Source organism: Lytechinus pictus, chromosome 17 (assembly GCF_037042905.1).
Source record: "Lytechinus pictus isolate F3 Inbred chromosome 17, Lp3.0, whole genome shotgun sequence".
Lineage (NCBI taxonomy): Eukaryota > Metazoa > Echinodermata > Echinoidea > Temnopleuroida > Toxopneustidae > Lytechinus > Lytechinus pictus.
In genome coordinates, this window is record NC_087261.1 from 17,426,843 (window position 1) to 17,559,799 (window position 132,957).

A 132,957-nucleotide genomic window follows, 5' to 3' on the forward strand; every position below is an offset into this window, starting at 1 on the left:
CCCTTTTACATATTTTGCTAATTTATGGGAAAATATGCTATTTTCGAGCCCCCGTTGAGGCAAAAGGTGTTTCTGCTATCAGGTAAAACCACTTTTATTGATTTTAAACTATATGACACGAAACAGTAGAGTTTTGTCTATCTGCTACATACAAAAAAGTGCTGGCATATTGAAGCATACTCCCCTAAGGAGACGTCGAAATCAACCACACCTTTTTCATGTTTCACCTATTTATGGGAAAAATATGCTATTTTTAGCCCCCATTGAGGCAAAAAGTGTTGCTGCTATATAGTAAGGCCACCTTTATTGCTTTTAAACTATATGGAGACGAATTAGTAGAGTTTTTTCTATCTGCTACATACAAAGAAGTGCTGGCTTATTAAAGCATACTCCCTCTGGGGAATGCCGAAGTTACCTGCCCCTTTCACATATTTTGCAAATTTATGGGAAAATATACTATTTTCGAGCCCCCGTTGAGGCAAAAGGTGTTTCTGTTATTAGGTAAAACCACTTTTATTGCTTTTAAACTATGTGGATAGAAAAGGGTCGAATTTTCTCTATCTGCTACATACAAAGACGTGCTGTCATATTAAAGCATACCCCCTTAGGGGGTCGTCGAAATAGCCTACCCCTTTTCCATATTTTACTTATTTATGGGAAAATGCTATTTCCGAGCCCCCATTGAGGCAAAAAGTGTTGCTGCTATGTAGTAAGGCCAATCTTTATTGTTTTTAAACAATATGGAGACAAAAGAGTAGAGTTTCCTATATCTGCTACATATAAAGAAGCGCTGGCATATTGAAGCATACCCCCTTAGGGGGTCGTCGAAATCACCCACACCTTTTTTTATATTTCACCTATTTATGCTATTTTCGAGCCCCCATTGAGGCAAAAAGAGTTGCTGCTATGTAGTAAGGCCAATCTTTATTGTTTCTAACAATATGGAGACAAAAGAGTAAAATTTTCTCTATCTGCTACATATAAAGAAGTGCTGGCATATTGAAGCATACCCCCTTAGGGGGTCGTCGAAATCACCAACACCTTTTTCACGTTTCACCAATTTATGGGAAAATATGCTATTTTCAGCCCCCCTTGAGACAAAAAGTGTTGCTGGTATATGGTAAGGCCACCTTTATTGCTTTTAAACTATATGACACGAAACAGTAGAGTTTTTTCTATCTGCTACATACAAAGAAGTGCTGGCTTATTAAAGCATACTCCCTCTGGGGAATGCCGAAGTTACCTGCCCCTTTCACATATTTTGCAAATTTATGGGAAAATATGCTATTTTCGAGCCCCCGTTGAGGCAAATGGTGTTTCTGCTATTAGGTAAAACCACTTTTATTGCTTTTAAACTATGTGGATAGAAAAGAGTCAAATTTTCTCTATCTGCTACATACAAAGACGTGCTGTCATATTAAAGCATACCCCTTAGGGGGTCGTCGAAATAGCCTACCCCTCTTCCATATTTTACTTATTTATGGGAAAATTCTATTTCCGAGCCCCCATTGAGGCAAAAAGAGTTGCTGCTATAGAGTAAGGCCACCTTTATTGCTTTTAAACTATATGGAGACGAAGAGGTAGATTTTTCTCTACCTGCTACTTATTAAGAAGTGCCGGCACAGCAAAGCCTACTTCCTCTGGGAAAAGGCCGAAGTTACCTGCCCCTTTTACATATTTTGCAAATTTATGTGAAAATTTGCTATTTTCGAGCCCCCGTTGAGGCAAAAGGTGTTTCTGCTATAAGGTAAAACCACTTTTATTGCTTTTAAACTATGTGGATACAAACGAGTCGAATTTTCTCTATCAGCTACATAAAAAGAAGTGCTGGCATATTAAAGCATTGCCCCTTAAGGGGTCGTCGAAATCCCTTCCCCTTTCCCATATTTTACCTATTTATGGGAAAATGCTATTTTCGAGCCTCCATTGAGGCAAAAAGTGTTGCTGCTATGTAGTAAGGCCAATCTTTATTGTTTTTAAAATATATGGAGACGAAAGAGTTCAATTTTCTCTATCTACTACATATAAAGAAGTGCTGGCATATCAAAGCATACCCCCTTAGGCGGACGTCGAAATCACTTACCCCTTTTCCATATTTTACCTATTTATGGGAAAATGCTATTTTCGAGCCCCCATTGAGGCAAAAAGTGTTGCTGCTATGTAATAAGGCCAAATTTATTGCTTTTAAACTATATGGAGACGAAGATTTAGAGTTTTCTCTATCTGCTACTTATTAAGAAGTACTGGCACAGCAAAGCCTACTTCCTCTGGGCAATGCCGAAGTTACCTGCCCATTTTACGTATTTTGCAAATTTATGGGAAAATATGCTATTTTTGAGCCCTCGTTGAGGCACAAGGTGTTTCTGCTATGAGTTAAAACCACTTTTATTGCTTTTAAACTATGTGGATACAAAAGAGTCGAATTTTCCATATCTGCTACATATAAAGAAGTGCTGGCATATTGAAGCATACCCTCCTAAGGGGACGTCGAAAACACCCACACCTTTTTTATATTTCACCTATTCATGCTATTTTCGAGCACCCATTGAGGCAAAAAGTGTTTCTGCTATTAGGTAAAACCACTTTTATTGCTTTTAAAGTATGTGGATACAAAAGAGTCGAATTTTCTCTATCTGCTACATATAAAGAAGTGCTGGCATGTTAAAGCATACCCCCTTAGGGGGTCGTCGAAATCACCTACCCCTTGTCCATGGTTTACCTATTTATAGGAAAATGCTATTTTCGAGCCCCCATTGAGGAAAAAGTGTTGCTGCTATGTAGTAAGGCTAATTTTTATTAATTTTTAAACTATATGGAGGCGAAAGAGTAAATTTTCTTCTATCTGCTACATACAAAGAAGCGTTGGCATATTGGGGCATACCCCCCTAAGGGGACGTTGAAATCACCCACACCTTTTTTTATATTTCACCTATTTATGCTATTTTCGAGCCCCCATTGAGGCAAAAAGAGTTGCTGCTATATAGTAAGGCCACCTTTATTGCTTTTAAACTATATGGAGACAATAGAGTAGAGTTTCCTCTATCTGCTACATACAAAAAAGTGATGGCATATTGAAGCATAACCCCCTAAGGGGACGTTGAAATCACCCACACCTTTTTCATGTTTCACCTATTTATGGGAAAATATGCTATTTTCAGCCCCCCTTGAGGCAAAAAGTGTTGCTGGTATATGGTAAGGCCACCTTTATTGCTTTTAAACTATATGGAAACAAATTAGTAGAGTTTTCTATATCTGCTACATACAAAGAAGTGCTGGCATATTAAAGCATACTCCCTCTGGGAAATTCCGAAGTTACCTGCCCCTTTTACATATTTTGCTAATTTATGGGAAAATATGCTATTTTCGAGCCCCCGTTGAGGCAAAAGGTGTTTCTGCTATCAGGTAAAACCACTTTTATTGATTTTGAACTATATGACACGAAACAGTAGAGTTTTGTCTATCTGCTACATACAAAAAAGTGCTGGCATATTGAAGCATACTCCCCTAAGGGGACGTTGAAATCACCCACACCTTTTTCATGTTTCACCAATTTATGGGAAAATATGCTATTTTCAGCCCCCCTTGAGGCAAAAAGTGTTGCTGGTATATGGTAAGGCCACCTTTATTGCTTTTAAACTATATGGAAACAAATTAGTAGAGTTTCCTCTATCTGCTACATACAAAGAAGTGCTGGCATATTAAAGCATACTCCCTCTGGGAAATTCCGAAGTTACCTGCCCCTTTTACATATTTTGCTAATTTATGGGAAAATATGCTATTTTCGAGCCCCCGTTGAGGCAAAAGGTGTTTCTGCTATCAGGTAAAACCACTTTTATTGATTTTGAACTATATGACACGAAACAGTAGAGTTTTGTCTATCTGCTACATACAAAAAAGTGCTGGCATATTGAAGCATACTCCCCTAAGGGGACGTCGAAATCACCCACACCTTTTTCATGTTTCACCTATTTATGGGAAAAATATGCTATTTTTAGCCCCCCTTGAGGCAAAAAGTGTTGCTGCTATATAGTAAGGCCACCTTTATTGCTTTTAAACTATATGGAGACAAATTAGTAGAGTTTTTTCTATCTGCTACATACAAAGAAGTGCTGGCTTATTAAAGCATACTCCCTCTGGGAAATTCCGAAGTTACCTGTCCCTTTTACATATTTTGCTAATTTATGGGAAAATATGCTATTTTCGAGCCCCCGTTGAGGAAAAAGGTGTTTCTGTTATTAGGTAAAACCACTTTTATTGCTTTTAAACTATGTGGATAGAAAAGAGTCGAATTTTCTCTATCTGCTACATACAAAGACGTGCTGTCATATTAAAGCATACCCCCTTAGGGGGTCGTCGAAATAGCCTACCCCTTTTCCATATTTTACTTATTTATGGGAAATTGCTATTTCCGAGCCCCCATTGAGGCAAAAAGTGTTGCTGCTATGTAGTAAGGCCAATCTTTATTGTTTTTAAACAATATGGAGACAAAAGAGTAGAGTTTCCTCTATCTGCTACATACAAATAAGTGCTGGCATATTGAAGCATACTCCCCTAAGGGGACGTCGAAATCACCAACACCTTTTTCACGTTTCACCAATTTATGGGAAAATATGCTATTTTCAGCCCCCCTTGAAACAAAAGGTGTTGCTGGTATATGGTAAGGCCACCTTTATTGCTTTTAAACTATATGGAGACAAATAAGTAGAGTTTCTTCTATCTGCTACATACAAAGAAGTGCTGGCATATTAAAGCATACTCCCTCTGGGAAATTGCGAAGTTACCTGCCCCTTTTACATATTTTGCTAATTTATGGGAAAATATGCTATTTTCGAGCCCCCGTTGAGGCAAAAGGTGTTTCTGCTATCAGGTAAAACCACTTTTATTGATTTTAAACTATATGACACGAAACAGTAGAGTTTTGTCTATCTGCTACATACAAAAAAGTGCTGGCATATTGAAGCATACTCCCCTAAGGAGACGTCGAAATCAACCACACCTTTTTCATGTTTCACCTATTTATGGGAAAAATATGCTATTTTTAGCCCCCATTGAGGCAAAAAGTGTTGCTGCTATATAGTAAGGCCACCTTTATTGCTTTTAAACTATATGGAGACGAATTAGTAGAGTTTTTTCTATCTGCTACATACAAAGAAGTGCTGGCTTATTAAAGCATACTCCCTCTGGGGAATGCCGAAGTTACCTGCCCCTTTCACATATTTTGCAAATTTATGGGAAAATATACTATTTTCGAGCCCCCGTTGAGGCAAAAGGTGTTTCTGTTATTAGGTAAAACCACTTTTATTGCTTTTAAACTATGTGGATAGAAAAGGGTCGAATTTTCTCTATCTGCTACATACAAAGACGTGCTGTCATATTAAAGCATACCCCCTTAGGGGGTCGTCGAAATAGCCTACCCCTTTTCCATATTTTACTTATTTATGGGAAAATGCTATTTCCGAGCCCCCATTGAGGCAAAAAGTGTTGCTGCTATGTAGTAAGGCCAATCTTTATTGTTTTTAAACAATATGGAGACAAAAGAGTAGAGTTTCCTATATCTGCTACATATAAAGAAGCGCTGGCATATTGAAGCATACCCCCTTAGGGGGTCGTCGAAATCACCCACACCTTTTTTTATATTTCACCTATTTATGCTATTTTCGAGCCCCCATTGAGGCAAAAAGAGTTGCTGCTATGTAGTAAGGCCAATCTTTATTGTTTCTAACAATATGGAGACAAAAGAGTAAAATTTTCTCTATCTGCTACATATAAAGAAGTGCTGGCATATTGAAGCATACCCCCTTAGGGGGTCGTCGAAATCACCAACACCTTTTTCACGTTTCACCAATTTATGGGAAAATATGCTATTTTCAGCCCCCCTTGAGACAAAAAGTGTTGCTGGTATATGGTAAGGCCACCTTTATTGCTTTTAAACTATATGACACGAAACAGTAGAGTTTTTTCTATCTGCTACATACAAAGAAGTGCTGGCTTATTAAAGCATACTCCCTCTGGGGAATGCCGAAGTTACCTGCCCCTTTCACATATTTTGCAAATTTATGGGAAAATATGCTATTTTCGAGCCCCCGTTGAGGCAAATGGTGTTTCTGCTATTAGGTAAAACCACTTTTATTGCTTTTAAACTATGTGGATAGAAAAGAGTCAAATTTTCTCTATCTGCTACATACAAAGACGTGCTGTCATATTAAAGCATACCCCTTAGGGGGTCGTCGAAATAGCCTACCCCTCTTCCATATTTTACTTATTTATGGGAAAATTCTATTTCCGAGCCCCCATTGAGGCAAAAAGAGTTGCTGCTATAGAGTAAGGCCACCTTTATTGCTTTTAAACTATATGGAGACGAAGAGGTAGATTTTTCTCTACCTGCTACTTATTAAGAAGTGCCGGCACAGCAAAGCCTACTTCCTCTGGGAAAAGGCCAAAGTTACCTGCCCCTTTTACATATTTTGCAAATTTATGTGAAAATTTGCTATTTTCGAGCCCCCGTTGAGGCAAAAGGTGTTTCTGCTATAAGGTAAAACCACTTTTATTGCTTTTAAACTATGTGGATACAAACGAGTCGAATTTTCTCTATCAGCTACATAAAAAGAAGTGCTGGCATATTAAAGCATTGCCCCTTAAGGGGTCGTCGAAATCCCTTCCCCTTTCCCATATTTTACCTTTTTATGGGAAAATGCTATTTTCGAGCCTCCATTGAGGCAACAAGTGTTGCTGCTATGTAGTAAGGCCAATCTTTATTGTTTTTAAACAATATGGAAACAAAAGAGTAACATTTTCTCTATCTGCTACATATAAAGAAGTGCTGGCATATTGAAGCATACCCCCTTAGGGGGTCGTCGAAATCACCTACCCCTTTTCCATATTTTACCTATTTATGGGAAATTGGTATTTTCGAGCCCCCATTGAGGCAAAAAGAGTTGCTGCTATATAGTAAGGCCACCTTTATTGCTTTTAAACTATATGGAGACGAAGGAGTAGAGTTTTTCTCTATCTGCTACTTATTAAGAAGTGCTGGCACAGCAAAGTCGACTCCCTCTGGGGAATGCCGAAGTTACCTGTCCCTTTTACGTATTTTGCAAATTTTTGGGAAAATATGCTATTTTTGAGCCCCGTTTAGGCAAAAGGTGTTTCTGCTATGAGGTAAAACCACTTTTATTGCTTTTAAACTATGTGGATACGGAAGAGTCGAATTTTCTCTATCTGCTACATATAAAGAAGTGCTGGCATATCAAAGCATACCCCCTTAGGGGGTCGTCGAAATCACCTACCACTTTTCCATATTTTACCTATGTATGGGAAAATGCGTATTTTTGAGCCCCCATTGAGGCAAAAAGTGTTGCTGCTATGTAGTAAGGCCATTTGTTTTCATTGTTTTTAAACTATATGGAGACGAAAGAGTAGATTTTCCTCTATCTGCTACATACAAAGAAGTATTGGCATATTGGAGCATACCCCCCCCCCCCCATTAGGGTGTCGCCGAAATCCCCCACCCCTTTTCCATAGTTTACCTATTTGTGGGAAAATATGCTATTTTCGAGCTCCCATTGAGGCAAAAAATGTTTCTGCTACATAGTAAAGCCAGTTTTATTCTTTTGAAACTACGTGGAATTAAATGAGTAGACTTTCTTCTATCTGCTGCTAATAAGTGGTTGCACAGCAAAGCCTGTCCACTCTGGGGGTTTCCAAAGTCACCCACCCCTTTTCCATATTTTTTTTACAATATATGGAAAATCTGCCAATCTTGGAGCCTCTGAAGAAGGAAGAAGTCGATATTCCAGCACTCTTTTTACATGTAGCTGATAGAAAAAAGGCTATTCTTTTATTTCCAAGTGGTTTCCAAAATCAAAACTAGCTTTACTATATAGCAGAAATGCCCTTTTGCCTGAATGGGGGCTCAAACACTGCAATTTGTTTTTTAAAGAGGGAAAATAGCCTTAAAAGATGGAAGAGTTCGGCAGCCCCTGAACAGGGAAGGCTACCACATCTTTATATGTAACTGATAAAGAAGATCATACTTTGTCATCTTTATGTGCCTACAAAACAAAAACAGGGGCTTTACTGCAAGGCAGAAACACCTTTTGCCTCAATGGTTATCCAAAATGACAAATTTTCCGAGAAATTAGCAAAATACGAAAAAAAGAGGATTTGGTGACTTTGCCAGCCCCCCGATGGGTAGGCTTTGCTATGCCCTAACTTCTTTATATGTACTATTTTGTCTCTAAGTGATTTAAAGGAAAAAATACATACCCAAAACAAAATTGCTACTGGCTCTTGTGGAACTAGGATTTAAGGTGCCCGAGAGTAACTGCAAGCAAAATGAAAGTGCAGAGCAATGCCTCGACCATCTATCTTTTTCAAGAGATTTCATTATTATAAAAGTTGCTTTGTGTAGAAAACGCCTTTTACCCTCATACACATGATACAAGTAATACATACCTTTCTATCGATCGCTAAGCACGTTACATGCATTTCTGCATGTTAGGCACATCAACAAAGGCGATGCAAGATAAAACAGATAGATGTCAATGCACATGATTATTTTGGTTCAATTTTTTTGGATGATTTTTTTTCCAAAAAATATTAACTGGTCTATTCAGAAAACAATTTCAACCAATTTCTACTATCCAAATGATAGTAAAATGCGTATTCATTTAAGATTGTCCCATTGCCAGACTCTGTGCAAAAAAATATGAAAATAATTGATTTTCATTTAAAAAGTCCAAGAGGGCCGCCAAAGATATCAATTTTGAACCCCGTTTGACATGATTTTGCAAAGGGAACATCAAGATTCATTAACTAGACACTTCAGGCAAATACAAAAACGTTGAGTGAAAAATATTGTGATGGTACACAGGAACCACTTATCCGACTCGACTATAACGATGCAGTCATACATGGTATAGGTTCGTTGTTGAAATCTAGGCTGAAAACGTAGCCTATAGACTGCCCAGTGGGCAATCAATCTTTGCTGAAATCATTTATTTATCAGCAACGACATAATGAGGATGAAAATATGTTCTTTGGAAGATTTAATATCATGTAAAATGCAGGAAACATCAATAAAGTAGGCATATCGTTAGCACACCTCAGCTATATGGTAAAACTAGGCCACAAAACGCACGATTTCTATGTGCGCATCTTATTAAAAAGGGGGCTGAAATCACAGTCTATAATGTCATTTTCAATTGCTGGCATATATTTTCTAAAAGTAGAGATATAGATTGAGAGAATGATATTATGCTTGAGAGGAAGTATATCAAATAAAGTACACTAAAAAAGAAAATAAATTTCTGATTCGATTTTCGACAATTTTTAAAGCAAGAAATCTTCCAAACTAATGATATGCAAATTTCATTACGTGATTTGCATATGTAAACAATAACATCTGTTCGTGAAATTTTGCATATCTCTTGTACACTATGTGAACTATTTATTTTGAAAGCTTCATACAAAACAAGCATGGTTTGGCGGAGATATTACCCCTTGACTTCATGCTATGTGTAGAATGTCTAAAAAATGGTTAAATAGGGCCATTTTGTAGTGACGTCATGTATTACGTCATTTTGGAGGGAAGACCACGGATAGAACCGGCAGCAATGCATTTTTGTAAACTTCAGGTTCCATGCCATCCAGCTATGGGGTCATTTGCTTGTCCGGCTTTCGGTTGAATAAACCTCCTGGGCTGCCGGACTAAGCCGTGAAAAACACGTCTTTTCATTGGCATACGGATTGTGAAACTCGCCTTTCAAAGCAATCAATGCGCTGAAGATGGATGAAGCGCACTGTAAAAGACGCATCTGAAGACACGTTGCCAGTATATACATACACACACACACACATATATAAATATATATATCCAGCAATGGAGATACACACCTGAAAGTCGACCCTGAGTCAACCGACTTGAAGTCATTGACTCAGTGTCATGTTCAGAACTTCAGAAAATTGTTTGAGCTCGGAGAGTGTACTGCGGCCGGTGTACCGGCGGATCCTGCGCCTGGCAGATACTGTTCTAGGCACCAAATCCGCCGGCGGATATGGTTCTCCTCCGGCGGATTCAGTACCAAAAAAGGCCACTCCCTTCGGAAGATTCGGAAGATATCGTTCTTGCGCTATCGCGATATCCTTCATTCATCACGTTCACACGTCATGCATGCACGCGCACCGCGCGTGAATAACGTTGCGAAATGAAGTTCGAAGAAGAGGTGGGTTAGCCTTAGTCTAATTGAGAGCCAGCTACCTTTCGGATTCTAGTTACATTAGGCCTTGAAGAGGAAAGCCTCAACATTTTGCCTTTATTCTGATGATTAGGGACAGAGTCAGACTCAGACTGACGTTAATCAGAGATTAAGTTTGCACAAAGAAGAATCTAACTTTGAGCTATTTTTTGGCATTATATTCAGTAAATAAAATCATATTCTACACTTTTCCTTTGCTTTTCTTTCCTCCTTTCTTTTTGTTCTTGTTTGTAGAACTTTTTGGGACCATAGCCCAACCCTTCCATACGCAGTGCTGTGCGGTTGGGGTCCGGAATTTCTTGATATCAAAGCCATTTAAACCTCGCAGATTGCCGCTATTTTAATCAAATCGCGGGCATGTACAGGATATAGCTTTTACACAACACATTTATTCAACCCAGTTGCGTAATGAACCAAATATTTTGAGGGGCAAAACATAGTAATGTGAGAAAAATCTGTAAAAAGTCGCAAAGCGATCGAGCTGGAAAAAAATGCCTTTTGAAATTAAATTCTAATTATGTAATTGATTTTTCCATTAGATTCAGCAACTAACAAATTTCATTGTTTCCATTCATTTCATTATACCTTGTCTCCTTTAATTTATTTTATTTCTCTTGGGTGTGGAACCAAGACCCCCCCCCCCCCGGCGCATGTGCAGTAATTGAACGTGATTGTGAACGGGAAGCGTTATAGAGCAATTTGAGGTTCAGTATAAATGAAGAGCCCCTACTGTGTGGGGTCTGGGGCAAAGCCCCGGTAGCTTATTTACATAAAATTTGGCTATAGCTTATAGCACAATGTTGTATGCAGTCCATCTTTCTTCCCGCTCTTTAATTTCAATCATCGGAAGCCCGGTCGTGTTAATTTTTTTGTTCTTGTCCCTTTTCTTTGTTTTCCAAAAATTAGCTTTTGACTAATTGCATTTTACCTTCGTTTCGCGCTATTGTTTGCCATTTTGTCATCTTTTAATTTATTTCCCACCGTGCTATTGCATTACATATGCCTGTTTTGGAATGATTTGTTCTTTCTCAAATGTTCATTTTCCCGATTTCCTTCCTTTTCCATTAAAAAGGTTTTTTTTTCTTCGTTTTCTTTTCACTTTTTCCTTTCCTTTTCCCCTCATTCCCCTTTCCCTTTCTTTCTCCCTCCTTTTTGTTCCTTTCCCGTTTTTCTTTTATTCCTGGTTAAATCCGACAGGGGGCAACTCCCCCCGCCTGTTACGTCATGAATATCCATTAGGTGGACTGATGATGTCACATCTCCACTTGTTCTTTTGTAATTTATTATATGAAATTAGGTTTATTCAAATTTTTTCCTCCAAGAACTAGAAAATTTGGATTGACAACTGATTTAGTGCATTAGATATTTATTGCTGCAACTTATTTCATTATAAGGGAGACATATTATTCACACAAGTATGAAATAAATGAAAAAAATATGGTTTTGTGTGATAACATAAGAAAACGGAAAATGGGGATGTGACATCATTAGCCCAACTAATGAATATTCATGATGACTGTTTTCACAAAATATTGCTTAACTTTAAACTTCAATAACTTTATTATTTGTTATCCGATTTTGATGAAATTTTCTGCATTTTGCTCAGTGAATTCTACTCTATGTATTAAGATATAAATATTTTCAGCCCGGACCATCCCTTTAATTCAGATTCCTTAACAAAAATATTGAAAAAAAAGGAATAAAAAAAAAACAAATTAAAAATAGGCCTACAATAAACTACATAAGATATTAATCATGTTTTGAAATTCTTTTTTTAAATGTTTTCACAAAAAATTAGCACTCTACAAGCAATAATATCAGTTACACCACATGTGTATTTATATATTTTTTCATATACATTTCTTTTTTGGATATATTTATATACATATCACTTATAGATACATATTTACACTTACCCTCTTCTCTTAGTTTGTTTAATGCTTTATCATATATACTTATATGTCTTTTGCACATTATCAGTTGTTCCCCATTCTTTTTCTTTTTTCCCCCCACTCTTATGCACCAGTTTATTAAGCCTTTCTTTGTAACCTGTTTGACCCACCTCTCACTAATTCTCTTGTTTTTCATCCCATTATCACTGTTTTGTTCCAGATCCTGTTTGATGTTGCCTGCCTCATTATTTTAATCCCTCTTGGCTTGAGGTCTTTTACTGGCCTTACTTACACTAACTTCCCTTTGTGTCTGCCTACTCCTTTTCTTTCACCCCCTTCACTAACCTGATTGGTCTTCTCTACTCACTAATGCCCCTTTTGTCTCCTTGTTTCTAGTGTTGCTGTAGCTTGTTGTGGTCTATATTATGGTTGTTCCACTTTATATGTTTGTCATTTTGCCTCCGACGAAGATTCTGCTAGGATCAAAAGCTTAGGCCCCTTTTTGACTTTCTAATAATATGAGTTAACAGCAATATATATTCATAAACTAATTTGCCTCATTTATTTTGAAATTATGAAGTTTTAACTCGTTGAAAATTTGTAGTTTTATAAAAACTATAGGCCTATATGGGGGTACAAATTTTCGCCAGTCTGGCAAACTTACACTAATCATGGTGTGAAAAAGCACAGTTAAAGATTTCGATGCATACTGCGGACTTAAAGTAGTATAAATTTTCACGTAGGGCCTACAAAACAAAATGATGAAAATTTCATCAAAATCTGATAATAATAAATAGCAAAGTTTTGGCGCATGTGCCAGGTCTATGTATACATGATATATCGAGTCATTGTTTCTCCTATTCCCTCACCCCCATCGAGCCCTTCGTCAAAAGCTGTATGGATCCGCCCCTGAATAAAAATTCACTAAAAGTCTAAAGGCGGACGAAAATCCCCTCCCCCCATTGGTAACGACATTGCCAGAGCCGCGCATGCGCGCGCTGCCGAGGTTGGACGTCTGTCCAAATAAATATCGTCAATAGAACCAAATCCGCCGAGGAACCAAATCTGCAAACATCAAGCCGCGTCAAACCCGGCGGATATGGTTCCGATTAAAAACGATATCGGCCATTAAGAACGATATCTGCCGGCGGATACGGTATCCGCCGGTGGAACCGAATCCGCCGCTACACCGGCAACGGAGTGCTATATCACGATTGCAATTTCTTTCAGTTGATTTTTCTAACTGCTGTTTGCTTTCTTGATAACTGTTCAACTGGTTTGAGTTATTGCTTTGTTATTCATCTCTATTTGCGTTTCCTGTATTAATTATAATGCCTTAATCACAAAATATTGAGTATAGATTTGTCATTGTAATGTTCCACGCAGAGCGATTAATGTGGGGTTGTGGTCGCTTATTAAAACAGCCACTATACGTACGTGCATAGACCTACTGCGTACTCTGCGGAGCAAGAGCCGATTTTGAGTAATTGTGTAGTCCTATTCCAGGAATAAATAAATAAGTAAAATAATAATTATAACAATGCTCTAAAATTGTTTGGTTTTGTTTTTGTTGTTCAAACTGTGGTGTGATATTATGGTTCGCTGCTTATTTTCCAAGATTCGTCAATTTTGACATCCAATAAAGTGTACTGACAGTGGCGTAGGCCTACTTCTGGTAGGGTTTGTGTCTTTGTGGGGCGCGCTGCTGTTCCCCCATCCCCCCGCCCATCCCCCATATTTTCTTCAAAAGGTTTGTGTGTGTATGTGTGTGTGAGTGTGTTTGCCAACCACTGGGCGTACTCCCCCTGTTCGGCGGCCCAAAAAAAATTAACTCAATCGTATAAAGTATAGATTTCGAAATTCGAATTAGACGATGAAGGTCCTTATACTTTTTCGTTAAGGGTGTATATTTGTCTCCCAAATGTTATTAGGTAATCTTTATTATCCAACAAGAGATAGAATACGGAATCAAATAGAATTCATGGAAAAAAAAGTCACATCTTTACTCTTGTAATTATTCTGTAATTTTAGGAAGGGATTTCAATATAATTCTAAATGAGTCTTTTGATTACATGGGACCTAAAACTCACTCACAGACTAGGTTTTCAAGTAGCTTGGACCTGTTTCTTAAGTAATGTGATTTGTCAGATATATGGAGGAAAAGAAACCCAAGCAGGAAACAATACACTTTTAGACAAAAGAGCCCACCAGTACAAGCACACTTTGATTATAGGTTTTAATCTCATCATCAAACAAAAACAAAATGGCATGAGGTAGTATGATACATGTCAGGCTAAATTAAATGTCCCTAGACGTAATGTACTTAAATGAAAACTTATTTATTTAGCCATAACTTCAAATTAAGTTAATACTACCCAAATAAACCTCAAGTCATCTTTCAAAACCATGTCATCACTCTCAGTCGATTATAAGTCGATTATAAGAGGTTGTTTTATTTTCAGTTTTATGCAAAACATAATATGAACTGCCTCCCTCCACCAAAAAAAAATACCTAGACAGGATATGGAATATGGTAATGTTTACTAGACATGAAAATCCATCAAGGGAGCCTTAAAAACTTCAAGTAAAGTAAGTACTATAAGGTACAAAAAAAATGTATACATTAAGACATGGAGAGGATATTGGAATAAAGAAATGTTATCTAGTCCTGAAAATCCACAAAGTGAGCCATAATAACTTCAGGTAAGGTAAATACCACTTTTATTGACATCAGGTAAGCAACATAAAACATATCATTACTTTGATTCGATTTTAATAAGGTAGATAGTCAAACGGCAGAGGTTGTTTTATTTTCAGCTTCCTGCTAAAGTAAGATACCAACTGCTCTACCCCCCCCCCAAAAAAATATATATATTAAGATATGGACAGAATATTGGAATAAGGTAATCTTATCTAGTCCTGAAAATCCACTAAGTGAGCCATAATAATTTGAGGTAAGATGAACACCACCATTATTGACCTCAAGTCAGCAAACTAAAACATATCATCACTTTGAGTCGATTTTAATGAGGGATATCTTACTTTAGATACTTTATATATTTTAGGTCAGTTTCACGCTAAAGTAAGATACCAACTGCTCCACCCCCCCCCCAAAAAAAAAAAAAAAAAAAAACTATTATATTAAGATATGGACAGGATATGGAAATAACGTAATGTTATCTATTCCTGAAAATCCACAAAGAGAGTCATAACAACTTGAGGTAAGATGAACACCACCATTATTGCCCTCAAGTCAGCTAAGTAAAACATATCACTTTGAGTCGATTGTATTAATGGATATGAGGTAATGTAGTCTATTCCTGAAAATCCACAAAAAGAGTCATAACAACTTGAGGTAAGATGAATACCACCATTATTGACCTCAAGTCAGCTAAGTAAAACATATTGTAGCGAACCAGTCCGCTACGGTTTTTGGTTATAATGCAGTAAACGTAGATGGCGCTATAGCTTTTGGTGCGTTAGAACTCAATGATCGACTTACGCAACGCACTGCGTAAGGCAGCTCTCGGAGACTATAAATAGCGGAGTTTCGCAGTGAGTTCGTCACTTCGACGCTGGCGGAGGTCGGAGTCGGACGAAGAACTCCCTGCGCTCCTCTCAAACTGGGCTGAATCAAGAAAAGGTTTGGAAATGAACATTGATCGCTTAATTTCTACTACTGCAAATACAATTCTGGATAATTGGTGACGGTGTTAATGGTGATAACCTGTACAAATGCTGAACAATGATGTATAATTAAATTATGACCGTTGTCATACACAAAATGTAATCATCGTCTCCAACCTGTGTGATCTATGGAATCCGACTGACTTCTACGTATAAGCCTTCCCATAGAGATTATACAGCTCCAATAGAAATCCCCTGTTATTCTATATTTCACCTGTTCAGACTACCTCTCAACACTCCACCCCCATATATTTTGGGAAAACGGAACACGCCCGGGTCTCTATACATAACGCCATACGGAAACCGCTCGCATGAAGGATGGCTAGTAATTCATCAACAGATGAAGGTGATAGAGGCAAGGGACATGCCGGTCCTCCAGCATCCAGGACCCGTTCCAAGACGGAGGGCCGCCACACAAATGGTGTCAGAAGTGGGATGGAGAATGTGAGGACATCTGGAACAGATGGCAGCAATACTTCAGGGGATGAATCAGTTTCTACCCATTCCGGAATCAAGTTATCTACCAGTAGGGGAAGAAGGCAGAAGACCGAGGCTCTAATGGAGATCGTCGAGATGATGAAACATCAAGCCAAAGCCCAGGAGGAAATGATGAAATACCAATCGAAGGCTCAGGAAGAGATGATGAAACATCAAGCCACGGCTCAGGAGGAAATGATGAAGCATCAAGCCAATGCTAATGACGAAATGAAACAGCAAGCCAAGGCATATGTTATGATGATGCAACAGGCTAAATCTATGCAAGCACAGATGGAGAAGCTGCTTTTATCATCCTCTAATGAGCAGAGTAAACCTATAAGGCGAAGACGAAGAAAACTGAGCACTCGGGGGAGCACAGATAGGTCTACACAAACAGCATCATCAACTGAGGAGGAGGAAGTCCAATCCAACACTACGTGGCAGAATAGGAGAGGCATTCCTATTAATTCGCCAGTACAAAATGCTGCCAGGGAAACGGCATCACCAGCGGTGCAACCAACTGCTGTGCGAGACCCTCCAATTGATGACAGTAGGCTCCAGGCCATAATCCATCAAGCATTGGAAGATACACTCCAACATGGGCAAACGTTAAAACCAAGGTCATCACAGGACGCCCAACAGAAGCCTAGGGGTACCCACTTCATCAAGCCAGACAAATATGATGGATGTTCATCATGGATTGATTACAGCCAACATTTCGACTCATGCCGAGCAGTGAATGGCTGGGATGATGAAGAAGCAGGGAAGATCCTGGCATCATGCTTACGAGGTCAGGCACTAAGGCTGCTACGGGAACAAAGGCATATGGTAGGCTTCAATGATCTGAAGAGAATGCTGGCCAATCGGTTCTCAGACAATAAACAGGCTGAGAATCATCTACTAGAGCTGAAGCAAAGACAGAGACAGGAGGGCGAGACACTCAAGGAGCTTGCACAAAGCATCAGGGAGCTCACCGCATTGGCCTACCCAGAGCTGGATTTTGATGTCCGTGACAGATTGGCGAAGGGACACTTCATGGATGCCCTTGTGAAACCCAAGCTCAGAGAGGCAGTGTTCAACAACCAATGTAAGACATTGGATGATATGGTTCATGCTGCAGTGGTAGCCGAGGCCTTCCATCATTCTGAGGATCAGAGAAGTAGCAGGAAACCCAAATACAGCAGGGCAATGACAAAGGAGAATGAGGAAGATGAATCAACCTCCGAACCAATTTCAGAAGTGAAAGCTATGGTAGCTACCTTGAAGGAAGAACTCTCCAAGCGTAATGCTGAGATGAACACATTGAAGGAAGAATTGGTAGAGGCCATCAGGACTGCACTACAGCCACAACCTCAGACTGTGGTACCTAGTGACAAGCAACAGCAGAAGCAGGGAAATTCAGACAAGTTTGATGGTAGCTGCTACTATTGTGGAAAGAAAGGCCACATGAAGAGGAAGTGCAAAAAGAGGATGAGAGACGAGGCTCAGATTCATCAAGCCGAGCAACAATATCAGAGCTCAACAAACGAAGTAAGGTCGCCCCAGGGGGCATGGCGCGGCCGTGGAACATGGAAGCACCAGCCCCTCAATACCAAATGCCACACAGCCAATAGTTACAACCAGGTACAATGGAGAAATCAACAAAGGAATTCTGAAGGGCATGTATGTGCCAGTCACTATCGGTGGGACACAGCTGAGTTTTCTGGTAGACACAGGAGCAACAGATACATACATCTCCAAGTCAGGCTATAGGAAACTACAAGAGAAGCCTACAATTCAAACTACTACAGAGAAGGTTATGCTTGCAGATGGCTCACAACTAGAGGTGGATGGAAAGATCCACACAGAAGTGATAATAGGCCAGGAGAAGGCAAGGATCACCCTGATTGTCGCTGATATCTGTAGCGATGGAGTCTTGGGCATGGATAATCTTCTGCAGTTAGGAGCAAGGCTTAACTTGGAGACGGCTACAATGGAAACCAAGTGGGGTTCAGTTCAGTGTCGCCATGAAGACAACACTAGAACTTGCTTCCGCATCATAGCTACTGAGATGTTCACTATACCGGCAGGCCGAGAAGGCATCATTACAGGAAAAGTACTGGATGGGGTTTCAGATGACGTTACAGGCATGGTCGAAGCATCAAATGATAGACGTCAACTTACACAGAAAGGCATCATCTTGGCCAGGACCCTCGTCAGAACTAGTAATGGAGCAGTCCCAGTTAGAGTATACAACCCTACAGGATCACAACGTGTGATAAAGAAGGGGACAGAGCTAGGATATTTGTCGGCAGTATCAGAACCAGATATCCAAGCATCTCAGCTTTCCAGAGGAAATTGATCTACCAGAGTACCTGACTGATTTGTACGAACGGAGTATACTAGAGGTGCAAGAGCAGTACCATGCACCTATTGCTAAGCTACTGACTACATACCAGGATGTCTTTTCTAAGGGAGACTATGATCTGGGGAAAACCAACCTGGTGAAGCATACAGTTGACACCAGACAGACCAGGCCAATCAAACAGAGGCCACGGAAACATCCATTTGGACGGCGAGATGAAATCAGGAAGCATGTCAATGATCTCCTGGACAGGGAACTCATCGAGCCTTCAGACAGTCCATGGGCAGCCAACATCGTCTTAGTTAAGAAGAAAGACGGCTCCCAGCGCTTCTGTGTTGATTACAGGCAACTGAATAGTGTTACCATCAAGGATGCATATCCTCTTCCTCGGATCGACGAGACCCTTGACGCACTCTCTGGAGCCAAATGGTTTTCAACGTTGGACCTTGCTAGTGGGTACTGGCAGGTAGAGCTTGACTCGGATGCTAAGAGGAAGTCAGCTTTCCTAGCAGATGGGGGACTGTATGCCTGGAAGGTCATGCCTTTTGGCATGTGCAACGCCCCGGCAACGTTTGAAAGACTATGGACCAGGTATTGAGAGGACTGCACTGGGAGACGCTATTGGTCTACTTGGATGACGTGATCGTGTTCGGGAAATCCATTGATGAGGAGATGGCGAGGCTGCAGCAGGTGTTTGAACGTCTAAGACAGACAAGGCTGAAGTTGAAGCCAAAGAAGTGCAACTTGTTCAAGACTTCTGTTTCATACCTCGGGCACGTCGTCTCTGCAGAAGGCATATCGACTGAGAAGGACAAAACAGAAACAATCAGGACATGGACCAGACCCGAGTCAGTGAGGGAGGTCCGTGGATTCTTAGGCCTTGCATCTTATTACCGTCACTTCGTTGAAGGCTTTGCCAGAATTGCTAGACCTCTGCACCAACTGACAGAAAAAGGACGGAAGTTTGAGTGGAACCAGGACTGCCAAGAAGCCTTCGAGAAACTGAAGCATAGACTAGTCACGACTCCAATAATGGTATACCCTACCGAGGAGGGAAGGTTCATTCTGGACACAGACGCCAGCAATGATGGTATCGGTGGTGTACTCTCCCAGATACAGAATGGCCAGGAACTGGTCATTGCCTATGGAAGCCGAGTCCTAAGCAAACCAGAAAGGAACTACTGTGTAACCCGTAAGGAACTACTTGCTGTAGTAGTGTATCTCAAACACTACAAGCAGTATCTGTATGGTCGCCACGTCCAGGTGAGGACTGATCACGGAGCTCTGAGATGGCTGATGAATTTCCGGCAACCTGAAGGTCAGCTTGCAAGATGGCTGGAAGTCATATCAAGCTACGACATTGAGATTATACATAGAGCTGGAAGGATTCACAGCAACGCTGACGCTCTATCACGAAGACCATGCAGGCAGTGTAAGCGAGAAGGAGGCTGCATCTACGGAGGAGACACTAGGAATATCAACGTCATCACGTTGAGGAATGACAACCTAGCTGACATCCAAGAGGCCCAGCAGGAAGATCCTAACATAAATCCAGTCAGGAATGCACTGATGGAAGGAAGGAAGCCATCCCGGGAAGAGGCGACGGCATATCCTTTTAAGGTCAAGGTTCTTCTGGATCACTGGGACCAGCTAGAGGTCAAAGATGGTGTTCTGTACAGAAGGTGGGAATCAGAAGATGGAAGAGATGTCAGGTGGCGTTATGTACTACCTAAAGTTCTGATACCGGAGGTGCTACAGGACCTACACTCCTCTCCAATGGCAGGACATCTTGGTATGACGAAGACTCTACACAAGGTACAGGAACGTTTCTACTGGGTAGGAATGAAGGAAGATGTCAGATCCTTCATTAGGCAATGTCCAGACTGCGCTCGCCGACAGAAGGCAGGACCAGGGAAAAGAGCTCCGCTACAGCAGAGGCAGAGTGGATATCCGATGGAGAGGGTCGCCCTGGACATCATGGGACCATTGCCAGTTACTGATGACGGGAAGAAGTACATTCTTGTGGTAGCTGACTATTATACCAAGTATGTCGAGGCATATGCAATACCAGATGAAAGAGCTGAAACAGTGGCACGGAAGCTAGTGGACGAATTCATCTGCCGCTATGGAGTTCCTAATGAGATACATAGTGACCAGGGCAGGAACTTCGAGTCCAACATCTTCCAAGAAGTGTGTCAACTACTGGGTGTCAGAAAGACAAGGACGACACCGTACAACCCAAAGAGTGATGGGATGGTTGAAAGGTTCAACCGTACGCTGATCAACATTCTTGCTACCCTATTGGATCCAGAGAAGCACCAGCGGGACTGGGACAGGTACATACCCTACGCCACAGCTGCATACAGAAGCTCCACGCACAACACAATCAAGGAGACTCCAAACATGATGATGTTTGGCCGAGAGGTTTCAATGCCTATCGATTTGCAGTTCTCCAAACAGGATGGAAGTGAGTGGACTGACTATGCTCAGCAGCTGAGGAAAAGAATGGAAGAGACGTACCAAAGGGCCCAGGAACGTAAGGGTGTTGAACTGCGACGCCAGAAGAGGAACTATGATCGGAAATCAGATGGGAAACTCTATGAAGCTGGACAGTTCGTATGGCTCCGCAACAATGCCAGGAAAAAGGGAGTCAGCCCCAAATTGGCACCTAAATGGGAAGGGCCCTACCAAGTGGTGTCTAGACTTTCCGACGTGACCTATCGTATTCAGAGATCCCCCAGGAGCAAACTGAGAGTGGTCCACTTTGACCGACTGAAGCTCTACAACGGATCTGATGTACCGGAGGCCTGGAGGACTCAGCCAGCCGACCTAACAGACGAGGTGACTACCAATCGTGAACCAGATGTTGTGGATGATGGACAACCTACTCAGGCTTCTACTGAGACTACAGTGGAACCAGGAATTCCATTACCTGATGATTCTAGTGACTCAGACGTCAACCCTTCACGCTATCCAAGAAGGCGGAGAAGACCTCCAGACTATTTCTATTGAACACTCATAACTTTCTATTTGAAGACAGACGTGGAACTGTATTCTATCTGTTTCTAAAACTGACAAACTGTTCATATAAATCGATCTATGGATCTACTGCGTGACATAACAGAAGACACAAGAATTCTAACTGTTGAAAATGAACTAATCAGATAGAAGCACTAATCCACACAAACTGTTGAATCGATGTGGAAAACACTGGACTTGTATATATATAAATGTTTCGCCATATTTATGTCGTAGTATAAGTCATTTATTTGTTTTGTGAAACACCACACCATTATCTTTTCGGATAATATTGTTCAAGGAGGTGTCCTCGACTCACAGATATTTATAAAACTAATTTTGCATAGAAGCACTCGCTGTAATGTTTATATTCAGAGTTAATGTCCACAGAGTGAACACGTTTCATACAGCTAATGAAAATGATGATAATGTTGCTATCAATGAGAGCTTACAGAAATAAGTTATGGAAGCTGCAGAGAGATTGATTGTACATAGTATCCATATAAGGAATGTATATAAAGAGGACATAACTCTCAGTATGATTAATACAGCGATGCATATAATTCAATACATTTTGGTTGCTTTGTCAAATTGTTTGGAATCCCTCTGCTAACGTGAGGATAAAACAAATGTGAGGACACATTCCTTGAAGAGGGGGGCTGTGTAGCGAACCAGTCCGCTACGGTTTTTGGTTATAATGCAGTAAACGTAGATGGCGCTATAGCTTTTGGTGCGTTAGAACTCAATGATCGACTTACGCAACGCACTGCGTAAGGCAGCTCTCGGAGACTATAAATAGCGGAGTTTCGCAGTGAGTTCGTCACTTCGACGCTGGCGGAGGTCGGAGTCGGACGAAGAACTCCCTGCGCTCCTCTCAAACTGGGCTGAATCAAGAAAAGGTTTGGAAATGAACATTGCTCGCTTAATTTCTACTACTGCAAATACAATTCTGGATAATTGGTGACGGTGTTAATGGTGATAACCTGTACAAATGCTGAACAATGATGTATAATTAAATTATGACCGTTGTCATACACAAAATGTAATCATCGTCTCCAACCTGTGTGATCTATGGAATCCGACTGACTTCTACGTATAAGCCTTCCCATAGAGATTATACAGCTCCAATAGAAATCCCCTGTTATTCTATATTTCACCTGTTCAGACTACCTCTCAACACTCCACCCCCATATATTTTGGGAAAACGGAACACGCCCGGGTCTCTATACATAACGCCATACGGAAACCGCTCGCATGAAGGATGGCTAGTAATTCATCAACAGATGAAGGTGATAGAGGCAAGGGACAGGCCGGTCCTCCAGCATCCAGGACCCGTTCCAAGACGGAGGGCCGCCACAATATCAATTTGAGTCGATTATATTAAGGGATATAAGGTAATGAAATCTATTCCTGAAAATCCACAAAGAGAGTCATGACAACACACAGTCCCATTCGCATGAAATCGCGTGGGCATTGCTGCGTTAAGTCTCCATGCTGCAGAACTCCTGACGAGGAATGTGCGTCTGTAAATAACAACTCCCCCCCCTGTTACACCCTCAAATGTAATAATCGCCCACAAATGTAATAACGCCCACAAATGTAATAACACTTTACCCACAAATGTAATAACGCCCACAAATGTAATAACACTTTACCCACAAATGTAATAATTTCACCCACAAATGTAATAATGCACTTTACCCACAAATGTAATAATTTTTGATCGCCCACAAATGTAATAATGACTTTACCCACAAATGTAATAAATTTGAAGGGATTTTTGGCGAATCTGTTCTAAACTAAAATCCTATAGTAATGCGTTCATATAGCACAAAAGTGCAAAGTCTGTTTTCCAGACCCGGTTAATAAAACATTATAGTACAATTCCAAAGTCTTTTTCCAGACCCGGTTGTTTCAAAATTATAATATACGTCCAAAGTCTTTTTTCCAGACCCGGCTAATTCAAAAATTATAATGCAAGTCCAAAGTCTTTTTTCCAGACCCGGTTGTTTCAAAAATTATAATACATGTCCAAAGTCTTTTTTTTCAGACCCGGTCGTTTCAAACATTATAATAGAAGTCCAAAGTCTTTATTCCAGACCCGGTTGTTTCAAAAATTATAATATATGTCCAAAGTCTTTTTTCCAGACCCGGTTAATTAAAAAATTATAATATACGTCCAAAGTCTTTTTTTCAGACCCGGTTAATTAAAAAATTATAATGCAAGTCCAAAGTCTTTTTTCCAGACCCGGTTGTTTAAAAAGTTATAATATACGTCCAAAGTCTTTTTTCCAGACCCGGTTGTTTCAAAAATTATAAAATACGTCCAAAGTCTTTTTTCCAGACCTGGTAGTTTCATAATTATTATAAGTCCAAACTAAGATACGATAATGATATTCTAGTGGAATAAAATGAGAATCGAGCTTAGTCTTTTCTCCAGACCCAGTTAGTTAAAACTGGTAGATAAGTAACGAAGTCCCCAACTCTCTTGTAAATATTAAATAACATGGAAATATAGCATAGTCTTTTCTCCAGACCAGTTAATTAGAACTGGTGGAAAAGTAACAAAGACCCCAACTCTCTTGTGAATATTAAATAACATGGAAATATAGCGTAGTCTTTCATCCAGACCCAAATCTTTCAAATAACAAATGAATAATAATAATAATAAATTAGTAATAATAAAAAAAGCAAACAAGGACCCACGATCCTATTTATGTTGAAATAACATGGAAATATAGCGTAGTCTTTCCTCAAGACCCAGATCTTTCAAATAAGAAATGATGAATGATAATAATAAATTAGTATTAATAAAGAAAAGCAAACAAAGACCCGCGATCCTCTTTATGATGAAAAACACGGAAATATAGCGTAGTCTTTCCTCCAGACCCAGTTATAAAAGTTATTTAAAACACAACAACAACAAAACAAAGACCCTGCAATCTTATCAACATTGAATAACATGGAAATATGATGTAGTCTTTCCTCCAGACCCAATTATTTCAAAATAACCAAAATTATTAAAAAAGAATAACAGAATCTAAGGCCCAACTATCCTTCAAACTAAGAACCTTCAATAAATAAAAGTTTAGAGAGTTTTCTTTATTCCAGACCTTGTCATTTTAAAAATAAGATAAATGAAATCCTCATAACTAAGACTGAATCATATTCTTGTGCCTGTTCAACATGAATAAGATGATTGGGGGAGTATTTCATCAACATTTATGTCCGACAAGTTGTCAGATCTGACAACTGTTCTTGATGTTGATTGGCTAAGAAGCAGTGCTACCAGTGTCGGATAAAACGTCAGACAACTCCTTTCATGAAATGCTCCCCGGGCTCTAAGTTTTGATGTTGTTTTTTTTTTATATTAAATTTCTTTGCCTGAAAGACAAAATGAATGTTTAATTACATCATTTATTACAGGATGTTAGGCTGGAAGAGGGTTAAATTTTTTTGTTCTGTTTTTTTTTTAAATAAACTGGTCTGGTCAAATTAAGTATGCGTTATCACAAGGGTTTTATAGTTTGGAAGATGCTGGGGTCTAAGTTTTAAGATTAATGTTTCGCTTAATTTGTATTTTAAAGAGAACTGGGTGAGGGGTAAAGACAACACTCTAAGCCCAAGCATTTTAAGTGGGTTTAATTTTGAAGATTGGTCTTAGCTGTGATTTTATTTCAATATTTGTTTATCTTTTAAATAACCGGGTCTAGACGAAAGACTAAGCATAATACTCGTGTTATTCCACAAGAATGAGAATATGACAAAGTCTTTTGTTTTTAAGATTGTTTAAATCATTTTTAAACTACTGGGTCTGGAATAAAGACAACGCTCTAAACATGTGCTTTTCTACATGCATGGTCTTAATTTGGAGGATTGTTGGTTCTAAGATTCGTTTTGGGGGTTGGGTTTTATTGATTTTTTATTCTTGAAATAATTGCGTCTGGAGGAAAGTCGATCTTCGACAATTGGTCTTCATGTAATTCCACAGTAATTAGATTATTGGGTATTCGTTTTAGAATATTTGTAAAAACTATTTTATTTTTTCCAAATAATAACCAAGTCTGGAGAAAGGATCTTTGCTTTACCCATACATTATTACAATGTTTTGTAGGGGTCGTAGTATTATTAAAAAAACTGGGTGTGGGGTAAAGACATACTTTTTTACTGGGTGAAACTTTGGAAAATTGGTCTTAGATTTGAAGTTTTTTAAATTCATTTTTTAATACCCGGGGCTGGAGGAAAGACTTTGGACTTATATTGTAATTGTTTAATTATCCGGGTCTGGAAAAAAGACTTTGCACTTTTGTGCTATATGAACGCATTTCTATAGGGTTTAGTTTTTAGTTTTAAGTAACCGGGTCTGGAGAAAAGACTACGCTTGATTCTCTTAGCGCATATATTCAAAATATACGCCCGTATAAGTTGAAAAAACAACAAAGACATTAATTCCACTAGTTTTAATCAACTGGGTCTGGAGAAAAGACTAAGCTCGATTCTCATTTTTATTCCACTGGAATATCATTATTGTATCTTAGTATGGACTTATATTATAATTTTAGAAATAAACGGGTCTGAAAAAAAGACTTTGGACTTGCAGTATAATTTTTGAATTAACCGGGTCTGAAAAAAGACTTTGGACTTATATTATAATTTTTGAAACAACTGGGTCTGGAAAAAAAAATTTGGAAGTATATTATAATTTTTGAAACAACCGGGTCTGGAAAAAAGACTTTGGACTTATATTATAATTTTTGAAACAAACGGGTCTGAAAAAAAGACTTTGGACTTATATGATAATTTTTAAACAACCGGGTCTGGAAAAAAAGACTTTGGATTTATATTACAATTTTTGAAACAACCTGGTTTGGAAATAAGACTTTGGACGTATATTATAATTTTTGAAACAACCGGGTCTGGAAAAAAGACTTTGGACTTATATTCTAATTTTTAAAACAACCGGGTCTGAAAAAAAGACTTTGGACTTGCATTATAATTTTTGAATTAACCGGGTCTGAAAAAAGACTTTGGACCTATATTATAATTTTGAAACAACCGGGTCTGGAAAAAGACTTTGGACTTGTACTATAATGTTTAATTAACCGGGTTTGGAAAAAAAGACTTTGCACTTTTGTGCTATATGAACGCATTACTATAGGATTTTAGTTTAGAACGGACTCGCCAAAAATCCCTTCAAATTTATTACATTTGTGGGTAAAGTCATTATTACATTTGTGGGCGATCAAAAATTATTACATTTGTGGGTAAAGTGCATTATTACATTTGTTGGTGAAATTATTACATTTGTGGGTAAAGTGTTATTACATTTGTGGGCGTTATTACATTTGTGGGTAAAGTGTTATTACATTTGTGGGCGTTATTACATTTGTGGGTGCAACACCCCCCCAAAAAAAAAAAAATAATAATAATAATAATAATGAATAAATAAATGGGGGAAAAATAGTATGAGTAGGTATGATACGTGGATGTCGGACATGCCGGGATAAATTAAATGTCTCTAGACAATGTACACACATGAAAACCATAAAGTGACCCAAAACTTCAAGTAAAGTTAATACTACCCACAAAACCCTCAAGTCATCTTATAAAAAAACCTGTCATTACTTTTTGTCAGTTACATGAAGGAATATAATCACACGACTGAGGTTGTTTTATTAACAGTTTTATGCAAAATCATGATATCAATTCCCCCCCCCCCCCCCCCCGCTGGAAAAAATGTCATAGACAGGGTATGGGATGAGGTAATGTTATCTAAACATGAAAATCCATCAAGTTAGCATTAAAAGCATGAAAATAAGTACATCTCATTTTAACACACGTGTTTATAATACAAACAGAACAAACATCCCCCCCCCACACACACACAAACTTAATGATGGCACACACACAGATGTATACACAAACACATACACACACAGACACAAACACATACACATAGACAGACACACAGGCACATGCACACACACAAACTTTAAGTTTACGTTTTGGAGAAAATATGGGGTAACTGCAGCCCTGGAAACCCTACCAATCTAGGCCTCAGTACACTTAATTGGATGTGATCCAAATTGAATTGAATGAACAAATATTTTGGTAATTAATCTTGGAACCATATTATTCATCTACAAAAAACATCCAAATGTCACTCTTTTTTTCTTAGTTATTTATTCGTTCCTGGAATAAGACTACACTATTTCACAAAATCAGCTCTCGCTTCGCCGAACACACAGCAGGTCTATGAATGTACGTAGTGGCTGTTCTAATAAGCGATCACACCCCAACTGTGTTTCCCATCGCGAAAGCCCTCCATTGCCGCCCGTAGTACACTCTCCGAGCTCAAGAAAATGTATAAGTTCTAAACATGACCCTGAGTCAATGACTTCAAGTCGGTTGACTCAGGGTCGACTTTCAGGTGTGTATCTCCATTGCCGCATATATATATATATATATATATATATATATATATATATATATATATATATATTTACATATATGTATATATATATATATATATATAAATAGCGGTGGTAAAATACGTGCTGTGATTGACTATATTCATACTACGTGACCGCCCATCAAAAAGCTATATTGTATATATGTGCAATATAACTTTCAATTTCTGGAAGGTAAAACCCATGTTAAATTAATTGGGAGAATATCGAGTAATGCCAATGCGCATTTAGTCCTGCGCGTTTGCTTTTACTAAGCATGAAATACGTTGAATCTAATTTTTACAGTGACGTCACATTTTCTTAACTTTTGCAACTTTATATTATCTCAACCCAGACAAAATACACGAGAGGCGAGTAAATGCAGTTTTCGTGGAGTTTAATAAAAATTGTTTCTGAAAAGCATCTTCCAAATGATGTATACCGAAATGTAAAATGATGTGTTGTCAAATAAATCCAAAATAATATAATGCAACAATCAAAACATAATAATATAAACGTAAAGCCTCCTGAGATGTGTCATATGCGAAAAATTAAAGTTATTAAACCAATCTCCTCAATTGACAATTAAAACAGTCCATCCACATTCATGACAAAGACACCAGTTTGTCATGTTGACCAAATGTGGGCAACGTAAAATTCCATCTGCAAAGCTACGAAGCAAAGATTCCCGTTTGCAACACGAGCTTATACAGGAAAAATTTTAAAACAGAAACTAGTGCTCAGAAGCCCCACCAACGGCCCTGAACTAGAATGTGAACGAGGCAACGTTAATGTTCGGTCCGAAATGGAATTCGCTGGTGGCCTCATCCAAATCGGGTGACGAACCAAGCCCCGTTCACATTATAACCTGAGGAGTGGAATATACTAAATTGGTCTAAATAAATAAAAAATATCTCAGGAAGCCCAAAATAAGTGAAGAATCATAATGTGATGGGAAAAGGCCGAGCTCCAGCAAGGGCGAGAACACCCCCCTGAACACCTGATGATAAATGAATTAAACTAACTGGTAAACCAAAGTAAAATACAAAAAGGTATCCAAAAGTAGGTGAACAGGTTGGATGGAATTACCTTGCCGCCCACTTTGGGTGTGCGACCAGGCTTAAGGCCCGAAGCTCACATTCAGGTTAGAATGAATAACATGAAACAAAACGATCTTGACGTTGAAAATTAGTGGGGGTGACAAGGGGATGGAGGAGGGAAAAAAATACAGGAAGTATGTTGCACAAAAAAGATGAATTGAGATAAAAGATGCTTTCCAATCGACTCCACGAAGAAGAATGCTAACTTGTTAGAAATTTGCTTTTGCCCCCTCCCGAAATTACCACGTCAGCTAACGCGATGTAGCAATTTTAGCCATGCCTCCTTGTAATGTCCGAAAAATACCAAAATTCGCAACGCAACATTTTTTGGCCACGCCTCCTAGTGAAGTCCGACAAAATACCATATTTGGCATCGCAACATATCTCCGCCAGGGCAAAGGAATTCGCCTGATTAGGCCCCTTCCTTGTAAAACACCTGTTACGTACCGCTGACGGGATATGTTGTTGTCCAGCTAGTCTGACCCGAGATAACCTCTCATTAACTTGCTTCGCACGTTAAGAGGTATTATGGACGGTACATTTTAGATGGTACGTGTGCAACGGTACAAATCTTTGACATTCAGCCTACCATTTGCTCGCGTACAATAAGCTAAGTAGAAGTTGTAGCATTTATTATAATGAACACTTTTAGAAATGTACGTCCACTTAGTGGACTAGTACGAGATGACGTAATTTTTGGCCTGCCATATGCCTCAGGTCCTCACACACGTCCACTATCAGAATCGAGAACCTCGCCACAACCATTTTGCGGTTTTCCTAAATCATAGTGGACGTGTACGTGAGTGACGTCATTTTGACCGTTCAATCCCAGCATGAAGATCGACCTTTCCCTAAACACAGTTTTCAGTGACTTTTCACAAAATTAATGTAAGTTGTATGACGCACTATGTTTATCATATTTGGAATTGCTTTCTGACCTCCAAAATATATATTGATATATCCTAACCAGATTAAAAAAGGAATCAAAGCAATTGAAAAGGCACGTGTGCACAAGTTGCATCTTCGCATCACCCGACCGGGTCGCCAGGCGATAGTACGCCAGATCTTACGGGTCGGGCAGCGTGTCATGACCCGCTGGTTATCACGCTGTTTCATGTGGACGTACGTACCCGTACAAGTCTAGTGAAATCTAAAGTATTCGCAATTGTAGTGAACAAGGGCAGACGACGACGTTGACTCAAACGATCAGACGACTGCTACGTCGTTCTCGTTAACTGCTCCTAAAACTCTCCAATAAATAGTGAACGTTCTATCATACAATATGCTGGACTATATGAACTCCAAATATAAAACTATTCCTCGTGTAGGTCTAGTCTACCTCGGCCTTCGGCTTCGATGAAATAAACTTGCACTCGGGATAATTTTATATTTCTCGTACATATAATCCAGTATTTTGTGCAATAGATTTTATATAACACACACACACTCACATATGTATATAGGTAAGGGAAAGTGCTATTTCGTATAGAAAATATATTTTGTTGAAATTAGAATGTTTTAAAAATACAATTCAATGCTTAGAAAAAAAAACATGTCTTCCCACACCCCCAATTAATATAAGTAGGGCCTGGGACTGAATGTAAATTCTCCCGCACTAAATCCGGACATAAGATCGATGTAGGAATAATACACTTCAATGAATGCATTTTCACTCTTACTTTGCAGTCTCCTTTGCAACCATGGGATACATTCCATTGTAATGCTACATCAATTGACGATGGAGTGAAAGCAGTTTTATACTCTTATGCCAGTGCAACGAATCCCCTCTCTGTCTCACCCATCATCACCATTCCTAATGTGACTTCCACCTCAATTGTGACCATCATAGAAAGACATCACACAGTGGCGTTCATAGGAGATACAAAAGGAAGCCTACATAAGGTACGTGCATCATGACCACCCCAACCACCCACTCCCCTTGCACATACCCCCAAACATTTTACACATACGAACATGCACGCTTATTAAGCCTTTTTTTATTCTTTTTTCTATGAACAGTCAGATAAATAATTAGGGAATAGTATATGATATTGCTCTTCCTATAGCCAGTGGCAGCGGAAGAATAAAAAATTAGGGGGGCGAAAGAATATTTTCGCCATTTTTTTTTCACAGAGGGTATTCCCCACGTAATTCTTAAATTTTAGATACATCTTAGTTTGTTTTTTTCTTTAGAAACAAGACATCTGATTAGGCCTAAATTCGCAGTGCGTGCGCGAAGAGCGAGCTGAAATATTTTTATAATTCGAATTGGGAAAACAGGACAGTTTAAACATGCTTCGATATTAGAAGATATACTAGTCTGGATGGACAACTTCCGGTCGAGGGGATTAACATAATTAATTAGATTACTTCCGGTAGAGGGGATTAACATAGTTAATTATACTTAATTATACTTATTAATATCAATTAGGTGTTTGTTGATATCGGCGAGGTCAAAAGCGAAGAGTCGTTATGGGGATGAATAATTTAATTAATTTTAAAATTTATGTTAGACAAAGCGGTCAAGTTTTACATGGATATTTTTTGTAATGTGTGGAGAGTATGGATTGATGATGGGACAATAGAATTAGGGGTGTGTGTTGGTTAAGTTCACTCTTGGTTGTTTTGGATGCAGGCAGATGTTTGCCAAGCAGCTAATCTGTGCGTGTGGAGAGGATGGATTGATGATGGGACAATAGAATTAGGGGTGTGTGTTGGTCAAGCAGCTCATCTTTGTAGGGTCTTGGATGGCGACAGGTGTTTGCCAAGTAGCCTCATCTTTGTTAGGTTTTGGATAAAGCCAAGTAGTTTTCAAGACATCTGCAAGAAGCCGTTTTGTAATTGGATAATTGTGAATTAACGGTGACCTCGTGAAACACTTGGTTAAGGTGACCATAGGGATGCATCATTGATTAGTGACCCTCGATGGCCATGAAGTTAGAGTGGAATAGTATTATTGGTTACACAGTGAACCTAATTTCAGGGGGTCGCTTACGATTTAACATTCCTGTTTCCATGCAGGATAGCTGTCACCCAATCGGTATGTCTCATTCCGCCATTTTGGCGTTGCAACGTCTACCGCGAAACATCAGCATCGTCATGATCGTGGAGTTGTGGGGGTAGTAAGAGAGTTTAGCTGGAATCCACTTCATTCCCTCACATTATTCCAGCAGTGTGGCGTTGCGGCGTCTAACGGCGTCATGGGGTTGCGGTATAGGAGGATCGCAATTTACCATTTGGCAATGAGTTCGATGAAGTTTGGTGATTAATGATGTTAAATGTCGGTCCAAATTATAAATCATCATTTCTTATAGATACATGTCTGTAAAAACTTATCACACACACACTCTAGAACAGAAACACACACTCTCTATTTATCGGATAGTGGGGGTTAACACTTCATCAAATTGTTTGTTGCATGCCCCTCCGTTTATTATCGAAATCTTCAACCTCGAGAAAACAAATAATTATTCAGATCGAGTGTCAATTCGAAGAGAAGGAATGTATCAATGTTGTCGATAGACTCGGGGCACTTTATCATTTGAAATACTTTTTTTTATTCAATTTTGTATTTCCCGAGATCGAAGTTCAGAATATCTAATTTGTATGGGAAATACAGAGGGTAGTATATCGGATCAAATCGTCAAAGTTTATGTTTACAAGGATTTGATTAAATAAAACAACAAATAATTTTCACTCTTATGTTTAAGGAAAGTTATTTATATTATCATTACTATTATTATTATTATTATTATTATTAACACAGAACCTCAGTGCGATGTGATTTTTCAAGCGTCATGTTTGCTGCGCCCCTGCATGCATTTATGCCCTTTTCCGTTTATTTTCAAAATCCTTGAGGAAACATTTCATGCAGTGACAATAACAGCAAAATTATCACAATGTTGACAGAGGGTATGAATGAACTATGACACGTCATGAAGTAGATGTTCAGAAAATATATTTCATTGAAAGAATTGTATTGCCAACAGATGGTTCGCAATTGATGAACTATTACATTTATTATTTGGATAATGTGGCCGATAGAGGGCGTTGTTATATCATTTTAGAATAAATTTGTTTGGAAACTGTACTTTCAGAGAACTTTAAAATATCGCCTTGACAGTAAAATATAATTGCAGATAGAATTAAGGCGCTCAGTCGCATCGGCAAATCTGTAAATTTCATACAGCGCGTCCCTAAAAAATGTCCCTCTGACATAAAACTGAATTAATTTAAAATATGAAAATTATTCTCGATTAAAATAATGTATAATTATAGGAAGCTCATCTCAAGTCCTAACTTCTCAAACAATTTCATTGGTCTTGCTTCAGCGGTTTTGAATATACAGTAATTATGTAACAATGGTGCTTTTCAGCCTATTCCAAGTTTTCATACATGCATCAAGTTAGATTATGATCATGATGATATAAGCTTTCTACTCCTGTACATTATTTTGATTGAATGAGAGTACTACAACACTTTGGAATAACTTCAGCTTGGCTATGTCAGAGGGACATCTTTTTGGGGACGCGCTGTATGTAGGTCTACATTCGTAGACATGGTAGAGGTGACATGATTGAAAACACTTCATTGCGGCATACATTGCTCTGTTTTGACGGCGTTACGGCAATGTTACGGCGGCGTACGGTGGCGCTACGGCGCATCTAACGGCAAAGTAATGAATTCAATTTTTATTTTTGTCGATAGAAGGCGTTAAATCGCATCAATCCGTCCAACGAAAAAGCACAAGAGAAGGAAAAACACATCTTATGCAAAAATATATTTCACATCAGCAAATTTTAATTGAAGTATGAAACAAAATATTAACAAGCAATGCATTATGTAGGTATCATAAAGTACATTCATGTATTATATTTGGTCAATCTCTTGGAACTTATCAGCATGGAAAAAAATATCATTTCATCATGATCATAATACATATACAGCTTTCTACAATCTACAAAGTTTGTTCTGTATAATTGTGTGCACTAGTTGTCGCTTTCTTCAGTCCCTTCCATATCTTCTTCATCTTCCTCTTCTTCCTGGTATTGAAATAGGACATCAAACTTTGTTCCGTGTCTGGCCAACACGCGTTGAATTGCTTTCCGAATATCCATTCCATTTTCTACTCTTTCTTTGATATCAGATAGAATGTCGAGATTGGTGTCATCTTCTTCAAGATGCAAACTATGTCGCAACATGGACCTATTACAAGTAAGAGTAGTGGTCGAAGAAGATGCGTTTGACTGCCCATAAAACTTTTGTGTGAGCATTCTCTCGAGCTTCTTCCTCACTCATACCCCTTGAGATATATTTTTCGTATTTTTCATTTCTCATCTCATCGGTTGCTGCTAGAGCCAGTTTAAACCATTCTTGATAAACCAGGTTGTCTTCTGGATCTCCATTGTCTTCTTCTTCGCTTTCTGATTCTATCATTTTAGAATCTTCCTCTATGGTTTTTTTCATTATCACTGGAGTCTTCATTCTCAGATTCAGTCTCATTCGGTTCCTCATCCATTTCCATTTCTCGATGCGCCGTTTGTTCGTGCCTCTTCACGTCAAACCTGCGACTGTACGTCTTATCGCATAGGGAACAAGCAAATCGGTTTGAGAGAGTATTCATGTTGACTTGAAGATGTTTAGCATGCAAATGATAGTGCAACAATTGCATCACCACTTTATATTGCTTTGACTATGCGCCATGAGGCGCTGTGTTCATGACTTTGCCGTTAGATGCGCCGTAGCGCCACCGTACGCCGCCGTAACATTGCCGTAACGCCGTCAAAACAGAGCAATGTACGCCGCAATGAAGTGTTTTCAATCATGTCACCTCTACCATGTCTACGAATGTAGACCTACATACAGCGCGTCCCCAAAAAGATGTCCCTCTGACATAGCCAAGCTGAAGTTATTCCAAAGTGTTGTAGTACTCTCATTCAATCAAAATAATGTACAGGAGTAGAAAGCTTATATCATCATGATCATAATCTAACTTGATGCATGTATGAAAACTTGGAATAGGCTGAAAAGCACCATTGTTACATAATTACTGTATATTCAAAACCGCTGAAGCAAGACCAATGAAATTGTTTGAGAAGTTAGGACTTGAGATGAGCTTCCTATAATTATACATTATTTTAATCGAGAATAATTTTCATATTTTAAATTAATTCAGTTTTATGTCAGAGGGACATTTTTTAGGGACGCGCTGTATGAAATTTACAGATTTGCCGATGCGACTGAGCGCCTTAATTCTATCTGCAATTATATTTTACTGTCAAGGCGATATTTTAAAGTTCTCTGAAAGTACAGTTTCCAAACAAATTTATTCTAAAATGATATAACAACGCCCTCTATCGGCCACATTATCCAAATAATAAATGTAATAGTTCATCAATTGCGAACCATCTGTTGGCAATACAATTCTTTCAATGAAATATATTTTCTGAACATCTACTTCATGACGTGTCATAGTTCATTCATACCCTCTGTCAACATTGTGATAATTTTGCTGTTATTGTCACTGCATGAAATGTTTCCTCAAGGATTTTGAAAATAAACGGAAAAGGGCATAAATGCATGCAGGGGCGCAGCAAACATGACGCTTGAAAAATCACATCGCACTGAGGTTCTGTGTTAATAATAATAATAATAATAATAATAGTAATGATAATATAAATAACTTTCCTTAAACATAAGAGTGAAAATTATTTGTTGTTTTATTTAATCAAATCCTTGCAAACATAAACTTTGACGATTTGATCCGATATACTACCCTCTGTATCTCCCATAAAAATTAGATATTCTGAACTTCGATCTCGGGAAATACAAAATTGAATAAAAAAAAGTATTTCAAATGATAAAGTGCCCCGAGTCTATCGACAACATTGATACATTCCTTCTCTTCGAATTGACACTCGATCTGAATAATTATTTGTTTTCTCGAGGTTGAAGATTTCGATAATAAACGGAGGGGCATGCAACAAACAATTTGAAGAAGTGTTAACCCCCACTATCCGATAAATAGAGAGTGTGTGTTTCTGTTCTAGAGTGTGTGTGTGATAAGTTTTTACAGACATGTATCTATGAGAAATGATGATTTATAATTGGGACCGACATTTAACATCATTAATCACCAAACTTCATCGAACTCATTGCCAAATGGTAAATTGCGATCCTCCTATACCGCAACCCCATGACGCCGTTAGACGCCGCAACGCCACACTGCTGGAATAATGTGAGGGAATGAAGTGGATTCCAGATAAACTCTCTTACTACCCCCACAACTCCACGATCATGACGATGCTGATGTTTCGCGGTAGACGTTGCAACGCCAAAATGGCGGAATGAGACATACCGATTGGGTGACAGCTATCCTGCATGGAAACAGGAATGTTAAATCGTAAGCGACCCCCTGAAATTAGGTTCACTGTGTAACCAATGATACTATTCCACTCTAACTTCATGGCCATCGAGGGTCACTAATCAATGATGCATCCCTATGGTCACCTTAACCAAGTGTTTCACGAGGTCACCGTTAATTCATAATTATCCAATTACAAAACGGCTTCTTGCAGATGTCTTGAAAACTACTTGGCTTTATCCAAAACCTAACAAAGATGAGGCTACTTGGCAAACACCTGTCGCCATCCAAGACCCCACAAAGATGAGTTGCTTGACCAACACACACCCCTAATTCTATTGTCCCATCATCAATCCATACTCTCCACACATTACAAAAAAATATCCATGTAAAACTTGACCGCTTTGTCTAACATAAATTTTAAAATTAATTAAATTATTCATCCCCATAACGACTCTTCGCTTTTGACCTCGCCGATATCAACAAACACCTAATTGATATTAATAAGTATAATTAAGTATAATTAACTATGTTAATCCCCTCTACCGGAAGTAATCTAATTAATTATGTTAATCCCCTCGACCGGAAGTTGTCCATCCAGACTAGTATATCTTCTGATATTAAACACAGAATACGGGCGTAAAGAGAGAGCTTAATTTATTCAAGATGTATATATTGAAATCATTTTTTATTTAGTAACAAACAGTAGGCGCTGTAGCCTGGGAATTTACTTAAACAATTGTTGCGAGTGCAAAACGCGAGCTAAAACTTGCTGGACAGTTTAAGCATTCTTTTTTAACAGAGTATATGAGTGCGAAAGGGACTCTCTCAGATCACTTTTGATAAGATATAGGCCTATATTAATTATAAGATATATGTATATATTATACAGATACTGCCTACCTAGAGTTTGAATATAACATTTCCTCTCCCCGACGGAGTTATATTTTTCCCAAGGGATTATATTTTGCCCGAAGCGCGCAGCGCTGAGGGAAAATATTCTCCCGAAGGAAAATATAGCTTCGGAGGGGAGTTGAAATGTTATTGGATCACTGAGATCTGAAGAACAGAATCGACCAAGAAATACCGCTTTGGAATTGCATAGGCTGCATTAGTCTGCAATTTTATTCAATCTGTATAGAAGAAACAGAAATGAATGCATCATAAGTATTTGTTCAATATTTGCAAAAATAAATGTTGACTTTGATTTTACATATCAAATATCTTAAATCCTTTTGTCATGTATAAAGAAAATGAACAATAAATTGTAAGTCAAAGGCTTTCACCTAAATAAGAACAATAGAGATGAGGCCTCTAGTCTTAGCCATGTCATAATTTGCATGTACTTTTCAAATGTTGAGGAAAAGCAAACGTTCGGTGTATAACAAAACACCTTAACTTTAGGTATGCTTTTTGCATAAATTAAAGAACTTCATCCTTATTGAAGCGCACATAAATGATTCTAAATTAGAAGAATCACAAGTGCTTCATCTCGTTAATTATGCTTATTTAACTTGCCTGTCATATTAATATGACTGACTTTTGTGTGTCACTTTAAAATTAAGTCTTGCATCCAAAGACAAATTCATAAATAAACACACCAGTCTTGAATAAGACTAATCAAATGAAACCTGCGTTACACGCATTCCATTTGATCATTTAAAGCTAAAAAATATGGCTTGCCAATTTCTAATTACATGAGCCTATTTCCTTAAGATCAAATAGCATTTAACCTTAAAAAGAAACATTTGACCTTGAGCTAACCTTCATGCCCAAAAGACCACTACCTTAAAGTATAATCCAAATATGACCAATTAGTATCCCGTAATTAGTAACCAACTGGAATAAAATTATTGGAAATGGTTTTTTGACTGATTTGAGTAGGTATGGGTGTCAACATTTACCAAAAAAAAGTTAGGAGGAATACGGGTTGGGGAAAGTGCTTTTTTTCAAGGTCAAAGGTCAATGACCTTTTTAAATATACTGTATCATGGTATCTCCCAGATAAAATATTACAGGTTGGTGATCATGGTGTCAAAATGCACAGATTCTTACAAGAAGATCAAATAAAATAAAATCAAGTACCTACAATGCTCATTCACCCATGAAATTCAAGGTCAAAGCCTTTCAAAGTTCAATGACCTTTTAAAAATTATATACCATATACGGTATAATGGTATCTCTGAGATGAAAAGGTGCAGGTTGGTGATCTTGGTGTCAAAATGCAGAGGTTCTTACAGAAAGATCAAATATAATCAAATCAAGTACCTACAATGCTCATTCACCAATGAAATTCAAGGTCAAAGCCTTTCAAAGCTCAATGACCTTTTTTTTACATTGTATACCATATACGGTATAATGGTATCTCTGAGATGAAAAGGTGCAGGTTGGTGATCTTGGTGTCAAAATGCAGAGGTTCTTACAGGAAGATCAAATAATATAGAATTAAGTACCCAGGATGCACATTAAACAATAAAATTCAAGGTCAAAACCTTTCAAAGCTCAATGACCTTTTTTTTACATTGTATACCATATACGGTATAATGGTATCTCTGAGATGAAACGGCCCAGGTTGGTGATCGTTGTATCAAAATGACCAGATTCTTACAGGAAGGTCAAATAAGATAAAGTTAATCACCTAGAATGCATATTAATCCATAAAGTTCAAGGTCAAAGGTCAATAACCTTTTTAAATAGGCTGTATATCATATAAAGGTATCTCTGAGATAAAACGCTGCATGTTGGTGATTTTGATGTCAAAAAACAATTTTTGCAAGAAGATAAAAAAGACTCAAAATAATCATACAGAATAATCCAATATCCAAAGTCAAAGGTCAAAAGTTGATAGATATTTATATATCCATGCATGATTCCCCCCCAAAAAAAGAAATTAATCCATTATATTCACCTTTTATTTGTAAATAATAGAAAGAAAGATAACTATTTGTAATGAAAACATGGAAGTCTATTAAATAATTTCATTCTGAAATAAGGATAAAAAATGGCCATGGAAAATATATTTAGGAGTTAAAGGTCAATCAACTATGTCAATAACGTCAGGGAATTTAAGTAAATAGGTCGATATAACGTGATTGTGGCATGTAGGTATAGTGATTCTGATGGAAAAAAGACTGACCCGCGTGGAAAAAGAACACAAATTTAATAGTTGAATCCTTGACCAATTATGATGTAAAAATACAAGTCCGAGGTAAAATTGGATCAAATAGCACTTTTTCTTATAATATACTGTAATGGATTGACAAAAGTGTAAAAAAATCATGTGTGATATAATTTGAAATGGTGACAATGGTGAAGTTACCTAAAGTAGTAGCATTTAGATATGCATTTTATAAATCTAAATCAAGGTACTAATTTCTCTGTAGCACTAGGTCACTAACCTCAAATGCTACAATCAATACTATAAAACTATAACTTAATCTGTAAATGGAAAGGATAGGCCTAACTCTTAGGGCAAGCACCATCCGATAACATTTTCATATAGCCAGGGACAATGACGAAGAATTAAAATAAGGCAATCATTATAGCTGCAGCTAATTTGTCATAGATGAAGTTAAGTGTCTCAACTTCAGCAAAGAGTAATTGAACTCTTGAAAACCTTCTGACATTTTCAAGACTTTTATCTGGCCCATTCAATGAAAGCCTTACGTTCTGTCAAGGGATATCAGACCAGGATCTATATTATGACTGATATGTTGCACAGCTTGATTCTCAAGAACTGGAAGTGGTGCTGTAGGACTTTTGTTAGGTCGATGGATGTGTACTTGTAAGCTATTATCTCCTTTTGAATTTCATTGTTATATGCCTAATTTGTGCATGATAGCAATCAGTAGTTCTGGAACAAAAACATGATCCTTGTACAAACTGATACCTAGTAGAAATAGCATCATGGGTGACGTACGGCAGAGAGCAGATATGAAGTTTTATCCTGCAACATTAGCATCACAAGAGATTCTGGCAGTTCGCAATGAACTAATGAAAGGTAATGAATAATAATACGGGAATTCACCTTTGTTGAAGTTGATATATATGTAATTTACTACATGTATGACAGAAGCTGCAGCTCTAATGATGGCCTTCATTTCATCATCATCATCATCCCTCTGCTGTTTGGAAATGCTCTCAGATGATGCTAGCTGTGACATGAGAGTTAGACCTATCCTATCCATTTTCAAGAGATTAAGCTAATAGTTTATAGTATTTATTATAGCATTGAGGTGAGTGGCCTATCGCTGGAGAGAAAAGACATGACAACCTTGATTTAGATATAATGATGCATTAAATGCTGCTACTTAAAATAAAAATCATTTCAAATTATATACTTGATTTTATTTATTTTTTTCAGTGCTTTTGGCAATGCATCGCAGTATATGAAAAAGTGTTATTTGGTTATCAACATTTTTTTTACTTAATTTCCACTGATATTTTGGAAAGGGCTCATTGACATCTGACCCCTAAATACATTCTCCATGGCCTTCATTATTTCAGACCGAAATTATGAAACCTCCATGTTTTCATTACAAATTAGCCATGGTTATTTACGTTATTCAGAAATAAAATATGAACACAAACTTTTTTTGTTTGTTATTTTTATGTCATATAGATTATATATTTCCTCTGATGTAGGATTTCAAGGGTGAAAGTTTATTCTTTATACTTATTTTAGTGTTGTTTAATTGTCTTGTACAAGTCTGCATTTTGGCACCAAGATCACCAACCTGCGGTGTTTTATCTCAGAGATACCATTATTATTATCTAATGTTAAAAAGGACATTGACCTTTGTCCTTGAATTTTATGGGTGAATGTGCATTCTCGATGCTTAATTTTATTTTATCTTCCTGTAAGAATATGCGTGTTTTGACACCAAGAACACCAACCTGCGCCGTGTTATCTTAGAGATACAATTATATAATATGGTATATATACATGTAGTATAAAAGGACATTGACTTTTGGCCTTATATTTTACGCGTGAATGTGAATTCTAGGTACTTAATTTTATTCTATTTGATCTTCTGGTAAGAATCTGTGCATTTTGACACCATGATCACCAACCTGTGCTTTTCCAGCTCAGAGATACCATTATATAGTATGGTATATAATGTAAATAGGTCATTGACCTTTGAAAAGCTTTGACCTTGAATTTTATTGGTGAATGTGCATTTTAGGTACTTAAGTTTATTTTATTTGATCTTCTTGTAAGAATCTGTACATTTTGACACCATGATCACCATCACGTACCTTATCATCTCAGAGATACCATTATACGGTATGGTGTATAATGTAAAAAGGTAATTGACCTTTTGAAAGGCTTTGACCTTTAATTTTATAGGTAAATGTGCATTCTAGGTAATTAATTTTATTCTATTTGATATTCTGGTAAGAATTTGTGCATTTTGACACCATTATCACCAACCTGTGCCTTTCCATCTCAGAGATACCATTATACAGTATATACAAAAAAGGTCATTGACCTTTGACCTTGAAAAAAAGCACTTTCCCCAACCCATATTCCTCCTAACTTTTTTTTGGTAAATGTTGACACCCATACCTACTCAAATCAGTCAAAAAACCATTTCCAATAATTTTATTCCAGATTGGCTCTTTTGTGGTCTAATTTAGGGATACTAAATGTAAATGTATATAAAACCTAGACGTATCTGCAACGCATCATTTCTATGCTTAACCCTTGTTAAAGAGTTTGTACAAAACAATACACAAACTATTGTTTCTATCTTTTTGATGAATAACTCACAATTGCTTGGCTTTCATCCTTTGTATCAAAGCTTATATAAAAGTTGATGGCCTATTATAAAAAACCTATCCATAAACAAGTAGGCTTTCAATGATAAATTCTAAGCCTCAGAATACCAATACGACACTTCATCGTTCATATTAACGTAAAGATCAAACTTCCTTTTCTATCTGTTTCCACAAGTTAATCGAAACCTTCAGTCAATATGACAAACTATTGGTAACTGTTTATCTGAGAATGTAGCTTTCTAACCACTCTGTTTGTACAATAAATAATAATTCTTTCAAACAGAATACTAAACCACTTCTAAATTGACCTTATGGAATTCAATGTCTTTTAACTTTTATCATAAAATGAGCGACATTTATCTCCATGTCATGTCTGTTTACCAAATTGATACATGTTATAATTTCAACTCGACCTACGTGTACGAGTACCAATATCGGTCATGTATCGATCGCTTCATTGTTTATGCACAGCGAATTACCGTATCGTACTACGCACACATAGGTCAAGTAAATTCCAGTTTTCTTCCATATCCAACCAAAATATACATTTATGATTTATACATAATTATTAAATAATAGTTTATCTTTACACTCACTTCTTGGGTGGCATTTCTCGGCAACTAAATTTCATCATAAGATGACTTTCATCTTTCAAACATCCCTTCAGCTTGAACATAACATGGCTTCTGCGAACACGTTTTCTACAGAACAAATTAGCATAAATTCCGAACGACTTCATGGTAGCCGTGAAATTTCCAATGGTGTCTCCAAAAAAAAAGGAAAAGGAAAAATTGTGAGATTCACAACAAAACAGTTATTTATTAAAAAGATAAACCAGGCAATATCTGTTATATTATATAGTCTATGAGGATTCGCCATCAGAGATTGCATTTATCATCAATCTCGCTCTCTTATTAACCCAAAATTCTTGCTGCAGCTCTGATCCATTTACGTCATAATAGAACAATTTTGGAAAATACCTCAAACGCGTTCTTCATGCATTCGACGCGTTAACACTAGCGCGCAAATCAAATAAACTACCTGAATACGCAACTGAGCAGCGAGTGACGTCACTTTAGTGAATAAAACGCCGCAATTGACAATACAACGCAATAATATTCACTGAAGTGACGTAAAAACCTAGGATATAATAATGCGATCATCGAAGCTATGGCCACGTGATGGCGTATTGACCTATCACTGATTCGGAATCTACATAACCTATGTAATATATATATATATATATAAACCACTAAAAAATGGAAATCGGAGTGCAGACATTAATTTCTCCCAACTCCCAATTTTACACATATGCATATCTGATATCATTCAAAATATCATTTAATTACCTTTAAAGTGATACCCTGCTTGTTATGATCATGCCATCACGAAAAGAGCAGGATTCAAAAATATTGGATGAGGTCGAAAAAACTGCAAAACGAGCAGAAATAGTCATGAAGTGTCAACAAAGAACATGATTTCTTTGTCTGTGTCAATAGAGATGAAAAACTATTTGAATCAAGCCCTTGCTTCTTCATTTCGTATGTTTTGTTTTGGTTTATGTGGTGGTGGTTATGTGAGATAACATGGTTTGGGTCGTGGTTCGAAAGACCCCATACATGTTTGTTTGTATGCATGTTACAAGTTCGCCTGTGCAGAGGTGAGTTTGAAACAATGTTAATGTTGATGTTAAGGTGCATGAAAAAAAACGCTGAGAAACTCGCTCATCACCACGGACAAAAACGAACTAGACGGGTCAATATATGGCTTGACCCGGAACAAATTGCAACAAATGATATTTCAACGATATTTTGTACCATTTGACCTCAGTAATAACATACTAAACATCTAGCAAAATCCGCATCCAAAAAAATGGATATAACTCACTCATTATCCACCCTATAATTCTATTTGGGTTCATATTTCATGGTCCAATTGGTAAAAGAATGTATTGATACAAGTTAGAGGGAATATTAGCACTCCAGGGTACAAGGAAAATCCAAGATGGCGCCCAAAATGGCTGCCGTAGTCTAAGAAATCCACAATTCATCTATTATTTACTTAAGTGGCTTTAATTTGGTTTCCATTCGATTGTTTTAATGATGAAGTAGTACGTCGGGACAAGTTACAAGGACAGCCAGTGGTCTGGTGTGTCCAAAAATACAAGATGGCTTCCAAATATTGAGTTTAAAATGGCTATTAATCCTTAAAATGGACATAGCTTATATCACATCCACTTGAGAGATATGATTCTGGTGTCTAGACCATGGTTTCAATGGTCAAATAATACATTGGGACAAGTTACAAGGACAGTCGGGGGTCCGGTATGTTCAAAAATCCAAGATGGCTTCCAGAAATGGAGTAAAAAATGTTCTGGCTACAAAAAAACCAACATAGTTTGTTCAATATCCGGGAATATGATTTTTTTTTGCCTACACCGTGGTTAAATGGGTCAAATAATAAATTAAGATCAGTTACAAGGACGATTGGTGGTCAAGTATGTCCAAAAGTCGACTTAGGCTTAACAATAGTATCAATTAGCCGCGATGGTATTTAAAGATGGACATAGTTCATGTTTTATTCGTCAAGGGTATATGATTTGGCAGTTCATAAACACTCGCGTCGCGGGCGGGTTCATAATCACTCGCGTTTTGAATTGTTTGCTATTTTATTTCAGTGCGATTTTTTTTCTAATGGTGTCTTCAATGAGACAAACATGCTGGGAAAAATAAAACGAAATTGAAATTAGAGTTTCGTTTTAAGCCGCCAATTAAGAACCTTAAAAGGAATTTACTCGACTACTCTACATATAAAGTAACAATTTTGTTGGTCCCCAGGGGGTGTTTCATCAATATTGTCGCGCGACAACTGTCAGCGCTGACTAAAAATTGCATTTCACGAAACTCTCGGAGCCCCTCTAACTATTGTCAGAGAATTTTTATTTTACAAATCGTCTTGAACGGGTTTCGCTGACTAATTAGGCCACGCCCACTCCCAAAGTCGTGAAAAAGATGATTTTTGATGTTTTCGCCGCGACGATTCGAAAAGAAACGAATAAATCAGTAGAAGAGAAGGTCCCCAGAGTCGTGAATGAGGATTTTACCGAAGTAAAACCCTTCAAAATGTCGTTCATATTGTATGTAAGGTGATTGAATCAATTGTGGTGCGTTATTATCAATTGAATTACAAGAAAAGAGAATCATCTGGCAGGACCCCTGTCGATACGATCGATAAACTTGACAATACATAATCCATTCTAGTCCCATACCCGTGTTTCTGTGTCTGTAGAACCATAGAGCTATAGCTCCATGGTAGAACTATCACAGGTCCAGACTAACGTTGGTCTGTCAATACCAGTTTTTATGATCCGAACATGGCTGCAATTTTATTGATTTTGCAAAGAGAATTCTTTATATTGTTTTACCTTTATGCCATTCTATGTTTCAAATCATGATTGTTCATTTCCTTTGGGTTTGCATTAATTTTGTTGCTCGGTATGATCGGAGATATGCTCGATCACCAGGCAAACCAGCGTGTGCAATAATGTACACATATCCAATGGGGCCATCCAAATTTTGTGTTACAGATATTGGAAATGAACAGAAGCTAAATCACATGGTAATAGCGTGAGTGGTAAACTTGATGTTCTCATCTTATTTAGCATAGAGGCTTAGCAAGTCACAAGTCTATTGAAGTGAAGGCTTTCGACAGCAGGCGAGGATTCTGGGGGGGGGGGATGATGTGGCGTTCACACCTAATAAAAATCGAAATCTTGATATAAAAAAATTATACTATTTATAATTATAGATCCTAGTTTTAAATGGTTGCACCCGCGGCCGTACTAGTATACAGGACGTATATACTGTACTAGAATAGGCCTACAGTGCCGGCCGCGGGAAACGTCACAGTGCCCCCTAGGGCGAACGCGGTAGCCCGTAGCGGACATTTGAGGGGAGCGGACGAGGGAAGACGCCCGCGTCCGCTCCCCTAGGACATGAGTGCCCTAGGGGAGCGCCCGAGGATAGTGCCCGCGTCTATCCTAGGGTGTTTCCCTAGGATGTTCGGCTGTGCATTCTTGGTCGAAAGAGGTCTGATTTGACACATTCGTTCAAGACTGCATGTGATTTTTTATCTCATATCAAGCATAAGTTTTCGATAATTTATCGTGGATAAAATCTATTATGAAAATTACAAAGTTTTGGGTTGATAACTGGGATTTTAGGCTTTTCACCGAATTACTTATTGTGTTCGATTACACACTGGCACCAGCGTAAAGGGTCCTTTCCTATACATGTATATGAATATTCTCCCGTGGTGTCCGTTATTTCATTCACTGACATGGTTAGTCGTGATCGTAAATGAGTTTCTGACAAAGGAGCAGGTATTTGTCGATGTTGACCCTACATTCCAGAGGTCGTACTAGAACTATTTACTCTAATCTTTCCCTACATGGTCATCCTTTTTTATATACCCTGACATGCCTTTCAGGCGCGGATCTACGAGATGCAGATAAAAGGGAGAAGAAAGCAAAAGTGAAAGAAAATGCGAAAATGAAGGGATGGATTGAAGACGAGAAGGAAAGAGATAAGAGAAATGGAAAAAGTGAGAGAAGGGGAAAGGGTAGAAAGAGAAAATAGAGGAGGGGGGGGGGGGGGGCGAAGAGGAGAAAGAGGGAGAGGGGATAAAGAAAAGAAATAAGGAAAAGGTGAAATGGAGAAGAAAACAGAGGGGATAAAAAAGGGAAGGTGAGGCAGAAAGAAAAGAGAGAACAGGAGAAAAGGAAAATAGATTGAAAATCGAAGGGGAGAAGAAGAGACAAAGGAAGAAAAGGAAGGACAGAATGAGAAAGAAAGAATGATAAGGAGGGGGAAATTAAATAAAATGAAGAAGAGAGACATAAAATGGAGTAAAAAGCGAAGGGAAGAGAAGGAAGGGCGCAGGAAAAGGTAAGAAGTACAGGGGACAATAGAAGTGGGACTTAAGAAAAAGTAGAGGAAAAGATAGAAAGTGGGAAGAAAAATTTGGGAATTTGTCCAGATTTTCATGTCAGAAAATACGTTAGTAACTCGCATCTGCCCATTTTTACGCTGATGACAAGTATTGAACATTCTTGGGCTCAATCTTGTAATTACTTTCTCTCACCATGCTCACAATTTCCTGCTCTCGTTGCATCAATTAAAAACTTGTCCTGAATTTACATCCGCTCATTCAAGAAATAAGAAAGAAAAATGAAAGAAAAAGGCAAATAGGAAGGGATGGAGGGAAAATGAGAAGGAAAATAGAAAAAAGTAGAGAAGCAGAACGGAGTGAAGAAACTAAGGGGAAAGGGGAGAAAGAGAAAATAGAGGGGGCTTATAGTTTCATGGTAATATGGATACCATATAGTTCTGCAGTACTTAGTTATGAAACTTGTTTTACTCAGTAATGCTCACGTGTGATGATTAAAAGGATTTTAGACTATATAAAGGTGAACCGGGCCGGGGCTTTCATTCTTTAACTTGGCTTGACTGACTCCTTTGTTCCCCCAAAAGAATTGTTAGGTTTGATAGTTAGCGTTTGCGTGAGCACCCACCAAAACTCTTAACAAAAGAAAAGAATGGTTTGTATAGCTCCATTCTTGCTTTGTCGGCAAGTGATAATTAACTCGTTAAGTACCCATTCCACACACTACGTCATAGTAGCTTTTGAAAACATACTTTTACTAGGGTATCTGTTTAAACATTGAAGCTAAATGCGCTAGAATTTTTATAAATAGTTACATTATGTAAATAGCTTTTGTTGCTTTGCTCTGAAGCGCATTGAGCATCCAATCAAGATGGAAAGTGCGCTTTACAAATGTCATGTTTTATTATTTTTAGCTGCCATATAACACTGAATTCTGTATTATACCAAGTTGTGACTTGGTTTTATCATTTCCAATTCATATAACAAAGTATATTTCTTCCTTCTTCTCATTTATCATTTCCACCACTTTCATCTCTTCCCAATTCGAATATCTACCAATGTAACTTAAAAACCGCACTAGAGTGCTGGTAATGTAATCAGATGTTTAAGCAAAAAGGTAAATCTGTTCCATCTGTTACATTTAGGTAAATTTATACTTTTTATAGGGTGAGGGTTTTAGAGACCCGATTTGAACCGAAATGAAAAGAACATCCTCATTTATTGTTGTTAACGCATCAACAAATTAATCCCCCCCCCCCATTTCTATGAACATCCTGTCATAAATTGGAAAGCGGATGTGATCAAAGGAGATCAAAGGTGTGGGCGGGGAGCAAGACTCTACCAGACTGTTAACAATAACAAAAGAACCAAATAACAAATCGATGAGCACAACCAGTTTTGCTGGTGTTCGCTTTTTGCACGTCTACTTTGTATGATCTTGGTCATACTAGTATTCGTTTTCACGTACCTTTCATTCCATTTATTGGGGTTTTATCAACCATGTCAACGAATTGACGATCCCAATATTGACCGCACGTTTGTTTTAACATAATGAGAATTCGCAAATGCCCTTGATATTCATAATTCTGTTTTATTTTAAGTTTGTCATTAATGTTTGTTAACATTCACTCTGCTAATAACTTGTCAATTTTGATTTACACAAAAAAATCAAGTTTGCTTATTAATGTCTTTTGTCTATTTTAATTATTTTTTGTTGTTGATATGCCTTTCTTTCTTCTTTCCTGAAGGATGAAGGAAGCAAGGAAGGAAGAAAGGAAAGAGGGAATAAGGGAAAAGAAATAAAAGGGAAAACAGAAATTAAAAAATGAAAGAAAAGCAAACAAATAACATCAAAAAAAAAATCTAGAATAGATTCTGATCACGCTAGTTTAAAAATATAATGGTCTACCACAACATAACCAAAGTACATGCACATGTAAACATAATGCAATGTACGTACCCTAGGGTACCCGAGGATAAGTGCGGGCACGGCCAATATTATATAGCACGCAGGAAACTGCAGGCGCGGCTAAACACCCTAGGGGGCTCCCCTTGTATACCCTCGGTTAGACGCAAAAGCCCCCTAGGGTGTTTGCGTGCTCGGGCGTGACGTTTCCTGCGGCCGGCACTGTAGATCTATCTTTAGTTATCTTTGACTTTGTGCACCCACTTGATATGAGCCATTGCATAGCTCCATTTTAAAAAACGATTGTCGCATTTGGGGGGAGACGAAATAATGTTCTTCATTTGTGTGCGATAATGAAGTTTGTTTTGCCTTTTTTCTTAGTCAATTTTTTAGACAAATTACTAATTAGCACCCTATAAAATTTAACTCTTAATCTGCAATATCATCGGTGTTGTTTGGGTAAATGAAATAAATTATCGTTAATAGTGTCTCTTAATCTACTTTTTAAAAATATCATCGTACTACATAAAGTTAGAGTCTAGTCATACCTTGGGGTAAAAGATATCTTCAAATCAATTTTACTAGCTAAATTAAACATGTTCTCCATGATTAAGGTCTACTTTTATTCGCATAACTATTTAAAAGTTCTGCGCAAATCATGTTTCACTAACTTTTCAAAAGTGGTGGTCACTGAAGCGGAAATATTTTCCGACATTTATATCGTCATTTGTTTAAATGTTAAAATGTTGAAAATCTTCAGGATATTACAAATGTATAATTTCACATGATTTTTTCTAAGTGTAAACTTTTTTTTGATACGCACTGTAGAAGCATTTAGAGTTGAAAGATTGTAATCATTGGTATTATATAACCAAGAAGGGGTTATACAATTGTGAATATTATTATAGAAGAGTTCCCCAATCGCTAATTCCCAATTTCGGTTTGTGCTCTTTTTTTAAGACGTTTTAAATTTTCTTCCTCTCCTTTTTGTATTTTTAATATTCTGGCAAAAAGCAACCTAAAAAATAACTCATGTGCATATATGATAATAATTTTAATTAATCCAAATTAAAGATGATTTGAAGTGTATTTTCGCAGGAAATTCCAAAGAGATTGTTGTTTAATCATTGTTAGTAGAGAGAAAGGCAAATGAAAAATAAAGCTGGAAAAATTAAAGAAAATTATAGTAAATTCTGCCAGACGATAGTTATAATTATGCCTCTTTGATGTTTGCATCTACTAGAAAAAGTGGAGCCCAGGAGCCGACCGTGCAAAACGAGGGAGACAATGGGGTAGATTGGGGTCTCAATAGTAATCTTAATAAAATGTGGAAACAGAAATTATGCACTTACCACGATTATATGGATGAGGGTCTATCGTGACACACAAATCCTGACATCGAGGCACAGACTGGAACCCCTTTTTTTTTCATATATAATTTCTTTTTCCACATTTTATTAAGATTACTATTGCGGGCCGGAGCTCCCTGGGTTACACCTTTTCTAGCAGATGCAAACGTCAAAAAGAGCATATAGGGGCATATAACTGTCGCGATACCTCATTGCACTTTATTAGTCCAGTCATTTTAACTTTTCACTTGGAACAAATTGCAACAGAATTTATTCCAATGCAGAACATTTCTTTGAGGTCCATTGAAGACCATACTAAAAGTCCCAAAAAAATCCGAATAGGGGAAAGTGTTCTAATTTGCATAAACATAATGGTTAGTTTTGGTCATATTCGCTCATTTAGTTTACGTAGCAGACGACGCCAGTGTAAACTATGTACTCAGACCCGATTGGAAATTATATCAATTCCGGACTCGATACTACTATAAACATTGGCCTCCTCAAACTATAGCTAGATTATAAACATCAGTAAGCAAATAATTATACTACAAGAAAACTGTTACTATTAACATTAAATGCATAAATTAGATTATGTTTGGACTGTATTAATTGTTTAACATGAAAGGGTCTAGGCATGGAAACTATCATATGCTAGTCACATAGCGTTGTACATCAAGTAATGACATTTTCTGCCTGCTCGATCTCAGAGTTCAAAAGAAAAATGAAATGTAGCTATTAGACCTGCCACATCTTATTATACTAAAATCATACTACCGAAGTCACTCACCCCTTTTCTGTATTTTGCCAATTTATGGGAAAATCTGTCAATTTGGAGCCCCTAACGAAGGAAGGGGTCAATGCGCTGATAGACGAAACCTATTCATCTTTAAGTGGTTTCAAATAATAAAAGTGACAGAAATGCAGAAGCAAACAGCATACTGTATAGCAGAAATGCATATAGCAGAAATGCCTTTTGCCTTAATGGGGGGGGGGGGGGGTAAAAAATACGATTTTGTTTAAATAAAGAAGGAAAATAGACAAAATGGTGGGGAGACTTCGGAAACTACTGACATGCCAAAGGGGGTTTTGCTGAGACAGCACTTCTTCATATGTATCTGATAGAGGAAAATCTACTTTTTTTTATCCAAGTGGTTAGGAAAAAATGAAAGAGGTTTGCTATAGAGCAGAAATAACGTTTTGCCTCAATACGGACTCCAAATTGGCAGGTTTTCCCAATAAATTAATTAGGAGGGAAAATAGACAAAAATGGTGGGGAGACTTCGGGATCCCCTGAGGGGGTAGGCTTTGCTGAGCCAGCACTTCTTATTATGTAGCTGATAGAGGAAAATCTATTTTTTTATCTTCAAGTGGTTGGTTACGAAACAATGAAAGTGGTTTGCTATCAGAATTTTTGTCATCAATAAGGGCTCTGAATTGTTAGATTTGTCCATAGATATAGGCAAAATTTGGAAAAGGGTTGGGTGACTTCGGCAAACATTTTAGACGTAGGGTTTGCTGTGCCAGCACTTCTTTGTATGTAGCTGATAGAGGAAAATGAAATTCTGTAATTTCCGAGTGATTAAAAACAATAAAAGTGGTCTACTGCAAAGGGGGAAACGCCTTTTGCCTCAATTGGGCTCCAAAATGACGATTTTCCAAGAATTTGGCAAAGTACGCCAAAAGGGTGGGGTGATATCGGCAGCCCCCTGAGGGATGTAGGTTTTGATATGCCAGCACTTCTTTATACGAAGCAGATAGAGGAAAGGCTGCTCTTTCGGTTCCAAGTGTTTTAAAACAATAAGAGTGGCTTACACTATAGCAGAAACATCTTCTCACATCAATGAGGGCTCTAGATTTTTAGATTTTTCCATAAATTGGCAAAATATGGAAAAGGGGTGAGTGAGTTTGGCAAACCCCGTAGGGGATAGGCTTTGCTGTGCCAGCACTTCTTTATATTTAGCTGATAGAGGAAAGTCTATTTTTCCATCCCCAAGTGCTTACAAAACAATAAAAGGGGTTTATTGCAAAGGGGAAGCGCCTTTTGCCTTAATGGGGCGAAAATGGCGAATTTTCCAAGAAATGGGCAAAATGCATAAAGGGGTTGGTGACTTCGGCAGATCGCTGAGGGGGTAGGATTTGCTGTGCCATCACTTTTTATTATGTAACTGATGGCAAAAAGCCTTCTCTTTTGCCCTCAAGTGATTGAAAGATAATAAAAGTTGTTTTTCTTTGTAGCAAAAAACTACTTTGTCACATTGGGGGCTCCAACAAGCACGATATTTTAACAGTATCTACGGATAAACATTCGACAGGCTATTGCGGGTTATGTTTTAATGTTCCTGAACGTAATTGCATACAGCATGCAGAGCAATGCATCCTCTAACTTTTCCAAGAGATTTCATTAACATGAAAGTTGATTTGATATGTAGAAAAGGCCCTTTGCCCACATACCATATACACCTTTCTATTGCTATACGCACTCTTGCATTTATGAGTGTTAGTCACACCAACAAAGGCGAGGCAAGACCGATTTATCATCTATTGTAATCTCTTTAAAGGCATGCCAGCGATCGCGTTGTAGTCGATATCAAAAGTGTGACTAAGACACGGATGTTGGTTTTTGGTGTCACTTTATTGCAATATCGAGTAAAACATTCGGATGTATTTGCCCTTAATCTAAGCAAGTTAAGACATTAATACTGTCATGGAGCATATCAATTTTCTCCTTCATATATCCCCTTTCCTGTCGAATGCTGATATTTTGCATTAATTGTTTATGCTAATGATAAAACAGAAAGATATCAACGTACATGCAAAGTTTTGACAGAAAACATTAAAATTTTGGCATAAACTCTCACATTTTTCGAAAAATATTAACCGGACAGTCCCGAAAACTATTGCAATCGATATATAATATCTTAATCATCATGAATTGTGTATTCATTTTAAGATTTTCACATTATCTGTGCAAAAATATTAAGGATAAGGCATATCTATTAATTTTGGCAGCCATCTTGGATTTATGCAAATTAGATGCCTTTCCCCTATTCGGGTAGTTTGGGACTTTTAGTATGTTGTACTAGGGACCTTACAGAAATGCATTGTGGTGAAAAAAATTATGTTGCAATTTGTTCCAAGTTTGGTCAAAATTTGGGCTAAAATGACTGGGCTATATAGCCAGGTATGACAAACGACAACGTTAAGCTAGGTCGGGGCGCAGTGGCGTAGCTACGGGGGGGGGGGGGGGGGGGCTGGGGGCACTTGCCCCCCCCTGAGATTTGGTGTCCCCCCCCCCGGTGCCCCCCCCCCCCCCAGAAAAAATTAGCAGAGCAAAAAAAAAAGAAACGAAAAAAGGGAGAAAGAAGAAAAGAAAAAAGGAAAAGAAGAAGAAAGACAGAAAAAAAAGAAGAGGAAAATAAGAGGAGGAAGACAAGTGAATGAAATAATGTGAGGGGAAGACTTGCAATTAAAAAACAAATCTTTCATGTTACTATATAAAAAAATTTATCGGCGCTTCGCGCCAGAATTGCCTGTTCGATGAGATTCATATCTTGTTCAATAGGCTGATATGGAGCAAGTTCTGAAGTCAATATGCAAAACATATTTGAGCTCGGACATCGAGCTTTTATTATTTTTTTCGTTTATAAATTTAAGTGCTCTGTAAAATGTCCGTTTTATGGTCTACATATCAACATTTTAAGCTCACGCTGCGTGGTCACATTGTTTGATTTGCCAAGTTCATATTGTCTACGTGTATTCCATAATGTTCCATTAAACAAATGTATTTAGAATGCCCAGATTCTAGGTCTAAATCTAAAACATGCGCGATAGCCTGCATGTTCTTTATTTAAAATGTACTTAAATTATCCAGTTTCACTTCAGAATATCGGCTCACGCTTCACGATCGCATTATTAATGATACCCAATGATTGACTATATCCTCTTTATGATTTACAAAATATGAAAAGAGTATCCCGTTTTTAGGTCTAAAATCTCAATTTTCTTCCTCTCGCGCTTGCATCAATTGTTTAGTTACATATCTTTTCCTTTTATTAATACAAAAATTGCTTAGAATGACCATTTTTAAAGTCGGAATGTCAAAAAATTTGCTCGCGCTTCGCGCTCGCATTATTGAAATATATACCGTCTTCGTGGGCTTCGCGCTCGCAATTTTTATAAGGCTTATGAGATTATTTCGTGTTTATGATGTTTTATAACAATAAAACTAAGAAGTGACTGATATAGGTGAAGATAATTTCGGGCCCCGTCCCCTATTGGCGAAAGTCGGATCCGCCGTTGTGACACATACACACACACCGGGAAAATGGCCGGTGCCCCCCACTGAAAAAGCAAGGACCCCCCCCCCCCCGGGAAAAAAAATCCTAGCTACGCCACTGTCGGGGCGTACGGTATAAAACTTTTAAATTTTTGTAATGACAATATTGTCGTTAGAATTAACGTTAGGCCTAGACTCTGTTAGATCTAACTAAGTTAGACCTAATGTTCCGTTTAATCTTAGATCTCGCGTGTACTGCACCGGCCAGACCATGCCCTCGGGCAAAACCCTCGACGAGCATAGTCGCGTTGCAGTCCCCTTGAACTTCTAGAAACAACCATGCCTCTCAAAGCAGTATGTAGGAGTTGTATTTTATTTTTATTAGTTATAAGTATACGCGGGTTCTTCCAACATAGAACAAGAACAGATGAAGAGGTAGATGTTGCGGGTTTGAAGGTCTGTGCTCAACTGCCTTATCTTGGCGGGGCATAATTTATTCTTCATTTCCTCTCTAGGCTTTCTTTGCACAAGGTACTAGATTTTAATACATATTCAAATTAACTTGGAGGATGACAATAACAGAAGTAACGCATCATCATGAATAAGAACCAATCACACATAAGGAGTCTTACAACATAAATATGCATGATTCAGTCAACCAAGAGAGAGGAGGGGAGTAATTAACATACCTGAGAGGACCAAGAGATAAAGGAATTTGATAACAAAAGGAATGATCAAGTGTGGGGTGCAAGGGATGAAGGATGGATGAGGATAACAAAGGAGATGGGGATGACATAGATAAATCAGGATAAAAGGCAAGAATGCTGATGGAGATTGAAGAAAAGGGGAGAGTAAATTAGGGTTATTTTGGAGTAGAGCAATGTCCTGAAAATAAGAGAGGGGTTAAAGAACTCTGTGAACTCTGGCTTAAGGTAATGAACTTGAATAAACTTGAATAATGTACAAACTAGTTCCCTACAAGTCCATAAATCTATAATATGTTCTTTTTTACGTTTGCATCTGCTAGAAAAATGGTGTAACCCAGGGAGCTTTTTCTCTGATACGGACTGTATATTGCAAGAACAAAAATATCATTTGTAAGTAATTATGAAGCATCTTATCCCTGTATAGACTATATAGGGCCGTCCATCTATCTTGGTTTTGTAGTTTTGTTTCTTCTTCTTAGTTTGGCCGTTATCAAGATGTTTCTATATACCTTCAATCGTTGGATGCATGTATTTCAACGTAATATATTCCTAAGGCCAAAAGGCTATCACTTGTTGTGCTTGTCAAAATAGTTGAACGTTGTGAACAGCTCATTCGGGTACGTTTACGAGGATGTCTTCCTTGGAGGTGGATCTGTTCTACAAGAGATGTTGCTTGATGAATCAAAAGGGCGAGTTACACTTGCTACAAGCTCAGACCAAAACTCGACTCAGGTGAGAATTTTCTTGTACAAGCTTCATTTGAAAATAATGGAAGTTATCGGAAATTAATGGAAATAGGAATTTAATAACCAAATAGTGCACGTATGAGAGAAGATAAATCCAGCATTGTAGTGCACTTAGTAAAATTTAATTATATAAACGAAGAAAAGCGAATTGGTAATGTGGTAAATTTTAGCTTTGGCATCACACGAAAGTGTTAATCTTTGTTTCTTAAAGCTTTGATATTTTTTTTTTGTAAAATGGAAACGGACACAGCGTGTTATCAATATGAAACAGACATTTGTATACCATTATGAGTTCTGGAATAAGCCATTATTGTAAATCACAAAAAAAGAACCCCAGTACAATTATTGTTTCCGTCTTTTACAATAATGTGAAGAATCGGGTTGTTACAATCGATATAGTCAACTGTGGACAGTACAAGACCTGCGAGGAGTGCATTGGTGAGGATGGTGGAAATGATGGAGATCCTTACTGTGGATGGTGTACTTTAGAGGCAAGGTAAGTTTGTAGCATATTTATTTTCTCCCCCTCCCCATAATTGATATAGGCCCACATGATAATTATTGAACTTAATCAAATTCCATATCACCTTTTTCCGATTATTATTTGGTTATACTTTTTCAGTATCTCTCTCTTTTTAAATGTTCTTATTTACATCGTCACTGTGCAATGAATCAAAAGCACTGCTGATATACAATAAAATCTAACATATATCGACAACATTTTATAGGCATATAAGGAGAGAGAATACTATACACTTATTGAATAGTAAGCAAACATGATGCATAATTCATCATTTCAATCTTCTTTTTGCCATTTTTCCAAAACACACTCTTTGCTCTTCATTTTTTTATTTTAAGAATGTTTCAAATATTTCTTTAAATTTGATTTTCGTTTTTTAGAGAAATTGCTTGAGAAACTAAATTAAGCAATGCATTAAAAAGGGTATGATATTGTGTCCACTACCACCGTTTCTACCAATAATAATGGCTTTATATTCGTGTATCGAAATTTTTAATATTCAGATTAATGTTAACAAAAAATCAAAGAATTTTACCAAAAAGAGTCGAGAATAATGACAATCTTAAAATAAGTGATAACAATTACTAACAGATTTACACGTAAAACTACGTTGAGATTTTGCTAATAAATATAAACAGATATCCATTTGACATCAAAAGCTTATACAAAATTTAAAGTTGAATTCAGCTAGACAAAATTATTCAATATAGGTAATTTTTTTTTCCCAAATATTGTTACAATTAAATTTTCTTAAAAAAAAGTGACCAATATTGTTCAACATTTGGGGTTATAAACTCTTTATCCAATAAATAATTGATAAACATTTTAGAAAGTTTAACAGATACATTTTTACTTTGTTTTATATGTAAAACAGGATCATGGTCTTTTAATTGGAAGTAGCCAACAGTTAAATAATTTTAGCAATGTTTATCTTAAACATTTATTTTTTATTTTTTAAGGTATACAACTCCAGATTAATTTCGATTCACATAAATATATATATATATATTTTTTTAACTTAGCATGAACACACAGTATAACCAATGATCTATCGTTATTTACAATATCTCCAATAACAAGAATGTCTGAGCATACCCAATGCTTCCACAAAAAACACATATTTTCATTACCCCATGACAACTGCTGCCTAATATCTTTACCTGTATTATCAAAAGAAGATTGGTCATTTCACAATTTCCAAGCCGTTATACTTTGACAAAAAAATAATGAAAGTTTATCAATTTCAGGCGTTTGGCATTCAATTTTCAAAACACATTTTAAGAACAAGTGAATTCGGTCCAAAGTAATTGAGGTGTAGTTTAGGAAGGAATTTCCATCGGACATTATGATCCTTTTTTTTTTATAGTTTTTTTTTTAGCCAAAAAGTTTTAGAGCGTTACATTGTAGGACAAATCAGGCATATTTATTCTTCCTTTTTCAGTTTTACCAATTATTGTTTTTCTTGTTTATATTATTTTGCCCTTTCCATGCATGTAAAGTGGAATATAATTTGCTCAACTTTTTTATTAATAAGATCAAGCATGGGAAATACAGTCGTTAAATAGGTGATGTTTTAATGTAAAAGAATTATAAAAAAGAAGGATGTTAATATAGTAACTTTTTCCGAAAAAAATTAAATATAGGAATTTTAACAATAATACCTGGGGTTTTTTTGGTTTACCTTTTCAGTCCAAGAACTTTATCAAAGTCCTTATAAGGTTCAAAATAAAATAGTTGCCGATATTTTATGTTTGTCATATAATTCATAAGTCATGAAATACTTTTACAAAAATTGCAATTTTATGGGATTCGGGGTACAGTACATCAATGGTTTTCTTGTTGAGTTCTTGAACTCAATATGTTTGTGTAAATAATGTATCTTCTGAAATCACACATAATACCTATGGTGTCCCTCAGGGGTCAGTATCAGGTCCCTTATTATTTTTGCTGTTCATAAACGACATTCAATATGAAAGTATATATATTACAAACGATAATTTTTGCGGATGTTACAAGTTTATTTTTATCTGGTGAAAATATTGATACATTGTGTCTTACTTTTAATACAGAACTTAAAAAAAAAAATTGGTTTGGTTTAAAGGAAACAAATTAAAATTAAATGCAGAAAAAAATTTCTTGTATGTTATTTCAGCCAAAAAATAAAAATATCAATACTTCTTGTATAAGAATACATATCAACCAACAAATTATATCGATTGTAAATTCTACAATTTTTTTAGGAGTTAAAATTAACAATAAATTGACATGGAAAGAGCATGTATCTAATATGTATCATGTCAAATATCTAAAGCTATTGGTGCAATGAATAGAATAAAGAAATTTGTTCCTTTTTATATCCTTCATAAATTGTATAATAGCATGATCTTGCCATATCTTAACTACTGTAATATAGTATGGGGTGGCTGTGCAAAGACCTATTTTAATAGAATTTTCATTCTTCAAAAACGAGCAATACGAATTTTTACATCCTTACTAACACACTGCTCCTGTCTTAAAAAAAATCAGTACATTAACAATTTTTGACATACATAAACAACAGATTGGCATATTTATGTTTTCGTACTCCAAAAATATACTTCCGAAGTTTTTAGAAAATTGTTTTGTATATAATAAAAATGTATGTAAATATGCGATTCGCCAATCAAATATTTTCCATCTACCAACGCTAAATTATAATTTCTCAAGAACTACCATTTCTTATGCAGGTCCTAAGTTTTGGAACAAATTACCACAAGAAATCAAAATATGCCCTACTTTGAATATGTTTAAAAGAAAACTAAAAAAATATATAGTTGAAAATGAATCCTAGAATAAAGTTAACAAAATATAGCCTTGGGGGAGGGGATGGGGTCCAGGATGTCTGGTTGTCTTTTGTTATTTCATTTACCTTTTATATTTGAATTCCATGTGTGTCTATTTCTTTTTCTATTGTTTTGTGTTATATTTTGTATATATTACAGAAACATTTTATGTAAATTTTATTTCCTTTGGAATAACCCTGATAGGCCTTTGGCCTTTGTCAATTCCCACCACATTATGATTCCGAACTGAATATGTTTCATTTAATGATTTTTACTGTATATATCTATTTGCATATGAATTTGTACTTGTGTTTTTAATCTTCCTAATAAACTTTCACCAATATCCTTTCCTCCACAAGTTGTACCCGATACGAGGAATGTCCTTCTCCCGATGAATCTACCCGGTGGCTGTCTTACAATGCCATCCAGTGTGTATCCATCTCAGATGTCCAGCCTGATCATATACTATCTTATCAAAATACAGAACAAGAGGTATGTGGTGTTCATAGACAAGACGTTTTTGGAGTAGAATGCTTTTGGCCATGGCCTTAAAGTTTCCTAGTGAGGGTTATGGCACTTTTTTAACATAAATTTTCTGTATACTTTAATGGAAATTTACAGTAAAAAAAAGGGGGAAAATCCAGCCAGCTTTTACATCGAAAATAACGTAAAACGAAGGGTTCGATTAAACCGTGAAAATACTGTTGAATCATTAAAATACTAAAATTAACCATAAACGTTAAGGTGAAAAGACACGGCATGTTACCAGAAATCTTGGAAACTTGTTTAGAATCTGCAGAAGAAACGTAAGCCGTATTAAGCTATCCATTGGGAACGAACTCAGTGCGCTAAATACACCTTGTTCAACTAACTTGACTAACGTCTGGGCCTACTGATCACTGGCCTTATACATGTGTTTATTAAAACAAAATAATAATGATTAATATATTGTTTTCAATAAAAATGATAGACATTTGTTTTCATTTTAGGTGCATTTTATAGTCATCTTGCATGTCTAGGTTTAGGTATGAAACATTGAAAAGTCTGCTCTTACAACAAAATCGGAAAACATCATCAATAGGTAACAAGAGGCCATTCAGTTATCTAAAATAATTTGCTATCAAAGGTTATAATTTCTCTTTACCGAATCTAGATCACCATTACTGTACAGCAGCTTCCAACCCTCAAAGACAACGAACAATACCAGTGTGCCTTCGACCCTTACCTGGTCAATGCTGTTACAACGTCCGACACAGTAGTCTGTACAATTCCTCCTGTGGACGAATTGCCTACAATTCCTGAAGAAGGTGAGGCGAGAACTGTTAGTCTCATCGAGGCTCTTATGGCTTTACCATTATTACATTTATAGTTATTTTCTATATCTATAAGAACTTGAAGACCTCAGTCTTTTCCCCCAGATTAATGACTGGAACTTTCATTAAACATACGTATTTTAAGAATCTGAAAACGAAAATCACCCATTCTTTTGCAACTTGACGATCCTTTATACAATATACTGGAAACTTTTTTTTTTCACTAACCATATCGTTGACGTCCCTTGGAAGATATTGTTGATTCTTTTTGTTTGTTGTTGTTATTTGTTTTGTTTTTTTCAACCACCAGATGACCATAAGAATTTGACTCTTTCCATTTTCTCAACGGAGACCACAGTTTACTTCATAAGCACGGATTTTATCTTGTTTGACTGCACCCATCATAAATCGTATGTAACAAACTTCACCGGATTATTTTAACACAGCGCTTTTTTGCACATTTTATATGTAATAATGGTTGGTTGGGAGGGATTTTTTAACCTGATTGCTAAGAAAGCATGAATGCTTGTAAGCAAGCAGCCATAGGACCGACGGCTTAAGGTCCTCTCCGAAGGACCTGGTAATGAGGATTGATGCCTTACCAAAGGGCACTAGCGCACCAAGTGGGAATCGAACCCGGGTCACCGGAATACGAATCCCCCGCTCTACCGACTGAGCTATTGCGCCTCATGTAGATATTGTTTTCCCTCTATGTGATAAATTTTGCCATGTCCCATTTACTTAGAAATTTAAGGAGCATCTTGGAAATCTATTGTGTATTTCCTTAAAGAATCTGCCACTTTGTTACGAATAAGAACTTGCAAGTAATTCATTTAATTTGCAGTAAAAAAAAAGGTGTAACTCTGACCCTGTGCTTTACATTTCTTGTTTATAGGCATACTTAATAATAACACATTACACATGTTACATATTATGTTTGATTTATTAAAAGGAAAATGTAATCGCGATTACATCTTTAAAGAAGTTGTGCGGGTGAAGTTGTCAAGCAAGACACATTCACCATTGACGGTACAGATAATCATGGTCCATAACCTATTTTCTTTCAGCATGTTCGAAGGAATATTCAGCTGTAGTCGTTCCCATATGACTAAACTGATCTAGAGACAAGTCTCTTAATAGTATACTTATACATACGTCTACTGATGAAATTTGTTTTCGTTATTGACTTAAAATATAAACTGAAATGAGTTTTAGAACTCCTTACATTCAAAGAAAAAAGAAAATACAAAACGGTGCGGACTTTAACATCAATTAATGAACGAGTAAATATTTGAAATCATAAATTGGTATCAGGCCCCTCAACGTTTTCCCAAAGTTTATTGATATGTAGGATGACAGTTTTGTGAGACTCTTCCCAGTCCAAGCTTCGAAGAATATCTTAACTATTGAACGTGGATATATTATTATATCAAGGCCTGATCATATTTAGTATAATGCTTCTGTCAGGATCAAACCTGGGTTTCTGCTTACCGAAAGATTTGGTCACCAATCACCCCAAATCACATAAACAACCTCACATACCCCAAGCATCTTTTTTTAAAGTGAAGAGAGCTATGATGTAGTCAAAGTACACATAAGTACTTGCACTGCACAATGATCATTCCGGTTTAAAGTTGTATATTACAACTATATCATTTCGCTCCAAATGCGATTCATTTCCATGGAAATTTCAACAATGAATGTAACATGAGTTCACATATAAATGATGTTGACTTTCAAAAGATACAAAAAAAAGTTTGATTTTATCAATTAAGAATTTCAGTTTTGGAATAAAAAAAATATCAGTAATGGATGGGAGAAATAATAATTTGTGAAAATTATTTAAAGTCGGAAATTGTTAAAAACTTACAACGTAAAAGTAAGCCTTTTAAAGTTACAGAAAACAAGCTTCTGATTGATAGAATCATTACAACAAAATCTGGATCAAATTTTCAGACCAAAATTACCTTTTAGATTGAAGAATCTAATATTTCTCTTTTTAAGCTGAAATATACAGATAAAATACAAACTAGACTCACCACCATTGTGGGTAGGACAAACTCCAAAATTAATTAAAACTGAGGGTCATATCTTCCTTGCTCCTCAGAACACAACCTCTCTCAAAGAGTAACAAAATGAAAGTGATCCTACTCTCTGTGCACGGCAATTAGGTGCACTGTACAATCAATGGACCTCGGTTGGGTCTTGGAATGCTAAGTGTTTATTCCACCTGCTACTCGAACCTGGGACCTACAACAAAAGAACCTGCAAGAGCTGAATACATTATAGCCCTTCCTATTTAAAGTAATTAAATACATAGGTTTTTTGTTATACAACTCAATCAATAATACTGCCATCACAAGGCCAAAATTAGTAATTCATCATCACCTTTTAAATTTAGATTTTCTTTATTTAAACACAACTTTGAGAATTACACCATTAATCAATTTTTCCTGTTAACATTTTCTATGTTAAATAAACACATTTTAGAATTCGGCTTTAGTGCAAAAATAAAAGAAAAGAATTACTTGTGACAGCTTCTAATGCTTAAACAGACACATCAGAACACCCACATCCACCCAGATCCACACTCTATCTATTAGTATTTCATTCTTGCAATTACAATGGCTCCCCTAATTACGTTATAATTACTTTTGACTAAAACTTGTCTTATTCAAAATTTATCGGCCAGTCAGTGGTATTAACATGTATGTTTAAAGTACAATAATCATGATAATATCAAACCAAAGTTTATCTCTGAACATGTGCATGGATTTGGGAATTTTCTAGATCTGCATAGGCGGATCCCTTTTCAGGTGTGATTGTCAAAACGTAGGCCTATCAGCTAGCGCTGCGCGCTCGCATTTTGATTGGTTAGTAATGTATCCCTTTATATTAATTCTATAACAAAACTACTTAAAATCCCCTTTTCGTGACAGTTATCAAAATTTCGGCTCGCGATTTGCGCTGCCTTTAATTGTTAAAAATATAATTAAGCAATACATCCTATTCATAATTACAAACGTGCTTCAAATGTCCAGTTTCAGGTCTTAATAGCAACAGATTTTACGATCTCATTAGGTTTATTAGATTAATAAATAACATTATTTTTCATGAGTTCCCAATAACTAAATTGTCACCCTTTTTCAGAATGTAATATCTACAAGTTTCATCTCACGTCTAGGAAGAGGAATAGGAAGATCAGAAGATGGTCATCATTTCCACATGATGACAAAATGTCCTTAGCATGTACCGGTTCTAGATCAAAATAATAATTTAAAGATATTAGCCTGCGCTTGGCGCTCGCATGATTCACTAAGTGCAATCCACATCCACTCCACGATTTTCCTACACAGTGCTTGAAATAATTCTTAAATCAACTCTTTTTTTTCAGATCAGATTATCAAATACTTTCTTTCAGCTCGCGCTTCGCACTAGCATTTTTTATTTTCATGATAAAACAAACTTATTCAGAATGCTCAGAATCTAGGTCTAAATCTAAAATACGTGCAGGCATGTTTATTGAGATACGTAGCTTGTAATTTATTTAAAACGTGCTTAAATGATCCACTTTTAGATCAAAATAGAGTGTCTCTTATTTTTAGGTCTGAAATCTGATTTTTTTCCCCTCGCTCTTCTTGCTCGCCTCGATTAGTTACATCCCCTTCATGATTGAAAAAGTGCTTAGAATTTCCATATTTTAGGTCGGAATGTCAAATATTTTCAGCTCGCGCTCCATGCTCGCATTATTAAATTATTGAAATATAAATATCGTTTTCATGGCTAACTGCAAACAGTCCTTGCAGGTCCCTTTTCGATCAGGCCAGATGTATATTAAGAATTTATGCTCGCGCTCGCAGTTATTTGGGACCTTTCGCAATCCTCACGGACGCTAATATTAGGGTCCCCTAACACAAAAGTTAACGCTTAATCATACACTTGATTTTTAAGATTGAATGTGCATTATAGTCAATAGAATCAAACGTAGAAAACTGCTCTACAATCAATGCTAAACTTTGTGTTACAGGGGGGTTACAGGCCCTACAGATCTGCTTTTCGTGTGCAAAATCCTTTTCTGCGACACTCGCACCATACATAGCATGTATATTACGACTGATGGTTTGAGATATTCGAAATGAAGACCTAAAATAGATTATGACATGGATAAGAAAGTGGTTTTTCAAACAAATCGAGTACATATTGAGTGAGGAAAAACTTACTGAATGAAGGCTTAGATATAGATCATTACAGTCCATCGAATCGATATTACATTTAATGTGGATTATTGGTGTATCACTGGCAATTGATTTCATGGGTCAGATCAACCTCTCCAGCCGAACATTTCGCGTGAGTTGATATGTGCACACCATTATGTAATACATTTGAACTCGTTTCTTTTTGTTTCTTTTGTTTCTTTTGTTTATTCCTTCTACACAAACGATATGCCTCTCGCACACGATGTAATGGGCATTATGTTTTACTTCCCCCAGAAATGGGGATTAGATTCAAATTCCGGGGGGACCACTTCCATTAATGAGTGGATACCAGGCACGACCATGGGGTTTCGAAAAATACCCTAAACAAGCTGGGAAGTAATTCTTTTCCAGATTATGAAAATGCATCTCTTAACAAGAATTTGGCTTGTGAAACCCTACAAGTATTGGATATCCCTTTTTTGTCAGCATTTTAAACATCGTTTTGACACCCTTATAACGTTACATAGGCCTATACGTAACGTACCTGCCCACTCTGTCCCCTTTTACGCGTGGTCGCTCCTGGGATCCACTAATCAATGGAAGTGGGCCCCCCGGGCGGCCTCTCGAGCTCTAGGAGGAGTCAAATGTGGCTTTGGAAAGTCGTCCTCAATGAGATATATCGCTGTTACCATAGTAGCAACCAAAATTTTGCACACGAAACGCATATTGAATGTTTCCGTCGCAGATGCGAAACGAAAAAAAAATCTCATGTCACACAATTTGCATTGCAGGACGACCATGATGACGGGCCCAAAAAGTCTCTTCCAAAATCAACTAACGTCGTAAATAAGCGTGCGCGTCCTCAAACGAAAGGTCCGGATTATCTTGTTACATACGCATCTAGATTAGGATTACAAACATTGCCCAGAATGTTCAATTTTCAGGAAAAAAAATGAAATTTCCAAACAAATTTGCTCGCTCTTTAAATGGGGCTAATGAGATTATTACATTTTTATTTTGTTCTATAAGAATACAGTAAGAAGTGACTGCAAGGACTACCCTGTCAAAGAAACAAACAAAAATCAACTTTGAGCGGCCCATCGACGAAATGTGGATGGGAAAAAAATCGCCCCCACTCGCTATGGGCGAAAGCTGGATCTGCCACTGGATCTGGACCGGTATAAAATAAATAAAATGTCAATTTCACTGTAGTATTATATACAAATATACAATGATACTCGAGGATCTGGCTAAAACTATTCGCATCGAAGGAACATCACATAGTACTGTTCTCCCGAGGGCCATCGGCCCGAGGGAGAATAATACTATGTGATGTTCCTGAGTGCAAATAGTTTTAGCCGGTTCCGAGAATGGGTCATCGTATATTTGTTTTATATCCCTTCTACTCATACTATTTTACAGCGAAACTATTTTTAATAAGTCGATATAGAACAATCGTTGAGAAAATAGTAAGTCTTGCTGTATGGATCGTCTGTTCAGCGAGCGCACCTGGTTAGTGCAGCTCGCCGAAAGTTTCCCGTGGCATGCAGCGCAGAGTACCGTTTGGCTGAGCAGCGCTCTGCTCTCATCGCGCCGCACAGCTCGCGAATCGCGAGGTAGGGGGGGGGGGGGGGGGGAAACGTATAGTTCACTTTTTCCCTAGGGAAAAAATGGACTATGCGTGACGTCAGCAAGGAAAATGAACTATTTCATGGCAAACGTTTTTCGTAGTAAAACTATTCTTTTTTTTCTTGTGTACACTCTCAATACAACAATCTTAAGTAAGGGATATAATAAGGAATATAACTATGAGGCGCCGAATGTACCAATATTATATAGAACAATTATTTGTTATATAATCATTATTTATTAAATAATAACTATTATTTATATATAATTTACATTTTATTTGTAAATAACTACTATTATATAAAATATCATTTCTAATTATTTATATATAATTCCAAGTAATACTTCATTATTTGTAAATAATAATAGTTCGACATTCCATTATTTATAAATAATGATTATTTGTTTTTCATTATTTATAAATAATGATTATTTGTTTTTCATTATTTATAAATAATGATTATTTGTTTTTCATTATTTACAAATAATGATTATTTGTTTTTCATTATTTATAAATAATGATTATTTGTTTTTCATTATTTATAAATAATGATTATTTGTTTTTCATTATTTACAAATAATGATTATTTGTTTTTCATTATTTATAAATAATGATTATTTGTTTTTCATTATTTATAAATAATGATAATTGGTTTTTCATTATTTATAAATAATGATTATTTGTTTTTCATTATTTACAAATAATGATTATTTGTTTTTCATTATTTATAAATAATGATTATTTGTTTTTCATTATTTATAAATAATTTGTTGAGTTTTCCATTATTTATAAATAATGATTATTTGTTAAATAATGAAAACGTCTACTTCATTATTTATAAATAATTTTTTCGAGCGCACCATTATTCTCATTATTTATAAATAATCATTATTTAATGTTCGAGTTTTCCATTATTTATAAATAAAGATTATTTGTTAAATAATGAAATATCTACTTCATTATTTATAAATAATAATTTTGTTTCAATATCCCATTAATCATTATTTATAAACAATTTTTACAGTTTGCCATTATATACAAATAATCATTATTTATATACAAATAACCATTATTTATTAATTAATGCCATTATTTATTAAATAATGCCATTATTTATTAAATAATGGAAAACTCGCTATAACATGCAAATGTGGGACCGCCCATGATATGAATATTCATGATGCGATTTCCTTTTTCGTGATTTTTCTTCACAAATTTTTGTCCATTTCCTCTTCATAATGACATTTCTTGAAGCAATTTTCTAGGGATATGGTCTGATTGTAATATTCTTCATTTTCTATATAACTTCGTCTTCGTAGAAATATCAAAAAGTGTAATTTTATACGATTTTTCCTACAGTTCACAATCCCCATAGGCGCGCGTGTACGGTAGGGACAACCGGTGAATCGACGGAGTGCTCTTCATCGAAATACTACGTTGGTTGGTCCCCGGAAGTGGCGGGCGGAATTTAGCCCGAATCCTCGATGGAAGTCGATCAAGTGCATATGAGCTGAGAGAGTGAAATATCAGTGTACTTGTACAGGCCCTTCTACTTTTTATAAATATTTCTTGTTGCTTTTTTTGTTAAGTTAATTTTTCCTGGTGTAGAGATAAGTTTCAGTTCTAATAATGCACTTCAAATACATTTTGGAGTGTCTGTTTGAGGCGTTTGGGGCGATTTCACCCTGGCCCAAAAATGCTCGCAACGACAATACGGGGGCATGATGACCCCTAAATTTTTTAAAACTTATTTTTCTATTGAAAATTATCTCAAAATTCACCAAAAGTGTGCACGAAAGCCTTCGTATTTCACTTTTAAAACTCCAAAAAGTGCCCAAATGACAAGCTTGGTCGCTTCGCTGTGTCGCATTCAACTTGAGAACGTTTACGCGTCTGCTTCGATATATCCCCCCCCCCCCTCCTCCGAAAGAAATTCTGTATACGGCCATGCTCTAAAGAGCCTGGCACATTGATTTATGTATACTTTCATTTTCATTATTTTTATCTCATTATCAACATGGCCTTACGCAGAATTTTTTCCTACCGTACACGCGCGCCTATGGGGATTGTGAACTGTAGGAAAAATCGTATAAAATTACACTTTTTGATATTTCTACGAAGACGAAGTTATATAGAAAATGAAGAATATTACAATCAGACCATATCCCTAGAAAATTGCTTCAAGAAATGTCATTATGAAGAGGAAATGGACAAAAATTTGTGAAGAAAAATCACGAAAAAGGAAATCGCATCATGAATATTCATATCATGGGCGGTCCCACATTTGCATGTTATAGCGAGTTTTCCATTATTTAATAAATAATGGCATTATTTAATAAATAATGGCATTATTTAATAAATAATGGTTATTTGTATATAAATAATGATTATTTGTATATAATGGCAAACTGTAAAAATTGTTTATAAATAATGATTAATGGGATATTGAAACAAAATTATTATTTATAAATAATGAAGTAGATATTTCATTATTTAACAAATAATCTTTATTTATAAATAATGGAAAACTCGAACATTAAATAATGATTATTTATAAATAATGAGAATAATGGTGCACTCGAAAAAATTATTTATAAATAATGAAGTAGACGTTTTCATTATTTAACAAATAATCATTATTTATAAATAATGGAAAACTCAACAAATTATTTATAAATAATGAAAAACAAATAATCATTATTTATAAATAATGAAAAACAAATAATCATTATTTGTAAATAATGAAAAACAAATAATCATTATTTATAAATAATGAAAAACCAATTATCATTATTTATAAATAATGAAAAACAAATAATCATTATTTGTAAATAATGAAAAACAAATAATCATTATTTATAAATAATGAAAAACAAATAATCATTATTTATAAATAATGAAAAACAAATAATCATTATTTATAAATAATGGAATGTCGAACTATTATTATTTACAAATAATGAAGTATTACTTGGAATTATATATAAATAATTAGAAATGATATTTTATATAATAGTAGTTATTTACAAATAAAATGTAAATTATATATAAATAATAGTTATTATTTAATAAATAATGATTATATAACAAATAATTGTTCTATATAATATTGGTACATTCGGCGCCTCATATATAACTGAGTTTTGTCTTTCAGTTGTTCGTCTTGTGTCACAAGTGCATGGCCATGTGACTGGTGTGTTTATGACAACGTGTGTACGCATGACAGCAGCTCATGTCAGGACGGTGAAACAGTGGTGATTGGAGAAAATGTAAGCATTTTATGAAAACATAGGACTACCTTGTAGCTTTTTCACCTTTGACCCCGGGATACGTGATTTAATTAGTTTTTGTATCAAAAGAAGTTTAATGTAATACTTCAGCGAGTGAATGAAGTACGATGTTTGTGAACCTTTGAAAATCAATAAAACCTATTAAATAAAAAACGATGAATAGAATTAATCTTAATTTTTTCTTCTCCTTCCTAAAATTTACTTCATTTTTAATGAGAATTTTAATAGTTTTAATCATCAGAATTGCTTTAAGATTTATCTTTTAATTGTTGGTTTCATTCAAGTTACCTCAGACAAATTGATTTTAAAACTTAGAACGTAGATGTACCCTATTTGATTCATGCTTTTCAGAATTGGAAAAGTAAGTATCATGTTTACCATCTTTGATATATTAGTTACCTTCATCATGATTATATTGGCATAACTGACTCTCATATTCATTATTGTAATTAATCATCATTACATCATAGTTCGTTGTGATAATTATTTCTACTATGTTTGCTTTGTTGCTGTTATTAGTAGAAATATTAACCGTTTACAATAATAATACTTGGCTACTACTACGACTACTACCGAAGCATTTATTTTAATGTAGTCATGTCCAATGTCATCATGTCATGAATATTATCATTACCAACATTACCCTTATGATTTAACATTTCATATGGGAAATCATATAAAGCTCTCCATTTAAAATTTGATTAAGAAATTTCATAAGAAACACATAACTGATTATACCCGCTCCGACATTTAGAATTCCATAGGTTCTGGAGACAAAGGACAGGTTTACTGTCCTCAGCTGGTTGGTACATCAGAAACCTTCTTCATACCAGTGAATATTCCTTCAAATTTCTCACTTGTGGCGAGAAATATTCCTACAGATCAAACAAAGGTATTGATGTGATGTAATGACAGTTGTAACTTAAACGTTTAAATTTACCCTTACATTCACGACATTTGGCCCACTGTCACTCATTGCAATACACTTTTAAAAAAAAAAGGCGAAAAGGGTAGAAGGGGTTGAGCGGTGACGAAATAATGTTGTCCACACTTATCAACAACGATGTCACGTTTTAGTCAGTTGCATGATTTACCCTTTCCGTCCTTTCAGTTTTTAAAGTGCATCATACCATACCTCCATTATCTACTTACTACTGCTACTGCTATAACATGTATAAGGGTAGGGCCTACTGCCGGATCCGCTGCTGCTGCTGCTGCTGCTGCTTCTGTTGTACGTACTAGTAGTACTTTTTTTGGCTAGTCTACCCATAGTCTACTCTACTGCAGTTAAAATTGCTGATGCGGCTGTTGTTGCTGCCACACTTAGTTTATCTGAATTGTTTTATTTGACTGCATAACCACAAATGATTCTACAAATAGGCCTATATACCTACTGCTATACTGACACGGCTAGACTAATAAGCATGCAGACTTTAAATCACAGTGATTGAATAAAACCATAATCAATTTATTATTTGTATCATTGTTATTATTAAGTATTGAACGTAGCGAACCTTTGCTCTTGATAAGAATCTAATTGTTATAATATTGTTGATGACAAAATGTGTATTTGATGATCTTTTTTTCATTCATTGTGCACAGATCCAGTCATTCGATTGCATTCTTCTTATTGATGGAGATGAGACACGAGTAGAAACTGCATTCGTCAATGAAAGTTATGTTCTGTGTGGGGCTAAAGAGGTAAACATTACCTATTTACAGTATTCAAGTTATATCGTGTAGCATCATTATCCTGCGAAATACAGATATTCTATAATTTACTAACTAAAAGTATTAAATTACTTTCAAAATAATTTCTAAATTCATACCAGCCGATGTACATCATCGGTCTTTTAATATCTAAAGCGCAAATATCATGCTTCACATACTAAATTTAATATATTTGACAAATTGAAATCACAGAATCGCAAAGTAAACGTGTAATTCTCAACTGCATCCTTGTCGAGCTATTCCTATGCGAACATTGACTCTCCCATATATATTATGTCTTAGCTTTACTTTATCAATAAACACCTATATTACAGTTATATCTCGCCCACGTCTCCTGCCGATTAGCACATCTCTTTAATACAAGAGTGAGGTTGGTACATGTACACAAAGTACTTTTTTACTTTATTTCCATAGAGTTACTAACAATTAGTAGCTCTATGTCATTACCAATGACAGTTATTAGCAATCATTATGGACAGTTCAATGTGGAGGCTTAATTAGACCAAACAGAATGCGCTAACAAGAAATTCGATTATGTACGAGCATTTCCCTACATATCCATCTTCCAACCCTCTTGGGAAGCAAATACTAAATATTCAAATTGATGAAGTATACTCTAGCAGCTGTCTAGCCTAGATCTTTATTTTAATCATAAACATTTTTTTACAGTACATGTATGCTGACGACATCCTTCAAAACAATGTGAGCGTCTCCGTTCAATGGAATGACCAACACTATATAGATGACCCTACTGATGCATATGGTATGACAAAAGTATCCGCAGTAATTTTTTCTTGATCTATCTTCTAATTTGAAACTTCTTAAAACATTAACGTATTAACTAAGTTTTTTATGTGTAGTAACTTTAGGCACAATATTAAAAGTCTGTGCTTTATTTCAACTTCTGTGATCAACACCTAAAGTGTTGAATTCTTTATTATCAGTATAAAAAAGTAACGAAGATTTAATTTTTTTTTAACTTTTGATTAGCATGAATTGCCCGCGATGTTAAAAGATGTGCTTAACCAATTTTTGAGAAATCCGTACATAAAATGTGAGGGGCTTGTATTTCGGTATGCGAAAATATCTTGTAATACGAACAAACTTTATTTTGCCTTGAAGTGACTCTTTACAAGTGTTCAGCCAACGATGGAAGCTGCAGCCGGTGTTTATCACCGGAAGCAACACCTTCGTTCCTAAACTGCGGTTGGTGTGGGAATGACTGTAATGTCATTGAGAGTGATGTTTGTCAGAACAATCGATTTGTCAATCAGAATGAGACCAATCTTTGTTCAGCACCAGTAATAACTGAAGTAAGATGATATTATACTTCATGTTTTTTTTTTAAGTATTAAGAGTCAACTTGTCAAAAGTCTGCCTCGCGTCTTTTATACCAGAATTCCGCTGTAAGCATAGGATGCTATGTGTTTTTTATTGCAGCTTTCCTGCAGTCTCCAATGATTTGTTTATGATTACTGTGATGATTTTTGATGAAAAGCGGTTTGCAAGATTCTTTTGGGTAAGACGCTTTTCTGAATTTTGACAGGGTGTCTTCAGAGTATTTTCTTGTTGTATTTAACAATATTAGATATCGGCAAGCAGAATTGATATATTTTTATTATATTATGATTTCATCATTTGTTTTCCAGAGCAAAAAATTGTAAAGAACTGGTACATAGTCAAGTGATAGCCATTATATTCTGCCTAATATGGTTAAGGTTTATGCCTTTGTTATTTATTATAATTATGAATTATCAATGATCTTTGTAATAAATGTGAAAGGCCAACAGACCAAAACAAATCTGTCTTTTCTATAGTTTTATCCCATATCAGGTCCAATTAATGGCAATACAAGATTGGAAATCATCGGAACCGACCTAGGAGTGGCGTTTAATGATGTACTAAATGTTACTATAGGAGACTTGGTGTGTAACCTCGCTGACATGGATCCCTACTATCAACCAGGGCAGAGGTAACGGTGTCGTATCGGGAAGGGGGGCAAGGCCCTTGCAGGGCCATGGATAACACATTTAATATTGTAGACAAAAAAAAAGCGCTCGCCGTCATCATCAGAAGTTAAAAGGTCTGCGATTTTTTATTTTAGAGCTCACCTCCGGTGCTATCATACCACTAGCAAATGATCCAAGAAGACATGATTGTTTACATCAATGTAAAAACTTGAATAATGATAATTATTTTGTGATATCTGTATTACATCAAACTCTAAGAACATAGCTAAGGATTATTTGTTGAAGATACCAGCTATGCACGTATTCAACTTAAATTTGTCTTTCGTATTCCTACATTCTTTCTGGTATGTGGCAATTTTTTAGTAAGCATTAAATGTCATTCAGTCCTCAATGTGTGCACTTCATTGGTAAATTGCCATTGTGCGTTTATTCTCTAATTCTCTCACTGATTCATGATTCATTAAACATAGTATAAAGGAATATATACAATATTATTTGTCTAAATAAGTTATCAAATGACACACCGTCTCTCTTTTCAGTGTAAGTTGCCTAACTGGGTTATCTCCCGCGGTTACATCAGGACAAATCGCGATTACGATATGGTCTGGTCCAGAGACTCCGACTAGGACTGGAAACAGTACTGATCGGTTCCACTACAGGGTGTGTGCATTCAAAGGAACTATAACCATTTGTTTATAACACTAAGCATACTAAACGCTTTTTTGAAAACCTATCATTTTGTTTTACGAATTCACATGTTGGGCAGTTATTAAAATCAATTCGATGGAGCTAAAAATGAAACATTAAATCAACTAGATTCATAGCATTCCGATTTGATGATAAATATTTTTGTTTTCAATAACACAATACTTTAGAACAAGGTTAATATGTGCATTTTCTTTATTGCCTAATATCTACAATTTTTTTTATCTAGGGTGCCGTACAAAACTCCTCAATGAATTAAGGGAATGCCATACATGCTCATCCCCCCTCCCCCCCCAAAAAAAAAAAAAAATCCAAATTAATAAGGTATAATACTATGGGACGCCACTAGGGAATAATATCTACTAACTTATTTAACTGTGCATAAAGATGCAACAACACGTCGGTCACTACTGCTCCAACACAGATGTTGACGACCATTTTGTTTTGTTTGTTTCTGTTCTTCTAAACAGAAATGTTCGCAACCCATGGATAAATAAACCTCCACTTGTGTTTTTTTTTATAGGATCCCATGATCTCGGGGTTTAGCCCTACTGAGGGGCAGGCAGCGGGAGGGACCCGGGTCACCATTGCAGGAATGTACCTAAAGACAGGAAGAATCATCGAAGCGAGATTCGGAGCGGCACAATGCAACAAATTGTGAGTGTCATCATAATCTTAAATACTATGATCAAACAATGCGTGAGACTGTAATACAGTCACTGTATGTACTAAAATAATGCGAAACTGAAGTTCGGAGGTTAGTTTATTGTCTTCGTTCAAACTTCAGACTAACCCCTCTTCCATGCTCACCAAGCTGAAAGAACCGTAGGCCTTTTGGCATTCCAAAGTTGATCAACAAAGTTGCTTTCTTGGATAGTGAAGTTGAAATTATCATCGAAATTCCATAACCTTTACCTCTTACCAGTCAAATACTTAAAACATTACTTTTCAGATTGGAAAAAAGTAATTTTTACGACTTTAACTTACCTTACCGATTTGCTCCAATCTTTCAGGAAATTCGAAAATTCGACGATGACTTGTATAACAAGCGGCATAACCAATAATGAAGAAATCTCTGCCAAATTGATCATGTCATTTGATGAAGTGGATCGAATGTTTGAGGATTACAGCTTTACCTACAAAGTAAACCCGGTAATAAGAAATATAGGCACGTCCAAATCCATTCTGTCGTAAGTATATATTCCGTGGTCTTTATAGATATTTTTCGCAATAATGATTATAATAATGAATAGGTACCTGACAGGAATTTATTCCTTGAAATGCCGAGCGCTGGAGAGGCTGCTTGAGCTACAGCCAGGGTAATAATATCCAAGTCCTTTGGAAGCGAATAGAGACGTTATTCATAATGTGTTATGCGCTATACAACAACTGACTATTACCATTATTATTATCGTTATTATATGAAAATAATGATGACAATACTAATAATAATAATCACATTTGATAACATATAACAATAGCAATAAAAATAGATTAATAATAATAATGAATACATTTTCATTTGATTCGATTTCATTTTAGAGTCGTTTCTCCATCATTCATATATCCGACCATGAGTAAAATATACAACATTCAAAACGAAGATTTGGGAAAATGATAGTACAATGATTACATGTATTAGAAATAATAATCTTAGAAATGAACGTGTGATACCTAGATTGAAATGATAAAATAACAAATTATGACACATGAATTTTAAAAATCCGTTAATTTCGTTAATAAAAAAATGAAACATTGGAATTATTTTCTACATTTTAATTTTACTGATGTAAGTTTCCTTTTTACAAATATGCATATATTTCTAAAGATAAAACTTAATTCTCTTTAATACAAGGTAGTGCAAGTAACAACTCAAGAGCTAAACTACTAGCTCTGGCTTGTAGTTATTGGTTCTTTTCCCGGGATAAAACATTTCAATCACATAATCCAAAATGATTAATAGAAAGATAAATAATTTTCAGCATCACTACATCATTTCTACTGGAAATATTGCCAGGAGTTAATCTTCTTTTATCGTAGTGTTATCATGACAATCATCTTCTTCAAGCGCAAAAAGTAATTGCACTCGTTTTAAAGTGCTTCCTTTTTATTTCATGCACACAGATAAAAATGATTACAAACCTTACCTGAACAGATTTGTAGATGACTTGTGTTTTTTTTTCTCTCTCTCCCTCCTTTGGTTTAATACAGAGGAGGCATTGATATCGAAGTAACGGGAGAAAGATTTGATCTGATCCAGGAGCCTAGGGTTTTCGTTACTTCACTCACGACGAATGCCACCAGATCCGAGGTATATTACGCAAACAATCATAAAATAGATTTTTGTGTGTGTGTTAATATTTTGTTAAGCTTCACAGCTCATGTGCTTGGAGAGAGATCACTGTGATCCACACGTCTCAACTCCCAATACAAGTAAAAAAATAAAGGTAGAATGGAAAACTAAAAAAATCGTTCGTATTATTTTACAACTCAGACTTCTTCATGCTCTTGTTTTCTCGCGGTACGTCCACCTTTCGTTGAATGACTCTATTTCTGGACATGTGTGTGTGTTGTTGCCATAATTGTTGAGGTTTCTGTAACGATTCGAAATTTCCTTTTTTATGGCAATCGCGATCAAGCAGTGAACGATTGCGAAACATTAAATTAAATCATGGCAATTTGCTCCGGTTATCAATCAAGCTCTATGGAGTTTTTATGTAGTTGTTTTGTTGAATCACACAGGAGTGCAATGGAACGGATACTCTTCTTGTTTGTCCTACACCAAGTTCCCCTGATGATGTCATACCTAACAGAAGAAGACGAACAGTAAATGACACAATAGAGGCAAATCTGGCCTTTGACTTTGATGGATACATCATCGATGGCGGCCTCATTGAATACTACCCAGACCCTTACTATTACAGCTTTGGTGGATCAGACAGAATCTATGAAAGCGGCAACAGTCGACTTGAGATCGAAGTGAGTCTGACCTTCTCGGGAAATATCTATAACATGTATTAGCCAATATCAATAGATCGTTACGAATTTCTAATAAAATGGCCACTGTTTTTGGTTGTGCCGAGTTTCCCATTGCTCCATTGAAGTCACACTGTTCACAAGACACTGATAATGCTCTTTCCACTAAAGATAATTTTTGATGGCTCTAAACTTGGAGACCTCTTATGAGAACTGTCTCGCATCCAAGTTCTTTGATATTCGGTTAAATATATATAAGGTATTAAAATGAAAAGTTTCTTGAGGATTGCCAAATTATTTCGGTCATCAATCTGCACACCACTTTAAAGAGAATTGGGGTACTTCAACAATTTGCAGATACTCGACACAACCATGCAATCGCTCTGCGCGGTATATTAGATAAACAGGTCAAACGCATACATAAAGAAATAACAACTGTCCCAAATGAACAGCGACTATTTACAAGCTAATTGACTGGAATCTAGGCCAACTGCTTGATATAGTACATTACATCCTACATATATCCTATCCTCTTATAGTGATTGGTTTAAATCGAATCATGTAACCAAATATATGCTGTTGCGTGACGTCAGACCTCGATATATTTTTGTTGTATCCGTCATAATAATAATCTAAACCGGTGATTGGTCTAACCTCGTCATGTCAGCAAAGATACATGCCGGGGGGGGGGGGGGGCACTCGGTATATAATGCATAGTGGGTATGTGCCGCGGAGGGGACCCGATGGGACCCCCATTTTTATACTCAAATTTCCGTTCCAAGGCATAGCATTTTTGTCTTATTGAGAAAAAGAACAAAGAAAGCTGCTCCAAAGCATAGCATTTTCTTATTATCGAGGAAAAAGAAGAAAGAAATCCGCTCCAAAGCTTCGCATATTTTCCGTTACGCCGTTCCGGCCGTATTGATCTGCTACAATGAGCCGCAATTTTGGTGAAAAGCGGCCGCAAAGCGCTGTCCGACCATCGCCTCTGCGCTAGCGCACCCGGCGCCCGTGCCGCCGGGCTAGCTGCATGCACGTATGCCCGTTCCATAAGGATGAATACGCACTCACACGCAGGCGACCCGTTATTTGTCTAGCCCGCGGCAAAGACCTACTACTTTTTTGGTCGAGTACCCCCCTCCCCCCCCCCCCAGATACATGCAGTTCCAACATATGTCACAAAATTTGCACAAAAAGCCAAGAATCGCGACTTCTTGCCGTAAAGCATGCAGGAAAAGTACCCGACCCGTAAATAATAATAAAAAAAAAAAAACATTTACGGCTTGGTGGGCGTAGCTTATTAAAACTCAATCGCATGGAGATCTTGTAACAGTGTCCGCGTACACGCAGTGAGCTATCAACTTTATTGAATTATATTAATAATATCACACTCGAAGACCGGGATCACCTCTTTTTTATTATACAAGCGATACACAGGTGTGAGTTCATCGGTAGGTTTTGTAAGCATGAGGTAACTATGGAACTGTTAAAACCAACGAGGCGCATTGGATTTAGACTAGTTTCCATAGTTACCGCATGCTCACTAGTCATACCGATGCACAAACGAACCTATGTATCATAGTTCTTCGTCGAGAAGGTCTCCAATGTTGTATCTGCTTTCTCTGACTCATCTTTAGCACCAGCAACCACCACTCCAGTTGGTCCACCTCAGTGCAAATTTTCAGAATTTCGTCCTGTATCTGACCTGGAAGTTAAGAAACTCATCACATCACTACCATCAAAGCACTGTCAATTGGACCCAATCCCCACCTGGTTATTAAAAGACACTCTTCACGATATCCTTCCACTCATCACTAAGATGTTCAACCTTTCTTTGTCCTCCGGTCTCTTCCCCGAACCGTTTAAGTCATCTCTACTCCTTCCTCTCCTCAAGAAGCCTGCACTCGACCCAAATTCACTTAATAATTACCGGCCCATCGCAAACCTTCCTTTTTTGGGTAAGGTTCTGGAGAGAATAGTGTCGTCACAGCTCAGAGTTCATCTTGAGGGATCTGGCTTGCTTCCTGTGCCTCAGTCTTCTTATAGGAACCATCATTCGACAGAGACTGCGTTGGTTAAACTTTTCAACGATTTTCTACTTGCTGTGGATAAGGGCGATGAAGTAGCGTTAGTCCTTCTGGACTATACAGCTGCTTTTGACACTATTGATCACAACCTGTTACTCGATCGTCTTGAGAATGAATTCTCCATCACTGGAATTGTCCTACAATGGATCCGCTCATACCTTTATGGTCGTTCCCAACAAGTAATAATTAATGATACACTTTCTAAATCATTCCCTCTAACTTACGGAGTTCCACAGGGTTCCGTCGTCGGCCCACTCCTTTTCATTCTCTATACCAGTCCACTTTCAAATCTTATACAATCTCACCAAGGTGTTCAGCATGTGATGTATGCAGACGACACACAAATTTATGTAACACTTAAACCTGACGGCAAGGTTGAAGCAGCTCAAAAGCTTCAAAGCTGTATTGAGGACATTAAGGTCTGGTCTCGTAAAAACAGACTCTGCCTTAATGAACGGAAATCTGAAGTTATCCACATATCGTCAAAGTTCAGAAATACCACTCCATTCCCTGATTTATTTTCTGATGTTTCTCTGAAGGGTAGTGAGTGGGTACGCGACCTCGGTGTGATGATCGACAATAAACTTACTCTTCAACATCACATCAAGCATATTTGCAGGTCTGCGTCATACGGTATTTTCAAAATTGGGAAAATTAGGAAACTACTTGACCGACCCACAACTGCCAAACTAACACATGCATTTGTTTCCTGTCACCTAGATTATTGTAACGCAATATTTTCTAACCTCCCTCGTACATACCTACTTCCACTTCAACGGGTTCAAAACTCTGCTGCTAGACTGGTCTCTCTCTGTAGGAAATCTGAGCATATTACCCCAATCCTGCGTTCTCTCCACTGGCTCCCCATACATCATCGTATATCTTTCAAAGTCCTCCTCCTTACCTACAAAATTCTGAATGGTCAATCTCCTAAATATCTCACAGATCTCATTTCTTTACGTTCTAGCACCTCCTCAAGACCCCTCCGTTCATCATTTACATTGCAGTTAACTCCTGGACCGCGCACTTCTACAAAATATGGTGACCGGGCTTTTTCTTCTATTGCCCCTTCTCTTTGGAATAAGTTACCCTCTTACATGCATAGTGCCAAGTCCGTCAGTCAGTTTAAGGCCCTGCTCAAAACATACCTTTTCAATCAATGAATCCCAGTTGTGGGTCGGTCATTGGAGGTGCACACCAGTTTTAATCCGTTAGTATTTTTTTCTTTTTTTTCATGATTTTTTTTTTTGTCACACCTTGTGTTAATATGCCCATTTAATATTTTTTTCCCCCCATGTAAAGTTAAATTCAGAACACAGTGCGCTTAGAAACGCCCGTATTAAGCGCCCTATAAATGTTTTGTATTATTATTATTATTATTATTTGTTTTATACATTTTTTTACGGCTAAGAATTTTTTGACAAACATGCATATCAAGTATTTACCGACACATGGCTAGCCAAGCATCCGGTAAATTTACTATGCATAAGTAATTACCGGACCATGGCAATTTTACCGGATGCATGGCTGGTCATGCGTCAATACTATGCATGACACCCATTCTATAATATTTACTATCTGTTGTATTTAATGATAATACCGATGACGAATATTAACCAAATATACACGGCCTTCGATCGGAGGCTTGGTGAAACTATGGGCCCTCAGTGACGTGAATGCGACCACTTTTCCATTGGGCATGTTTGGGCTTCGCCCCACGCGAAAAAAAGTTAATGCCAGACCAAACTTGGATACACATAACTATTTGTATATTATGATCCAAAATCGCTTATTTTCCTACTGCCTTATGTACATCTATCTGTGCGTCATTGTACTCAATGCGTTTATATTAGAAATTGATCAGCGACAGATAACAGAAATTGATCATCAACGCACTGTTCACATATTTTATTCCTTTTTTTTAGGGAATGTACCTTAACTTAGCCAGCACGGAAGATGATGTTACAGTTTTGATAGGTCCTGATGGTGTCTGTGATGTGGATGATCTTGAGATGGATGTGTTACGATGTCAGCTACCGAAGAAGAAGCCTCAACCTGGTAACATCAATGGAACAGTTGAACCCGGACCTACTCATGGGTTACCAGCTGTCACGGTATGTCGTTACTTATAGGCAGTCCCACATGTTACACGTTTGCACTCAAAAGGCAGTTTACCCTATAATGTCACGTTGCGCTACTGACTTTATATTTCTAATGTTCTGAATGTAACGAATCAGAGCTTTCCCTCAGACCACATACTCAACTGAAATTGAGCTGTAAAACATATTTGGATGACAGACTGGATAGCAAAACATCATGATTAATACAGTCAAAACTTTTTAAACCGTCCCTCAAAACTTACTTATTTCAGCAGATGTGCAGTAATTAACTTGTTGGATGAGCGTGCGCCTATGAATCCTTTTAACAGATATATGGCGCAATATACATGATGTGGATCATCATCATGATCAAATGCAGAAAAGTATATATGCAACGCAAAAAGTACTTTCATGCCCTGATCAGCAGCTTGTACATGTTGTAGGAGGCGTTGTAGCATAGCATATCATCATTATCATAGCATTGCTGCTTCAACACTATTGTCCTTTCTTTTTAAGCTGATTGTGTTTTGCCTTAGTTCATTGAATGACAGATAAGCATGCATGATTATTATTACCATATATTTCTTTATAAAACGAATATTCAAACATGCCAAATTCTCGTTACATACCTAAAATTCTCGGCTGTAAGCATGGCACGTATAAACCTTACCGGTTTATGCATGCATATATTTATCACAAGATTCAAAGATTAGAAGACTACAAAATATCAAATCTAAAAGAGAACAATTATTTTTTTTTTCAAATCAAGTACAGGTATTCCATGGAAATCTGGTATTCTATCCTGGCTACGTAGATTACTCGACGACAACCATTAACGTTGGTCTCATTGTCGGTATTGTACTTGGTGTTGCTGTGTTCGTCCTTATTGTCCTTGTCGTGGTAGGCGTCATTCTCTACAGACGAAGTCACCAGAATATAAGCAAACAAGTCCGTGAGATTGAGATGTTAGAGAAGAAGATCCAAGGTCGAGTGCAAACAGGTACAAGGCGTCTTTAAAGAATATATAGCGTTGTTCGATTTATGTTTCTTTTCTAAAATGGTGAAAATGTTTTTCAATTCAACAAAGTCTCTTTTCCTCCCTCCAGTTCCATGGGTTTTCACATTGTAGTATTCCCCCCCCCCCTCTTTTTATTCAATACATGTCATTTCAACCTGAGGTACCCCTATAAAAATATGGTTGTATAATTAATATGATAAGTTGCATAAAATAGGAGTCAAATACTCATATTGATCATATTCCTTTATTCTCAATATCTAGCTTTTCATGAACTACAGACCGACATGTCTGAAGTGGAGGAGCAAATCGGCCATCTTGGTGTACCATTTGCGAATGCACTGGATTACTTAAAGAATATGCTCTTTGCAGGCTTGGCTATTCTTCCACCAACCACAGACCCTGAGGTAAAACATGTCAGGCAATAGTATTGATGTAGACATGACTTTCGTTGCAGTGAGATTTCCAACGTCAAAAAATTGATTAACTCAGCCGTGGAACACTTCATAAAAACAATAATTTTATCATTTAATGATTAGTATTAAACAGTAACGAGGGAAGTCTTTAACGTGTTTATGTGTCTAGACTCTAGAGACTACATCACGAAAACAGTGAGGATACAAACAGAAAGTTTCATCGTCCTTTAGTCCTGGGGTTGCATGGGGACGTTGGTCGTTGTTATAAGTTCATATATGGATCTTAAACGTTAACATGCTCATAAGCAGATGATTTATCATATGTTAGCGGCATTTCTTGCAACACCAGATTCTGTAGTAAACTGTTGCCATGGACGGTGACGAATGACTCAATCTCCATGTTGACAATTTCCAAGATTAACTTATCGTAACAATGAACATAAAACAGTAATCAAAGGTCTTCCAAGACATTATTTCACATGATGATATTGAATACTGTCCACTTTCTTTCTATAGTATTTGAACTCGGATCTTGAGACAGCGATGATCATGTTTTCAAGGCACCTTAGTAATCCAGACTTCTTGACCAACTACATCAAACATCTTGAGGAACAAAGGAAAACGCAGCGAAGAGATAGGTTCGATATATGTTTTATCAAAAATTACATTGTTTGATGGATAAACTCTAGGGAAGTAAAATTTACAACATAGTAATTAAAGAAGTCAATTTGAAGGCATATGCACATGTAAACCTAAGGGTTGACATAAATGCTTGCATAGTTACGTCGTTTACCCTGCATTAAACTGATAAAGAGGCACGAATTGCAATGCAGATTAACAATTTCGAAATAAAGTCCTGGTCCATGCCCATGTCTTTGTCAACAAACTTTGTACAAGGCTTTGCTTATCAAATATGCACAAAAAACATTTACAAATAGATGTGATTTATTTTCTACAAAAGTATTGGCTGATATGTAAGGCCGACAGCTAATTTATTTGTTGTTTATTGTGATGAAACTTCAAAGTAATAAAAAACAAAAAGCGATGCAAACACACTGCTACAACTGTAGAACGTCTATTAAAATACGTATATTCCTTTTTTTTTTCTTTTAATCTAACGTAGGGTCAACATTGCCTCTCTTATAACCACCGTACTGATTACAGAAGGAAAGTTTGGATATTTCACAGAGTGAGTGTGTTATAAGTATCAAATCCATTCTTATTACTTTGAAAAGGATGTGACCCCCCTCCGGGATTTCTGTTAGAAAAAAAAAAACGAATATTGCACTTTTTCCAATACGTTTGTTCTAACCAGTAGTTAACCCATAAAGACTGAGAAAACAAAATTGCTATCGAAAAAAATAAGGATTTAACGTGTATCGAGTTCTGCCAACTAATAGTGTAAAGCATTATAAAGGTAAGGTTTTGTATTTTTCTTCTACTCGAATTTTACTCGAATGAACAATGTACATTCGTATAATCGTGATAGAAATAGAATTAACAGATAAATTGCAAAGAGATGTTTAAAGACTTTGTAAGATTTAGAAACAACCGTGCTACAATCAATAATCGGGAGAGTATTTGTTGCGACGAGTGTATGAATTCATGATCATTTAATAACTTGTGAGAAATACAATAGGAACACTTTTTTGACGGTTTCTGTTTGAACTAAATGTTTATTTTCCTTCTACACACAAAATGATAATCTATTTATTGGTGTATTACCTTTCAGAACTCTCTTCAAGTTGTTGGAAGAATGCATCGAGGAGGGTGCAGAGAGCGGAAGAGCTAAATCGCTCTTTAGGAGGTTTGAAACATTGCAATGCGTTATATTTAATGAATAGAACGGTATTTACTCAATACATTAATTTTAAATAATAACTAATATTCAAATTATGTGTTTTTATAATAATTATCAGATAATTCCTTTATCTGTTGCCCAACAGTAAGCGTTATTATTTCGAAACTCGTAAAATGTTCAATCAAGAGATGTTAAAGCAGAAAGGCCATGCAAGATCGCCTATTTCAATCATCATAATATGGTTTACCATTAAGGAGTTTTCTGTTCCCTAATGATGATAACAAACATTGCTTAAAGCGCATATCACAGTAATAACATTACGTCTCTAATGCACTTAAAACATGAAAATAAGAAAAAAAGGATCAACATCTTTACAAAGGAGCACATAATCGATGATGTACATGAATATCTTTTCTTACAAAAAGGAATTTGCTCAAACATTTTATTGAGATTTTTTTTTTTCAGGAATGAGACGATCGTTGAAAAACTCCTCTCCAACTGGATAGCAATCTGCATGTATCGATACCTCAAGGTAGCTACAATAAACAATATTATAAAATTAATTTAAATTTGGTCGTTTATAAATTGCTTTTGAACGTTTTCAAACTAAGCCAAGAGCATAAGGTTTTAACATAAAAATTTCTGGTAACAAGCTGATTTTTTTTCAGTATAGGTCCAGGAATGTGCCGAGAATAACATACTAAAAGTCCTCAAATCGTCTAAAATGGCTGCCATTCACAGTAAATGGACATAACTCACTCATTCACACTAGACATTAAATTTCAGTGCATATTTTATGGTTTATGGGGAAAAGGATCTAGTGATACAGGTTAGAATAAAAATCAGCAGACCAGGGTACCTAAAAATCCAAGATGGCGTCCAAAATGGCTGCCAAAGCCTAAAAATCCACAACTCATCTATTACTTATTTTAATGTATTTTTATTTTGTTTCTATTCAATGGTTTTAAGGGTCAAGTAGTACATTAGGACAAGTTACAAGGACAATCAGTGGTCAAATATGTCCAAAAATCCAAGATGGCTTCCAAAAGTGGAGTAAAAAATGGCTGCTTTTACTTACAAATGGACATATTTCACTTGATACCTGCCTCAGATATATGATTATGGTGTCTTAACCATGGCTTTCTGTGAATGGCGGCTATTTTGGACGCCATCTTGGATTATAGAAAACCCCTAAGGAGGATATATGAGGACTTTTAGTGTGTTATTCTAGACATATTCCTGAACCTATCCTTAAAAAATCAGCTTCTTACTAGAAATTTCCCTTTTAAGCCTATTTTGGCCAAATGCTCTTGGCCTAAACGATGGAAGTGGATAAAAAAAGTTTTAGAGACATCGTAAATAATTGTCAACTTCTTCCTCGTTTTCAAAGCTCGAGAAAAATATATATACAAGAAACTGTGGTATATTAGTGCGCTACCCCCCCCCCCCATTGTTACAGACTTCAGTTTACACATATCAGAGCTTGTATAAGTTACGTTATCACTATACTACCATGTGATAAAAAAAACTAATACCTCCTCACTGAATTGCTATCTGTATATAAGAGAAATGTATCTTTACTCAGAATAAAGATATCGAGTACACAAAGGATACGGTCTTTGTTTTTACTTTTTGTTTCTCTTACGCATTCATTGATTTCATATCTAATCTTTTCTTTTCAGGGATGAGAATTAAAAACTTATATAACATTAAACAATTCTTCATGTTTATATGATAGATGCTTAGTACATCCACCATTGCTTGCGTCTCCAAGACCACATTGCACACGCTGTTCTGCCCCGCAATTTTCCAAAGATATTTAACTTACTCTCGAAGAACTGCAACTGTTTAGAATTTAATCATAATGGCGTAGGCTGGGTTGACCATGGGAGGGGTACATCCTGGGGAGGTGGAACTAAAATGGTATGGGGGTGCACATCTTGGGGAGGTTTAAATAAAGTTTGGAAAATCAGCTGTTGAAAGCAGAAGGGGTACAAATTTCGTTTTGCTTTCCATTGTCGGATCTCCTCTGCCCTAGCGGGAGAATCCACCTGCACCTCCCCAGTCTACGCCCTTGATTTACTTTTATATTCCACACTCTGTAATTTTTGTGATATCTTTTCCCCCTTTTCTCTGTTATTACATCATTTATATAAACCTACATAATCAGGAACATTTTAAGTAATCGCACTACGATCAAATTACCCCAATCTTTCCTTTTTCCAAACAGCGTCATGCGGCCGAACCTCTGTACTTGCTTTACCAGTCCATCAAGATACAGGTTGAGAAAGGACCTATTGATATCACTACAGGACAGTCTGTCTTCTCATTGAACTTTGAATGCCTCTTGGAAGAAGAAGTGGAATTCAACGAACTGGTATTCTACTTTTATTCCCATTCATGTGCCGTGCAAACAGTGATGATCGAGAATTATATTTGTGTTTCATTGTACGCGTGTGTGAAGGACCATGATCAAGTTAATATGTAAACATTAAAAACAAAAACTATTGTCTGGTGTCGTAGCAATGAAATTTAAAGTTGGGAACTTAAGACGTTATTTTAGTGTATTCATTCATTTTTTTCTAGTGGGGGGTATTGCTAGGTCCGAGGTCAGTTTTGATTGAACAACCAATATAATGATAATAAAGACAATAATTGCATTTATTAAGCGCTTTTTTCCAGACATAAGTCAAGTGAAGGTTCATGGTGTGTTTTAAGATGTTTTTGAAGAGGTCAAGAGAAGAGAGGTTTTGGAGAGATGGAAGGAGCTTGTTCCAGGGACGGGGGGGGGGGGGGGGGGGGGGCAAGAGATGAAAAGGTTGAAGCGGATTTTTTTTTCTGGATTTTGGAATGACATAGGAAGGAGCAGCTGCAGAACGAAAAGAGTATGTAGACCTTTGTTCCCGAAATAATGAATAACGGGAGGAAAGAAGTGTGGTTGACAGAGATTAAAAGGTTTTAACAAGTATTGGATAATGGATTCTATCAAAAACAGGTAGCCAATGATTATAAGAGAAACAATAGTTTCCACTGATGCTTTTTGCAAAGGTGGCGATGGTGAGGATGGCCATGATCAGAAATGGCCCTTAAAAATGTTAAATAACAAAGTTATGGTATCGATAACGTTGGCGGAGGTATGATTGATGGTGATATTTCATATTCATTATCATGATTATGATCAAAGTGAAAGTGAAAGTGGACATGGACCAATGAATGATTAAGATGGAATGTGATGATAGTAATCTACGTATAATGGTGAGCACCTGTAAAGAAAGATATTGCAGTCTTTGCTTGGAAAAAGGTCCTTTTTAATTTCAAGCACGTCCTTTTAAAATAAGTTGGTAAAAGTAATGTAAGAAAGTTTTAATACTTATTCATAAGTTTAAACACTGTTAAACAACTTGTTGGTGGATTGATGGGCTTAAACAACTTGCTGAAAATTTTATACAGTGTTTTTAAAGTGTTTGGTGTTGATAATGTGGATAAAGACGGTGTGGTCTAGTCACAGGTCGTGTGGTCTAGTGGTTAGAACATTGGACTCATGATTGAAAGGTTGTGAGTTCAAATCTCAGCTCTGCCGTTATCTTCACTTAAACCCCACCCCCCCCCCAAAAAAAAAAAAAAAAAAAAAAAAAAAGGGGTAATTATTTTGTCTATGAAGGTCAGCCACTCTGACTGATTAACCTTAACGTAATATCTTTAATATGAAATTTGTTATGTACTAGCCTGGCATTGATACACCAGAAAGCTGCTTTGCCGAGTTCCTATGGGAATTAAATTAACAGAAACTTGCGAAAAATAATAGTAATGGAAATAGCATAAGTACAGTCTCTTATGTTTTCTTTATAAAAGGAAACATGGACTCAATATCAATCATGCCAAAAGAAAGATTTTAAAAAGGTGGCAGTGGTTGCAGCAATTACTCTTTCTTATTTGTACAGACCCTATCGGTTGTTGGCAGAGACAAAAGACACTTGTACTACGTCAAAGTTCTTGATGTTGATTGCATGACTCAAGTAAAACAGAAGATACTGGACGCTGCGTACAGAAACAGCCACATCGTACAGCAAAACAGGGCTCACGAGATGGATCTCCGTGAGTACTGAAGAACCTATATCTGCTTAATATGGTTGGTTAAAAGGTGCACGATCCAAAGATTCGGAGCGCGCAGGTAATAGTGGTGCGGACGATGCAAGCTACGCATAATATACGACGCGAACGCAGATACCATATTACAAATGCCCAATCGTACGCTACAGCTGCTGTTCGAACTTTTTGGCTGGTTGGCTCCTCCTCCTTCTCATTTGTGAAGTGACGTCAGCACATGTTTGGGCCATAGCCGATGTTGGGGGCTTCAGCCCTCCCCCCACACTTTTTCCCAAAACCGTGTACAAAACGTAAAAATGACCATATGATTGTGATTTTTTGCATGGTCAGCCCCCCCCCCCACACACACACTTTTTTCTCAGCCCCACCCCCCCCCCCCCCTTTGAAAACCGTTCAGCGGTCCCTGGTATGTGTACTGTGCATGTGTGCACGCGACTGGCTGATAATTGACAGCTGCCTGCTAACTAGGTTACGTAGATATATGTATGTACAAAACCGTCCAACGGCGCCGCGGATCATGCACCTTTAAATACATACATAAATTGAGTTTGAAAATGAAAGCAAGTGCGCACATTGATCGACTTTGCAGTTTCCGTAAACGTTTTGCTGTTGTTTTGGCATTCATCAAGAAGATGGAGCAAATTGTGGTTTGCCTTGGTTTGCATACAATTGACAATCATATTCTTCCTTTACTCTGTTGTCAGTGTGGTATCATCCTGGTGGGGAAGAAAGGGTCTTGAAAGATCAAGATGAATTCAACAAACTTGTAGAGAACTCCAAAGGCGCATGTTACATCAATACCATCAAGACATATGCGGTGAGTTGGTAATGGCATGCATAACGATAGTTTTAGGGTGGGAGGGTTGCGCGTATTACAAAAAAAGTTTATACCACTTACCTCTATACCCTCGCATCAAGCCTAAACGCTGCAAGCAATTCCCGTCTAGGTTGGGTCACTGCTTCATCCAGAAGTGTGAATCTATGGGAGGGGAACAAATGCACAGGTTACCTTTATACACTGTACCTGGGGGGGGGGGGACACTTTCATTGACGAGTGGATACCATGCGCGACCATGGGGTCTCGAAAAGTACCCTATACAAGTATTTTTTATATTCTGAAAAATGCACCCCTTAACAAGTATTGGCGTGTGAAACCCTACCCTTAACAAGTATTGGAAACAAAACAATACCCTTGGCAAGTATTCCTTGAATCGAACCCCTAAACAAGTACAGAGATATTTGATTTGTTATATGTCACGGACGTCGGTTTTACCTTTACCTACATTATTACGGTCTCACCTCTCACACCTTGCGCAACTCTTAACACGTAGTGTTGACTGTTGGGGCAAAAAGTACATCCTTTATAAATCATTTCAATTGTTTCATACCCTCGAAAATTTGACCCTAAACACGTTGCTTTTCTAGCAAAATAGATACCCTTTTTTCATTATTTTAGTGTTTTGACACCCTTATTACGTTACGTACGTCACGTGCCCTTTTTTGAAAAAGACATCCTTTTTACGTGTTTTGGGGGGATCGTGCATGGTATCCGATCGTCAATGTAAGTGCCCCCCCCCCCCACCGGGACACTAGTACAAATAATCTCCACAATGCGTTCGAATTATTCTGTTAATAGCTACAGGCTTGTATTAGCGTACTGAATTATCAGTTTATCGGCTTGACCACACACACACACACACAAAACAGCAATCACATCCTTAAAAAAAATTGTGTGGCCTTAAATCAAATATCATTAAGAAATTACCGTAGGTTGTGGTTGAGGCAAATAAATTTTGTGATACGAGATATTCCTAATTGCCTGGAATATACTTGTAAGATAGGTATGTTTCTCTCATTTCATTATTACGAATGGTCATTCATTTTTTTTGTAGTAGGCCTAATTGTTATCGCTCTTATATGTATGTTGTTCATTTTGCTCTTCATAGTATCATGAAAATAAATCGTTCCTTTGATATTATCAATTTGTGCAGGTTCCAGACAGTAGCAGAGTGGCCCTTATTACCAAGTCATCCACCAATGACGCACGGGTATACGAGCCTGTGACCCCAGGGGTGCAACTCTTCCAACAATGTAAGATATGGGTCCGAGGGGGTCACAAGGAAAAAAAATATATGAAAATCGTTTTTATAACTCACAAGGAAAAACATCAATGAAAATCGTCTTTATAACTTATGTCAAAGGGTTAAAAATAATAGAAAAATGACGATAAAAACACGGGGTAGGGGCATCTGAGACAACACCGCAGACTCCGCTATCTAACTTGCTTGATGTTTCTCTTTTTCAGATTAAAATAAAAAAATGAATAAAGAGATTAATCAATCAGTCATTATTCAATTGCATAATGCAATTTTATTAGGTGGACAAACCAACGAAAGCTTTAATTTAAATCCATCGAGAAGTCAGCTGTTTGTGCTTATAAGCTATCTAGTATAAATATTACACATTCACCACGTACATTAATCAAAATTGTATTGTTAATCATTAATCTCCTTTATTGTTTTACTAAGATGTTGAGGAAACAGGAACCGATGATATTCCCAGCAGAGACTACGTGCGAGTCCGTACGATGGATGCCAGCGGACAACGTCTCATCCACTTAGTAAGGAATTTGTTTTTATAACAATTAAGATAACTGTTAATACAGATTTTGTAATAATGATAGTACGGTACAGATCGCTCTCATCGGCGTCCAGAAAAGCCTTTGGCACTAGCTCAGAAACAGTTCTATCCGAACAGGTAAAGAAAATGTTTTGCGACATCAATCAAATTAATCATCAAAATCGCCTAGTGTAACTCAAAATATGAAATCATTGTTCTATCCCCTTTTCGTAGAAAATGATCCGTTAAACGTACCCTCCCCTTTTCGCCAATTACAGTTTCGCATATACCTTATAAGGACTCTCTCAGATAAAATACGATTTGTTTTTTCATTGTTTTTGATTATTTACATTCTAGGTTCCTGAGAACCAAGTCCCTACGGACAGCAGCAGTAAATCCAAGACTAAACTTGATCGTGAATTCTTGGCACCTCGTTTGCTTGTCACCAAGGTTAGCAATAATCATTTACTACTCCATTTTCCAAAAACATATTGTGCCGTCCTCATTTCACCTTGTATAAAGTGTACATGTACCATCTGAAATCATAGATTAAAGTATTGAGAGCTGTGAGAGTGGCATTAGTATTAACCGACCAATAGTCAATGATATAGGACTACCTTTATATGACACAACGAAAACATATTGGCCGAAATGAACTCTAACAAAGTGTCATGTGGTGGCTCAGTGGTAGAGCGACTGCCTCATGAACGGGGGTCGTGGGTTCAATCCCCGGCCGAGTCATATACCAAAGACTTAAAAAATGGGACCTTCTGTCTACTTGTCTGAAGCTCGACGTATGAGAATGGAGAAGGGTAATAATTAACATATTATGTTATGCAGGGCACCTTGGAAGAACACCTTACAACTGAGAGTGGCTACCCTTGGTAAATAAGAGATATTATTATCATTATTATTATTATTATTGTTATTATTATTATTATCTTATTATTAATATTATTAGTATTATTATTATCATTATTATAATGTTATTATTATTATTCATATTATCATTATTATTATTGTTATTATTATATAACATTTATTGAGCAGAAAACAATCCAACCGCGCCTTGACGGGTTCCTGACTTGCGTCTTCAAGAAGCCGGCTGAAACACCGCGCACCATCAAGCATCTCTTTGACTTCTTTGATAAGATGGCGGACAAGTACTGCGACGAGAAGCCAGAGGAGATTGCAGAAGCTTGGAAGAGCAGCAGGTAATCAGGATTATCACGGTCGCGCGTGCTCCGTTGGTCACCTAATTGCACACAGGACAAATTGTTACAGGTCAAGTGCAATTGCAATCAAGGGCATACCTCTTATTTTCTTCTCCCAGTCTACAATTTCAATTTGACGAAGCTTTATAGAGGTTATAGAGGGTATGTTGATTTTATTCCCATCCATTTGTGACGTCAGACGTCAGAAACTAATAAAAAAAATATCCTTGACATTTCACTATGTCTTGTCCTACATAACAAGGCAACTAAATAATCAGTTAGAAGACTACTCTAGGGGTAATCATTTTGGACTAGAGGGTGACGGTAGTTTTAATTCTTAGCTTTGATATTCCTGCTGGCTGCTGCAATACTATTCATGTATGTTGAAAATGCAGGCTACGTGTTTCGTTATACGTCAGCTATTGGCTATATACATATGCGATTTTATGTTTGATAAAATTGACCAGTTAGAAACACCATTCAGAGAACTGTTAAAGTAACGTTTCAAGCCAGAATGACTCTTTATTGTACATGGTCATAATATATTTCATGTTATATCTCTAATTCCAGTCTACCACTGCACTACTGGATGACCACTTTGACCCACCCATCTTACGTCTTCGACATGCGTCAGTCAAGGTCTGCTGATCAGAGTGTATCGGTCCTGGCTAACATGCTGGACAATGCATGCAAGAAGATCCGATCTGAAAATACCAAGGTCAGTACTTAGAGAAGAGAGAAAGGTAATGCTACATCAATACTCAAAATGAAGTTTTGGGCGTCAATTGCATAAAATCGAATGAAAATAAACTTGAGCATGGAAAGACATTTGGCGTCAATAAAAATAAGTCTAAATAACTTGGAAGTGACATGAATTAGTTAATTTAATTATTAGATTGTTTGGAATGATAATAGAAAGTCGATGATGTGATTGATTCAAATAGAAGGAACTCGAATTTCCTACAATATCTTTATTATTTCGAAGAGGCTCTTCTCCACCGTTCATTTGACCATTACCAAACTTGTTGCTCCAGTAATAAACAGCTTAAGTTGTACTAAGTAAACGACTAATTCAAATCTAGGACAAAAGTAAGCCTATTCTCCCTCTTTCTGGACTGCTCTTCCGATGAGGATCAGGTGAGCAGATAAAATCAAGTATAATTCTTGTTAATTTATATCACTATTTGATTTTGAATTTTTTTTCAGGATTCTGCACTCAATCGAGTACTGTTTTACAAGGATCTACCTGGATACATCGCTACCATTGGCGATTACTATGAGAGCATTAAAGGACTGACGCCACCAACGGCAGAAGAACTCCAAGAGGAATTCCAAACCATCGCAAATGTAATTTTACATTCATTAGTGGTCTCTAATAATCCCTAATACTGAAACTACAATGGAAAATGACTTTGCAAACACGAAAATGGTTACTCCGCTATCGAAAGAAGAACTAGAAATGAAGTCTAATTTTCGTATCCCAATGTTGGTTTGGTTTCAATATGTAAAGAAAACACGCAGAGTTATCGACTATTAATTTTATAACAAACACGAGTTCTATTCTATTCTATATTCAGGTTAAATCGGTAATTAGGGATAATGACGATTCGAAAAAAAATAACAAGTAACAATGATTGTACTAATGATAAGGAGAATGCTAAGGAGATTAAATAACTGACAATGATAAACATGACAATAAATATAAATTACAATAAAAATAATGACAAATTTACTTCCTTAATTTAGGTATCATTGTGCTTACTGAAATCTGAAATTACCGAAATCTGTTTAATCAATACTTTGTTACTTGCTATTAATTCTCGAGTAAAGATGAGAAAGGACAACAGAGATATATATTCTATATATTTCCATAGAAATAATTCATGTGTTAAAATATATATATATTTTTTTACTTTCAACTTGACTACTTTTCTACTTATAGTCCAAAGGAATAAACCCTATTTGTGCTTTTATCCTTGTGTAAGCATTGAAAATAAAACTTTTTGTGTCCATTCCATCTCATAGGATTTTTCTGGTCTGTTCAGTCGAGTAGCAACCCTTAAAAAGTTGTACGACTTTACCGCTAATGATGCAGGCTTTCTAGTAAGTCGATTTAGTAGCAAATTCGAATTCATTATTATTTGTGCAAATAATTAATTTATGTAAAATGAGTGCTGTGGTAGCTTTTTTATGACACTTGCATTTGGTACTTTATAATTATTAATTTTGGTAGCAATTCCAAGTTAAACGTGATTCATTCTACAAGAGCATGAATGGCAGAAATTTCCCAGCACATTCAATTTTTTTTTAAGTAAAACATTATCATCAGTGTTTGATTAAAGAGTTGGCAAATTTGTTAGACGATAAAAATCGTCATTGATTTAAAAGCCCGCTTTCCAAAGTGGCAGAAAGTTCCCAGCACCTTTATTGATTATCAATAAAAGTAAAACATTGTCAGTAGTGTTAGATTTAATAGTTGGCAGCATTTTTTTTTCGACAAAAATTGTCATTCATTAAAAAGCCCGCTTTCCAAAGATCATTGTAAACACGAGCGGGATATGATAATGGGCTCACTTTCACCCCGTTTCTTATTACAATGTGTGTATAGAGAAATTACACAGTTTATATGAAAGGTGAATCTATACTTTTTTTTCTTTTTTATACAGTTGGATTCGGTCACAGAAAAGATGCCAAACGAGGGATAGCTGTTAGCATGTCTCATCTCGATCTGCAGATATTACTAGTAAAGATGTTCACGATAGCATTTGGAGTCAATATTGATTTTATGATTTTGTAATATTACAATCATACTCAGAAATGTCTTTCATAACCTACCGTATTTCACATAATATAATCAAGCGTTGCATTTAGGCTCCCTATTACATATGTGAAAATACCTAATTAATACATGTTTGTACCAGCTATATACATAGGTGGTTTGAATAAAAAAAAAATAACCGGCTGTTTTCGACTCGCCATACGGCTGCCGTAGAGCAAATGTGACTGGGGTGTTAATCTTGAAACGCTGTGTTTAATGATAACATGTCTTATTGTATACATATATATAGTTTGTTTAAGCGGCGCCATTATATTCAAATTTATTTCAAATATTATCAGCGTTGTATGCCCCCCCCACGTTTTCGTCTATCATGTCAATACTGCTAGAATAAGTGTATTACTTTTGGTTTTCAATTGAACGAACTTGATTTCTCCAAAATGTAATGAAATTTATGTTTAGGATATTGATTATCATTATTGTGTGTTCTGTGGTGTAAAATTAATTCCCTACTTGGTCTACTCACCGACGCAGGTGCCTCATGCTTCAATTTTATCCGCAATGTGTCCACAAAAGTCAAAACTCCACTGAAGTTCGGAGCGAAATTATCCAGTAGATATTTAACTAAAGTTACTAAACAAAGGAGGAAGCGATCAACTTAAAGTTAGTTCTTCACGCTCTTGTTAACTGGCGGATGATCTATGAATCGCAGCGAAAGTGAAGTCCAAAGTTATTGCACAAATCCCATGAAAATGAAACTTGTCGATGTTATCTTGTCCGTGATAAATAACGAACGAATATTTTACCATGGTACACAATGAACGAATGAAATAATCCACATTATGTGTCCACAGATGCTATTTCAGAATATGTAACATCCAAGATAGAAGTAACGTTAGAACTCCAAATATGAAAATCCAGTATATAGTGTGTAAACCACGAGGTTAGTTATTTACATGTATATCCTACGTCATGCAATCAACAAGTTTACTCCTCGAGATCACGAGAAGAAGTAGGGCAAATCAAGCCAGACCTTGACTTAAAATGATTGGTTGAACCAAAGTTTGTTGACCATTTACAAAAGCTGTCAATCGTCGGTAGTTCCCACCCCCCCCCCCAAAAAAAAAAAATGATTTACGGGGTGTTGTAGAATCGATGCGGCGTGCAAGCTTTGGAATGCGCAAACGTGTAAAAAATACAAAAATTACCGCAAACCGGAAAATATGTGTACGCTTAAAGAAATATGCGAGAACATGCGCTTTACACAGGTGAATAGATTTGCAAAAATAGTTTTGTGTGATGTCAAGTTGCTACACATTTATGTAAGACCACATTATTCACTAAAATGATATTGACGCTATATCCAGACTTGTTTCATCTGCAGCATTTGGTTATTAGTAGAGTATTGTATTCGTAAAGTAAGACTAAGTGTATAATCATGTTTGCAATTGTTTTGCTAAAGATATTCGTAGCTTCACGTCTAAATTTCATTCTCTCTCTCTCTTTCTCTCACTCTCCATTCGTAGTATGATTAAACTTTATAGTGTGTTGATATAAAAACAAATCCGAAGCGTATAGGGATTGTAAATTACTTGATATTTTGTGAATTGTGGTATTATCAGAGAGTATTATAATTTTGTACTACTATATATATATATAGGCCCTATTTCAAAGAGCTTTTATATTGTTTATTTTGCATACGTAATGTTCTACGTCTTAATAACCAAGGAATATGTTATTATTTGATATTGTCGCGATTCAATTGAAATTGCAACTGGTTCCTTTAAATTTCGGTTGAATTAGATGACATGTACTGCATTCATGCGTTTATTTACCTTTCAATAACCTGGAGGAACTCAGTATTTTCATGCCAAGAAACTGACCTGATGCAAAGTTGATGATCTGGACAATAACACAGGCACCCTGCGAATTCTGCTCCACATAAGCCATCTTTATTACAAGTTAATTTTAATTTTAATTTTAATGGTATAATGGTTTTGCCCCACTATAATCAATCTTACTATCTACAAGTTGCTCATCATATTCTTTCCTTCCAAAATCTCGCATGATAGTATAGCAAGTAAACATGGTAAAGGTGTATATTTTTATTGCGCCCCTTTTCAGACCTATATAGAGGCACGTGTTTCCCATTTTTACACACACTGTTAGCAGAGTCTCGAGAACACCTGTAATCTTACCAGATTGCGTAATCTTACAGGAAATTGGTATTTGGTGTATGGAATCTTACAAAACTCATTGAATAAAACAGCCTTTTGCCCCTTTTAAACAGACCTGTTCCGTTAAATTGCAGAAAAGGTAATGTTTTATGAATTTACAGAATGATTATGTTATTGCTTTCTGCAAAATCTTTTTCTTCCCCTCTAAGATCACGGTTTGTTTTAACAGTGCAGGTTGTACACAAAGTACCCTGTATTATGTAGTGCCCCAATACCGGACGTCAGGATTGATTTTTTTTTTTTTTTTTTTTACAACCTAAACCTATTCGCAACTGCAAAAACAAAAAAACATGAATACAATTTTTTACTATCTGTTCAAAGCAAATGAACTACCTGTTGATATTTCCGAATGTGATTTCTTCTCCGAGCTTCCCTCGAATGCGCGTGCGAGTATGTTTTTTTGTATTATTTTACTAACTTCGAGATAATAATTTTTGTGAAAATAATTGTAAAGAATACATTGTTATCTGTATAGATTTGTCTCTTTTTTTTAACTTTCATCTATGTCTGGCTTGTGTTTGTTGCGTATATCAATATGATAAGGATGTATGGATCGCTTTATACTCAGAAATGCTATTATATGTGTATTCAGAGATACTACTTATGTCTTTAATAAGAAGACGCTTTCTTATTGATCATGACAAGTATTCAAATACATGATATTAGTTTTAATTGTTTACATCTGTTTACTCAGCCTATGTCATTTCGACTATAGGGATTATGAATTACTTTATTTTATAAATGGTATCATTAATGAGAGTTTAGCTAACCCATGACGTTTGGGGGTTTAACGTACAATCTGATTGGTTGTTTCTAAGTGGAATGTTGCTTATTTTGTACTTCTGCATGAGTTTTAACATAATTGCATATTTCAGAGGCCGATATATTGACAAGTGTTAGAATAAAACTAGTATCTGGTTAATGTTTGAAATAGCTTTCATATTGATATACGAAGAGCTCACTTGCAAAAGGCGTTAGGTCCATTTTCCATCAAATTTGATTTTTATGTCTCAATGTATAGATTTTTTGTAGCTCTATAAGATGATACCAAAGAAAAGTTGAAAATTCCTATTAACAAGTGAACTAAAATGGCAAAGAAAATCCTTTTTTTTTTCAAAAGAGGCTAGGTCCATTTCAGTATAGTTGCAAAAGGGATGAGGTCCACACATATTCTTTTTGGAAAAGAATATCTTAAAAAATATGATGACAGGTAGATTTCTTGTATACCCCTTTTTATGTACTCATGATATAGGGTATCATGAAAAATCAGTTTCGCATAAGAATATTGCAATATGGGAGAACAAAAAAAAATGATTTTCGTGGAAAATAAGTAATTTCAGATGAAAGAGGAGATTCTAAGCTTTAAAATGGTAGGTCATTTGTCTATTGTATTTGCGATTAAGTTATGATAAATCATCGATAAATCTCGGTTTCGTTTTTTGTGGGACGCACTGTATAGTTCTTTACTTGTGTTTCTACTTAGACTCATTAGAAAGGTGCAAATTGGAAACTTGAAACTGAGCATCCATCAAATGCCATTTGGCCAGGGTATAGGTGAACATCTTTTTTTTTCTTAGCAATCATGGTACAAGAACGATTTATCAGTATAGTTTATCATGTTTATGGCAATGTTCGGTCAATATCGAATTGGAATGAATGTGTCAGGCAAGCACGCCAATTATGGTAGACAGATTCTTATAAAAAATTTACGTTGTGAAGAAAGTTCGAAAATGGTCACTCGTTTCGTGTCAGATGTCAAGTAAGATTTTTTTCGTTATTGGAACGTGGAAAATTAACGTGGAAAAAAAGAAAATGTATCATTGTGGATTTTGAAATAAAAAGTGGTGGAAATAGCAAACAGACTGCCCATAATGGCAATTTTCGAACATTTAGCTCTATTGTGCAAGACTCTCTTACCCTGGGTAAATGAAACAGAATACATGATAAACGAATGAATTAATTAATAGATGAAAAAATTCAATAATCAAAATAAATAAATAAAAATGTAAGTCTATGAGCAATTTTCAAAATATACCTGGAGCACCCAAAGCCTGGATCCGCCAATTATAATACATGTATATATATATATATATATATATATATATATATATATATATATATATAAAACTGGCCAGCAAAAGAAAGTACCCACTTCTTTCAAAGGCTGCACACAAAAATTAAATTCACCCCATAGAAATAAACAATTTTGTACACAGGTATGGTGCAATATCCATTAGTAATCACATACCCAACAGGAAGTGATTATCTTTATTACAAAGAAATAAAATGACATGTACAGCATCTTGGTCACTAAATCAAAAGTCACAAAATGTAAGAGAATGAGCCGTCCAGGTTTTACACTAAAGTAAATGTCAAATGATGAAATAAACCAGATACAAACAACAATGTTCAATAATGTGTATGTCCTCCTCGTGCCTGGACACATTCCAGGCATCTCAGACGCATGCGTAGTCCTGGGGAAGTTCTGTCCATTCCTCCTGCAGAGCTTGGATCAACGTTTGCCGATTGGTAGGAGGCTGTTCCCTTGATCTCACCCGTCTGCCAAGTTCATCCCACAGATGCTCAATGGGATTGAGGTCAGGAGAGCATGCATTGATCCAAGCTCTGCAGGAGGAATGGACAGAACTTCCCTAGGTTTAGACCTAAAAAAGACTAACGCACTAATTTTGTTCCTGTTTAAAAAAGTTCTTAACCCTTTTTTTCGGATGGAATATCAAAAAATTTCAGCTTGCGCTTCGCACTCGAATTATTCGATTGGTGAGATACGTAGCTTTTTCATGAGTGACTAAATACGGTCTTTTATATTCATATTCCTTTTATGGTCAGTTTATCAAAACTTTCAGCTTGCGCTTCGCGCTCGGGTTAACTCTTTAAGTAGATAAACATCTTTTTTCATGATTACAAAAAACTGCTTGCCAAAAAGTTTAATTTTTATGTCTTATTGCATGACATGTCTGAAATATTGAGCTCGCGATTCGCGCTCGCAACATCTCGCAAGGATGCAATTTTAACAGTCATTAGCACCATAATAAACCAGAAAGGGAGTTTTATCATTTCAGTATCGAATTTTGTACTCCTATGCTCCCTCGCCAAAAAAACAAAGCCTAAATTTAAATATTATTAATCAGAAATCATTTAGAAAGTATGAGCGTATCCCGGACGGAGACTCCTCTTCGAAGGATATGTAGCACTAAGAAACTTAATGACATCAAAGCGCGCAACCACTTCACGCAAATGATAAGTGAAGATATCCGTTTGCATCGTAAAGCCAATCGATATAAGTGCCATTTTTGGGGTTTTAGCCCACCCCAAAACGAAACTACGTTTCCCCGCCCATGGGTTTAGATTAGGGAATAGTGTTAAACTCAGGGTTGATTCAATGGCCTAGTTCAGAAGTAGGCCATTGGATTATGGATTTTTTTAGTGGAGCAATGTCATAAAACCCTCCTTTTTTTGCACGAAAAAATATTTTCCGTGGTTGTTCCAATATCCATGCGTGATTGATTAAAACAAATCGCAAATTGGTCAAATGAGGTGACTCAATGATTTCGTACAAAATATGTCACAATAAAGAAGTTACTGCCTGGAAATAATCACTTATTGAATCATGATACATATATCACTGCCCCACTTTTTAGTAACCTATTTGGTGGATGAATGCTTGATATCTGACACAATCTGATTCTAACACAGCTATTGGTCCATAACTCGATTTAATATTTTTTTAATTATTATCAAAATGAGAGTCTATGAGCTGAATTTTAAGTTCTTTTTAAAACTTTTTATAAATTGCGGACCACATAAAAACAAGCTCAAACACACAGCATTCGAACACCAGTCACTTTAGAAAAAACTTTCACAAATTATGATGAGAAATAGATTAGAAATTAATGAAATTAAGTATTTCTTTGGGAAAGGCGGTGATATTTTAAAGACTTATTAAATGAACTGGTGTACGTTGAATAGCGCTGACAGGCATTGTGGAAATGTCCAAATAGTTGTAACTAAGTGTTTAGACGATTAAAGCTATGGTTCGATATGGTTTATTTCCAATTCGTCCAATTGCAACTCGTCTACTATTATTGGTCTACCATCAGTTCGTCTACTCATTACATGGTCTACTTCAATTTAGTCTAATGCCATTTCGTCTAATAACCAGTTGGTCCAATAGCCATTTGGTCCATTTACAATTCGGTCTAATTGGACTAAGAGTTTAATTGTGCAAAATGAAATGGTTATTAGACCAACTGGTTATGAGACGAAATGGTCATAGACGAAATGGTGATTAAACGTAGAGATAATTGGACCAAATGGTCCCCGGTTGTCTCGAAAAGGTACGTTATTTTGACTCCCCTCCCTCAACCCACCCTTTCGAGAAAACCTCCCCCGGGTTTCTCGAAAGGATGCGGCCACCCCTGCTACGCGAACGCAGACGATCGCAACAAGCCTGTTAGATTTTCCCGCCAGCTAACTACTTTCCTTCATTGTTTTTAATGATTCTATCGTTGCAATTTCTATAACAGTATTGATGTTTCACATGCAACTGTAGTTGATTGCGTTTTTATTGAAAATCGGGTGCAGCTTGTACCCCGCAGGAAAGGTTTGGAGACAAGGGTCAACATTCCCCCCCCCCCCCATATTTCTTTTCACATTTACACTGAATGGCTGACTGAACCATGTGATATTCCTACTGCGATTTTTTTTTTTCCTTTCCACTCCTCTCTTGCTCTTGGTGTCTTATTTCCTTCTATTTTATATCATTGCCATGCCCCCTATTCTTTAGAGCATCGTTGAAGCATTTCGGTATGGGTCCTCGTTAAAACAGCGACGCGGATTTGTTTGATGATGGCAGGGCGGGGGGGGGGGGGTTGGAAACGCGGTTGACGTAGAGGGGTTATCATGTTATTTTCTGTACGGCTGATAGGTCTCGATGTTTAAATATATTGTTCCATCTAAATAGTCCACATACTTTGGGGTCTTTTGGACAGTGATTTTAAGCCCCATTTCTTGAAGTCTGTTCTGGCCGTATCTGATCTGCTACCCGACGACCCTCTAATACCCCTTTTATAAACCCAATTATGCTGCTAATAGCAGCATAATTTGGTCGTAAAACCGGAGGAGGACCAGAGTTATCCGCATTATTTTGATGCTGCAATTATCCGCATAATAGCAGCATCGGGACAAGATTTTGAGTTTATGAACGTATTTCCAAATAATGCGGATAATTGCCATGGTGTGGTCACAAGGTCACCCTTTTCCAACACAACCGCATCGGAGAGGGCGTGTCCAGTTGATATGACGGTTATCCGCCTTTTTAGGACGGGCGCTCGTAAAAATAATGCGGATAATTTTCGGAGTTTGTGAACGCAATTTTTATTGAATTATCCGCATTACTATTAGGCGGTTAATTGGCGGATAGGTTTATAAAAGGGGAATTAGGGTAGCAAGGCCGTCGCGACGTCCCTGTAGAAAACCCAAACTGAAAACATCGACTATGAAACGAAATGGGAAGTAGTAATAAAAAAAAAATAAAAAAGGGAATAGCGGAATATGTAACCTTTGCATTAAGAGAAATTCATTATTTTCATGAAAAAACACACCCTCAGCAAAACACACACAAAAAAAATAAAAACCGGAGCTAATCACAAAATGCAGACACTCAATTTCATTCGATCCTTTTTCATTCGTGTAAAACGGACCATTGCACGCCACATGAGAAAAAAAGACATTTATTTAGGCCGCATCTTCTCGTGAAACCCCGAGTGGCAGAGCGTCCAAGGCACATTTAATGCTCTCTCTTTCTCTCTTTCTCTCTCTCTCTATATATATATATATATATATATATGAAGAGCTCACTTGCAAAAGGGGTTAGGTCCATTTTTCATCAAATTTGATTTTTTATTGTCTTAATGTATAGATTTTTAGTAGCTCTATAAGATGATACCAAAGAAAAGTTGAAATTCCCATTAAACAGTGGTCTAAAATGCCAAAGAAAAATCACCCTTTTTTTTCAAAAGGGGTTAGGTCCATTTCAGTTTTTTTAGTTGCAAAGGGGTGAGGTCCACACATAATTTTTTTGGAAAATAATATTTAAAAAAATATGAAGACAGGTAGATTTCTTTCATACCCAATGTTATGTTCTCATAGTAGGGTATCATGAAAATTCAATTTCGCATAAGAATATTGCAATATGGGAGAATAAAAAAAATATATTCTTGGAGTGGACCTAACCCCTTTTCCAAACAAACTCTTCTGAAGAGCTCATTTGTCAAAAGGGGTTAGGTCCATTGTATAATAAATGTTATTATTTTCTGTCTCAAATTTTAAGTCACTCTGATGAAAACAAAGAACATTTTGAAATCCACAAGAAAAAAACATGAATAAAAGTGGCAGAGAAAAATCACTTTTTTAATCAAAATAGATTGGATTCATTTCAGTTTACTTGCAAAAGAGGTTAGGTCCACAATGACAATTTTTAAAAGAATATATAGAAAAAATTGAAGACAGGTAGATTTCTGTTATATCCAATTTTATGTTCACATGATAGGGTAGTATATGACAATTTAGTTTCTCATAAGAATATTGCAGTAAGTGAGAATAAAAAACGTGTTTTTTCTCGGAATGGTCCAAAGTGGACCTAACCCCATTTGCAACTAAACTTGTATATTATAAAGGGTGGGAATAAACCCTCTTGAGCCCCTTTATTAGGCAGGACGTCGACCAATTACGCATAATTTCCACCCCCAGTTGTGCCATTTCCATAAAAAAATACAGTTATTTAAAAGGGAAGTTCATCCTCAAAGAAATGGTTGTGGTAAAATTGCCATAAAAAAAAGTACTGGTGAACGTTTCAGGGCAATCCATCAAGGATTAAGAACTTTTTAGAATTTGTACTTTTTTTATTTGTGATGTAATGGTAAGAACCGAGCAGCTGCCCCATTTGTAGTTAAGTATTAAATGCATAAAATTTCATTTGTTTAGCGAATTATGATGACTATTCCCCCTTCAGGAGCGTTTGTGAAATAATCGGTTAGTTGATACATATACATGTATAAAGATCCCGATACAAATTATGTTCATGTTATTTTTGAAAGGACCTTGTTCAAAGGGTAGAGCCAAAGTATTGTTGCACATCTATTCAACGAATACTGATGACATGGATGATTAGATATCTTGTCGCCAGAGCTCTTATAAAAATCAACACTCAGAGATTGGAATAGCATGACAATTTCTTTACAACGTGTTCTTATAAAGCAGTGTCACATTATACCAGTCTATGTTCATCAGCCTGTGACATAACGGTACAAGAAAAAAGTCTGGAAAACATGAGCACGGTAGCGGATCAGGGCTGGGCGCAGGAGAAATATCTACCGCTATATGTTAAGAATTTCCCCATTAATCATTCACATTAATAAAGCAACATCTACGAAAACTTACGTCGGCGACTTTTCTATTTAAACATGTGTTATTTGCAACCTCTATATTTCAAAATTTTGGAACCGCAACTGTAAACGTGATAGTTTATACAATACCCGTATAGTATTATAGAGGCAATAACTATGGTGTTTCTTTTTTAGGCAGATCTACCTTTGAGCTCGTTCCACTGTGATCAAGGGGGTGAAATAGGTATGTGTTGTTTATTCATTGCTCTTTTTTTAAATACCAGGTGTCTTTCCATATTTTAAAGACATTGCAGGTGAAACATGTATTAAATACTATACTTTGTCTTGACCTGTCTAAACTATAAACAAAAAGAACGATGGTTGAAACACATAGACTGTACACACTCACATTTCGCTATAATGGTATGTTCTAAATGAGGAAGCAGTGTTCAGTTTAATCAAAGCTGAGATATACAATAACTACATTTTTAGTGGTCCTCGTGAATGTTCACTCTGTACTTTATTTTTTATCCAGTTGGGGTGGTAAGTCTTGATAAATAAATATAATTTCTTTCGCCAGCGCATATTTTTCATTTTTTTATAGAAAATTTATAACACATCATTTATCCTAGTAGTGATATGTTGGTTTACGTATAAAGCACGTCTACTTTTCAAGACAACTTTAGATCCTAAGAGAGAGTTGCACAAACGGAGAAAACAAAGAATGGAATTGACTAAAATGGAATCGACTTTTGTTTCCACAAAATGGCCGACGTAACATAGGTTTTGCTTTAGAGCTCCTATTTAATTTTAAAACCAATGATGTAGGTAATTTCATTGCTTGTACAGTTGTAAGAAAATATAACAGCCACAATTAAAGTATTTCCATCCTTTTTTTTTGCGGCTAAATAGTGTATTATGCCCGATCATATAATTTGCTATAGCTTGTAACCCGTGGACACTACTGTAATTATTTTAATTATTATTATTATTATCGTTATTTGGCATCACCTGTGCCTGGGAGACGAAAAGCGAACTGAATCACTATGACCCGCATGTCTCTCGTCCCGATATAACTGATTAGGGGAGTGCAGGCGAACCACTACACCGCGGTTTCCCCTTACTCTTGTACGAATAGTGCGGTGGGTTCTCGTGCAAAGGTGGTGACCCTCCTTTACACGGGGCCTCCATTTAAAGTCCCATCCGAGGGACGAAGTGTTTTCCACTGTAACACTGCACTTCCACTGCACTATAATAGACAATCGATTATTTCAAAGACTACACTTATTTTGACAACGCATTCGTTTGTGGCTTTAATGGTTTTACTATTTTGTCATTAGACTTTCTTCATTTTCTTCTTCGTCACCATGGTCACATGCCATTATATACTTCCGATTTCGATATATTTCTCATCCCCTTTACCAATCTTCCATGGTGTATTCTTAGCCCATCAGCCATGCCAGAGGGGTGTATACATTTGTGTTTATATTTGATTAAAAGTGCCTCTGTATAATTCAGTTCAATTCATTTCAATTCAATGTTTTATTCAATTCCAATAAAAATCAATACAGAGTATAGAATACAGTAATATCAAACACAATGTACATAATAAGGCAAGAAAATGTAAGGTACATGTAAAACAAGTATTAAACATATACAAATTACAGTGAAATATACAATATTGGAATCGGGTGGTCATAAAAACCTATCAAGGTTTGTCGAGAAATCACCCGTATATAAACAAAATAAGCCACATTAAAATGATAGATTTAGTAAAATGCTAATTTAACATTGAATTCAATAATTAAAATCATTTGATAATACATGTACAAGAAATAATAAAAACATATATAAGTTAAAACACGTTTAACCGGACAAACCCAACAAATAAATACACAAGGGCAGTAAAAAATCCTCGCTTTCACACATTATTGATTAAATATAGTTTCAATTTCCTGCTAAAAGCATTCGTAGAACTGACGAAGAGTGAAGCGCCAACGTGTAGCTCCTCAGATTTGTGCTCTTGTAATTGTGATGTTTATGATATGTTCCTGGTGATTATGAACGATATAGACTAAACAAGGTGATTTCCTACCACCTTAGGATGATATAGGACTGACTTCGAGCACCCTGATTTGTCTTTGATGAACATACTTTTAGTATACATTTCGAGTATACATATACTACAGGACATTACATGAAGCCATGATATATCACGGCACGTGAGGTATGTACCCATAGAAAATCACTCATCTATGAACTTGTACTCTGACCATCTAATTGTTTGAAATAATATGACTGACCACTGACAATGGATATGGCGAAAGCATGGGCTTTGGTGTTGATAGCGGTTCTTTGCAATGTGAACAGTTATGGAGAAGTGGCGCATTCCTTCACACATATATCGCATATACCTGAATTGATAAAGTTCCACAAATATTGTGGAATAAGGATGAGCTATTACCCCAACTCTCAAGCAACCTTTCATTCACAGCTACTTCAAGCTGGGGATGTTAACCCAAACCCAGGTCCGAATGAATTTCACGATCGCAATGAATCTGCGATTAGTCTTACACCAGTCCCGCAACACCATAATGATCGAATCGTTTATGACCTAGCATTCTTGCATAAGTGTAATCAAATACATCTGAACACAACCCAATGTCGGCTTTCATTAAACGTTTGGAGAAAAATAACAGATCTTGGGATTGCACGTAGGAGGAAAACAAGGAGAGGTAGACGTGGATGTGCGAAGATAAAGTCCACTTTTCCCTTACCTTTGGACTCTTCAGTTTCTCCTGTCTCTGGAAGTGAGGCTGCTCAACAGGATCTTCGTGAAAATTATGCTGTTTATGCAGCTAGAGAGTTCGAGTGTCCCGGATGCTCAAATGCCTTTAGAACTCAACAAAAATATGTTTTCTGTAGTTCCTGTAATCGCAGATGGCACCTTAAGTGCACAAATATACCCCTCTCGCACTATGGGACCCCCTTTCTAAATCACTGGTCCTGTATCACTTGCCGAGAACTCAAGGATTCTGATTTCACAAATCAAAATAATGACATGCATGAAACAAGCTACCCAATTACCTTAAATACCAAGGGTCTTAGGATAGGGCATCTTAATATTCATAGTTTGCTTGGTAAGATTGACCATTTAAAGGAGAAATTGAAAATGAAGCCTTTTGATATTCTGACTTTTTCTGAGACACTATTAGATGCTACGGTTTCTGATTCAGAACTACATCTTCAAGGTTTTACTGTAGAGAGACTTGACCGTAATCGTCACGGGGGTGGCGTTGCCCGCATACATTCGTAATTCCGACGCTTCGTAATTCCGAAGGTTCGGTTATTCCGAAGGTTCGTATTTCCGAAGGTTCGTAATTCCGAAGGTTCGTAATTCCGAAGGATCGTTAATACGAAAACGAAATAAGGTTCGTAATTCCGAAGATTCGTTAATCCGAAAACAAAATAAGGTTCGTTACGAAATTACGAACGTTCGGAACATCGAACCTTATTTTGTTTTCGGATTAAAAAGCACCTTCGGAACAACAAACCTTATTTCTTTTTCGGATTAACGAACCTTCGGAACAACGAATCTTATTTTGTTTTCGGATTATCGAACCTTCGGAATAACGAACCGTCGGAATAACGCCACAAATGTTCGGATTAACGAACCCTTTTTCGTTTTCAGATTAACGAACATCGAGGTATAGGCAATTTACGTGGTTCGGAATTACGAACCTTCGGAATTAAGAACCTTCGGAATTACGAACCTTCGGAAATACGAAGTGTCGCCGGCGTTGCCGTATATATATCTGAATCATTGGCTTATACACGTAGGTTGGACTTGGAGATGAATGGTTTATAATCACTCTGGATTGAACTCAAATTACCCCAATCCACAACCATTCTTGTTGGAACTTACTACCGTCCTCCTAGTTCAAATATGATATATCAAAAGCATATCGAAGAATCTGTAACTAAAGCAACCTCTAAAAGAAGAGAGGTCTACATACTCGGTGATCTCAATTATGACATGTACTGTAAATCTAGTTCTCGGTTTATTTGCCAACTTTGTAATACCAACAATTTGAAAGGCAGTTTATAATCACTCGCGTCGCGTTCTGGTTCGTAATCACTCGCGTTTTGGATTTTTGGCGATTTTTTTTATTTCGGTGCGATTTTTTTTTAACGGTGTCTTCCATGAAACAGACATGCAGGGAAATTTGAGTTTCGTTTTAAGCCGGCAATTAAGTGCCTTAAAATAAAATGTACTCGACTACTGTTTTAAGTACCAAGAATAGATAACAAGCTTGATCCGCCCCAGACAGCTGACAGCAGTCTGTTTTGAGGAGTTTTTTTCAAACATTTTCAATTTTTTTTTAAATTTCTCTGTATTTGTTCTTTTAAATTTCTCTGTATTTGTTTTTTTTAATTTCTCTGTATTTGTCCTTATTGTTCATCTCCCTTCTCACTTCTTCCTTTTCTCTTCTCAGTCTTCCCCTTATTTTATCTTCTCTTTCTCTTCTTCTACATCCTCCCCTCAATTTTCTCTTTTTAATTTTATTTTTACCCCCTTATGTCCTCCATCTTCTTTTTTCTTCTTCTACTTCTCCTCCTCCTTCTTGCTTTTCTTCTTCAGCACTTTTTTCCTCCCTGATTTTTACGTTAGTGTAGAATAATTCACAAAGAAAGGAAGAAGCAAATAAATAGTGATATTATGAAATTGTAGCACCTCACTATGCTTTATAAAGAATACCACAGACTTCAGGAAAATCCTCCAAAGGCAAAGCTAAATCGAGAGTAGCCTTTCCTCCTTTTTCTTCTTTATTCCTTTTCTCCTTTCTTTCTCCTTTTTTTCTTGCTTCCTTCTTTCTGTCTGTCTTTTTTCTTTCTTTCTCTTTTCTCCCTCTTTCCCTTCCTTTCTCCCCCCCCCCTCTCTCTTTTTTTAGGGGGAGCCCCCCCCCCCGCTTCCGCCGCCTATGGCTCTAAGATTTAAGATGTGGAATGTGATTATGTTAAAACAGTAGTCAAAATTTGCTTGTTATCTTAAAACAGTGGTCGAGAACGTTTTATTTAAGGCACTTACCAGCTTAAAATAAAACGAAACTCGAATTTCAATTTCATTTTATTTTTCCAGTACGTTTGTCTCATTGAAGACACCGTTAGAAAAAAAATCGCACCGAAAAAAAAAAAATCGCCAAAAATAAAAAACGCGTGTGATTACCAACCCGACGCGAGTGATTACGAACGCGAGTGAATATAATAAGCCATTTGAAACAGGTAGTCGAGCATGTCACCAGAGCTACAGAAAACAGCACTAGCCTAATTGATCTTGTTCTTACAAATACCCCAAACAATGTTAATGAAAGTCGTGTCCTGTCTGAGGGCCTCAGTGATCACAATCTAGTTTACATTGTACGAAAACTATTTAGACCAAGGTTAGATCATACGATTCTGACATTTCGTTCTTTTAAACGATTTGATAGTCAACGCTTAATACAACAAATTCAGAACTCTCATTTAGAAAGGCACCTAAATGTTCAGGGTTTAAATGAATCGTGGTGTTTCTGGAAGCAAGAATTTATGAAAATTTGTGATATTAATGCTCCCGTTATTACAAAGAGAGTTAGAGGTGTGAAAACACCTTGGGTGAATGATGAGTATGTTACTCTGTCCCATCAACGAGATAAATTGAAACGTAAAGCACAGCGTAGTGGCTTACCTGTACACTGGAACCATTATCGATCGTGTAGAAACTATGTCCATAACTATAAATATACTTTGAAGAAAGACTACTATGTAAGAAATATTCTGGAACATAAGAGTAACTCTGCTCAATTTTGGAAGATTTTGAAAGGCTTATCAGGAGGTAAAACCCATGTAACAACAAATATACTAAAAATTGATGGAGACCATGTTTGTGAACCAGTTCAGGTAGCAAATGAGTTAAACAGATTGTTCTGCTGTTTTGGGGTCTCGCAGACGTTTGACCATGCACAGCCAAGGAATGCTGTTATTGATTTATACATATCACATGTAAACATTAAGAATTCCTTTCATTTTGATGAGATAGATTCAGACAATGTACTAAGTATCTTACAAAAACTCGATGTAAAGAAGGCAATTGGTATAGATGGTGTAAATGTTAGGCTCTTAATGATAGCGACACCGGTCATCTATGATCACTTGGCCCGATTGTTCAACATCTCCTTAGAAACAGGACACGTACCCGCTGAATGGAAGGAAGCCAAAGCGACTCCAATACACAAAGGTGGTGACAGACATGACCCACACAACTATAGACCAGTATCTGTCCTACCAATACTCATGAAAGTATTTGAAAGATTAATCCATAATCAACTACATGATTACCTGAATGAGAACAATATTTTGGTCAAAGAGCAATCTGGCTTCCGCAAGCACCATTCAACGAATATTGTCCTGACCTATGTCTCAAATCTCCTTCATCGGGAAATGGATCGTGGTAAATTACCGGGTGTCGTATTCTTGGACCTTAAGAAGACCTTCGACTCTGTCGATCATTGTCTATTACTGCAAAAGCTTGACAAATATGGTATCAGGGGAAGGGAGTTAAATTGTTTCGAATCTTATCTTAAGGGACGGACACAAAGGACATGTGTTAGTGGCAAACTGCCTGAAACTTCATAAGTACGCAAGGGTGTGCCTGAAGGTTCAATACTTGGACCACTCCTTTTCTCTATAATGGTAAATTACTTAGCTAAAGTTGTAAGGAAATGTGAAATTCTACTCTATGCGGATGATACTGCCCTAGTGTGTAGTGGAAAGACTGCCCAAGAAATCGAACGTGTACTTAATTCCGATCTAAAAAATGTACAAGAGTGGCTTACAGATAATCGATTGATGCTCAACTTAAAGAAAACGCAATACATGATATTTGGGACCCCCAAAAGACTTCGTGATTCTATTGTCAAACTTGTCATAGGAAATGATGTTTTAGATATAGTGTCTTCATACAAGTACTTGGGTGTGTGGTTAGATAAAAACCTAATCTGGCACAAACAAGTTGAAGAAACCAGGAAAAAGATCGCTTCCAGATTGGCACGTTTGGGTCGACTTCGTAAGTACATGACAATTTCAAGCTCAAAATTACTGGCGAATTCTTTGATCTTACCTTGCTTGGACTATTGTAGTCTCGCTTGGGTAAATTGCTCCCAAAACCTGAAGGATATTTTGATAAAGCAACACAAGAAAGCTGCTCGTCTTGTACTGCAAACTGACCATAATGTGCCAACTGTTGAAGTTTTTCGAAAACTGAACTGGATGCCTATAGAAGAGAGGTGGCGCTTCCATACCTGTAGAATGGTGTTCAACTCACTACTGGCTGAGGCACCAACTTATATGTCAGAAATGTTTTCCCGATCGAGTAATGTCCACTCACATAATACAAGAAATGCTACTAATTGTGGTATTCTGGTTCCACAGGCACGTACCCAAGCCGGTAAGAAAGCCTTTTCTCACCATGGGGCGTGCCTGTGGAACCAACTCCCCAATGATGTAAGAAATTCGACGTCAATAAATTCATTCACAACATCGTATTGGAGATACAGGCTTAATCAAATTTGAACATGATACGTATATGCTATTGTCTTGTGTTCCAAGTGAAGACTATTTATTGAGCCATGCTAGTAACTCGGGCTCTTAGTAACTGATGATACATGTTCTTCTTATCTCCACGTACCTTTTTTTCTCTATTGTATTTTTCTCACTCTCCTTATATTCTTTCTATGTCACTTCTCTATCTTTCTCGTTATACCTTCTGTCCAATCTTCTACTTTGATCATCTTTCACACTGCAAAAAAAAAAAAAAATTCATGCCTTTCCTTCCGTATAAATGCAATTACGATGGATGGAATATAAATTAGGTAATTATAACAATTAACTACAAATTGTATACAATCACACCTATCCTATTCTAATTTATATCATTCATTAATATTATTTCTGAAATCAGCTTATTGTAATATAATCAGTTATATGACTAGTTTAGACCGGATTTGCTCCTACCAAATGTCTTTTATTTTCTTATACTTTATTTTGTTGCTAGCCTAAAATTAACTGTTTTGTTTCAAATATTTTCGTTGACCATAACTTAACAAAAATGAACATTTATTGTAGTCATGAATTATGTTGTAAATTTTTGTTTTCTATTATTACGCGTTGACAATTAGCATGCAATATTATATCATTTTGTACTGATCTTTCATATCACCTACGGATGTTTTTCATGTATATTTATGTATATGTATTTTATGTTATGCAGGGCCTCCTAGTATAACAGTATTGTAATTATTGATGGGGCTACCCTGTTAAAATAAAGACGAAATAAATAAATAAAATAAATAAATAAACTGATTGATCTTAGACACCGTGTCTAAACGAAAATAATACATAATTTTTATTTGCAGTCCATAAGTGATATTTATTTTTGTTTCTTGTATTATAATCATGAATATATACATTTAAATCAAGCATTGACGATATTGAATTATGGAGTATATTTTGTTTCTGTTTAAAAAGTAATATTGCACAGAAGTAGGAGTTGAGTTGATAGATATTCAGAACATTGAATTTCATGCAAAGTTCTTTAGTGTGGGCCAATCTGTGAGAAAATGAACATATTCGGATAACTCTTTTTGTAAAATAAACAATCTTTCTAGTTTTGAAGGATATGTATTTGCCCACACTACGTTACAATAAGACAAGTATGGCAAGATTAAGGTATTATACAAAGTTAAAAGAATGTGTTGAGGCAAGAAATCGCTAAGTTTGCGGATGATACCGATATTCTTAGATATTTTATTTGTCACGTCCATTATATGATTATTCCATGAAAGTCTTTCGTCAATTAAAACGCCTAAAAACCTTGAGTTACTTACACGTTTGATAACTTGATAATTCATTTTAATATCTAATACTTCAATATCATTTATTCTATTATGTCCATGAAATAATATATAGTTCAATTTGTCCATATTCAGAGAGACTTTGTTATAATAAAACCATGCGGCTACATGAGGTAATTCTTGATTTAAGACATTATTCAAAGATTGTAGTGTATTATCCGAAACTAAAATATTGGTATCATGCGCAAAAATTCAATTTGTCAGAACATTTTAAGGTAAATCGTTAAAAAATATTAAAAATAAGAGCGGTCCGAGGATAGATCCTTGGGGCACACCACATAAAACATTTAAGGGTTCAGATAAAACATTTTTATAAGACACATATTGCACACGATTTAATAAATAGTTCTGAAACCAACATAATACATGACCCCTAATTCCATAAAACTGTAATTTGTGTAAAAGTATGTTATAGTCAATGCAATCAAAAGCCTTGCTAAGGTCTTAAAATGTTCCTATAGTGTGCAATTTCTTATTTAGTGAAGTGATAATATAATCATGTATGTTAATTAGTGCCATTTCAGTGGAAACATTTTTTTAAATCCATATTGCACGTCATTTAAAAGAGAGTTAGAGTTAAGAAAATTATATAATCGATTATAAACAATTCTTTCTAAAATCTTTGAAAATACGGTGGTAGTGAAATGGGACGATAATTAGAGACATCATGTAAATCACCTTTTTTATGTACAGGAATAACTTTTAGTGATAATTTAAAATTATGACATATTGGATCCAAAATGAATATAATCACTTTCTTGATTACAACTGGACTTAAATCATCGATACCACAACTACTGCTGCATTTTATATTTTTAACAATCTCAACTACTTCATTTTGAGTCACTTTGTGATGCCCTAAATGTATTTTTCGCCAAGGCAAAACGATCGATACAATGTAAGATTCTAGGTGACACTTTTATTAATAATGCTCGCAAATTTTCAGATTCTAAAACATGTCAACGTTAAACAAGTTTCGGAGATATTATGAAATAGTATAGTTGTCTTAAACTTATGCGCATTGTTTAGTCTCAGATGTAAAAAAAAAGAATAAAAAAGGACGTATGAGAACAAACGTGGTTCAATGTGTGTTGGCTCAGTTGGTAGATCGTCCGTCTCGCAACCGGGAGGTTGCGTCAGACCGAAAGGCACTGAAAGATGGGAGTTGCTGCTACCATGTTTGGCGTTCAACGTTTAAAGGGATGGAGCCTCGTCGATCTGGCGCTATTTCGAACAATAAAATATGGATTTTCATCATCATTTTTTTTTTTTTTCACAAAATTTTATTTCACTTACCTTTGGTTTTTTATGCAGGTTGTGAATTTACAAAGAAGCCTGGATGCTGGACAAATAGGTAATGGCGCGGAATATGAAGAGAGCATATGTGCTCTATCTAGGTCTCATAATATTTTACTCCAAATCAATCCAATCAGCTCCCCTCTCCTCCTACTTGGTATCTTCATTTACACCCCTCGATCTTGACTCCAACCTAAGGTTCAACAACATCGCCCTCAACAACGTTACTGGAGATATCTACATAGGAGCACGAGAGAGACTCTACCAACTCGATTCCAACCTGAACCTCAAGGAGACTGTTGATGCGGGAAGGTGTCCTCTACGAAATGAAAATCAATATGTCAATGATAACAAACTCCTAATTGTTGTGATTACGCCGGAGTACTATATGCTGATTACTTGTGGAGGTTGTCAAGCCGCCCATAATTGCCAGACAAGAAATTTGACCGATATATCACTCGGCGTGATGAATTTATCCAATACCGGTCTCCTTGTGGAAGGAGGAGACTTACATACCGTTGGAGTAGTTGCTCTTGGTGCAGAATATGAAAGTAGAGGAATAGATAAACTTAATGAATCATTTTACTTATTTACTGGAACCAGTGGGAGTGGCGGGGCTGAATCCTTATTTATTTCAAAGTGGAATCTTCCAGAACTCCAATTCGAACAAGCAATATCTTCAGGATATGTCAATTTTCATGAGGCATATACGTTCAAACATCTTATTTCTTACAAGGATTATATTTACTACTTCGTATCAAGAGGTGTAGACACTTATTTAGGACGCATTTGTCGTAATTCACCAGACAGAGACTTCGAATCGTACACGGAGTTAGAGCTGCAATGCGCACATGGTGGGTCTCAGAATGTTATCCAGTCTGCTTACATTGGCCCATCAGGATCCCAGTTGGCTGAATCGATGAATATCAGTACAGCGGATGACCTAGTGTACGCAGTATTCTCATCTGTTTCTTCGTCTTCTCTTTGTGTGTATACGATGATCGATGTCCAGCAGAGGTTCGAAGATGCTATTTTAGGGTGTATTTTAGGAACGGGCACCGGCACGGAGAACATGTTCCTGGAGGGTAGTATATGTGCAGAGGTAAGTTGTTTTAATTCGATAACCATTAATGATTACTCTTTTTAGGGGGAAATTTATCTATTTATATAGTCAAATTAAAATAGTATTCAAATCAGCACAGTTTTGTCAAGGTTTTCCTTCTCGCGATTATAGCAGACTGGTAGGTTTGCTTTGCCCCCACATGCATCCCTACAACGATTTGTTAATGAATAAAACCACAACCAAGCATTCGTGCACTCGGTTTGCTTGCACTCTAACCTTAACAAAAATGAATGGTTTGAAAAAAATCGTCTAGAAGTTATCTAAAAAAAATTCATTGCAACATTGAAATCTGACGAGATTCTGTAAACTTGTGTCAGAGAATGAGAACATGCATAAGAATCCCATTTCAAAGATTAACCCTCCAATTCAAGATGAATGTAGCTCAATTCCTACGAGACCTGAGGTGTCAAAATTTGACTTGTTGGTTTTATAACTCTGTGTACGTGAAATGATAAACCCTGCGATGACCCAAGGGAATGTGGCTAGCCCAGTGCAAACAAAACAGGGGAGAAAAGGAAAACAGGGGAAAGGGAAATAGGAGATGAACGGATATACAAGTACAACAGATAAAAATATCCCCCAAATAATGATAAATAGCCACCTTTCGCAAACCTCTACAACGCGACATTAGAGCCCGGTAACACAAAAGTTAACGATTAATCATAGACTCGCTTTTGAAGATTGATCGTACATTATAGTCAATACAATCGAACGTAGAAAACTGTTCTACAATCATTGCTAAGCTTTGTGTTACATGCATGCCCTATAGATCTTGCTTTTCGTGTGCAAAATTCTTTCATACGATACCAGCATGTCATGCCATGCCATTTGCCTGCCTGAGCTCGCGGCGGGACTGTACTATCATGACTATCATGACTCCAGCTGGCTGGAGACATGCGAAATGTAGATTGTGACATGGATAAGAAGGTGGTTTTTCAAACAAATCGAGTACATATTGAGTGAGGAAAAATTTACTGAATTCAGACTGGGATGTAAATCATTATAGTCCGTCGAATCGATGTTGCATCTAATGTGGATTATTGGTGGATCACTGGCAATTGATTCCATGGGTCAGATCACCTCTCCAGCTGAACCATTTCGCATGCGCTGATATGTACACAGCATTATGCAATAGGCTTATTCGTCTGAAACTCACCCAACTTTGCGTTTTTCCCCTTTCCCTGCTCCTCATACACACACGATATGCCCCTACCATGTAATGGGCGGCCTCTCGAGCTCTGGGAGGAACTACATGTGGCTCTGGAAAGTCGTCCTAAATCGGATATGTCGCTGTTACCATAGTATTTTGCACACGAACTGCAGATTGATGTTTCCGTTGCAGATGCGAAAGCTAAACAAAATCCTCATGTCACATAATTTAAATTGCAGGACAGCCTTTTACGACGGGCCCAAAAGTCTCTTCCAAAATCAACCACCGTCGTAAATAAGCGTTCGCGTTCTCTAACGAAAGGTCGGGAATATAGTGCAAGGGACGCGCCGTGACGAATTGACATGCATCCCCGCCTCCCACATTAACACAGACACACACGCCCGCGCCAGAAATGAGGGAAAATGTGACAAAAGGCCCTGACAGTAAACAGCAGCTCTCAAAAGTTGTTGCCCCGCTCCATGTAGGATCCATCATGCTCACCCCCCGGCCCCCGAGCATCAGAAAGCATAAAGGATTGTATAAATAAAATAGACGGAAAAGAGAAATAAGTGAAAAGAAGGGGGACAACTAGAAAAGAAAATAAGAGATGGAAGAGACCACGATATATAGAAAGCCTGAGAAGGGAAAATGTCAGATGTTTTTTGTTTTATTTTTTCAAACAAAATTTCACGTTGGTCTTTATTCAAATTAGCCGGGGCCTTAAGTAAAGACAAAATTTCGAACCAGGTAGGAGATAGTCTGCAAAATGATTGCAATAGCTTTTGCAATTCGATCCGGAGCTCTGGCTCGGCAAAGAATAAAGTTTGAACAATCAAATGTATCAGTTTTTGTCTCGCCTGCGTAGCGGAGCGAGACATAGGTATCACTATTTCCGGCGTCGTCGGCGGCGTCGTCGTAGTCAACAATTGTGTTGTACACCCAATAACTTTCTATAGCTTCGAGGTGGGATCACCAAATTCATACCAGAGGTTCATCTCCTTAAGGCACAGGTAAGTTCGAATATGAGTCGAATTTGAATAAGGTCAAAGGTCAATGAACTTTCCATGACTGGCACTTTGCTATGTTGTACACATAATAATTTTCTATAGCTTCGAGGTGGGATCACCAAATTCATACCAGAGGTCCATCTCCTGAAGGCACAGGTCAAGTTCGAATATGAGTCGAATTTGATTAAGGTCAAAGGTCAAAGGTCAATGAACTTTCCATGACTGGCACTGTGCTATGAGGTGGGATCACCAAATTCATACCAGAGGTCCATCTCCTAAAGGCACAGATCAAGTTCGAATATGAGTTGAATTTGAATAAGGTCAAAGGTCAATGAACTTTCCATGACTGGCACTGTGCTGTGTTGTACACACAATAACTTTCTATAGCTTCGAGGTGAGATTGCCAAATTCATACAAGAGGTCCATCTCTTGAAGGTGCAGGTCAAGTTCGAATGTGGGTTGAATTTGATTAAGGCCAAAGGTCAATGAACTTTCCATGACTGGTACTGAGCTGTGTTGTACACAAAATAACTTTCTATAGCTTCAAGGTGGGATCGCCAAACTCGTAACAGAGGTCCATCTCTTGAAGGTGTAGGTCAGGTTCGAATGAGAGTTGAATTTGATTAAGGTCAAAGGTCAATTAACTTTCACACTACTTTGTTCCTCTAATGACATTAACTTTATAATTTTATACTTTTTAACACTAACATTTTACTTCAGAACTCAGTACTCTCTATACCTGAACCAGATTTTGTATTTTACATGTTTATTCCTTAAAACTGTTGTTGTTATTTATTTAATGAGCTATAGTTCTTGGCACCATTTATAATGTTCACACAAATTTGCCAATGGTACAATAGAAAAGCTGTCAAAGTTTCTTAAATGTTACCCTTCACATTTGCTGTATGTCCATGTTCTGGTAATACTGTAGACTGTACAAAACAAATTGAGAAAAGTTATGCTCCTACCATCATCCAACATACTGCTAAAGATTGGCATTTCATTGCACCTTAATAATTAATTTAATTTTACAATTTTACTCACATTATTATCAATTACATTCTTTTTCACTAACATTCATTTCCTTACTTGCATGGAAATAATTATAGCTTCATAGTATTAACAGCATTCTTAGTGTTATCTGATTTTCTAGGGATAAAGTAGGCCTATACCATTAATGCATATATTTTAACTGTCAGAACCACAATTCACCCCCAAAACTGCTGACAGCCTCAGAAGTTATTTAGCATAGTTTTGACATGCAGTCTCTTCATGACTGCAATATGCAGGCGAGACAACGCTTGGCGTTTGCCTTGTTTTAACATTACTTTGTGAGGTATAAAGGTACGTCATCGCAGAGAATTGTCTCTTTTGATGGCGGGGGGGGGGGGCGCAACAATATAAGTCTCCCTCCCCCATGAACAATGGACAATCCTCCGCGTTAACACTCATGTTTAAAATATACATTTCACTGATAAAGCAATGCCAACAATAGTAAAATTTGAAAAGTGTCTTTCCATGCCCCCAAAAGAACGCAAGTAGTCGTGCATTCTTCCTCCCTTGATCCTGACAAAAGATTAATTTTTGTTTTCTACCTACACGTCAACACGACATAAATCGATTTTGCTGAATATATTCACTATCATAGTCTAAATTGTCTTTTCCTGCCCACCAAACGCATTAAATGAATTTCCACTTTTACCTGACAGTATCCTGCCACACCCCCGGATTGGTACCAGTGTAGAGGTATATTTCAAGATGGCTACATATTGTATAGGTATGTCAGTGCAACGAATCCCCTCTCTGCCTCACACATCATCATCATCCCTGATGTGATTTCAACCTCCATTGTGACCACCATAGAAAGACATCACACAATGGCATTCATAGGAGATACAGAAGGAAGCCTACATAAGGTATGAACATGCACCAGGACTACCTTCCCGCCCCCTTCCACACTCATCCAAACATTTTACACCCACACACCAACCTGCGCATCCATAAAGCCAAAATGTTTGATTAATTTTAGGACAAGTCTGATGAACATTTTAGGGAATGAAATATTGTACATGCAAAATGATCATACTCTCTATTGCGACTTTTTTTACAGAAGAAAACTGCAGAAAGGTTTTGTCCGTGGGGGGGGGGGGGGCAGTCAAATGTATTCCTGTACACACGCGTGGCCAAATTATTTCCAAACACCCCCTAGACTAGTTTTTCTCTGTGTGCACAGTTTTTCGCGGGCTTTATTTACACAATTTGGCCCCTAAACAAGTTGTCGCCAGAATATGACCCAGGGGAAAAAGCTTGGGGGAAAAAACATACCCTAAACACGTTTGGCTAGTCTTATACAAAAAAAGCTTCGGAAAAAAAACATATCCTAAATACATTTAACCATGTGATTGACCATTGACCAGTTTTTCAAAACAACCTCTTTTTTTATAGAAAATCTGTGTTTTTGATACCCTTAAAGAGTGCACGCGCAGCCCGTGTCCAAAACTAAAAAAAACACCCCTTTAACCCCCCTCAGGGGGGGGGGGGGAAGGGGTTGTTTGAAGAAATATCCTCAAGTTTATATACAATGATGGATATGCGTGGTTACACAAATTGTTTATTCATGAGTACAAGTTATTTGGTAGCGGAGTTTTATTTCGTTTGTTTTAAGTGTAAAGTCAGGCAGCATATGTCATGGTTTACCAGCTACTTCGACAAATTGGCAAAGTATGATTTTCACTTTAATGTGATTGGTTATATCACAAGGAACAAGTTTCAACTTGGTGACAAATTTGTAATGGTCATCTTGATTATGTAAGGGGTCAAAATTGGGTCAATAGGGGTCAATTTTTCAAATTGTCCTAATTCTGTCGAGTGACACATCAAGTTGTTTGTCTTTTTATACTGAACAAGAAAGTGTGCAAAACCATATACTCATGACCTCCCGTTAAAAAGCTATGACCGGAAATGTCAAAAGGTCAACAAACTTTCGGTAAATGGTAAATTACACTGAAGGTGTTAGGAAAGCTCATATTTCGTGTTTTTATGCATGTGTGTAGTTTTTATTTTCGATTTTGATAACTCTTCGTCAGGAGTACTTATCCAGAAGATATAAAGGGTCAAGACTAGGTCAGGGAAAGGTCAAAAGGTCAACAAACTTTCATTGTTAGCCAAAAGTCTCTGAGAAGACATTATATTTAAAGGAGCCAAATGTGGGCGCGTCGTGGTCTAGTAGTTTTGGCTCTCGCCTTTCAGACAGAGGGTCGTGGGTTTGAATCCTAGCCATGGCGTGTTTTCCTTCTGCAATAAATGTATGCACACTGTGCTGCACTCGACCCAGGTGATGTGAATGGGTTCCCGGCAGGATTCATTCCTTGAATGCTTGAGCACCTACGCAGTCCAGCTAAAGCCGGGCTAATAATAGCAGGGCCGGCTGGGCGAACAGTTTTCGGAACTGAAGTGGCTACCCTGGGTAAACAAACCGCTATTATTATTATTATAAAAAACACTAAAGGCGGTAAGAATCTTATAAGTCTTATTTTTGTGGGTTCTTTATTTTGAAAAGTCTCTATTTAAGAAGACATGATATATATATAGGAGTCAAGTTGGGCTCCAATTGCTCCTTAATTAATTATAATGTTTGACAGTTATTATTTCTGACAAAGAGGTATCGTGCAGGCATGCTCATTGTAGTCATGGGTGTTCATTATGCTGATGTGATATATTTGTTAATGAATCTAGTTTAAATTTAATATATTCTTCGGTTATCCTTCCACACTTTGATTATGCTGATATTGTTTGGCAATCTGCATCTAAAAAGTATTTGGATTTATTGCAAAAGCTACAAAATCGTGCAGGAAGAATTATTCTAAAAATCGATCCATATTTGCATACTTCATCCTCAAACATCCATGATATCTTGAAATGGAAGACTTTAAATACCCGGCAAAAGGAACATATGTACGTAATGATGTTTAAAGTTTTGAATAATTTTGCACCTGATTATATGAAAACACAATTTTCTCGTAAATCATACCCTTACTCTCTGCGTACTGAAAATAATCTCAGTCTCCCAAAACCAAATTCAAACAGCTGTAAACGGACATTTTTGTATAGGGGGGCTACACTTTATAACAAATTACCAATTAATGTATCGTCTAGTTCAACGATTCAGTCCTTTAAATCAAATCTTCAATTGTATCTCGGTTTTCCATAATCATTTTGCCTGTTGTTGCTGTTTTTTGTTGTTGTTGTTGTTGTTGTTGTTGAAGTTTTGTGTATATTTTTGTATCTTTGCTTTATATGCATGTATTTATGTTTTAAAGGACCCCATGGAAGAACAGCGGTATTAGATTAATACCGCTGAAATGGGCCATCCTCCATATGATCTGTATGTTATTTTAAATTGAGCATGTATATATTTTATCTTTTTATATGGAAATAAATACAAACAAACAAACAATTCTGACCATTACTCGATCTCTTGAGCCAAGAAGGACTACACAATTTTGGTGCTATTCTGTTCTGAGCTTATTATTGGGGCCCTTTTACATTTTGTAAAGTGAAATTTAAGGATGTCGTGCATCCTTTGGTCAATTATAATTTTCAGTAAGAAAATGCGAGTTTTCACAATATCTGGTGGCAGCTGTCCCCCGACTGGCTGCGGTGCGGTTTACTTCAATTACATATGACATTATTCTTTCTGGCAACATCCAGGCAGTTCAGCAAGTAGGAAAAAACCAAGAACGACAAAAAATATACATCTACGCACATCACTATCGTGAGAACTGGTAGTTTAGTTTCACGTTGTATGCTCTGGAAAAAAACACGCTTGATCAAATAGTACAAACCGCGTTAATGACATCACATAATCAGAAATGTGTAGTTCTTATTGGCTCCAGATATCGAGTAATTTTCAGAATATATCATATCAGCATGATGGACACCCATGACTGACTACAATGAGCATGCCTGCACGATGTAATTGCCTCTTTGTCGGAAATTATACAACCGTCACACATTAGAATTAATTAAGGAGCAATTGGAGCCCAACTTATCATATTGTAGTGACCAAAAATAATTTCTTAATTTTTCTGTTTGATTTTCTATTTTTTACCACCATACGACCAATTCGGGCGTGGTAAAATTTCATCACAGACCGCGAAACCTAATCGTTTTGGGGTCGCGTGGGTCTAGTGTCATCCCACTGAGGAAAAATAGTCCTCCCTTTATCATTTTTTAATTACTATACAATTGTTGGACATACATGTGCATGCATGAATACACATGTACACACACACACACACATATATATATTGTTACGATACTGCAACAAATAACAATTAAATAATTTGAAATTAGATTTTTCCCTTTTTATTACAGGAAATAATTAACCATATTATACAAAACATAAATAAATATTGATCTTACATCTCTTGAGGTGACAGATGTGCAATATATCCGAAATGAAATCCTATATATCCAAATAAAATTTCTAGTTGGTTGGCGAAGATACTGTAACTTAAAGTTCACAATGATGGCGACGATGAAACAGATGTTGAAGCACGATGAATAATAAGAGTCACTGTAACGAGTTGAAATGTCTGTGAAGACGGTGTTGATGATTAACAGTCAATTTCAGCAATTCGTGGGTTGAAAAGTGTTCATTAAGACAGGTTGATGATCTCGATAAGAACTGATAATTCCTCTATCAAAATAACTGCAAACAGTTCATTAATGGCGTGCAAATAATTCCACAGAAGATAAATATTCCAAGTGGAAATAAACTCTGCTCTGACATAAAGTCTGGCGTGAAACTCTGAGTTCTGATCTGATCTGATATTATGATCCTTGAAGAAAATGCCACCTTATATATATATATATACACATTTCAATTATTCCAGAAACCTCTAGTATTCACTATTCTAGAGGCTTCTAGTATTGTTATGTCTGCAAAAAGAACATTCTGCCCATTTCTAGAGCAGTCTAAATTCTAAAACATTCTTGAATGACCTCAGTGAAATTAACAATGTCAACAAAATAGCTAAGCCTATTGTTCATTTCCACTACCAATACAAGTCTATTGTAAAGCAATCTCTATTGTTTAGCAGTCTGAATTGTCTCTCTTGGGACATTTCAGGGATAGCAAAGATTATTCAAAGATTAGTGTCCAACAAAGCTGTTCTGTGGAACATTCTTGATCATTCTATGCTATAAATATCCTTAAAGAGGAAATAACTAAATAAATGAATGTAATTGCTTTTATAATTATTCTTATATATAACAATTATATATATATATATATATATATGCATATATATATATATATATATATATATATATATATATATATATATATAGGGAAAAATACTTTCTTTTACAGGAGCCATTTTTCTCAATGGTCACAAATTTATGGGAGCCATTTTTCAATTTCCAAGAGCCATTTTTTAATTTGCAAGAGCTATTTTCAAAATAAAAAAGGAAACATATCATTTGTAATTATTATCATTTTAGACATGTTAAATTGAAGTATTGTTTGTTGTATTTTAATGTGCCATCCGTACTATTTCGTTATTTTTTTTTACCAACAATAGTAATCGCTGATGTGGTTTACGGTACACCATGTGAAGTGTTATAGAAACAGTGGATAGAAAAAGAGAAGAAATGGATAGGCGAGAAAGTGGAGATTTGAGAGTAGAGTATTCTTTCTTGAAAGTAGTCCTGAAAAGGACTGTAAACCAGGAAAGATTGATGAGTTGAGAACAGCTTGAGTAGTAGAGCTAGTGAGGAGATTCTGGCTTGAGTCGGCGAGTAGAGATGATGAGTAGTAGAGAGACTCGACGTTTCGGGCAGGTTGACTGTCCGTCTTCAGGACGGACAGTCAAATGTCCGGGGGGTAGATGTCCGGGGGTAGATGTCCAGGGGTAGATGTCCTAGGGGGTACTTGTCCTAGTAGTAGGGTGGCTTAGGGTCAATTTTTTGGATTACCGTTACAGAGCGGATAAAAGCACCATTTTTGGCACAGACCTTCCTTATGGACTAACTTTTGATTTTAGAAGGGGAGCCACCCAAACCGGGTTCGTCTTCGACCGTTGCCATGGCAACGGATTAATTTATCAAAAATAACATATATACCCCTGTAAATGGTAAATAAACATGGTATAAATCATTAAATTGATCAAATTCAAGCTTCCAATTAATTACAAATGAAATTTACAAATATTTGAGGTCATCAAAACAGTTCCAATTACCCCGTTGCCATGGCAACCACTCATTATTCACCTAGAAAAGACAAAATTTTTATAATAAAATTGTAGATTTTGACTTTTCTTTCATTTACCCTAACTTATGGTGCTTAACATATATAGCAGTGCTCATTTTTATGTATATATATCATCTTAGGCCATTGCCATAGCAACCAAATATCACCTAATTTGCTTTAAAATAACATGATGAAAGAATATGATGACGTAAAATACAAACAAAAATTACCTCATCTACATGCGTAAGGTTTGACACAGTCATTTACTTTTTGACACATTCTACGTACAGTAAGCATTCCACAAGTGTTCATTAGAATGGTAAAACTTGATGTAACCTTGGTAATGCTAGAGTTCAATATTAAATATTTGTTTCAAATTCCCCGTTGCCATGGTAACAGCTATTTTTTTCTCCAGAAAGGTAAACATTTCTTCAAGAACATGTAAAATATTATCGTTCTCTCATTTCTGCTAATTTTAGAGTACTATAGTATTTAACAGAGGAGTGGTTGTTTCTTAATATTTAGATATCATCTTAAGCCATTGCCATGGCAACGAAATAACCCCTAATTTGCCTAAAAATATGACACAGTGAGAAAGATGATAGTTGGGGAAAAATGGCCTCATCTACATACCTCATTTGACCCCCTCATATAATTTCTAATGTAAATAGTACATGGTAGTGTTTTTCATTGATTTTACGGGAATGATAATACTACATGCATGTTGCCTTGGTGACATGCAGTGCTTGTTTCTAAATGTATATATATCATCTGTTAAAGTTAAGTAACAAATACCCTAATAATGTTTCAAATGTCCCATTGCCATGGCAATGGCTCATTTTTCCCTAGAAAAGTTCAATTTTTGAAGAAAAAAAATAAGCATGTAGAATCTGATTTTTTTTTCATTTCCATTGAATTAAGGGTGGAAACATATATGCTTATTGTTGAATTAGTAGAGCGGATAAGCTCCAAAAATCACAACAATTGTGCAAATTTTGACTAAAGCATGAAACTTTCACAAGTATAAGTATATGCCGTAAGATTTATTTCAAAGATGGGAGGTAAATTTTTAAATGCCATTTTCGGCCGTTGCCATGGCAACGGATTAATTTCTCCAAAATTACATACATTCCCATGTAAATGGTAAATAAACATGATATAGAAGACCAAAATGATAATTTTCAGGCTCCCAATTGAATACATATGAAATTTAGAAATATTCAAGATCACCAAGATAGCTCCAATCGGTCCGTTGCCATGGCAACGGCTTGTTTTTCCCCAGAAAAATAAAAAATTTGATTAAAAAAACGTTGTAAAATATGATTTATCTTTAATTTCCCCTAATTTTACAGTGCTAAACAAAGCTATTTTGGTTGCTAAATGTGTAAATTACATCTCAAGCCATTGCCATGGCAACCAAATAACATCTAATTTACAAAAATAACATGGTTGACAAGACAATGGACAGGTGGAAAATACAATTAGAATTGACTTAATCTGTATGCTTAAGTTTTGACCCCCTCATTTGAACGAAAAATACAGAAAGTGTTCTGCAGGAGTTCTTTATAAAGATAAAAAATTATGTTGCCTTGGTAATGCTTGAATTAAATTTAAAAAGAAACAATTTTGCACAAGGCCTGTTGCCATGGCAACAGCTTATTTCCCTCTAGAAAGGTAAAAATATTGATAAAAATGTAGAATACATGTATGATCATCATTCCATTTTCCCTAATTTTAAGGTACTAATCGAGATATGTTTGTGACTAAATTTATAAATATAACATCTTAAGCCATTGCCATGGCAACCAGATAACATTTAATTAAAAAAAATCATGGATGACAAGGTTATTGACAGGTAAAAAATACAATGAAAATTAACTTAATGTACATGCCTAAGGTTTGACCTACTCAATTAATTAAGGGAAAATAATACAGTAAGTGTTCTGCATGAACTAATTAGAATGATAAACATTGATGTTGCCTTGGTAATACTTGAATTCAACGATAAATATCAATGTTCCAAATGGCCTGTTGCCATAGCAACGGATCATTTACCCAAGAAAAGTACCAGTTTTGATTTAAAAAAGGACTGTATAATCTGATTTTTTCTTTCATTTCCCCTAGTTTTAGGGTAAGAATGGATATGTTTGCTGTTAACATGCAAATAACATCTAAAGCCATTGTCATGGCAACCAAATAACATCTTATTTGAAAAAAATAACATGGTTGACATGATAATGGACAGGTGGAAAATGCAATTTATAACAATTAACTCAAGGTTTGACCCAGTCATTTAATTTTGAACAAAGATTACAGTGTTTCGCATAAGTTCATTAGAATGATGAAATTTGAGGTTGCCTTGGTAATGCTTGGATTTAATGATAAATATCAATGCTTCATATGGCCCGTTGTCATGGCAACGACTCCGTGTAGCTTGTCCTAATGCATCACTTGACCCTTTAAACTATGGTTTAGACACCAAAATCATATTCCCCAGACAGATATTAAACAAACTATGTTTATTTGTAAGCAACATTAGACATTGTTTTACACCTTTTTTGAAGCCAACTTGGAATTTTGGACATACTAGACCACTGGCTGTCCGTGTAGCTTGTCCTAATGTATTATTGGCCTTTGAAATCGTAGTTTAGACACCAAAATCATATCTCAAAGGTGAATATAAAATGAGCTATTCCACTTTTAAGTATCAGCAGCCATTTTAGAATCCTCTTTTGAAGCCATATTGGATTTTCGAACATACCTGACTGTCGTTGTAACTTGTCCTAATATTATTAGACTCTTGAAACCAATGATTTAGACACCAAAATCACATCCCCCAGGCCGCGCGTTTCCGTTTTACACCCTGGCGAAGGCATTTTCCGAAAAATAGCCACAAAGCGACTAGTGAAGAGTCTACGTCTACGTTTGTTTACATAATCAGCTGGGCGCGCGATCCAAAAGTCCGCACCGAAGATATCCGCAGAACATACGTGCAAATGCAGCTGAGCTTATAGACCAAAAGCTTCAGTCTCTGTATTTTGGTTGTTCCGCTGAACTATATACGTTGGCTTCATGATTTTTTTTACTTTATCGCACATGATCGTTTATATGAATGAAAACGAATAATAGCTAAAATATTGAAAAATAAAACACATAATTACTTTTTTTCATATTATATATATCCTTATATCTATCATATCTGTCTATCCACTATCTATGTTATAAATCAATCTATGGTACTACATGATATATCTATCTGTTAATTTGTCTATCTACACTGTCTCTCTCATTCTCTATCTACCTATCTATCTGTCTATCTATCTATCCATCCAACATCTATCTCTCAAATTCTCTATCTATCCATCTGTCTCTCTTTTATTTCTCTCTATCCATCTGTTAATCGACTTCCTTCGGGAGTCTATTTCCTCAGCTCTACTTTTCCCTTTTTTGTGCTCGATTCGATTCGATTACTACTTTATTTACTTGTTACCATTGTTAAATGTCTTGTATTGCATAATGAGTTTTTTTTTCTGAAGGTTGCCTCCTATTCTCTTTCAAATTCCACCTCTTGCTTTCCCTTCTCTTTGTCTTATCCCAATTTCTTTCCCTTCTCTCACCTCTTTCTTCTTAATCTTTCATTCCGCTTTTTTCTTCTTTGGTGACACTTTACTTTTGGCCTTTTGTATTTATTTATGATACATTTCTTTTTTATCTGCATGAATTTGTTTTGTATTTGATATTTATTTATAATGCTTACTTTATATTTTGTTATGATTTTATTTGTATGTAAACATTCACTTATTTCAGTCTTTGACTGCTTGTGATTGTATTTAGATAGTTTTTATTGCAATAAAATCCAATACATATATATATATATATATATATATATATATCTCAAATTCTCTCTATCTATCCATCTGTCTGTCTTTTTCTCTCTCTCTGTTTCTCTCTATCCGTCTATCTATCTCTCGAATTCTCTCTATCCATCTGTCTGTCTGTCTCTCAAATTCTCTCTCTCTATCTATCTCTCCATCTGTCTGTCTTTTTCTCTCTATCCGTCTATGTATCTATCTCTCAAATTATATATCTATCTATCTATCTATCTATCTATCTATCTATCTATCTATGTAACTACAGTATCTATCTATTAATCTTCTCTGTCTCTCTCTCTCTCTATCTATCCATCTGTCTTTCCCTAGTTCTCTCTCTCTCTATCAATCTATCTATCTATCTATCCATCTGTCTGTCTTTTTTTTTTATCTCTCTCTATTTCTCTTTATCCGTCCATATATCTATCTATCTATCTATCTATCTATAACATCTCTCCATCTCTCAAGTTCTTTCCCCCCATATATCTATCTATCTATCCATCTCTCTGTCTTTCTCTCTCTCTCTCTACTTCTATCTATCTATTTATCTATCTATCTATCTATCTATGTTCCCATCTATTTATCAGTCTTCTATATCTATCTTTCGGCATCTAAGTGTATCAATCCATCAAACTTCAATTTTCTTTCTATTATATGTATCTGTTTATTTTTTTTTTGTCTGTCATTCTATTCATTTAGTTAATAATTTATATTTAGAAAAAAAAACTTTTTCATAACTATTCATTAAAAAAAACGTAACTGCAAAAGCATGTTCGGATTTCACTCATATGACTGCTCTCTGTACATGAAGTGCCGAGGAACTCTATGCGCTGATCAGTAACTTTGCAGATTGCATGCGGTGGTGTGGGACTCGCCTGTGTCGCACGCTGCAACCAGCGACGTGTGTAGACTCTTCACTAGTCGCTTTGTGGCTATTTTTGCGGAAAATGCCTTCGCCAGGGTGTAAAACGGAAACGCGCCCCCAGGCCAATATGAAATGAGCTACGTCCGCTTTAGGTATCAGCAACCATTTTAGATTCAATTTTTTAAAGCCATCTTAATAGGTTTTTGGACATTCCAGACCACTGGCTGTCCCTGTAACTTGGCCCAATGTACTACTTGATCCTTAAAGCCAATGAATAGAAACCAAAATAAAGCCATTTTATCAAGTAATGGATGAATTGTGGATTTTTAGCCTACGGCAGCCAGTGAGGGCACCATCTTGGATTTTTCTGTTACCCTGGAGTGCTTAAATTCTTTTCAAACTTTCAACCAGTAAAGGGTATTTAAATAAATTTAAATATTTTAATAAGTCTACTTATCATGTAAAATAACCAGTGAATAGATTACCCTTCATGTTGAATATATTCATAATTATGTTACTTTAAAAATTATCACAGTATATCAAAATCAGTAGTGTAATTTTGAGGGGTCAGATATGACGTATCGAGCAAAATTTATTTTAAAAAGTTGTCAGCGAGCCCAGCGAAAGAGTAAAACTTTCGAAATTGTTCATTACAAAAATAAAATTTTGTAAAAGATTTTCGGTATAGCATTGGTAAAATAATTATATTTCGTCCATCTCTCTTTCACTTTCTCTTTATTTTTTTCTTGGTAATGATTTTTTTGGGGGGAGTAGGGTTGCAAAATTCCCGGGAATTTTCTTGATGGAATTTTTCCATGGGAATAAACGGGAATTTTGTGGGAATTTTTTGAATTTTCTGCAATTTTCAAGAAATGATGGGAATTTTCAAAAAGTAACAATATTCTTATATCTATATGCAGAAATTGAAAGGCGTACCCTGGCAGATGATGCTTGATAGTGCTTTGCCATCAAATTTCATGCCAAGTATTATGCTTAAACAGTCAGACAAGGCATAATTTTAATGATTTCCATGTAAAAGTTGATTTACTGTATTTACTTTGATAAAGAGTTCAAGACCATGTCAACTCCCCAAATAGACTTAAGATTTTGATTTATCAACGCCTATAATCCCCTTATATATTGATATGATGAACGGCTTTAAAGCACAAATCACCCCAAGACGCTTTTTTCAAAATGGCCGCCTGCGAATACTTTGAATGAAATTGTCCAGCATCGAAAGTTTCGGGAATTTATTTAAGCCCAAACAAGTCTGATATGATTTTTGTGGGTCTTATTTCGATGCCATGTATAATGAAATAAGATGGTGCTTATCATTTAGCATATTTATGTTCAGCACCCTCAAATAAGTGAAAAGGAAATAAAATTAACATATTTTTATCAAAATTTGTACTTTTCTGGGGCCATTGGCAACATTGATATTTATCATTATGTTCAAGCATTGCCAAATCAACATCCTAATGAAATCATGCATGACACTTAATGTAACTTTTGTTCAAAATTAAAAGAGTAGGTCAAACCTTACGCATATTCAAGGACAAGTTCACCCCAGCAAAAAGTTCATTTGAATAATATTAAGAGAAAAATCCAACAAGCATAATACCGAAAATTTCATCAAAATCGGATGTAAAAGAAGAAAGTTATGACATTTTGAAGTTTCGCTTAATTTCATATACCAGTTATATGCACATCCTGGCTGGTAAATGAGGAGACTATGACGTCATCCACTCACTTTTTCTTTTGTATTTTATTATATTCATTATTAATTTCTTAATATATAGCTCTATGATTCTAACAAACACCTTGTGTTCAAAATTTCATAAGTGGGTTCGCATGTAAATAAGTCATTTTTATTATACCTAATTTTACCATTATATTTTCATACCATATTTTTTAGCAAATTTTGGTTGGCATGGCAATGACCTAAGATGGATTAATACATCTAACAATAAGCATTTCTGATTTGCATCCTAAATTTGGGGGAAATGAAAAGAAAATCAGATTTTACTTGTTTTTATAATATTCTAAACTTTTTTGGGGGGAAATGAGCCATTACTATGGCAATGGGGCATTTCAAACATTAGTATACATTGTTTAACTACAGCGTTACCAATGCAACATGAAGTTTTATAATTCCAATGAACTCATACAGAACACTTACATGTACTGTTATTTGCGTTCAAATTAAATCAGTGTCTCAAACT

At 36.4% G+C, this 132,957-nt stretch overlaps 2 protein-coding genes and 1 long non-coding RNA gene across 3 annotated transcripts; 2 read left to right on the forward strand and 1 right to left on the reverse strand.

Moving 5' to 3' along the window:
• Positions 1-37,676: 37,676 nt before the first annotated feature.
• On the reverse strand, positions 37,677-43,170 carry LOC135157281 (uncharacterized). The gene is made up of 2 exons (XR_010296294.1): positions 42,964-43,170; positions 37,677-37,719 (listed from the first exon to the last, which is right to left on the reverse strand). It is a non-coding gene; the product is annotated as an uncharacterized LOC135157281 (long non-coding RNA).
• A 12,011-nt stretch (positions 43,171-55,181) lies between these two features.
• Positions 55,182-98,498, forward strand: LOC129279959 (plexin-B1-like). Its single transcript, XM_064112578.1, has 35 exons — positions 55,182-55,196; positions 56,141-56,281; positions 56,670-56,791; positions 59,997-60,129; positions 60,791-60,944; positions 61,261-61,360; positions 69,931-70,045; positions 70,821-70,958; positions 71,669-71,767; positions 72,467-72,560; positions 72,920-73,110; positions 73,615-73,769; positions 74,307-74,427; positions 74,996-75,129; positions 75,486-75,662; positions 76,684-76,783; positions 77,215-77,451; positions 81,461-81,649; positions 82,409-82,634; positions 82,914-83,056; positions 83,582-83,703; positions 84,189-84,254; positions 84,798-84,872; positions 85,332-85,398; positions 87,097-87,243; positions 88,808-88,961; positions 89,678-89,790; positions 90,965-91,064; positions 91,502-91,593; positions 91,950-92,042; positions 92,643-92,806; positions 93,377-93,524; positions 94,013-94,153; positions 94,832-94,909; positions 95,473-98,498. The coding sequence occupies exons 1-35, from the start codon at positions 55,182-55,184 to the stop codon at positions 95,509-95,511; spliced, it is 4,383 nt and encodes a 1,460-aa protein (XP_063968648.1). The 3' UTR covers positions 95,512-98,498.
• A 7,192-nt stretch (positions 98,499-105,690) lies between these two features.
• Positions 105,691-120,668, forward strand: LOC135157347 (plexin-B1-like). The gene is made up of 3 exons (XM_064112579.1): positions 105,691-105,765; positions 115,485-116,568; positions 120,456-120,668. The coding sequence occupies exons 2-3, from the start codon at positions 115,528-115,530 to the stop codon at positions 120,666-120,668; spliced, it is 1,254 nt and encodes a 417-aa protein (XP_063968649.1). The 5' UTR covers positions 105,691-105,765; positions 115,485-115,527.
• The last annotated feature ends 12,289 nt before the right edge of the window (positions 120,669-132,957 follow it).

Bases quoted from the DNA above. Each gene is read 5' to 3' on its own strand.
- LOC135157347 (XM_064112579.1), top strand. From the start codon at position 115,528: ATGGCGCGGAATATGAAGAGAGCATATGTGCTCTATCTAGGTCTCATA. The intron at 116,569-120,455 runs GTAAGTTGTTTT...TTTACCTGACAG, and splicing joins AGGGTAGTATATGTGCAGAG to TATCCTGCCACACCCCCGGA.
- LOC129279959 (XM_064112578.1), top strand. The intron at 92,807-93,376 runs GTAATCAGGATT...CTCTAATTCCAG, and splicing joins GAAGCTTGGAAGAGCAGCAG to TCTACCACTGCACTACTGGA. The intron at 93,525-94,012 runs GTCAGTACTTAG...ATTTTTTTTCAG, and splicing joins TCCGATCTGAAAATACCAAG to GATTCTGCACTCAATCGAGT.